Consider the following 144,179-nt stretch of genomic DNA (forward strand, 5'->3'; position numbering starts at 1 on the left):
TACCATATAATTTACAGTGCAAATTCTCAAACAGTGGTTTATTATCTCCACTACATAGCTCATTTTGACCAAGGCAGTTTGTTTTCCTGCATCATGGTCATTCCAGTCTCATACTATTATTTGCACATAAAATGAAAGTTTTTTTAAAAAGTACATAAACCTGAATGCGAATTCTCAGCCTTGCTAGCATTAATATAAGCCCTGCATTCACAGTTAAGATACAAGAAATTATTTTTTGTTCTTTTTTCTTTTCCTGACGTGTTCATTTCCAAAACTGTCATTGCTAAACCCAAGGTCCCTTTCATCATATAAAAGAGGCAGTGAACAAGTCAGACCAAAAGCAAACTTAAAACACTACATCATGAGTCAAGGAAAAGATTTTATTTCAGGGCTAACAAGTTGATAATAAATAAAGGAATATAATAATGTAATAACAGATGTTCTCATGCACTTAACACATACAATAAAGCTGGCTTACACTGCTGTTTGGACATATTAAGAAGAGGTATTTGGCAATATTATAAATTTGAACAGTTTAAAGATTATAGAACAAGAAATTCTTTCTGCTGTTGTTTTTTTACATTTCTTTTATACAAATTCAAATAAATATTAATACATCTATTTTTTCTTCAGATTTTGTATTAACTTTTATCATGCCTGATAACTAAGCCACAGCAATATACAACTGCCAAGAAAGAATATTTATGAATTATACTTAGTAATAGTCCTAGAACTGTATCTTATTTATATCACATTGTGCAAGCTCTTTAGGTAAAACTGGATTTTAGGAAAAATTGCAGAAAGTCTAAACTTATTTAAACATTTTCAGTGCAAAGGCCAGTCTAGTCCACAAATTATGGTACTGTAATGTAAGCCAATATTGTATAAATAATAAAACATGCCTATATGATTCAGAGGAAGCTGAATATGTTTTATGTTTTAAAGATCTGACATCTAATATGCAAATTCTGCAATATCAGACATTTTTCAAATCTTCATGAGATGGCAAAATATTTTTAAGACTTTATAAGTGTTTTTTTTTTTTTTTTTTTTTAAGATAACTCACATTAACTGTACTACAGCGGCCAAAAGAGACAAACTATTATAATAGAAATCAATCTGAATAAAAAATTAAATATTCCAATTAACACTGAAAAAGTGTTTGTAATCAGTATTTACAATTCGTTAATGATACCAGTGTATAACTTCACACAGTCAAAGTATACCACTTTCCAAGCAAATACCAACTCTTATATCCCCATTCAAGCATTTGATAGTAGTATGTTGTTTATATATGAAATGCATCAGTTTAAGGAAGGAGATCGATCTGTGGTCCAGAGTAATTCTATATATGGCCATTTGGTTTGCAAGCACCGTTTTACAGGAGTGTCATCAGTCTGTAGCATTGGTTCTTCAAAACCCATAACAACTGCTGTGCCTTCTACATACATGACCTGTCAAAATAAACCCAATTATGTCAGCCTATGTTTGTTTAAAATCTCTAAGATGAGATGACTATTTTCACATGGTTAGGAAGCACTTGTTATAAAACATTTTTTACATCAAAAATCAAGTTCATAAAGTTTTACACATTTTCTTTTTTTTTTTTAATAAAATGAAACATGAAATCTAAGTAACCTAATCTTTTATATTCTACTACCTGAAAATCCTGATCAGGCCATATCCACTCGAAGGTTTACATGAATGGATTGTAAAGGCCAAAATTGGAAAAAAAATCTAGAAAATCCAATGCACAAATTCTGTGACAATGGATCATCTAACTTCAATTTGCATTTCTGCTTGTCAGAAAAAACAATGTAAAAATTATTGATTAATGTCTAAAAAGTATTTCCCTATGATAGACTGTGCTTTAGGAAAAAAAAAACAGAAAAAAAGTTTTTGCATGTCTGTGAAATGCATGGTTTCGAAATAAATATTTTTAGTGCAATAAATGTCTCAATTTGGACTTCATAATTACAAAAGTGATGGACTTTTTGCACAGGCAACTACTACTAGAAGTTAAAAAAAATTACTGATTTTTTTTTTCTTTTAATTTTCATGTAGCTGGAAAGAGAGTGAACATGCACAGAGGGCAGAACAAAAGAAAGGTTAAGAAAAATAACTGCATGGAAGTTTTAATAAAGCAGAAGACCAAAAAATTAAATGAACGTTAATTTCATGTATTCATATACCATAGCTGATGTGAAGCACAGGATGTAATTTCAGAATGTACAGTTACTCAGCATTGCTGGAGACCAGACAACTTGTTTAGATGACCAAATTTAAGACCAAGATGTTTGAACTGTTTTCACCTAAAGCAGACCAAAAGGTACAGTACAGAAATTGTACCTTGGACTTAACTTTATGTAATGAATCCTCCACAAAATTAAACTTATGTTTCCAGTAGTTCCATTCATAAAGCAACATTTAAAATAGTGTAGACAGAATTCCCTGAAAACAAGCCTTTGTTTAAATTTTGTGTTATGTATGTATGTTGAATATTAAAAATAAATGCCTCTTGGAATGTTTTTGCTTATGTTTTGGTATACAAAGCTGCTGGATATTTCACAGTGGTAACTGTAATGACTTCATAACTCCAAGCTATTCTGATGACTGAATATACACATTTTCTGGAAGAGTTTTCCCACTTCTAGTCATTTCTTTGTTCCCTATGTCTATTAATTCCTTATACTCTTCTACTAAGTGTTTATTCAGAACTGGTTTAGAAGTGGTCATAATGTGTCACGTATATCCCCCAAGAAAACTGACACTGCAAATGTTTTTTTTTTGTCCCCAACTAAGTGCTTCCAAAAAAATCTTGATTTTGAAGCGAGTTTGGAATACTAAAAATACTTCACAAAAAATTCCAAACATCTCAATTCAGATGTATAGTTACTTACAGAAGTTACAGTTTGTCTGTGTTACATCTCCGTTGTCTATAGTTTAGATCCCACTTCTCATGGATGAACTAACTGCTCTATTGAAAAAGCATAGCTTAAGAGATGTAGTCCAGCCAACCGATCCAGTATATGAACGAAAATAGGATCAGGAGCACATGGCAGTTTCCAATCCAAATGTATAATTTTGGAAGAAAAATATTCAAAGAATAATTTTGTAAAAAGCCAGTTTCAAGTAAAAGTACTTTACCTGCAATTATGGCCAGTTTTACATGTCAATACAGGGAGTCAGTTTTGCACACTAATTGTTATCTAAGGCTAGATTTACGTTTCTCAAATCTTACCTTTTCATTATAGTTAGACTGCTTCAGTCCATTGTAATGGTAAACAGTGAATGACTCTGAAACCCTAGAGTCCTAGTAGAAAGAAGGCAGTTAATTTCATGTAATATATACACTGTGTCTTGATAAGTGTCTTTCTTGTCTTTACAACTACACAGAAGCATTTAAGCGGGAAGCTTTACAAGCAGATTGTAAAAAAAGTATAATTTCTTTCCCCAGATTTTCAAGAACAAATTGTGATTTTCAGTGCTTGTCTGGACACTTTAAATTATAACTTAACCACTGCACATGTAGAATCTGTCCTAGTTATTCAAGTCGGATACCTTAAGTAGTAGCCTCAGTTATGTGTATGTACGACCAACTGCTTGGACGCTACTAAGTTAAATATTTACTAAGGACCAAATTCAATCCTCCACCCTCCATTTCAGAGCTAGAGTAATTTACATCTTAGTAAATTTACATCTGCCTAACTAAACTAATTCTGAAAACACCTGTTCAGCTGCTGCTTAACAGCAGAAATACTGCAGTTGTCAAACTTAAACATTCCAGGTGTTTAAATGCTTTAGTCCTAAAAAGGCCTGAAAAGCTTTGCATTTAGCTGAATTAGGATACACAAATTAACTGTTATACCATCTCTTTTATACCTCCTGGACCAGGCTCCAAACAAAAGCTTATCCCTTTTTTAAAAACTGGAGGGTAAAGGCTGGAGTGAGGAGAGATCTGCTCAGGTTACAGTACACTCATGAGAATACAAAAAGCCCTCATTCATTTTTCTCTTCTGCTTGGAGGGATTCAAAAACCTTATCTTGCTATGGGTCTCAGACAGCAAGCTAGACTATTCAGTGCAGGGAGGGTACAGAAGAAAAAGGTAAGGGGCAACTAACTTACAGAAGTTGCTTCGCAAGGATAGATAAAACTATCCTGGGAAGGAAAAAGAGCGCACATTCTTTTTCCTGATGAAGGCATGCTCACCCTAAAGGTTAAGTGTTGGTTTCCAGTTCCTGTCCCAGATGTTGACTTCTGTGCAGTAACTTTTTCCAAAAAAAGTGTATACAGGGGAATTCAGGATTCCCCCTCTACACGTGACTGTCCTAAGCACTAAAGAATCATGCTTGCTCTCTCAGCCTAAATGATCTTTGAGTATTTTTCTTCAAAGCCAACAGCTTCAAAAAGGAAAGCTGAGGTCCCTTCTTTCCTTCAAGCTGGTGTTTAGTACTTTCTAGAAGAGTGAAAATTTGAATTTGAATATCCTCAGCAAAGGAGGAATTGAATCTGGATCTCCCAAGTGCTAGGTAGGTGTTCAAACATTGTATAAAGGGGAACATCAACAATTCCAACCATCATTGGCATCCTCTTTTTCCTCATAGTATTTTAAAGATATCAATCTTTCTTCATTTCTGAAGACTCTCACGTCCGGAAAGAATTCTGAACTAAGTCTCAATATGGGGAAGGGCTCCTGCTATCTGATCCAGAGAGTACAGATGGATTTGACACATATCCATGCCCTCAGCATCAATTCATGAATTGATTCTGGCAGCTCCCAGTTCTGAACGTGTTGATGGTTCAGACTGTACTCTAAGGCAGAAACACTTTCCATGTTTTGTATCAGAGCTAGCAAAGGTTCAGCAGCACAAGCAGAAGGCAGTGGTAGGTAAGCACGCACAACAGTGAATTTGTGCTTGACGGACAGGCCTTGACTTGGGGCCTCCAACTTTACAAGAGCTAAAGAGTTCCTCCACCACCACTCTCTAGGTGACTAAGGCAGGGATCTGCCAATGACTCCACTATGCTTCCTTCCCTATTTCCCCTTATTCAGTTGATGATCCATTCAGGAATAGGAAACAGAGGCAGCAGGGCACAGCAACCCCACATACAATGGGTGTTTCCTCCTCCAGCTATCTGGGGCCCTCAGTACTGGATGGTTCAGGCGCAGCCAATTATGGAGGATGTACTTTGGCCTTCTAAGCTCCAATCTAAGCATCTGGGGCCTAAAATTAAGCACAGCAGTCTTACAGGCTTGCAAGTTTAAAATCATTGTAAGAAATAAGATTATATCCTATTGTAAAGATGTATCCACTTCTGGATATAGAAATGAAAGGAAGAAAAAAGAGTTGACAAATAAGATGCAGACCTAATTCTTTAAATCCCAAGAAAACAAACACTACAACTCCTGTCTTTTTGTCTAGATGCTGAATCATCTCTTAATGATGTATACAGACAACTGAAAGTAGCCTCACGATCCCAGGCCCTGGTTCTCATGGGGGACTTCAACCACCCTGATATCTGCTGGAAAGACAACACAGCTAGGCTCAAACAGTCCCAGAGGTTCCTGCAGAGCATTGGTGACAACTTCTTGACACAGGTCGTGGAAGAGCCAACAAGGAGAGGTGTGCTGCTGGACCTCGTACTAACAAACAAAGAAGGACTGGTTGAAGATGTGAAGGTCAGGGGCTGCCTTGGCTGCAGTGACCATGAGATGGTGGAGTTCAGGATCCTGTGAGGAAGAGGCAGGGCACTAAGTAGGATCGCAACCCTGGACTTCAGGAGAGCAAACTTTGGCCTCTTCAGGGACCTACTTGGAGGAATCCCATGGGTTAGGGCCCTAGAAGGAAGGAGTGTTCAAGAGAGCTGGTTAATATTCAAACATCACTTCCTCCAGGCTCAAGAGCGGTGCGTTCCTATGAGTAGGAAGTCAAGCAAAGGAGGTAGGAGACCTGCATGGATAAGCAAGGAGCTCCTGGCAAAACTCAACCAGAAGAAGGAAGTATACAGAAAGTGGAAAGGGGGACAGGCCACTTGGGAGGAATATAGGAACGTTGTCAGAATATGCAGGGATGCAACGAGGAAGGCTAAGGCCCATTTGGAATTAAATCTGGCAAGAGATGTCAAGGACAACAAGAAGGGCTTCTTCAAATACATCAGTAGCAAAAGGAAGACTAGGGAAAATGTGGGCCCGCTGCTGAATGGGGTGGGTGCCCTGGTGACAAAGGATGCAGAGAAGGCAGAGTTACTGAATGCCTTCTTTGCTTCAGTCTTTACTGCTCAGGCCAGCCCTCAGGAACCCCAGACCCTGGAGGCAAGAGAGAAAGTCTGGAGAAAGGAAGACTTTCCCTTGGTGGAGGAGGATCGGGTTAGAGATCATTTAAGCAAACTTGACACCCATAAATCCATGGGCCCCAATGGGATGCACCCACGAGTGCTGAGGGAGCTGGTGGATGTTATTGTTAAGCCACTTCTTCATCAATGACCTGGATGAAGGGACAGAGTGCACCCTCAGCAAGTTTGCTGACGATACAAAACTGGGAGGAGTGGCTGATACACCGGAGGGCTGTGCTGCCATTCAGAGAGACCTGGACAGGCTGGAGAGGTGGGCGGAGAGGAACCTCATGAAGTTCAACAAAGGCAAGTGCAGGGTCCTGCACCTAGGGAGGAATAACCCCAGGCACCAGTACAGGTTGGGGGTTGACCTGCTGGAAAGCAGCTCTGCTGAGAAGGACCTGGGAGTGCTGGTGGACACCAAGTTAAGCATGAGGCAGCAATGTGCCCTTGTGGCCAAGAAGGCCAATGGTATCCTGGGCTGCATCAGGAAGAGTGTTGCCAGCAGGTCGAGGGAGGTGATCCTCCCCCTCTACTCAGCCCTGGTGAGGCCTCATCTGGAGTACTGTGTCCAGTTCTGGGCTCCCCAGTACAAGAGGGATGTGGCACTACTGGAGCAAGTCCAGCGAAGGGCTACAAAGATGGTTAGGGGACTGGAGCATCTCTCTTATGAGGAAAGACTGAGAGAGCTGGGCCTGTTTCACCTAGAGAAGAGAAGGCTGAGAGGAGATCTTATTAACGTGTACAAGTATCTGAAAGGAGGGTGTCGAGAGGATGGAGCCAGACTCTTTTCAGTGGTGCCCAGCGACAGGATAAGAGGCAACGGGCACAAACTGAAACACAGGAAGATCTGTCTGAATATGAGGAAAAACTTCTTCACTGTGAGGGTGACAGAGCCCTGGAACAGGTTGCCCAGAGAGGTTGTGGAGTCTCCTTCTCTGGAGATTTTCAAAATCTGCCTGGACGTGATCCTGTGCAACGTGCTCTAGGTGACCCTGCTTGAGCAGGGGGGTTGGACTAGATGATCTCCAGAGGTCCCTTCCAATCTCAACCATTCTGTGATCCTGTGATTCAGTCCTCACCATCTTTGGCTACAGTATGCTGTACATCTCTAACACAGAGTCTTGTGAAAGGTGTTTTAAAAATACTAGTTTCACATTTCCTTTGTTGTAAAAATTAGGCCATGTAGTTTCAACTACATGGTAAGCCAGAAAAGTCTCCAAAGAAGCACCCCTCTCAGGCCTTCCCTTGCCATTGCCAGCCAGTTTTTCTGTCCCTAGGGTAACCCTCTGCCTTCTGCCAACACAAGCATTTGTATGGCCATGCAGCAAGCCTCCCATGAACCTGCAAAAAGGGCTCTCATCTGGCCCAACTCCCTCTTCTGGTTTATCACATATCTCTACAAAGGTGTTCCTGGTGGCAGAAGGGAGGCAATGTGAGGGCAGGAAAATGTGACCAAGGGTAGAGGAGGGAAGAGGACAGCAGCACTAGGTTCACCCATGCTCTTTTCAGTGGTGTGGTGCTGTCTTAATGAATATCTGGAACAGACAGAGTTATAAATAAATTTCCATAACCTTGGCAGATGCTGACTTCAATGTATTCTAAATGTAACTCTGTAACACTTTTTTGGTAAGCTGTCAAAAATTTTAAGTTAATAGAGATCTACATAAAAGCAGTTTTAGATATGTTTGCAATGTTTTCCTATTTGCCAGCAATTTACAGCAGTCTTTTGTAATATTGATAAAAACAGTATGGCAATTTCATTCTCAAAAAACAAACTCAGATGAACTTCCTTTTCCGGGTAGGGAACAAGTTCATTTTCATATGCAAAACAATTATATATTTCCTGAACTTAATTTTAGAACTTGTCACTACAATGGAGTTCCTTTCAGTGTAAAGCTCACAAAATCATGGACACCTTATGCAAAATGAAAGTCTACAATTCACTGTATAGTGCAAAAAGTTATTTGCTGGTCATATGAGTCAAATGAATATAATACTTATTATTAAAAATACCTCTGTGATATCGATGCAAATGTTAAATGAATCTCAATGGCAAGCAGAATACATAAAGCTCTGCAGCAATAAAGCTATACTTATTACCTGCTCAGGGAAAAATTCTTGCAGAAAGGGACCCAGTAATATGATGCCCAGTCCTTCTGGGTCTAATTTGGTCTTCATGAGGTTTACGCTATGACAAAAACATTGGATATAAAAGCATGAGTAGGGCATTTTTATTCTTGCATGACTAAGTTATGCTGTGCTACCACAGTACTGGCCGCCAAGTATATCAATACTATTCTATTTTTAAGCATAAGAGACAAATGCAGCAGAATGGCATGCAAGTTGCCAGAACACAGTTATTTTTAAAAAGAAGTAATCTGCTATTTCAAATTAAATAAGTGATAATTCTGAAAGACCACCATATTTGGTAAAGTAATTTTAAACCCATATAATCTAAAACCAGGTTTATAGCCCAAAAGGTATTTTGCTGTCTTGTAAACATTCTTGAATTTAGATACATAAAACAGTCATCTTTTAAATACAGCTCTGTAACTGCCAAGCAAACTGTTTTTACATGGAGATTCAGAATGCCTCCAAGACGTACTTAGTACATTGAAATAAAATGAAGCTTCACAGATACATTTCATATTTACATGGTGCCCTTGATATCAAAGAAGCCAGAAACGATTAATAATGAAAATATTAACAATACACAGGACTAATCTGAAAGCCTTACTGACATGAATATGATATAATTTCAGGTCATTACAAATCAATGACAATAAAACCTTTATGCTTCTATTAAAGCAGTAAACTTCTACAGACATTAGAGTGTAAAGATTTATTCATATTTATCCTGTCCTGATTTTAGAAACCTCCATTACATGCTACCACAGTTGTCTCTTTTTTCCAGGTCAAAGAGTCCTAACCCAGCTATTCCTTGTACTAAAGCCATTCTGCACTTTTGATTAGCCTTGCTGCCCTCCTGATACCTTTCCACAATATTCTTTCTGAGATGGGGTAGAACTAGAACTACAGAAATTGAGGGAATGTCACAGATTTATACAATGGCATTCCTAGCAATTCCATTCTATATGTTTGACTACCAGGGAGTATCAGTTTAAGATCTGTTTTCTGAATAGTAATACCTAGTTCACAGCCCAACACTGTGTATGTAAAAGTCAGAACGGTTTTATCCCATGTGCAATCTATCTACATTTACTGAACTGAAACTTCTCTCTCACTTTATCTCCCAGTAACTGCTGCTGCTCTTCCAAAACAGTTTTCATTTTTATGATCTTGAATACTTTCATATCAGCAGTAAACCTTTTCATATTGATCTCTACTCTCAAATCCACATCCATACCATGACAAACTATACAGACCTAATACAAATCTCTATAAGATTCCTCTGATGACCTCCCTCCATCAAGAAAAATGACATTTATTTCTATCCTTTTATCAGTTATTAATCTACAAGAGAAAACTTCCTTCTTATCCCACATTTACAGATGCCTCAATAGTCAATTTTCCCCAGATTAGTCTTCAAATCCTTTTCTAAGTATTGTTGTCCATTTGTCACCTTCTCATTCCTCTGGTATCAGGAGACTTTACAGTGGTATGTAACTTAAAACAGTTCAGCAAATTCATACTGATGTTTCTTCAGAATCCTGGGGTGAATATCAGCTGCTGGTGGCAATTTGGTATCATTCATTTTACTTATCTAGAATTTCTTCTTGATGTTTCAGAGACTTAGTTCTGCTGACCACCTACAAAAAGGCTTAAGTATAAAAATCTCCCTATAAGCTTCTGAATATGGATGAGGAACAAAACTTCCTAGTGAAGTCTTCCCCAGTGAATATGAAGAAGAATTCATGTCACTTTTATTAATGACTTAGAATACTTTTTTAATATTGGGGTTCACCTATCAGACCTACAGACCTCTTACAAGTCTCTTAGTTCTGAGGAGTTTAAAAGAAAAAATTATTACTAGCTTTTATTTCATATCTTTACAAAGGTATTCTTCAAAAGATTTTCAGCTGTTTTGTTTTGTATTCACATTTAACTTTTCATAAATTTATGTTCTTTCCTGTTTTCTTTACTTAGACACTACATTTTCTTTTCAAAGCACAGTCTAAGCCTCTTATAGCCTCCTCTAGCCTGCTTTTAACCAGTTAGGCTTTTTTTTCTTGGGGGCTGGGAGGAGGAAGCGTCTCTCTAAGCTCTTTTTTGATTACTGCCATATGTAAGCATCTTATCCTTTTGGCTGCCACTTATGTTTCTTCATTTTTAAGTAGCTCCCTTTCTTGACATTAACATAGCAGTAGTAAATTATTTGCATTCTTTTGCTTTTGCCTCAATATGCACAAAATGTTATGCAATTGAAGGAGAAGAGTGGCTCTGTTAAGGCCTTTAAAAGGGAAATTTTAAAATTCATAAAACTGAATGAGATCTCCTATTAACTACACTCATTTAATATCTAAAAAAATGAATGTTCATGACTTGGGTGATATCAGCACTGAGGATTTACATGATATTGGACTTTAATCTTTCTGTTGCTTATTCTTGTTGCTCTCAAATTACAAAACTAAGATTTTTAAGTAGCTGTCTGAAAACTGCCCAAAGTTTTGAAATGCTAGAACAGGCTCTAAGAACACTGGGTTCATAAACAGAACCAAGACATATTTAAGATAATTTTGAAAATGCTCTCACATTAATGTAATAAAAATAAAGGCATTTGTGTACTCACGAATATAAAAATTCTTTAAAAAGGCAAAGTCATGCTAAGCTTTTAAGTCTACACAGTGTACAAAATGCAATCAATTAAGCTAGTGGGGGAAGTTAATAAAATTTGACCAGTGAATGTTTCAACTAAGGCCATCCTTTTCATTCAGCAAATAGCTAGAGCAGTTTAGACTGTCACTAGTACTGACATTACCACAGAATTAGCAGAATAAGCGTGTGCATGTGCTTCAGCCACTTCAGTGCAAAGTGTAGCATCTTAACTAAACAGGTGATGAATGTCAAGGAACCGACACTGACAGTCTTTGTACTGCAATGGCCAAGATGTACTTGGGGTCAAAAACCTCCAGCAGGGGTCAGATGGATGGTGGGGCTAAACTGGTTTAAACCTAGAGTGTCCTAAGAAATATCAGATAGTTTTTAGAAACAGGCAAAATGAATTGAACAAGAGAGCTGGGTCCTCAGAACTACTTACTAAAAGACTACAAATTTTTACTAAAGTTAACATGTCATTTTGCGTAAACTGGTTCAGTACTGAAAGGGCTAACCCATCTTGTGAATCCATGTCTGCTCTACAAAGTTTTCCCGCTATACTTCCTAAACTTTATGCAGATCTGACTATTAATCACTTTCAGATTTTGAAAAGCTTAAAACCTCAAATTAGATGATCACAGACAAAGAATTTTCATTTAGTTCTCAAAATCAAAAAGACAAATAGCACACTTGCGAGCAATGACTTTAATTTATTTTAAATAAAACAACAGAAAAGTCTGTATGAAGTTCAAAATGTGCTATTTATACTTCTTTTCTACAGTAAATACATAGGACATCTAGAACCAAAATTGAGCAAGTCCTCAAGACAATGGTATCAGACAACATTTTTATTTAATAAGAGATGTTTCAAGGATGAATATTCCATGGTTTGATCTCCAGTGAGGTCCTTTCAATATAGCAGGCCTTCCAACTGACTCTTCCTACATCAATTTATATTTGATGTGCTATGCACAATAAAATAGGTCAGGACTATGCCACAAGTGCCCTGAAGCCCAAACATGGAAAAAAGGATGAATGCAGAAAGAAGATTCCCTCAGATTTATTGAGGCAGCAGAACACAAAGGCCAAAAGGAAGCTTTTCAGACCCTTTAAACTAAGACTTTTTTTTCTTACTAAACTTTTGCAATTTTCACCATTTATTGACATGATACTAATTCTAGCATTTTTGTCTGGTATTTTCTTTGGTTTTAGTTTCCACAGTGTCTTTTGACTCCCATTTTCACCCTTATTCTCCATCAAGAACAGCTTAGTAAACCCAGTTGTACTTTATAACATTTGAAAGGAAAGAAAATTGCCTCAATCAAATTTCCGATATCTGTGGTAAGTAAACTTGCAGTCTCCACAGCCATTTTACAGGAACAAGTGATTTAGACTACAATAAACTAGATCCTGAGCTTATGAAAGAGCAGAATCACCTTCTGAAGAGATAAACGTAAGTTTAAACACATAGCTGTTCTTTCTGGGTTTAGCATTTAGTGGCAAAACATGATTAGTAGGTAAGCTTTGGCAAGGAAGGTGCCACAGAATATGAGTCCTGCCTGTCCATATAACAAAAATAAACTACCTTGCTCACTTAGTAGTTCTAACTCTAATCCTCAGAACCAAGGGTGTCACTCTGGAAACAAATGACAACTATTAAGACTACAAGATACTGATTGTTGGTTGTAACAAAAATATAAGTGGAGCAGTACATAGAACCAATGGTAATCTGCCTCTGTACACGTTGTTTCTTCAGGTCTTTTGGCACACAGTTACATCCTAGTCAGCATAGGGAAATATATTCACACAACCTTTTCTTCTTTTTTTTGGCTTCCAGTTATTGCTACCAGAGTTGGAGACATTCTAATTCCAATTCCTCCTCCATTTCATTTAAAGCTGACTTAGGCACTTAAAAATAATGCTCTGTGCCCAGAGCATAAGCAAGAAAACAATTCAGAAAAACCCTAAATTATAACTAATATGTGGTTAATTAGAATATATTTTTGTAGTACTTAGATTTTATTATACTTACTATTCAGGATCTGAAACAAGGTCCAGAGCCTTCATTACATCTTCTAGGAGAGTGTCAGGTATAAAACCATTATCTGAAGAATTAACAAAGTTTCTAATTATGAAAAGAAACAAAGTGCTTTCCAGAAGTACAAATTTTACTCAGAAATAAAAGTACTATGCATCTTTATCTCAAAAGGATAGAATTCTAGAATGAACACATTTTTTTCATACACTTCTCTCAATTTCTTTCTTAAAAATTGAGCAGTGATACAGAGACTGTGGGTTTGTTTATAATTCATGCACTTTGAAGTTTAATCTTTGGACAGAATTCAACCTATTTATAGCTAGCGCCACTTGATACCACTAGGATAATGACTGCAAACCTTTTCTTTCCTTTTAGTTCGTTAAAATAATACTTGAATGTTAGACATATTGTATTTTCCAAAACATAAGAGAATTTTTAGCATGTGCCACATACATTTAAGAACAGAATTTCATAATGAATGCCATCACAGCTGATCAGTTATTTTACAGAAATGTAATATAAATTAAGTTGTATAGAAGCCTTATGTAAATTACAGATAATAATCCAAACTTAAAAAGCTTATGCTCCAAGAACTCTACTTCCTGTTGCACTCTTGTATTTAACTTTCCCTATTGCAAAGTTTTCAGAAAACTTCATTTCATTTGTAGATTGACGACTAAGTTATTAATTAGTGCTGAGCCCAGGCATAAACAGCATATACTTTGGTATGGAAAGGACAATGCATTTGAAAGTGCAATATTTAGAATCTGTTTTATAAAATAATGGTCCTATTTTCTGAAGAGATTAACCCTACACAATGCCGCATTCATTATTATTTGAAACTTGTCTCTACTGAATAAATACACTTCAATGCAAAATCTCACTTCTGCAAGAGGTACAGCCCTTACCCTCAGGGTCATAGGTTTGGAAAACCCTTCTGGCTTGTTCTGAAGGCGCTTCAGGAGCAACAAGGGCCATATCCTTAAAAAAAGAAAACTTTCATTATATTCTTAATTCAGATACATATTACTAAGGAAATATTTAGCCACACTACAGAGGTTAGGATCTTAAATTAATAAAAATTCAAATACAATAGCAGAAAAATTAACTTTAAAATTAATTCCAATACATTGATGATAGTGACCTAAACAGATCAAGAAGTATGTTAAGGATTAGTTAACAGACTTCTAGACAAAGTCTGTTTAAGTCTTTTCATGCAGATATCATGGCACAGAAAATGTTACTTGGAGACTAAATGTATAATATGGTAGACTTGGATTTAAAATATATCTTAATGTATCTGAAAACACACATATACCAGTGATATAATGCTAGTTTAGTGAGTGTACTATGCACACCTTCAAAGAAATGCATAAAAATCATTTAGACAGAAAGCTGTCAGATAATGTTTAGCCCGTTTCATGGAATGGCAGAACAAATTTGTTAGCCCCATGAAAAGGCAAGATTTCAATAGCAGTTGTTGTAATGTATTATTTATCTGTGACTTTTTCAGCTCAAATACAATTATGCTTTCCAAAACTTATATGCAGTGAGGCACATGTCTACCTACTATTGTAAAACCAGCAAAAAGCACATCCCTCTGGTTTTATGTCAAAAACATTTTTAAAGAAGTGAAGTTATAAGTAATTTATGCAAAATGAAAGGTGTTATAAAGGGTAAGAAATATACATACTCAACACATACTTCAATTTAAAGAAAGTATAAAGCTCTGATGTTCAAATGGAACAGGAAATTCAAAAATGGGACTCCAAATACTGCTTGTTAGGGGTATCTGAAATCCTACATCTCATTTGGCAAATTTGTGAGCACCTATGTTGTTTTTTTCACATAGAAAGGAAAATTAAAAACTTGTACAGAGGGAAGCACTGCATTTGACAATGCTCCCTCTATAGTTTCTCCTTCTGTCAAAGCGAAAATGATATTTAAGATACTGCTATTCTATGAACAGTAAATACAAAAAACCAGAAATGGCAGAGTTGACATTATTCTGAGTGACATTATACCTTGGGAATCATCTTTTTGTTCACATTGCATCAACTGTAAGTATATTTGTTACAAATCAAAAAGTTACCTCAAAATATTTTTTAAATTATAAATAATTTTTTCTTTTTATTTCCAGTTTCAGCTGAAGTCTGCTTTCTGAAGATTACTTAGAAATACTTTCTTGAAATAGAAAATTACAACATCCACTCATTGCATCTGTATGTGGCGACACTGAACTTTGGTCTAAATTGTACAAGTCAGCATTACTTCATTTAAAGGAAGGCAGATAAAATAAATCAGAAAACGTAGAATTAAAATATACCTAGTGACCTGTTGTTCTTTAACAGATTAAGAAAAATGCTTCAGGGAAAGAACAGAAGCAAATAATGCATTTGACTAGAATTCCACTCTTACCCAGTTTCTCTTAATAGCTGACTCCAAATCAGCCAAGAATTTTAAGTTTATACCTAATGAAATCTGGTGTATACTTAAAAATTTTCCTGAATGAAAGCCAGCTGCCTAGGATGAACAAGCAGGTATAACATCAAACACAACATAGACTTAAACAGTAATAGGCAACAGTTTTATTTTGAACAGATGAATGACACACCTATAACTAGCATATGCTGCATACAATGGGTGGTTACAGAGTACCCCTCATTTCCACATACAGGAGAGACCAACATCTGGTCTTATTACAGGATTGTGTTAGACAAAAAGTTAGGACGAGATGTCTGCCCCATTTTCCAAGGCTCTATATCACCACCTTATTATACTTTGACTTGTAAGGGCTACTTCACTGCCACTTGACCACAATGTAAAAATCTACATTATCAAGCAGAACAGTGAAAGGAGGGAAGGACCAGGGTTCAATCTGCTGTGACCTGTTAAGGGATGTCCACATCACATCTCTACTGGCAATGAAGGTTGTGCCAAACATCGGTCCTAGATGCACACTGTGCAGAAGCATAGCTAAGCGCTGGAAGACCTTGTGTCCGTGCTGCAGGTGAGGCACTCTAAAAGGTGTTCTAGTGTGCAACTTCAGCATTGGTTTCACCAGGAGAGAAACAGCTTTGAGCACAGCTGTTGGGCACTTAATTGCATGCAGGAGGACTCAAAGTATAGATGTAAATCAAAACTGCACCAAAGAGAAGCTCTCCAGCATGCTAAATCACTAATGTAGGTGGACTGAATAAATCATCTCTGCTAGAACTCTCCTAGCTCCTGAGCCATGGCAGACTGATCAGGAATGAATTACTTCCCAGCTCCAGCCTACTGGCTCTTTCACAGCACAACTACCACCTTTTGCTGTGATGGGACTGCAGAGCCCATCCTCGGACCAGAAGCAGTCTAGCCCACAGATAAACTAGGGCTATATGCCTTTGTACTATGCAACTTTTCCAATCACCTTGTACCTGAGTACTTCAAGTGAAGAAGGGTACAGAGGAAATTAATTTGGGAGAAGTCCCTTCACCTGCTAGTCTCTCCTGGTGAGAACAACTTTTAAGTTGTAAGCTACTGGACCTTTTCCAGGAGAAGAATAAACTGAGGGATGGAAAGATTGTAATGGCTATTTTCCTCTTGGGAAAACAAAGGAGTATCCATCAAGCAGGGTAGCCAAAGAACTGGCTTACAAGGCACAGTAACTCTATATAGTATCAAAATTCAATAGCACTTTATAGCAATTGAGAACTACTGCAAATAGTTCTCAGTTTAAAACAGATGATGCCATAGCATGCAGAGCCTGTCAACAACAAAATGACCAGTGATTTCTAGATCCAGGACTTAACCCTAAAGAGTGGTATTTTTACAGCAGATTCTTGTTAATGAATTAGCAGCTCATGAAGCTAAGGTGACAAGTGATAATTCTTAAAAATGGCCATGATATGAAAGGATATGACCAAAGCAACTTGCAACTGCACAGATACATTATTTCAAATGCAAAGTATACTTCTACCTTGGTTTATGAATAGACAGTTCTCTCCATAAAAAGCTTGATGTAATCTATGAATAAAGACTATAATTTTCGCTGTCCTAACTCCCCCCAAATTATGTCGTTTAATGTAATGTTTCACAGTTTCATGTGATGCAAAACAGATGCTATTAAACAAACAAAAAGACTAATCTCCTGTAATTACCCATAGAATTATTTTTGATAGTACTATTACAAAATTTGTGTAGTTCTGCTGACATTTTGGTTTTCCCAGTCCTTAGTTGATTCAGTACATGTGTACATGGGAAGAACTTAGAAAATAAGTCACTGAATGCTTTACTTGTAATCTAAAATTCCCCATGTTTTTCAGCTGAGCATTTAAATATCATAAAGGCACTCAATTGCTATATATTAAAACTTTTTATTCATAAAGTGTGGTATGCTAATGCTCTAGGCAAGACATTTCAGGAAGACAATTATGAGTTCCCTGTCATGGAGAGATGATGAAAAATAAACTAACTTACATCTTCAAAATAATTCCAACCTTTCACTGGGACTACTGTCCTATAAACAGCTAAAAATCCAAGATTTAAACCAGGTATATGCAAATGCCATGCATCCCTTAACTTAGCATATCATTCATTTCCACTATTCAGAAAACTTATAGTTCATATATTCCAGATATTTGCATCTTGGAAAAAATAAACAGGTAACATAGCTACTTCAGGCAGCAAAGCTGAAAATGCAACAAACGTCTAACAAAAATGTATGTCAGCTGCCCAGGCTGATTCTTCATCAAATGTGCCAAAATATACACCCCCAGCCTTATGAATTGTATTTTGATGTATCCCACGCATTGAAACTTCCACATAAAGGAATCCCATCAGTGGTTAATTATAATAATTATTTTCAATACTAAGTACAGTGTTCTAAAAATCTTGTTTCACTCATTGGCTCTTGTGATATACAAACAAGCCATTTTACATTACTTTGAAAAGTTGTTCTCAGTAGTACCACTTATTTTAAGATTCCGTGTTTACTCTTAGAGGCAAAAAATAGTCTTTGTAACTTTTAATGAAAACATTCCAGAAGTTTTCATTCTACAAATCAAAACCAGAACATAATGATTAAGCTACTTGACATCCTGGCTATGAATTTTTACAAAGATCCCTCACTGAAAGACCTACTGTCTTTGAAAATGAAATCTATTTGCATTAGGACTACTTAGTTGTACACATACAATTGTTGAGTGAGACATGGAGGAACTACATGTTAAAGTACTAAACTTCTTAAAAGTTTGCCTAAATACCAGATACAAACACTGCTAATTTAACAATTACTTACAAAGTATAATTTATTCATATCTGCAAACATGATGATTATTTAACATGGTCTTGCATTAAAGAAGAGAGTCCTATAATCAGTGGCTTTCAAACCAGCAATTTTTTCAAAATGGTTTCCTAAGAAAACAAGGTTGATAGGACCTCTGAAACCACTTCCCACATCTTTAGTGACTTCTGAATCCATTGCACAATTTCAGTTTTTTTTGACAGAGGAATTGGAGTCTCAAGACTGGTTGTTGAAACTGGAGGCCAGGCACAGAGGAAATGCACAGATCTGCATTCCTTAAGAGGGGCGGCAGAACTCAGCTGTTATTCACTGCATCTGGCAATAGGTAACCATTCAACCAACACGTGCCCAAGCCCAGACTTGCCACTGCATGCTGGCTCTTGTTGAGTGGACCACCACAGAGAACAAGTGGTGGGTTAGTCTAGAAGGTATTTGTGTGGGGAGAGGGGGAGAAAGAAAGAGGTGCAAGATAGAGGGAAAGGAATGGAGTAAGGAAGTGTTTAGGAGACAAAGGCCTGGTGGAAGATGGGCTTCACAAGTTCTTGCTCCTACATAACATGCTTCAGCTTAGAAGAGCTTTCACACTATGGGATTGTGTAACTCTGACTTGAATAGTCATTGTGTACTACTTGCATTTTCAGAACATCGGAAGTGTCAATATAGTTCATATTATCTTTGTAGAAAACAATCGGGGGGGGGGGGATCCTCAGAGACAGCAAGTTGAATATGAGTTAGCAGTGTGCCCCAGGGACAAGGAAGGCCAACCACATATGGGTCTACATTTAGGAGGATTGCAGCCAGCAGGTCAAGGGAAGTCACCATCCCCCTCTTTGGCACCTGTGAGATGGCATCTGGAATACTGCGTACAGGTCTGGGCAAGATGCTGAGATACTGGAGCAGTCCAGAGGAATGCAGCCAAAATGATAAGGTGGCTGGAGCATGAGATGTAGAAGGGGCTGACAAAACTAGACTTGTTTAGTTTTAAGAGAAGGCTAAGAGAAGAATCTTGTTGTCTTCAGTGACCTAACAGAAAGGTAAAGAAATGAAAGCCATACACCTGTAGGAGAAGCACAGTGAAAGGACAAGAGAAAACAGACAAAAGTCGCAAAGGAAGTTTTTATTGGATGTTATTATTTGGAAACATCTTTTCTTCAAATGATGAGGGAAGTCAAACACTGGAACAGGTTGCCCAGAGAGGATGCAGAGGATACTCAAAACTCAGCTGGACAAGGCCCTGAGCAATCTGCTAGATGTAGGGCCTGCTTTGAGCAGTGGTCTAAAACAGAAGAGCTCTACAAGTTCTTTCCAACCTAATTTATTCTCTAATTCTAAGAAGTTCTGAGTTTACTGTTCTGATCTTATGACTTTATCTGGTCTTGATTAGTAGACACTAAATATCTGCTGAGAGATAACATTCTCATTGTATAAATTACCTTTTCAAAATGGTTTCTACTATTTCCTGTTATTTAACCCAATAGCTTCAGGTTGATTGTTTCCATAACTGATCCAAGTATCAGAATATAATTCTCTGACCAATGACAACCATCACTTGAAACCAAATACTGACCTTCAAATTACTGTGTTGCCCATGAATAAAATTTCTGTTTAGAAACAGTGTCCAAGCATAGTGTAAAGCAAGTGCTAATACTAACATCTATTCTACAGTTGTATCAAGAAAGCAGGGAGACAGGCAGGCACCTTTTCCTCATTAGTTTCTGCTTTGGTAAGCAAAATAAGGCACAAAGTTCTGGAAAATTAAATTAATTCAATAGCATGAAAAATCTAACTTGCTCCAACTCACAACTGTATTTTTCTGATAACACAGTACAGCTATAGATACAAACTGTATCATTTGTTCCAAAATGCTGCAATTTATTACTGGAAAACATACCATCCAGAAGCGGGAGTGCTTTTATAAAGATTGTTGTTTTCTAGCATTAAAGTTGCATGGAGCAGAGAGGGAGAGGGAAGGAAAAAAGGCTAGTGGAAGTAATGTTGAGTAGAGTAAAACAGAAGAAAATGTTAGCGTTTCTTGTCTTGTGCATTAAAATAATGTGCAAGTACTCAGAAGCTTATGACATGTAATCTCAGAGTTCTAAATACATGTTCTTGAAACTCGAACAAAAAAATTTTCACAACTTCTCCAAGTATAAATCAGGTACAACTGAGGGAATCAAAGCTCATGAACCTGAAACTGAATTCTTAAGTTTAGGATTATAACAAGACATAAGTGTCATCAAAAGGAATGTTATGCAACAAACTGCATGCGCATGCACACACATCAAAACTTCCTTCTGATTCTTTCAAGTTGTTATTCTCCTTTAAATGAATGAAGAGCAATAATCATTTGAAGGGGAAGAAATTCTATTTCAGAACTCTGATAACTATGAAATAACAAAGTTCAAAAGTAAAATCAATCCACTTTTTGCATTTGTCAGATTAGTAGTGTTTCTTAATGAAGAACTTCACGGAAAACATTCCTCAAGAAAACTTAAGCATTCCTTTTATTAAAACAATCAAAAACCTAATAGCCATACAACTCAATTACTAATGCTCTTACTAATGTCACAAAACATATTCATTTCAAAAGGACAAAGTGTTTTTCAAAATGCAGGAAACTGAATTAGACCTTTGTTTTTTCTCTTGACATCAGTGATTGATAAGTTGTTCACTCTAAATGTCTTAAGAAAAAAGACTTGCATTGGCACATTTTAATTTATTTAGTAGAGGAGAATTTCTAATTCACAGAATTCTTAAGCAGTCTATAATGACTCCCCTCCCACCCAGCACACTCCCCCGCTTAATATCAATCACATGCTGTCTCAAGTCTTCCAATATAAATGCACCAGCAGTTCTGGCTCTTGCTGAAGCAGATCACAGGAAACACTGGAGCACAGAACAAGCTGGAGAGCCATTGATTCTGTGTGAATAAGTAAAATCCTATAGGGGTGTTGCAGAGTGCAATTACCCCTCCTCCCCTCTGCCATCTCGGGCCCAAAGTGTGGTGGAGTGCAACTACCCCCCACTCCCACCCCATTATCTCAGGCCCCAGCTGACCGCAAATAACTGAGAGCACCCAGGGCTGACCAGGAGGAACTAGGCAATACTGGTTGCAACTGGTGAGGCCAGAAATGGGCATGAGATCAGCAAAAAGGGGTATATTTTCCCCAATACAGCATGAGATCAGCAAAAAAGGTATATCTCCACACCAAATATTGTATGACCATGAGTCAAACTCCATGTCCATAAATAGCGCTGCAGCCTAGAGCCCACTGAGCTCTCCTGCACAGCAGCGGGCTGCATGGCAGTGAACCTCCCCTTGAGTTGGGACGCCTCTCAAGGTTACTCTCCTGGAGTTAAGAGAACCTCTGACAAGAAACCGTTGGAGTGGTAAGAAACCGAGATTCTGGCAATAACAAATGTGCAGTAAGATGCGCTTGCTATGACTACACTGTATAGCCATCTTCAATAAATCTGTTTGCAATAAACCCAGAGATGATGATGATGATGATGATGATAACCTCCCTCCCCGTGACAAGGTGTTAGAATTAAGCACATAATTAGTTTTGGCATGTAGTTCTCCCCCCCCACCACCACCTTTACCTTCCAAAGAAAGGCTCAAGAGGAGGCCCACCTCACAGTGCTCTTGTACAGATTTTTCCCACAGCAAAAGCAAAATCAAGATTCTCAATTCAAGCACAAGGCACATCTACTGAGTAAAACAGTTTGCTTTACTTACTTGGCCTTTATAAAGTAGGATTTCAGAATTGTAATGCCTAACATTATCAGTGTATACAGGCCAAAGAGAGCAACAATGCAGTATGCAATCATGCAAAAAGATAATAACATATTCCTATACCTCATGCGGAGCTCAAAGAAAGGACAAGAAACATGGTCTCCCCACCCTTTAGTTTATTTACCATTAAGAGATCTTAAAATAACATATAGTACTACTTGGAACTTGAGATCTGTTTTTTTCCCCTCCTTTGCAGTATCTTCAGAGGACATGCTGAAATGCTGCCCTTTACATTCAACACAAGTATATAGTGGAACATTCCCACTGTCTGTTCAATTTTCTGACAACTGGGGAGAAAAAAAAAAACTCCTTAAAACAAAGTATAAAATAAACATTCTGGAATGCAGAAGATTCTGAGAGAGGTGGGAAAGTAAGCAAGAAACAGACAGACATGTATGTAAACTAGACAGCTCAAAGAAATTTGATCATCAGTAAGCAATCTATCATTAAGTGACAATCCATGTGTATTTTCAAGCTAGCATGATTTAAAGTAACTACACTGTTCCACTAACAACCCAGTGGAGCAACTGCATACTCCTTTGCACAAATAACATTGCTTTATTAAAGTTCACATCAGTCTTCCAGGCTTCATAGGTAACAGAACACTTGTTGAAGGTACAGATGGAGTTCTGACAGATGCTGGGAGCAGGGGAGACCACACCAAAAATCCGATAATCATTTGGTAAAAATATAGGCCCACAAAGAGTTGAGTAAAATAATGGCTGGCATAGTATATAGCCTCTCCCTTAGCTCTTTTCTCAACTTAAGCATTTTAAAAAAGATACTCTAAATAATTGCAGTTGATGTAGAAGAAACAGACTGGTGGGCACAATAAGATGAAATTTTGATCCATCTGGGACAATGAAAAGGAGTCTATTACATATTCCTATCATTTATGAAGATCTCAACCTGGAGAGGAACAGAAGTCCTCCTCCAAAGACAGCTATCCACTATCCAATGCTGTGGAGATTTTTGAGTCTAGATGAATCAGATAGTCTAGTAACTGTTTTAAGTCCAGAAGTAATGGTGGGGACTCTGTAGAACTTAGGAGGATCATAGGAGGTCCCGATATCAAAACTGTCCTAACTGTGTCAAAATCACCAGGGTCCTATTCTACCTTACTTTGAATAGGACTCAAGGGAAAGGGACAAGTCAAACTGAGTGAAATTCAACATCTGTCTCTTCAACTAAGGATGCTATCAGAAATGCAACCAAAAGAAGTGGAACTTCTTAACAGCATAGGAAGTAAACAGGTCAACTCAGATCAATCCTAGTACTGTGAGACTATCCAAATAAGCATCCCATGGATGGTCTAGAAGCAAGAATCTCATTCCTTTCAATCTCATTCCGGAAGAACTTTACTGACATTTAAGGTCATGTTTATGAACCAACTCCATATTGAGATTATCTTTTGAAAGGAGAAAAGGAACTTCATACAATTCCACTGAGGTACTATGTAACTATAACATCATCATTTGAATGCGTAGCTCTTTCACATGTGTCCAGAATGCATTTCAAATCCAGTGCTCTAAAGCTTCAGTTCATCCTGTAGCTGTAATCCATTTGCAATAAATTTCCAGATGCATAAGAATTGTATCTAATGTCACTACCCTGGAGGACAGAGGGACACAGAAGGATTCTTCTTCAAATGGTGAAGGGATCCTGCTACTAAAGCTAGAACTAATGAAACAGTCTTCAGAGCCTGAGAAATAACAGCCTACTTACTGAGGGAGAATACACCGAGTGCAGCTTTATTTGGAGGCAATGAACTAAGTGTCATATATAGCATCACATATGCAAAAGAGGTTAGATGTCTTAAAAGCGATATTTACTGCTATACTTGTAGAGACTGGCAAGGAGGTCAACCAAAGAGTACAATTTAACATGGACTGGTATCAGTGCACAAGCAGGAAAGCTCTCATCACTAGAAAAGTAAAAATCGGTTCAATGGCTTGCAACAATTTAAAATTCAGCTTTTGACTCTTCACTGAGACAAAGATGATTAAACACAACCCAGGCACAGCTTGGAATTAAATATCAGCTTTTATGCAGGTTTTCCTAGGAGCTGATTATCAAATCAAGGAAAGAGGGACAGTCCTTCAGAGCTCAAATCAGAGGCAATTATTACCAAAATAGGAAGAACTGAATTGGTACAGAAAGACCACAGGAATGGCTCCTGAACGGAGCAGTGACCCCTGCAAGAACAAAAATGGAGACAAATGTGGTAGGTCAAACTTGTGTTTCCAAAATATGCAAGCTCGATAATAAATATCTGAAAATAATAAACCATCCCCTCTTAAATAGCCAGAATAATACTGGTTAGTGCCAATATTCTGAATTTGAATGCGTGATTATAGAAATTCAATCTGCTTAAGTTCAGAATGAGTCTTTGATCTTGCTTCCTCTCTGGCACCACTAAATAGATGTTATTGAACCTGTCAAGATATAGAGAAACTGGTTCCAAAACACTCATCAACAAAGCATCTACTGCCAATTTAAGCAGACTTTTGTGAGAAGCGTCCATGAAACGGGAGACAGTTGGAGGACTACGATGAGGCAAAGGAAATTAAATCCTAGAGCCCTTGTCTATTATGTCCATACCAAAGCATTTGATGTCATTTGACACAAGGTAGTTTAAAAGAATACCAGTCTGGCTCTGAACAAAGAGTTGGCCAATGAAAAATAGTTCACAACCCCCATACATACTCAAAGATATCACCCATGTAACCAACTGGTTGGAAGGGCCACTGCCCATGTTTGTCACAGCCATTTAAGTATCCTGTACAGACTGCTTACAATGCTTCTCTTGTTCTCATTGATGGAATACGAGGTTGCTCTGTGCCATATTATCTTCCATGAAAGAAGGTATTAAAAGATGCCAAGCAACTGGAAAAGGCCCACAGAATACTTAAAGGGGCACAAGATTTTCCTGGATTGAGAGCTGAACAGGGAGGAACCAAAGGAAAAAGTCCTTAACTGATCTGACAATAGACTACAGCTATGACTGTTTCCACTTCAGAATGGCAGGTGTCAAAGATCATGTACTGCTTCCTCCTCAGCCCAGAATAGGGCTGGGGTCTATCTGGGATTCAGAAAAAGTCAAAATGAAATCCTTTCCTGGACTGAGGAAGAGACAAAAGGAAGTACATCCCTCCCAAGGCAGCAAAGACTTCTTATCATGGGTCAGAAAACAGAATACAGGCTTTGTAATTCAGACCTGAATGGTTTTATAATTCAGACATGAACAAAAGATGACACAGTTTCTCTGAAAATTATCAAAGGGTAGAACTGGTGGTGGTGAAATATTCACAGTGAACAATTTGTTTCAACAAGGTGGTTGCAAGGAAGCAATGGCACTACTTGCACTCTGCCTCACTTGTGAATAACAGTGAATTGCAAGGACTGCATTTCTCTCACTGAACCTGAGGGACCTTGCTGGTACTGCAAATGGAAAAGAGGTCCCAATAGGGCAGAATGAAAAGGTATGGACTACTTATTCAAATCTCTTTTCACCTCCACCCAAACCACCCAGACAGAAAAGGGAGCCTGCTTGATCCAGGGGTGGGAGGAAGCTGGGGGGAGAAAGCAAACAGAAAACAAAGAGCAAGACTTTGTAACAGAAATCTACAGTGAGCACACTGCCAGACTATCCCTCTGGAAAGCAACGCTCTTACCATGCACTTACCAGCTAAATTATGGAAACCACACTATACCCTCCATTCCTGTGGGAGAGGATGGTTTAATGAGACAGCCAACAAAAAAGTCACAGCACTGCACAAATTTTCAAACTATACTGAGTATATGTTTAACAGTTACATTGCCACAGATTTTAGTGTTCTGTTTCAAAACATTACAGAAGAACATTACAAAACATTATACGTTTAAAAAAAGAAAAAAAAAGAAAAAAAAGAAAAGAGCTTCCTCACCATGTTTCCTGCTTTGGAGGACAGATTACGAGAGATTATTGTAAAACAGTAAAGACTGAAGATATCTTTTTTTTTTCCCCCCTCTTGCTAGTTACTAAATTATTTTTCTAATCAACACAGAACAAAGTCTTTGTTTTGAAAGCAAAAATATACTACTAGAATTACAGCCCAGACGTCAGCAAACTTAGCTTGCTGGAGTTCTTATCTAAATACTAAATTAAGTATCACCCTTCAGTCAGGATTTTAATCTGAAAGGACAGCTTTTGCAATTACTTGTTGCCTGCCATATTTAGAAATCTTTCTTTTATTTGAGGATGGACTACCATACCACACAAACAGCCAGCTTTGTTCCCAAGAGAATCCAAACTGAACGGGAACAAATTCTGTGATTTGTAATATGCAGATACTTCACAATATACTTCAAAATAAAATGGTAACTTTTATTATCATGCTACTTTTCTACTTTAGAAAACTCTTCAATACTATTTCAGCCTATAGACATCAAGCATTTGCTACACAACCCTTGTTAGGCATAACTAACTCTATTTGGCAACTACGATAAGTACGTGGGAGGCGAATAAGTGTGACAGGAACATTTGATAGCAGAGTTCAAAGCCAGTGAAATTATGCTGCAGAAATTCAAATCCTTCTAAATACAGTTCAGCTTGTTACATTACACTTCTCACAGTAATGAAAGCTACACTTCACACTGGAACTCAGCTTCAAGTGTAGTTCATTTTCCTACTTACTTTTTCAAACCATGAAATTCTCCCTTGGGATGATGAAAACCCTCTGGTTTGCTTCAATCCGGAATGATGAAATGTTTTTGGAAATGGACAAGGTTAATTATTTTATAACTCAAGTATGACAAAATTATTTCTAAAGGACAAATCTTAACCTGGCTAATTATTCTGCTAACCGTAATATCTTATGGTTTTACATGTGAAATGTATGAGTGAGCTTTACAAAGTAATTAAGAAAACACTAGATTAGTAAAGTCACGTAGTCCACTGCTATTTTGCACTGCTGAGTGGTATTTTAGGGAATCTTTATATGCACAAGTATTGCTATATGTACAGTATGAAGAAAATACTAAATACCACAAACATCATTACAAATTCATTTTCACATATTACAGAAAAAAGTATTGGCATTTATGTTCATATTTGAATATGGCATTCCAGGTTGCTAATTCTGTAGTAGTGTAATTGAACGATTAGCTACTGAGCAACATTCAATCTTTTAATTAATACAAAACTGGAGTCATTTTCCTCCTTAAAGTTGTATTACACATTAAGGCCCATCTCACATCACACCAATTACCAGTAGCTTTCTTAGCTATAGGTAGGCATTACTGAACTTATTTTCTAAATACATCACTACTGTTTCTATATCACCCCATCAAAGTACCTTTAACTTACTCATGTCTTCTATTGGCAACCTTGGCAGTTCTTTGTAACACAACAGTTATTTTTAAAGTACATATACAAATATATATGCATATAAAGATTCCTGAAACCATCAGTTAGTAGACCAAAATGGCATTGGATTTCTTATAATACAAACTCAAATAAGAAAGCATAAATAAATTTTATAGCCTTCTCATGTAAAACAAAAGAAATCAACACTGGGAAAAAAATATCATTTAAAAAGTGAAATGAGGTTACTTCAATTTTAGAAATACAAATAAACATGTTATCCAAAAATTTATTCAAATGTGACTTCTGATGTTACATAAGGGAAGAAAGAAATAACAAATATCACTAAATGTACTGCAGCTCAGCTAAGAAGAGTTAAAAGCTTCCTCCACCATAGACAGTTTCTCTTTTCTTTTTTTCCTGAGTTCTTTTCCCCTCCTCTGTCCACATTTAGACTTTTGATTTATTCATCCACATACCCTAACCTGAAAATAGAGCTGTCTTATCAGAGAAGGTCAAAGGTGTTATTCTGTACACAACAAAATTGCTATCAGCATAAAAGGAGACAAACAAAGGGATGTAAAAAACATTTCCCACCACTTCAAAAAGGGGTTAGAAATGGATTTAAGGGTATTAGTGATCATACTTGTAAAGAATGAAATCAGATGCTGTATACAGGTTCTTTCTACTGTTCCCAGGGATTCAACAGCTGTCACAATCATTAAGGTTCTGTGAATCAAACAACAGCTAAAAATTAAATTGATTTCAATCAGGTTCTTACCATGTGTAAAATTATCTAAAGTTTCCTGGAAACATAGAGACCCTGCACACAAATTCAGTCTATCATGTCAAATGATTACCTAGTGGGAGAGTTTTGAGCAGAGTTTGGCATAAAGATTCAGAACAAGACTACAACTGTTACTATTTTAAAGAACGTTTTTATTACTGAAGCATATGTTGTCATGCTGGCAGTCTCATTTAGTGTTTCTAGTTCCCTGCACCTAGACCAGTAGGATTGGGAGCACAGGAATATAGCAGGCTGAACAGAGACAAGAGTAAGGAATGTGTGTGTGTGGGAAAATCAGAGACAGAAAATAGTCACAAAATTATTTCCTTGTTGTTTACCGTAAGCACGATTTACTTTAAAATATCTCGAATGAGGATTCAATAACTATACTTAAAGCTCTCTATTTCATAAGCTCTATAATACATTTATGACTTCAAGATAAAGAAAAGTTCTATGGGAGAGGAAGAGAATCTGAGGAAATAATCTAGAACACCTATTATAACAGGCAAGCACAGATTAACAGCCATTCATGCTGACTCATTTTCTAAATCAAAAGACCTGGTTTATATCATCAGTTCTCACACTAATTCTGGAACTGCTATTTGGTCATGTGGTGCATACTGGATTTCCATTTCTAAGTCTTGTTAAAAAATGGGTAAAATAATATTCTCAATATCATTAGCCTGTAAACAATTCCTGCAGCTTGTGGGCGGTAATTAGACAAGAAAATAACAAGGAAGGTTGCCTGTGGAACAAGGAATGGATGGTGTGTGCCTGGCACTACTGCACCTTGTGATTTCTACATATGACCTTGCATAAGGATACATGGAAAATGGGGAAAAGTTATGCATTACACTCACCTATCATCTCTCTTCGTTGTGATACTACAAACATTAAATTACATATTTTGGAAAACAGCGAGTTAGATTTCGGGACCTCCTCTTTAAAAAAAGTACATTACATGTGGAAATATCTTAATATACTTTCTCTTTTAAATTCCATTGTCTGGAATGACTCCATGAAGACAGCCACTGACTCTGAATGTATTATCAGCTGTTCTAAATCAGTTTATTTGTTGACTTGTGTTAGTTTAGCAACTTTGATAATCATGTATATATACTTGTTGAAAAAGCATGCAGACTAAATCCAGCTTTTTCCTCTCCATGTGTTGAGACAGCATCTTAAGACTGAAACAGTATCTTTCACCTCTGTCTTATCTCTTTCATAAATACACAGTCAAGCCAAAAAATGATGTGAACACTGGAACATACTATGGCATTCATATACTTTTTGAAAAGGAGTATTCTACTGCGTTAAAAGAACACTTCTTTCTATTCTTCTCACTTGATGCCAACTATCCACTAAGAAAACCAGTATTTTCTTCATAATTCTTTGTGTACTAGTCAATAATTTGTAAAGAAGCAGGAAAAGAAAGTGTAGTAAATTTATGAAAGCCATAGCTTTTGGGCTAAGATTTTAGAAAGTCTTTAAAGGAACAAAAGAGAATTTTTATGCCTCTCTTCTCCATCTACTCCCAAATACTGAATGAACTACAAATTCATTAGAGTTTAATAATACTCGCTCTGTTATCAACAGTGCGCAAGTAAGAAAAAATGGTAATATAATTATCGTGGATAAATTTGAAAAATATCCAGATACACTCAGAAAGATGGTGTAAAATAATTTTGAACACTAAAAAGCCAAAGCTTAAACACACAAATGAGAAAAAAGACTTTTAAAGCAGAGTTGATTTTCAGGCCAAGATCTGCTGTAAGCTATTCATAGAAACATATGCAACAACTTAGAATCCTTTCAGTGTCTGACAGCTTCTAAGTTGTGCTGCATAATACTTGGTAACAACTAGCCAACAGGAAGAAGGGCTCTGTAAAACAATTACACGAAGACATAAACAAAACCTAGCTTGAAAATGTCACCTGCAAACCAGAACAGCTGCAAACATAGCAAGTGCCAAATGCAGAATCAAGATACCGATAAATGTTAATGCACCGAATGAGGTGAACGTGCCTTGCAACCAACAAGTAAACTTGTAATGCAACGGATCAGAAGGCATTTGTATATTAGAAAAGGCATTGTTAGAAAACCAAGTTTCTACTTACTGGTGGCTGTATCCTATTGCATTGCTATCCAGGCAATAGCATAAATAGTGCTTTGCTGTTTATTAGCTGAAAACAGAACTAAAGTGGTAATTATGGCAGATTTGAGTAGAATTTGTATCTGGAAAGGTCGGGCACCTGGCTAGTGGAAGAAGCAAATGGAGAAAAAGCCATCAATATTTCTTTTTTCGCTTGAGTTGGAATCAGGAATAGCTTCATTTTTATATACCAAGTTCCAGTAAATATCAATTTGATTGATATTTTAAAACTACAATACTATAAAAACGGTATCAGTTTATTCATCATATTTTAATTAAGAGCTGGGATTCCTACTCCTCCAAATTTGAAAAACAGAATATCTACCCGTCACGTGATGGCTCAGGCCCAATGTCTTCTCTATTGTATCAAATATAGCTGGAACCAACATTGGTTTCACACCTAAAAGGGATACAGAATGATACAATGATGTTCTCAGCCTTCCTTTCTAGGATGTATGTTGACTTTCAGAATTTACTTGATATAATGACTTGCAAGTTATAAAATTACATTTAGCAATGGACTTTGTGTTTACCATTTGCAAACCATTCTGCATATACTACAAAAAAAAAAGCCCACCCACCTGAAATGCATTTCTTTCAAAATTCAGCTTTTCTAATGAAAGGCTAACATACAACCTGTATGTTGCTCATACTCTGCCAAAATGGGAGGCTATAAATTCTCTAGATGCTAATGAGTATTCTTATGGTAGGAACCAATCCCTTACCTTCCACTCCCCAATTTCATTTTACATATGAAAGTAGTATTCATTCTAATATGAATAAAAGGACAATACAACCTCAGGACTGCTTTGCCTATAAATGGGTAATAATTGATCCATGATTTCTGTATTGCTTTGTACGTTTTTCACAACAGTAGCTTTATACATTCACCACTACAATCTATTGCATTAATAGAGCAAAATAACTTTTGGAAACCACATATTATTTATGTTAGAGTAAAAATAATTACTTCATGGAGATGATTCCACATCAGTCTTAAATACATTCCCATAGGCTATTGCCAATTTTTAAAGCTCAGACAAGTTTATTTCTTAACCATCTGAACTGCAAACTGAGACAATATCAACTGTAAACTGAAAGTATACTGACTACATGCTTGAAGAAAACCAGAAGGTTGTAAAACTGCATCAATAGATGACTATAATAATTTTTCTTCCTAACTGTATTTAAAATAGACTTGAAATGATTAAGGAATACAATTTTTCTAAAAATTGTTAGTGTAATATTCATGGCAATTAGTTAAGAACATTTTCTTCATAAGCTTCCAGTTCTGAAGTGCTCCTAAAATATATGAAATTGATCATTTAACAGTTCATGGGGAGTTTCTTCATTTTTCATTTGTGGGTCTACAAAAAGTTGTTTGTTGCTGTTGTTTTTATTTTTATTTTTTAAAAGAGAAAAGGCCTCTCATGCAACAAGTGTTAAAGGTGTTTTGTTTTTTTAAGATTAAATTTCACTAGATCAAAAGTTTCTATTGGAATTGCTAGAACTATCCGTCCCCTTCTCCCCCACCATTTTTACAAGTTTTCATCTAGGCTTGGAAGCAGAGTGTGAGCAGACAGTTAAAAAAAAAAAAAAAAAGTCATTCTCTCATCTGCCTTAGCAGGAAACTGTACCAAAAATGCATAACGTTTAGGGAGAAAGAATTCAACAACACAGAAGTCTGAACAGCTCAAATACATACACATGAAAAGTGGTATCATCTAAGCAGCTCTACTTTCAACTCTTTCCACTTGGAGTTAACCACTTTACACATAAAAACTAAAACTCCACTTCTGAATGAAAACAGATGGACAAGAAGTCTTTTCCCAAAAAGAAAATAATTTATTTGCTTAGAGACATATACAATCACATTTCATCATCTATAACATCCAAGCACAAGCACTGTTGTTAAATGACCATAATGAAAGCTGTATGTGATGCATGTTAAAAATTTCTAAAACTTCAGAAAATTGATAAACATTAAGAACAACTTTTAAATGGCTGGAACTAGTCAGAGAATCATGATAAACACAGTGAATACATTCTTCCGTGAGAGTAAATCCCAAATAAAGGGTTAGCTTAACATTCAGAGCCTTATGTCCTCAGCTTAATGATCTTTAAATTACAATTTCTAAATCTGATATTTAAGAATAAATGATACAAAAACCTAATAACCAAGTTACGTCTTTATGATTTAAGTAGTGGTTCCTCATGATTACTACTTATTATCATGGGATGCACAGCACTTTTGACAAGAGCAATTAAACTTTACAGCAACCTGACCTAATTCCTGTAAGATCTCATTTCAGAGGGTTTGCTATTAATGCCCAAAATGTCTACCATTGCCCCCAAATTAATTTGCTAGTGTTTAAAGACATCAGCTTCCTTACCAGAACTTACCACCACTGAAGAAGTGGAGGACCACCAGACTGCTCTTTAATTTACTTTTCACATGCAATCTCCTCAACATATATGGGTATATTACTATATGTCAGTCTATACAAAATTCATTCATGTGACCTTGGAGTCCACAGTTATGATTTGCTCTTTCTAGTTGTTTTTTTTTTTAGTTGTTTTTTGGAAGCTGTACTAATGTTACAAATCTATCTCTATAGCTGCTTCAAGGCATCTTTCTAACTGTGTCAGAGGGACTGACATGATACTCCACCCTTCTAAAAATAACCTAAAAGAGTCAAAAATCTTGAGTATCCCTCAGTTATCCTGAGTTCTACTTGGCACTGCAGGAACAACCGAAGATCCCATATCACCAACCCTAAAAGTGGAAAATTCAAGACAGGCCCTCTATAATCATGAAAATTTTAGTAGAATCTCTTGACTCTTTATGTATCACATAACAATGTATGTGGTAATTACACTATTACCAATGTAATTACTGTTGTGCTAATTAAATTTTCAGTCCACTGCATTAGAATATGATCTCGCCTCTGTAACATCTTTTACTAGATTTTTTTTTTTTTTATGGTGCAATGATCTGAGCCCTTACCTTCCAGCTCTGCTGTCCAGCCCCACCTGTCTACCACAGACGTGTACACCTCAATCTTCCCACCCAACCTCTCTGTTGTCCTCTACACATCTCTGTCCCTCTTGGAAGTCCAGAGTTCTCCAAGAGTCTTTGTAGGCCCACAGGGATTTTGGGGAAGTGGAAAGGAGGGAATTAGTCATTCCTCTCTTTTCTAGGATTGGAGAGGGCATGGCCAGCCTCTTCAGGCCTTTTTCTTCTTTCCCCATGCATGTGCAACAAAGGTGAAAAGAATATTCCTGTAGAAAGTTGGCAGAACCATTCAAAGGAACGAAGCTCTCTTTGGTTTCTCCACTATTTAAAAATTCTCTTGGTACAGTTAAAGTACAGACCACCAAAAACTAAGAGGAGGCAGAGAGACCTGCTTTTTCCTTGCAGCAATCACAGCTGGCTGCTCATTCCAACAATCTGGGAAAAGGTAAAAATGAAAGGAGGCAGAAGTGTTTCTCCTGAGTAATGCCAAAGATCACGTGATGGCTAAAGCTTCTCATGAAAGCCAATTCCAGTTAAAGCCAGAACTAGGTTACCAATGAAAAAAATTGAGAAAGTAGAAATATCACAAATGACATTGCTCCAGACTTGTTATCTTTAGAGAAAATAAAGCTACCATCATGTTTGGTACAAGGACATCATCAGCTTGTTTCATTAAAAACAAACCATACACTACTGCATCACGTGTAAGATGTCTTTTACTACAATGAAAAATTTAAATAATTTTTTCCCTCACAAGATTATGTGCTTCAAGTCAGGTTGTTACATTCTCATTTATAAAGCTAGGGCATAATTTATTGCAAAGCTGAACTAGATTGAGTCAATGCTGTCCCAAGGCACAGCTCCTTAAAACGGTTACATTCAAATACAGGCATGCTTTTACCGCAGCCAGGACCACAGCTGTAACTGACAACATGGTTCTACATAGCATGGATAGAGGTTATTGAGCAGCGTCTTCAATACTTTCCACAGTTCCTCTGTAATTTTCCCCACTATTTATTAATATTTTAAACCAGCTCAGTTGGTTTACAACCCTGGATATATCCCTAGAAGCAATGGACCTGTACAAAAGTAAGACCAGTACCAACTGAGGCAGTAAATTGTTATTTTCAATGGAAACACTCCTTTAAGCAAAGCTAGCTGGAAAAGGAAAAAAAAACTCAAAAAGCAAAAAACAAAACCCCACAACCCTGTGATGGCGCCATTTTAAAAGCCTGTCTATGAATAAAAGAAAATTTACTAGCATGCTAACGTTGTCTTTACTAAAATTAAGTTTGCTCAAGTACTTTTCTAAAGATCTAGAAGTGAAAACATTCTGCAAAGAAGGCAAAACCTAAATTACTCAGTTAACAACAGTTTTTTTAATTCACCAGCATTTAACAAGTGTGCCAATTCTTACCATAAAAATTATTTGATTGGTAAGGTGTTTAAATCTGTTCAGTGAGCACTACAGCCAGTTATATACAGCGTGGGGGCAGAATCAAATATACTAGTCTTTGGCAGGAAGGAAGGCCTTATCTCAAGATGTTCTTCCACCAGCTTCAAAGAAATTAAAATCTAGACTTTACCTAGGTAAATACTGTTGTGAGAATTACTTACCTGAATGAAAAAAGCACAACAGGTTTCCCCCAAGAAAGCCTCCCAAACACACAAAACTAAGAAACTCACCAGAAGGCCTATTCTCAGAGAGAAATATGCAGCTGTAGTAGGAACAAACTTATCCAAAAGTAAAATTGGAGTAGACCCACAAAAAGCAGAATAAGGTGTCACAATCATGCTCTAAGATCTTGCGAAGTTAGAATAAGGTAGATACCTTACAAAAATATTTTGAGGTCTCCCTACCAACTATGAGACCATTATTCTAAAAAGACTTGGCCTTTCTGCTAGGAAACTATTTACACAAAGCAATCCTTGTGAACTACTGTGTTATTCAGAAGAATTTAAATCCATTTGTTTAACAACAGCATTCATACTATGAACTTTAAACCAACCAGCAGAATTACCCTCTCTTTGGGGGCCCACAGGTCCCACAGGGAACACTGTGCTCTAACATTCACTTTAAGGGTTTTCTGCAGATAATAAGTCTTACACTAGCAGCTGATAGAGATATCTAAAGATCCACTACTGATTTAATCAAGTGAGAGCTATTGTCGAAAACAGAATGGCATTTGTGTCTCTGCTGATAATCAGCACACAGAAAATTAAAACCCTGCTCTAGCCCAGAATTTATCTCTGCAAATGCCTTACCCATTTGTCTTTTCTCTACCAAATATCTGGACTGTTCCAAGCAGAATCAATTCCACTACTTATTTAATGAAAGGCTGCAAAACCACAAGTTCTGTAAAGATTTCCTGAAGTGAACTGCAAAGACATCTTCAAAATCTGATTATCTGCATTCACCTGTCATGGGAGCACAAAACAAAAGGAAGGGTGTAGATATTTTTCAGTACCTCCCCAAGGTAGAAGAGTTCCTAAGTTAATGGATAATTCATTTGCATATATATGAGGCTACTTTTATGAAAGATCAGAATTGTTAACGCACACCATTAATGGTCGAATTTTTTACACCTCTGCCTTATGTTCCTTCATGGCCATCAACATTCTGTTGATGTTCAGAGATGAAATATTGTAGCCAATAATATTCCTCCTTAGCCCAGTTTTGGTAGACACCATTGCCCCAAATTCAGGATCTCCTATAACAATATCAGTGTTTGCTCAGATTTCCCTCTACTGAAACTTGATTAAAAAAATTGTTTAGGAAGAGAAGTGAATGTCCTTTCTTCCGAGGGACAATATTAAGAAGGATGCTGAAGAAAGACCCTGAGAATATGGTGGAATAGATAACAGCAACTGAAGTTAAAAACAAAACAAAACAAATCATCAGAAAAACATAAGAACAGTCTGAACACAGCAAAACAGGAACACTTTCCTTGTAAAGCATTAATTTGCAACTTAGATGTCTCAGTCAGGAGTTTCCTCTGCTCATCTGATTCTTCAAGCCTAGAAACGCTACAATGCTGTAACTGAAAGTGGATAGCTGATTCTGTCATGGCCTTTGTGCTCCCTGAAATGGGAATGAAATAGGGAAGTTTCTGAAAAAATCTTACACAACCGAAAACTGTCCCCATATTTGGATCACCTGAAGCCACTGGAGACACATTCCATGTTGTCTTTTCACTTTCAAAGAACCTGGATTCAAACTTCCAGAACATGTAGGTTAGCATTTTGGCAGGTAGCACTTAGAAAGCAGTTCTTTCTATTAACATGTTTTTTTGTTCTTTCTGTTGTCTGCACTGAAACACTTTCTCATTTTATTTCACATAACATTTCAACCTGCTTGTATTCTTTTTTACAGTGACTGAATAGCCTCAGCTTGTCATAACTTCCTAGAATATCATTTAAATAACCAAGAACTGACTGTAGTGTTTGATCTTAAACATCACAGCCTTTTTTCTATATTAAATAAATTAGAGCTGCCCAATTCTCTCCTTCTCTTTTCCCTTCCATAAAAAAAATATTAGACTGTGTAGTTTTAAAGTAGATTTTTTAGAGGACACTTACAGTACTGTCCCTTTGCGTTAGCACTATCTGACAGAGCATACAGGATACTTAGTGTGTTAAATGAAAGCTTCCTTGTTTATTTTTGTTGGCCTGAGGCGACTTGAGCTTTCTTACTCAGTGAAAGGAAGGGAGGGCACAGAGGGGCAGAAATGATGTCTGTTTGGATTTAGCTGTCTGTGAAGAACCTGCATATTCACTTTTTTTTAGGGAAAAATTTATCCTGTTGCAAATGCAGAGCCCATGACCACTAGGAGGAATAGTCACCCTTATCTTTTTTCAGACAACAAATTAAGTTTGGATTGCTAAGCATCAAGCAACTTTCCGGCCTTATAAACAATCAGTCCTAATTGAAAAAAGAAAATATGCCAGTACTAATTATGGTTCCCCACGAGCACTCACCCCTCCCCACAAGAAAGTATTCACACAAATTTTTTCAGCTCTATTATGATACACATCTAAGTATCAGAGTTCCAAAGAACTACTTCAGTAATATAAACCTTTATATGACCTTCCAACTTCATTACATACTCATCTGTAGAACAATCTAGTATTTTTGGTCAAGACAGCCTATCTTAGAAATTAAAATGTGGCAGATGTGGGGTAAAAATTTCATATCAGGTGTTTCCAGAGAATTCTATTTTCATTGATCTAGAAAGAACTCCTCCATTGAAGTGGCTGCCAGTAGACCAAAACACTATGATGGGTATTCTCATGTTTCCGTGTTTTGGAGAAGAGACTATCCACTGCATTTCAACTCATTGCATCTGTGAGGTGGCCTCCAAAATATCTAAAGGTAAATAACTGCCCAAAGACAGGTTTTCCAGAGCTGTAACCACACAGATTAGCATGCTCAAAAATAATCTGTAAAAGACACATCAATCTGTAAAAGCTACATATCATCTTTACTCTAAGAGTAAGGTTTTTTATATCCAAAAGGAGGGAGGTAAGACTGGAGGGACCGCATTCACTCATGTCAGATCAGAATAGTCTTGGAAAACAGCTAAGGCTGCTTAAGTTCCCAACTTTTCAGCCAAGCCCCAGGAAGAAAACTCTTTGATAAAATGTGCTTGGACCAAAATTACTATTAAGAAAGAAAATATTTCTTAAGTCATTTCTTTGTACCTCCATTTACTAGTAGTAAAATGGGGATAATAATACTTCTGTACATCCCAAATGAGTTTTGATGCTAAACTAAACATAATGATGTGGTAAAGACAATGTACACATATAAAGAAATAAAATCTTTATTCTTTTAAGTACCTAAAATAATGGAGAAGACTGATGACCCATTGGTAGACTTGTTTTAAAACTAGGAATTAACTCAGTTCTCACTGTTGAAGGCTATTTCAGGCAGCAGCAGTTAGACAGCTTAAGCCCAACTATGTAAAGTTTTTCTTTTCACTTTAAGACACTAAGTGGATCTTCAGCACAAAGATGCTGTGTCGCATTTTGCTCATTCAATAAAATCCACTGAGAATGTACAAAAAGTTTTAGAGTGGCAGCTTTGGAAGACATTTATTTACTCTAGAAAGGATAAATGAAAAACATTTCTCTGAAAGTCACAGCTACAGGAGAATGGTTCAGATTTAGGGTAATACAAATATTTTCTGGCAGACAACTCTCTAACATTTTTAGTATTTAATTAAAAATATTCTGAGGTAAAAAAAAGCAAGGTGGCTGGTCTTTCATCCCATAGTTGAGAGAACAGTTTACTGCTGTACTTCAAGTGAAATTTAAAATCTGAATGAAGCACCTGCATACTGAAGGACAGAAGCCAATCTTCCTTGAGTAGGGTGATATGCAGAACTGGACTAAAATATTTTGCTTGTTCAACTTCCATTGCTCAAGAAAGGTCCCCAAGATAGTAATGAAGATTTTGTCCTGTTCCCGTTTCCACACTGTCAGTCTATAGTGACAGCATTCTAAGATAATCTTTTTTCTAGACTTCTTAGGCCAACTATTCAGCTAGCTACAAAAGTGACTGCCACTCTGTTCACTGCAGCCTAATGTTCTTGCACTTATGAACATAAGTATTAGGCTCCTGTAAATCACATGCAGCTTGAGAGAATTAAAGCTCTATTTTTTTTTGTCTAAAATTAACCTGCACTGCTTTTGGCTCCTCTCTCCATTTTTCTCTTTCCATTCTGAAAGTCTCTGTCTCATGTAATCAAATTCACCATCAAGATGGAAGTATCAAGCACCATCTAGAAAACTGCACACACTCAACAGCTTGCCCACTAACCCTTCGGCAACAAATTCAAATTCTGTCCTGTAGGTTTTGACATGCAGCTTCAACTTATAAAATAACGCATCACCAACATAGTTCACTATTTCCACTGTGACTTCTCTGCTCCATCTGAAATGTCCACCAAACTTGACTTTAGAGAGGGCAAAATTAGACATGCAAAGCATGTGTTCAAGGACTTTTGGAACTTTCACACACATTCAACTCATTCATCTTTAACAAAAGACTATCTGGGGGACTCTTTGCCAAGCCCATGTTGCTCCTTTTTCCTGCTTTGTAATTCCTAAGATATTAATCACAAGGCGAAATTGTCCACAGCATAAATGGAGTTTGGTGAAGAAAGAGGAACCAAGCTGTACTGGAGACAACAGACACTGATGTTCAGTTACTTCACACCCAGCTAACAGCCCTCAAAATCCTAAAAGAAGGAGCACTATAAATGGATTTCTGCCCGGAAACAGGCATTCTAGATGCAGAACATCAGAACAAGTAATAACATTCTGGACATGTACAACTGAATTGTAGAACAGAGTGATTAGGCCTATTTGCATCAGACTGGTATCTATACAATGAGATACCAGCTTAGATGGTATAATTCCCTTTGAAAAAATTATCAATAAAACCTCAAGATTCAAAATCCAAACACTTCACTAGAAAAGACTGTTTCTGGTAAGATAGTAAAGCAGAAAACAAATATTCAAGGGAGGGTATAAATTTTTCTGTTAGTATAGAATAGTGGGGAAAGAACACTTATCAGACAAGAAATTTGTGTAAATTCTAGTATGTCTTTTGCACAGGAATATGCAAGACAAAACATGGACTAATTCAGTGAAAAGAATCTTAATTTTTATTTGAAGTTACAGAGATACTGCTGCAGGAAATAACACACTGCTAATATGTACTTTTTAGAAAATCTGTTACTTTTGTTTCCCATTTTTAAAGATTAGATAGGCCAAAGTTTTTAGGAACTTCAACAGCTGAGGAAATGATGGCTTTAAATTTGTCACAGGTTTTAGTATTTATTTTCAGGATTGATATCTAAGAATAGTTATTAATTTGTAAGATAATGACTAGAGAAAAATCTACTTCTAATAAGTACTAATAAATGTGCTAGTAAGTACCATTTTTTAACCTCAGTAAATACTTTCTATGCAGAAAAAAGCTTGCAGAAGGAAAAGTTAAAAATGTAAGGAAAATAATTTACTATCTGCTACTAGAGAAATACAAATTGTTTCTTGAGAAAATTTGGTCTAGGATTATAAACTGAGAATTTAACGCAAAGACCTTTTATATGCTCCACAGATTACAGTGAATATGTGTTAGAATAAATATTAAAAATTACTATAATGGTACTGATAGCTATTTTTAAACTAGGACACAAATCTATAGTTACATATTAAAGATTGACTGTACTGTCAGAGAGATTAAGCTACAGTCTCCTATACATAACTATTTTCTTTTTAAGTATCTCTTGTACTATAGATATTTGAGACAGAACACATGACAATTATGGTGTTCTAAAGCATACTGTTCCCTCTACCCCAATAAATTAAGCTAGAATCAAAAGATTCCATTAAAATTTAAGAGATATCACTAAACCATTTGAACAGATCTGCCTTCAGGGAAAGCTTATTTAAAAGGTTTGGCAACTTTTTTTTTTTTTTTTTTTTTTTTTTTTTTTATATTAAAGCCATGTGAAACTTGCAATACAGAACTTTGGATTTATGTGGTGTTTATCTGCCTGAGGTCACACAACAAAAGTTACATCTCACATACCTTGGCAAAAAAGACCGTGAGGTGCGTTTCACTGCCAAGTATCCAAATAGGGAATTTTGGAGATTTCAAGTAGGAGCCAACCTAAAAAAGATTCAGTAAAATCAGAAACACAAAGCAAACCCAAAATCTCAATTAGAGACTAAGTTAATGATAGTCCAGTTAATGAAGTCCCAACTGCTCTCAAAAATTAATACAAAATATTAATCAAAATTACAAAGCAATGTAAAACAACTAGATTCTAATTTTGATCTCTGACTTCTGATTGACTTGGAAAACAACCACTGAAATAAGACTTATATCACTGAAATAGGACTTTAATGAAAAAGTGGTAACAACATTATTCCATATTACAACCTTGGGACACAATGCTTCAAACAATGCACATGAATAACTACTCTTGTGCTTAATAATCATACAGTCAGATCCTAAATGAGGTAGGAGTCCACTTGATTTATGAGCTGGGTTTGGATATATCAATTCAGAACTGACATTTACCTCATAAGTGAAGGGATAGCTACAGTCAATATACCAACATTCTGTGAACTACAACCTCTTTAACCATAATCTAAGTTAAAGGAATTCAATATAGTTTGAAAAAGAAGCAAAGAAAACCAAAAACCTTTGGAAAGTAACAGTATTAATCCTCAGTTTCAAAAGTGTTATTTGTAAGGCACAAAATTTCTTAAATAGAATCCTTAAATCAAGAAATTCTGTATCACAACCAGAAGAAGGGATACAGATTAGGTTGTACTTCTGTAAAGTTCAGATATGCACAGATAGATACATAAAGTAACTGCCAGCTCTTGGACACATTATGTTCTGGACACATTTAGTTAATAGCAATTCTACCTTGTCTACATATGACTATTTATTTTAAATGGAAGACAGTCATAGCATAAAAAGAGAAAAATGGTACCAAAACATTCACAACAGCAAGTCACTTTGGGACTTGATATTGTGAACAGGGGACAGTTTTATAGCTATCTACTTAACTTGCATTAATCTTTATTTTTGTAAAAACAAGCTTCTAATTGGTTGTATAAAAATTGGTGCAATGAAGTTTTAATTTAAATAGCAAACAACATTTATTCAAAAAGTTGCATTTAACAATTTTATTACTTTTTTATATAATATTCTCAGTTTTAATTTGAAGTTGAAAGTACTTCAAAAGTTCTTTAAGATCTTTGATTGTTCAAGGTGAAGCTTTTAGTAATGCTGTCAGCAAAGAAACCTGCAACGCCCTAATGAAAAAATTTTTAAATTACCCCAAAAAAGCTTACCTTACAGTATCTGAGAGATTCCATCAATGTCAAAAAGCCTACTGTTGCCTGTTTATGTATACCAAGAAGTTCTGTTCAAAAACAAAACCCAAGATTTATTTTAGAAAAAACCTGCAAAGTCTCATTTAAGTCATTTTCGCTTGTTTCCAAAATTAGTCAAGTAATAACAATTTTAGAAAATCATGCAGTTTTATCAACAATGAATGGTAAATCATTAAGGTATGGTCAAAAAAACTGCAAAGCTTTAATGCTTTTCCTCTTTATAAAATAAAAAGAGCCAAATGGATGGTTTTAACAGAAGTTTGCTGTTGATAGTCTGTTTCCAAAAGTTGTTGGATTTATTAACAGATATACTTGTAATTTGCACCAAAACTATTCTTAGGAACAGAACAACTATCCTGAAGGAATATTTTGTTTGGGAGAGGTGGGGGAAAGAGTTCCATGGCTAGATTTATCTTCATCATGTCATATTATGAATACAAAATGATATCTTTTTAAATAATAGTTTTGTTAGTAGGAAGGAAAGTTCACTGAATCCGATTTCCTATACTGACTTCTATTTAACCTATTATACCACTCTCAAGCACACACAGCTGTCAGGAATAGCTGAACTGTTTATGTACTTCTGACTGAAAGAGTACTTACAGGGCCTCATTTGAGGCTCCTGAATAAAGAATGAGAGAAATGAGATTTATTCAGAAATGAGATTTATATGTACAATGAAGGGAAAGGAATGGCAGAAGCACGCAACAGTACGTTAAGGGACCACAATTTCAGCTAACTTGTCAAATGAATTTTGGGGAGGAAAAGAAAAAGATAAGAAAATGAATGTAAAAAATCAGGCTGCTAGACAAAGGCTTCAAATTTTTGGAGTTGATGGCCATGACAAAACAGCAAAGAGGTCAGATACATGTAATATTTATTATTCAGAAAAAATATATATATTTTGCTTCCCCTGACAGATAACGAGATGATAACTAGGACAGATAACTAAGAGTTGAGATCCTGGCTACAACAGTAGCCATGGAGAATGAATGTCCTAAACAGACAGCAGACTGCTAAATAGATCGTGTATCTGAAAGGAATTAGGTTAACTTTAGCCTGTGGACACTGGTCTACCAATGCCTCCTTCAGAATCAATCAACAGAGAAGTGGAGAGAGAAAAAAGAAAAAAAAAAAATTACTCTTGGGTAACTTCAGAGGAAGCAAAGGGAGCCTAAACTAAAGCTAGTCCTTGTACATATCCCCTCCGTGTCCAAGGAAACAACCCCACTGGAAGAGATCTAATAACACCAAAGGTCATTTAAAGAGAAATGAATAGCTCTGCCTCTTGCCAGAAAGCTAGTTTCTCCTTTTTTAAAAGGACTTTTGCAAGTGTATCCCATCTCCAAAAAGAGAGGAAATCAGAGCCTTAAAGTGCAGGCCCCAAATAATGATGAAGGTTTTAAAGTTTAATGACATTGTACCAACTGCATCAGGATACTGCCACCTAGTGACAATCTGAAACAATACAAATTCTTGGCACCACTTAAAAAAAGGCACGTTATTGCAGTATTTTTCCATGTTAAATAGCTGCACTTCACACAAGAATGAAGAGAAGCTTGTTCTAATTGGCTATGTTCAATAAAATATAACGTTTGTGATTTAAATACAAAATTGAAAATAAGTGGATAGTTCTGGCAAAAATACCCCCACAAAACATAAAAAGAAAGAAAAAACAGTGAGATTTTTCAAGATTTCTATCCTCAGAACCTCTCCAAACACCGTAACCATCTCCCCCCATACCTGGTCCTCCACTGTATTTTCTATCCCCTGCTTCTCCTCAATATTCCCAATTTCATTTATCTTCTTATACCAGTCAAGTGAGGCTGCGTATGCTGAGTAGTTATAAGCTGTATACGTGCCGACTAGTCAACTCACAGGCAAAACCTAACAGACACTGAGTTCAGCATACAGTCTTTCTCATAGGAGGCATTAATCTGGGTTTCTCTCTCTCAGGCAGCTTGCGGAAACTTCTCTGTAAAATGCTGCATACAAAATTTGATCGAAACTAGTTGTGTCCAAAGTTATTTCATGAAAGACAGAGAGCAGACAGATGAACAGCAACACGTAAGCTTCTTTTCTTCAGAAAACAAAAAACCTACAACCCCTCATACTTCCTCCCATGGATAACTGCGATAACAAAAAGAGATTAAAACAAGAACAGTTTAAATGGCACTATGCAGGTAGGAGACCAAAGAGAAGGCTAGAAAGCCTTCATAGTTTCAACCAGAAAGCCTAGATAGTTTCAACTTGTTAATACAAGCAGTGGCTAACAGGAACTGTAATTAATAACCTTTGGTCTGCTTGGACACTTTGCAATACCACAAGAGTTAGAGCTCTGAATATCATCTGCAAACTACTTGTTAATTCCTGGAGTTTGTAATTCAGTATCATCTTTATCACTCATGAAATTAGTGACAGTACTTTTAAAATAGTTTAAAAATAACTTTAAAGATCATTTACTTAAGTAACTAAGATGACTTATCGAAACAGTTGAACAAGAGGTAAAGTAGCTTTATACACAATTTCTGCATCAAAATGCAAAGCAAGTGTCATTTTGAAAATCCAGTTTTGTAAGTGTACTTACTTATGATAACAGTATCACTTATCTAATATTTTTCCTGTTCCTGCACTGCAGCTGGAACCTTCTCACTATGGTTTCACTGCTGCCCCTGCAAATATGCCGCGAACTACTTCACATCCTCTGCTTGCTGCAGTTCTTCAGCAACCCCTTTCCCTCTCTACCCAGGAATACCTTTCCTGCCCCTTAGTTTCAGAAATTCAACTAAACTGACTAGACTAACTACAGGAGTACCTGAAATCTCTTTCCATTATGTTTACATGTAGAAAACTCGAGCAGCACCGGCAATCAGCTCCAACTAATGAGCAAGATCTCTCAGAAAGAAACAGAGACAAAGGAGGGAAAAGGAACTAGAAGCTTTTGATAACAGTTATATTAAATGTAGAACAGCAAGTTATCCCAATGCAAAGAAAAGTTGCAAGCACAATTCAGGTTATGATTCATAAATCGCAATCCGAAAATCAAAGAGAAAATTAAAAATGCTGAATGGAATGTACGGATAAAACTAGAAAGACAATTACAATACAAATTTCAGTTAGCAAGGGGAGGATAAATGACAACAGCATTCTGTACATACAGAAGGAATCAGTAGTAAGTGACTGACAAAAGAAAATAATACAGAGAAAGTAAAAGTACTCAAAGCCATCTTTGCTTTAATATGCAGAAAAAGGTAAATGATGTTAGCATACTCAAGATTAACAAGGAGATAATGGTGTCATCTGGAAAAAAAAAATTGGCTAAAATACTATAAATAAGACAGACAAGTTCAAGCTTGCAAACCAAATAAAATTTGTTATATAACACTTAAGTAACTACATAAAATAATCTCTGAACAATTAATAATTGCCATATATATGTGTAACACAAGAGGTGCCAATAGTGTGGAAGAGTGAAAACAGGGTGCTTAACAACAAAAGAAAAAAAAAGGAGAAAGGATGACTTTAACCTCCAAAAGGTCTTGAAACAAACTAGCAATCAACTTGCATGCACTAGAAAGATGAAAATATAAAACCAGCCAGTACAGGCTCATCAATAACAGACTGCACTAATCCAGTCCAAATGCCCTGTTAAGTAGGCCAGCAGATAAGAGTGAAAAGAGTTAGATACCATATGATTTGACTTTTATTAACCTTTGACAGTCTCCAAATGTCATTCTGAGAAGTCTGATATGGAAGTACAGCCTCAATTCAGGTCTTGCAAGGATCTGTCTTAAATCTCAGTTTAAGTCAGTATTTCCAACAATGACTTAGATGATGGAAAATTCTGTAAAAAACATGTGGATGAACGAGAGATGGAGTACGTGGCAGTGGGAGACAGGATGTGAGCACTTTCAGAATTTGAAGTGTTACTGGTTTCAGATCATTTTTTCTACTTGTAAGATGAAATTCAAAAAACAAAAAAGCACAATACTATTCTTAGAAAGAAGATAGCAAATGAAGAAATATAAAATGGAGGAAGATCTGGTCAAGTAGCAGCACACTGATAAAAGAATCTAGGGAGTCAGTAATGCCCTGCCATCACAAAAAGATAATTCACATTCCAAAGTATATTAATAACCTCTGTGTATTAGAGGCTTGCTGTTATAGGCATCATACTTAAAGATGTCTTCAATATGCCTATACTTCCATGCCACAGACCTCTGAAGAGGTCTAGAAAGCACAAGCTATGAACAAAGGCTTAAAAAAAAAGAAAAAAAGAGAGTTTGCTTTGTCAAAAAAAAAGGGAAGAAAAACAATGAAAAATTATGAAAATAGACTTAATACAGAAAAGGGTGATATGGTGAAAGTGTATGAAGAATAAATAAAAAATAGCCTAGTTTACAACAAAAAGGTTTATGCTGGATATTGGAAGAATAACCCAGCAACTTTCCATTAATATGGTCTAACACTTACAGAGACTGTGAAGTCATCTTTATGAGACATTTTTGAAAACTGGCTAGGCAAACCACACCAGATATGCTTTAAAGATATTTTAAATTGCCTCACTGCTGTAGTTCAGACAACATGGTCTTTGATGTGCTTTCATCTGTACAAGTCTATGGTTCTGTAGTCCAAAACTGGGCACAATACTCCAGATGTGGTCAGACAAGTGCCAGATAGACGGCAGGAATCACTTCCCTTGACCTGCTGGCTACACGCCTCCTAATACAGCCCACGATGCAGCTGGCTTTCTTTGCCACAAGGGCACACTGATGACTCGTGTTCAACTCACTGTCCACAAGGACCTCCAGGTCCTTTTTTACAAAGCTGCTTTCTAGCCAGTCAGTGCCCAGCCTGCGCTGTTACATGGGGTTAGTCCATCCCAGATGCCTTTGGTGAAATTCGTGAGGTTCCTGTCAGCCCATTTCTCTGGCTTGATAAAGCCCCTCTGAAAGGCAGCACTGCCCATCAGTGTATCAACCGCTCTCCCCAACTTGCTGAGAATGCACTCCCTTCCATCACCCAGCTCATCAGATATTTTATAGTGTGAGCCTGCAGTGAATCCTGTATTCACTGATACTAGTATCAGAGATTTTGTGCAGTTATGTTTTATTTTCATTTGAGGTCTACTTAAAGAACAGTAAACAAGGAGACTATCAAAGCAGAAATATGGCACCCATTCCAAATTTGTAGGTCAGCATTTCATTGCATGTAAAAATTAGGAAGAAATGTAAAATAGAATCAACTTACTCATTCCTGAACATTCTCTGTCTCCATCCCACACATTAGAAACAGCATGCCCCGTCAACAGAAGGTTAATCAGGCTTTGGCTGTATAATATAAAGAAACATTATTAAACAACATTTTTAAAAGGGACACACAATTTGTGTTTGAAAAGTGGTTATTTCTAAGTAAATGAAAAAATTATTTTATTACCTGGGGAGCTGAACAGACATTTTCTACTTATATTATTTTAAATCAGAGCATATATGTAGTTTGGCCACACTAATATGATCTCTACTCTTTCAATCAACAATTTGATACAAGAATTTAGCCCTGAATTTGAGAACTCTTCCTCAAAAAAATCAGCAATAAAAGAAACATTTCCTCAGAACCACTGATGCACAAAATGGAAAAAGTGTGGAAACAGGACGCTATATTAAGTGTTGCTTTTAACTATTATAAAGTTACAACTGAATCCTTTTTGTAATGTCAATAATTTCATAAAAGAACAATCAGTTACAAAAACATTTAAAAACTACTCCACTAATCTATTTTAAGTGGTAACAACCATACTTTCCAGCTTACCTTCCATGACCGTAAACGGGGTCTATCAATGGCTCGGTTGCATCTTCAATTTCATTTTTTATGTTTTCAATTCCCTGGGAAAAAATTACAAGTATTTTTTGCCCTTTTAAGGATGAATAGCAACATTTATAACAACAGAATGCAATTGTAAAACATCACAGAATGGTTGAAGTTAGAAGGGACCTCTGGAGATCATCTAGTCCAACTCCCCTGCTCAAGCAGGGTCACCTAGAGCACGTTGCACAGGATCACGTCCAGGCAGATTTTGAAAATCTCCAGAGGAGGAGACTCCACAACCTCTCTGGGCAACCTGTTCCAGGGCTCTGTCACCCTCACAGTGAAGAAGTTTTTCCTCATATTCAGACAGATCTTCCTGTGTTTCAGTTTGTGTCTCTCATCCTACCCCTAAGCACCACTGAAAAGAGTCTGACCCCATTCTCTCTACATCCTCCCTTCAGATACTTATATGCATTGATAAGATACCCCTCAGCCTTCTCTTCTCCAGGCCGAACAGTCCCAGCTCTCTCAGCCTTTCCTCTTATAAGAGATGCTCCAGTCCCCTAATCATCTTTGTAGCCCTTCGCTGGGCTTGCTATAGTAGCTCTATGTCTCTCTTGTACTGGGGAGCCCAGAACTGGACGCAGTACTCCAGATGAGGCCTCACCAGGGCTGAGCAGAGGGGGAGGATCACCTCCCTCGACCTGCTGGCAACACTCTTCCTGATGCACCCCAGGATACCATTGGCCTTCTTGGCCACAAGGGCACATTGCTGCCTCATGCTTAACTTGGTGTCCACCAGCACTCCCAGGTCCTTCTTGGCAGAGCTGCTTTCCAGCAGGTCAACCCCCAACCTGTACTGGTGCCGGGGGTTATTCCTCTCCAGCTGCAGGACCCTGCACTTGCCTTTGTTGAACTTCATGAGGTTCCTCTCCGCCCACCTCTCCAGCCTGTCGAGATCCCTCTGAATGGCAGCACAGCCCTCTGGTGTATCAGCCACTCCTCCCAGTTTTCTATCATTAGCAAACTTGCTGAGGGTGCACTCTGTCCCTTCATCCAGGTCATTGATGAGTAAGTTGAATTTTAGACTCAGTATTGACTCCTGGGGTACACCACTAGCTACAGCCAATTAAAGGTAGGTGTTCTTATGTAATGAACCAAGACTTAAACACACTACTTCCTCTTGATAGCAAATGGTCAGAATATGTTGGGCAGGATGTTACAAAGTTTTGTAATTCTTCCAGACAGGGAAAAAAATGAGACTGAGCTTTTCAAGGTTCTGTGCTGGAAATCTATTACAACACAAACAAATATACCATTCCATCCATGTATGTAGTTTTGACTTGGTTCTTCATACAAGTTTAGTGTTCACCTTTTATAGAAAAAGGGTAACATGATCAAACTTTCTCTTAAAACAAACAAAAAAAACCCAAACCTTTGTTAGTATCACAGAATATAGGAACAGCAATACTCCAAATCTGTTTGTCCACACTGAATATTGATCCCAAACTGCATCCTTCAGTTCAGGGAAGCTTTTGAATGCTCGCTTGCTAAAGAAAAAAAAAACAACAAAAAAAGGAGAAAAAAGCAAATTTAGATGAAGCATTAGAATAGTGTCAGCAAAGTACAAACGAGAAATATTAAGACTTAACTTTGAAATGTTGAAATAAAAGCAGAGCAAAATTGGTGTTATATACACAATAACACAGCAGCTATTCTGTGGTTAATATAACTGCCACAGAGTCATTAGCATTTATCCATGAGAAGATAGTAAATAATTCTGGAGTAATGTGCAAGAATGACCATATTTTTCATATGCAAACATTAAGCATAGTTACACACACTTGCCATAGAGCTGAGTGGCTTGAACAAACAGTTCTGGAAAACACTGTTAATAATGAAGCTGTGAATAGACTGTATGTCAGCAGAATAATGTTTGCATTATGTATTGTTCTGACAGACATTCAGTCCATGAACAGTGGGGAAAAACTTCCATGGAAACAGTTAAAACTCTTTCTCGATGACATCTCATGTTCATCAGACACTACCATATTCAACACATGGGCTGCTTTCCAAAGTGCAACTTTTGAAAGCAGTTGTTCAGCCTTTAGAAGAAATCCAGCTAGAATTTGATTTTGTTAGATTCTAGCTTTGGAAAAAGTAAACTGTTCAAAACCACCAGTTGTAAATAAACATCTGGGAAAATATCTGGTTGCATAATAGCGTTGCTGTGTGACTTATAAGGTAAGGCTGGTGGACCACATGTTTAAAAATAAAAAAGTAAATAATAAAAAACAGAGGGAAGGAAGAGATCCATCAGATTCCAGAGAAGTGATGCACTTGCTATTTCTTGGGATACTCAGAGCTAAATACTGCTTTTCAGAACACAAACATTAGTGTATACTGAGTTATTCAAATTAGATCTCATTCTCTGCTTATCTTGCACAAACTTAGGTATATTATTTTCCTTTTCTATTTTTTGCCTGCTTTTAGTAAAATTTGTTTAAAAAAAAATCTGTATATCTGCACAAACATATTCATATGTGGGTTTACTCTGGCTAACACATGAGATTTTTAAACTACTTTTTTTCATCAACAGAATATATAAGGCAAAGACAGTTCGGAAACCTACCACTCAACTTGCTCTAAAGGCATACGCCAAAGTGTTCATTTCCAACAGCACAGATTGAGAAAAGTTGAAGTGGGCATCACAAACCCAAAGATTGGGGAGAGATCAGTGTTTGGCTAGGGTAAGGTTACAGAAATTACATATTCTTTCCTTATATGAAAATATTTTTAAAGAGCAGAACAAACTGAAGACAATAATCAGAAATTATTTTGGTTTAAATTAGTAATTTTTCCTATCTCAAGTGTTTTTGAAGTTCCATTGCTTTTTTCTTCTTCTTCGGCATTTATTTTTATGAAGATTAAACTATTCATTGTGCAAATAAATGGCAACTACCATTAAAAATAAACTCACTCGAATTGTAAACTTTGCATTTACACCCCAAAACCCACAGTGCTTAAGGAGACAAAAATAAGTAACGTATATGAAACACTCTTATAAAAGTTTCTTCTATTGTCTCAATTCAGAAAAAACAGTAGAGGCTAACTTTTTTTTTTTCAGTATATGTCATGCAAGTATTTCAGTTAGAATCACTGTTTAGAAGACTGTGCACAAAAATTTGAGGATTAACACCATTAACTTCATTAGATATGCATCTTAATTAGTTGTGTTCACATCTTTGAAATGCACGACTTATCTGGGCAATTTCCCACATTACATGGCTCCAGTTTTTTTTTAAGCCTAATTTTTATGCCTAAAATTATACCCCATTTTAAATTGTAAAATGCAAATAAAATAAAAACTTGAATTCCAAGTTTAACCTGGTGAGAAACATTTTAAAAAGCACCTTGACATATCTCTTTCAGGGGCTGTGAATATTAGTGTAACTTCAAAATATTGTATTTTAAATGTTCCAACATGTTACTTACTGAATTAATGCATGAAATCGCTCAAAGCCAAGCTCTTCGACAGCCAAGGCAGCTATACACAAGAGACACTTTTCAGCACTACACATGGCAAAAAATGACACAAGATACACACAGCAAGCTAGTATATTTTCAAGCTATAATTATATTTTTAATTTTTAACCCTGCCTTGATATTCTTTTTTTTAAACTGACTAGCATAAACTAATTTACCGCAACATTAAGAGTCCATCATACAAATCTTTGACTACATCTCTATTTGGAGTAATCAATTTACTAAGAGCACAAAGCCACTGGAGCGTGTAGTCTTGAAAATATTTGTCAAATATGATGCTGTTGATTTTGTACAAATTATGACTGTTACAAAGTCATCAAGCATAAGCATGCTATAGATATAATTCTGCAGGTCAAGAAGAAGTATTATTTCCTACTGAAAAGCAAGCATGATTATTTGGACCATTTTAGAGCAGTATCAATGTAGGAAAGCTGTATTTTTTCTTCAAATAGACATCTGTATTATTGGGACTTTATTTTTGTTTTGCTTTTCCCTTTTAACGCTTATTTATTACATACAAGTAGAATTATTCCATATAGTGTTATACATCCTGTTTTTAACTAAGCTTTTCATTGTTTTCAATTAATAGTGGATAAATAGCCTTTCAGATAGAAGTGCCACTTCAAGAAAGAAAAAAAATACAGCAACTAGTGTCTTCCCAGGTTCAACACAGGCTTTATATCTTCGTTCCTCTCATAACATTTCCAAACCAGGGAGATGAAGTGAGATTTTAAAAACAGGTTTTCTTTTACAAAAAGGAAGTTATATCTGTCAATTGTGTTATTACCTAATTCTTACAGGCATTCAAATATTAAGAATTATAGCAGTTTTTAGTGCCCTCTATGTCCATACTGATTTCATCTTACTGCTAGTGGAGTAATATACAAAACAGATGGATCCACTTTCTGAGAAAGGCCACTTAATGTTTAATTTTTAAATAATGCAGCTACTGAATTTGACAGCATACAATTCACTGGATGCCTGAAGCACTTATAATATTATTGATCAATTCTTCCCATGAATATTCCTTGTTATAGTTTTTATGCCCTTTCTGACTGTATGTCGAAAGGTGCATTTGATTTACTTACATGCAGATACAACTGATTTTCTCTCCAGCAATAGAATGACACTTTCAATTTATTTCTACTACAGAAATAAGGAAGCAGTAGTCTTAGAGTGATTGGTTTTGTCTTTTAAAAAAACACAACAATTGAAAATTGCAAAAGTTAGGTTTTCAAGACTAAAATTAGAATTATAAAAATTGTGGGTTTTCTAACATTTTTGAAAAATATGAAACAGAATACAAATCTGCATCGCAGCAAAATTGCAAACACTTTTTTTTTTTTGATTAACAAGTGTTTTTACAAGAAAGGTTGTAATTGCTACAGGAACGAAAAAAAGCTCTCAGAATATAGGGTTTTTGTATGCAAAAAGTTAGAGGGAATAAATTATATAAAGCAATCTTTGAACCTGAGAACTTGCACTATTACAGCCAAATGCATGGCCAACAACAATTCATTGGTATACACCACAAGAGCAGATGAAACAAATGCAACTAAATTCAGTAAGTGTGCTCAAATCCACCTTTTGTTCACACAGCTGGGTTACAGCTGGTTTCATTCTGTTACTACAGAACTGAGCGAAATGGTAAGAGAACTATTGTTTGAAACGGACAACAAAGGGAAAGTAGAAGAAATCCTAAAGAGAAGTGTAGGTAGACACAACCCAAACAAGGTTAGATGGAGATGATATTTTATGGAAAGGAAAAGAAAGAGAGCAATAGAGTATGAGCTGTAAAAGAAAGACAATTAGAACATAATTTTAAAGCATACCTATACTGCTGTGTCTAATCATATTTCATGGACATTCCCATATTCAATTCCCAAATAGCAGTAGCCTGCCACATGGAAGCATATCTGTAATACTCCCTCCTCACTCTACACCATCTCTGAACTCTTGCAAACTATGGCAACGCCTGTTTCTATTTCTGTTGATAACAGCAACCAAACAAGAAATAAATTTTTCTTTCACACTAGCAGTGACAGAACTCAGCATCACCAATATCTTCTTATCTATATCTTTGTCCCCAGCCCAACCAAGTAAGAAACTGAATTTCCATCCATAGTTAATAGCAGGACAGAAAAAAAAACAAAACAAATTTTAAATCAGAAAGTGTATTACATTATATAAGGCAAAAATAAATACTGTTTGAACTACAGAGCACATACAAGAGATATGTTCAGTGTCTAGCAATGACAGTAGAAAGTGAACAATTAAAACGATTAAGGTTGTTCATGACAAAAGCAGACTGTTCATGGTAAACATATCCTGTTCTTCCAAGCACATCCCAGTGTGTAAAGTACAAGGTCAGGCAGAACTTGTAGACTTGTACGGAAACATGAAAAATATAGATATGTAATAGTATGGATTATTTAGTGTCAGAGCTGAGGGTAATAACGGAGCTTGAGTCAAAAAAGACTTTCTGCTGGACATATTTTCTACAGTTAAAATTCCTTAAAACAAGGCAGTATATTAATAAACAGTACAGTAAAAGCCTAGTGGTAACTAGGCTCTGTTTCTTTTTTCCTTAAAACAAGGCAGTATATTAATAAACAGTACAGTAAAAGCCTAGTGGTAACTAGACTCTGTTTCTTTTTTCCCCCTTAAAGAAAACTTCATAGTATGAGCAAAAGCTTCATAGGCAACTGGAAAATCCACTGAAATCTATAATTTCAAAGTTTTTACTGCCTCATTATTATCTTTCAAAGAAAGAACAGATGTTTTAACAGAAAAGTTGTAGAGACAACTTCTGTTTAATACTTTTTCTAAATAAAAAAGTGTAACTTTGTAACTCTTAGCTGGTGATCAGCTTTTTCGATTAAGTGACATTCTAATTATTTGAGCAGTTATTATCTAAGCACCTGGAGCAATTCACAGAAGCAAATAAAGATGACTTTTACACTCCAGCACTACTTATTGGTAAAGCTAGCAGTTCATGTACAAACCCACTTGTACAATTATTACATTGAATTTATGGCACAAACTGCAGAATAACATATACCTTCCATCAAAAGATGGCATCTTTAAAAGCATGTTCTCGTGTGAAGAGTTTTTCATACTTCTGAAGGGGCACACTGGGAACAAAAACTAAAAGAAACTTATCGTTTAACACCTTAGATATCTCCTATTAAAAAGATTAATAAACAGGCATCTCAATGATCATGTGCACACAGATTAAAATTTTTCCATGTCACTGACACCACAGTGGTTAGATATGCGTAGATGCCTTATCTTAGCGCAACAGATGATGTTTACTAGGTCCTTGATGCCAGTTACTAATGAAGGAATCAAGATGTTAGCAAAAAGCAGGTAACAAAAATTTCTAACCTACAAAAAAAATTCTGTTAATCTAGCAGAAGACGATTTGGTTAAGCTGTATTGGTACTGCATAGAATCAAACATGAGGGAAGGAGGCTACTTCTGCCTAAAAGGGGATCCAGAGTATTATAGATCAGATGCTTTGTAGAATTTCTTACGAAGGCTGAAATAAAATAACAGTAAGTTACAATTTACAATATTCCTCCAGTGCTAGGAAGCATACAAATATTTCCAAATTAGAGACTTCAGGTCCCAATAAATTATAAAATAAAATTGAAAAGATTAGGCAAATTGCTCAAACTCAAGAGAAACATATGAAAGAACTCCAGTGATACCACATTCCTTTCTACAAAAAGGGTCAATGCCTCAATTTACGGCAGACAAAAACCTATCTATTCTCAATGGAATCACAAAGGCAAAAACCTCATCTGTATAATAATAAAAAGCTGTAGGCCCTCAAAACAACAAAATACTTCACAGAATGATAGGTAATTTAAAAAAGAAATACATCTTACAGGGTTGTTCCTCTTGATGACTAGATTCTGCAGGACTTTCAGAAATACTAGCAGTTTCTTCAGTTGTTTTTCCTCTTATCCATGTTGCCAGAGAGTACGACTCAGAATTATCAGAGCAAGCCATTTCCAAAATATCACATAATGTATGACAGAGAAGGTTCTTCTGTTCTTCCTCTGAAAGATCAGAGACCTACATGAACTGAATTGCTGCTAATAAGTATCTTAAATATGCTGTTAGTATCTGATACATACATTAGATTAATGCTTTCTAAATAATTATTTCAGTTTATTAATTTTTATATTATTAAAGTTAATTATTAATGTTAATTGCTGTGCAACTATACTGGACCAGAGAATTATAAAGTTGTCTTTAGAAAAGTGTTTTAATATGATTTCCAATCCATCCCTTATCCTAATAATGGCTTTCAATTAATCTGATATTATACAAGCACACAAACACTGCAGATTGGCATAGAGCTCACAAATGGGAATTTAGAGACCCGCAGTATGATACTGTCTACCTCCTATAAAATGGCACAGAAGTACATTTAAATAAAAAGAAAGCATACAAACATTTAAATTCTTTGCACTGTGACTTGCCTTACACATTATTGAAAAAAGAAGAAAAAAATGAAAATAAAAAGAGGTCTTGGTACCTGGACAGTCTCTCCAAGCAGACTTCTCACTGGTAAAAAGCCTCTTCAAAAGGAATGCCTTCAAAGCATCAAATAATTATTAAAATACAAAACACCACCATCACAAGTTCTACACCAAATCATTTTTGCATGTTACTGGAAAGGCTTCAAGCTTGTCATTATTCAATAGGAGGACCTGAGCCTGGGCTGTTTACTGATTTTTCACATGCAAACTAATTACAACTGTGGCCTTATTTATAAATAAATTCAATACCATTAAGTTCAAACCTCAGCTATGCCTTGAATGCACACAGAGTATATTCGCATAAACAGATCCAGACTCAGGGGACTCCAGGAGTGGAGGTATAAATATTTTGCTACATTCAACCGACAAGACAACTCTGGTCACCCAGAGATCAAATAAAACCTCTCTAGCAGTTAAAAAGCCCACCCACTTGAATCATTCCAAGTCATAACTTGAAGAAATGTATACATCTCCAAATCCCTATTCCATTTTTTCCTCAAAACTAATGTTACAATTCAAATAACTATAACTGATAAGTTCTAGGTTACAAAAGAACAAAGAAAGCAGCAGTTTCAGGAAGCAGGTTCTTGCTTTCTAATGCCTCTGGTATGTGCTGTTTCAGATATATGCAGCACCTTAAAAATAGCTACCAAACTTTCACTTCTTTCCTGACAGACTCACTCACCTGGCTCTCCCACCAGAGCTCTTTAGCACACCTCTTGTTTTTAGTAACTCACAGCAGCAGTAGGCACTACAAGATCTCTATGTTTGATCCCTTCCTCCTTCCCTAACTGAAACTCAGACGACTTAAATTTGCTTTAAAATACTTAACTTCAAGGAAATTAAATTACATATAAATAAGCTGGCAAAAACACCATCTACAAAAATATTTGATTTGGTAAAGGCTCAGCCTTTGCTTAATGTTTCAAGGAGCTGGCTGATCTGATTCATTTATCCCCCACTCCCCCAAAATAAAAAGCCTGCAATTCTCACATCACATACCAGACATGCTACATCTGGTCTTAAGACCAGAGACAGACAAAGAACTAAGCCATGTTAGAGAGTGCAACCAATGATAAAATACAAAAGTCCTATTCACAGTTTACAACCTAAACAAGGGGTGCCCCTTCCTCTGGAACAAGTCTTTCGGTGTGATCGGCGTTGAGTGTCTGAAGGGCTACATATGAACATTCATGAGTATCACATCACACCACAGATGCAAGCAACCCCACGACAGCAGTTGTCTGACTCGGATACTTCTCATTCCATGATCAGATTCATCCTGATAGGAGACTTAATGAAGTATGTCCCCTATCAGGGGACAAGGCCTCAAACACAGATCTAGACATACCTGCACAATTTGATCTGTGTGTAAGAGGATACAAGAGAAGGTTACCAGAAAAAGTAATCTGGCTCACGACTCAGTGTCTGCCTGTCCCTGCATGGCACTCCTAAGAGAATAAAGAGTAACCGCATACTAGACAGACTGTTCGAGCAGAGCAGATCCAGCCTACAGGTCTGAACTCTAAACCAGAGTCAGGGTTGCCCCAGAAATAGTATTTCAAAGGGTATGCACATAGCCCACAAGATACAATGAAGTAACAAACCCAAAATTCACCATCACAGATACTTGAGCATATTCAAGCACATCTGAAATTCTGAGCAGGTGTCCAGAATAAAATACATTCAGTTGACATGCTTCTATTCAATTATTTTGCTAACTAGGATTGGGAAGTTTAACATTTCTCTTCTTCTTACATAATAAATCTAGATAGGTTTGAAAATAAATTACTTCAGGTATTTCTAATACAATTAGCTAAAGCAGCTATTGTGACACAGATATTACCCTTCCAAGGAAAGGAGAATTTGAGAGATGAAAAAAGATTAGGCTTTCACTTTCACAACAATTTCATCTATATCTAAATCTTTCACTGCTCCCCTTTATTGTGCATTCCCCACTTTAAAGTTACCTCTGCTTGGATCGACCTGCTGCACTTCCTCAAACAAGCCCACTTCTGCAAACTTATTTTCAAAATAAGCCCATCTCTGCCTTCTCTTGTACTTAACCTTTGTCCCCTCCACACTACAATTATGAAATTGGATAAAACTGATCTGCAATAATTTTTATATTGAGAAGAAAAGATGACATTTTGGGCTCATAAATTTTAAACTATTCCTGCAATAAATACATCTTACCTGTACAGGTGCAATCACTGCACAAGGGCCACCTTCAAATTGTTCTAATGCAGTTGATTCAGATTCACTAAAGACAAATCCTGACAAATGAAAACAGCCCACATTTAGTAAAATAGATAAATAAGCATTCTTGTATGCACGTTCCTCCTTAACAGAAATGACACCTGCTTTATTCATTTTTAAAGATTAAATAAGTTTTCTAGTTTTTTTTTTTTCTGATCATGCAGCAGAATCTGGTTAAAGTACCTGAAGAAAAAAAAATCATGGATATGAGGGAGAGTAAAGAGATGAACTATTTATCTCAGCAGTGAAATCATGACCACAAAGGGCCAGCAGCTAGGATTTTAAAGAAGCAGAAGGATTTTTAAAAGTAAGACTGTCAGTAGAGTAAGTGTGGTTGGATGCTGAAGTCATAATACGGATTTTTATTTCTCACGAATCAATTAAAACCTGTTTATAAGTGATAATATTTGGTCTTCCATCATATGTAAAAAGTCTTTGGAGCTTCACTGAATATGCGTAAGGCATTTCTATTCCCTATTAATGGCACAGTATGCCTCCCACTGATCTCATTTTTGGCCTATCAATGCTTCCTATTAAGCCTGAAATATGCTGAGTAACTCTAATATTCACTTGTAACCACAGAAACAAGCCTCTTCATTGTGTTTTTTCACAGAAGATACACCATATTTATTGATATGCAAGATTGCCTTTCCCCCACCTCCATCTTTAAGGGTTTTTTTTGTTTGTTTTGTTTTTTACTTCCAGAGTTATCTTAGAGTCACATAATACAGCAAATTTAAACTTTCCCCCTTCAAGATATGTAGAATCATAGCTTGCAATTCTCATGGATAAAAACATGCACATGGACAATTACCTGATGAAGTTGATACATAGCAACTTACTCACAGTGAGTAATATTTTGCATTATTCTTAAGTGCTGGTAAGATTGTGCTCAAGTGATTCTAGTTCAATGTAATCTAAAAAACATGCAACAGTAGCCAGCAGATGATCGGCAAGGGCAAGCAAGTGGGGGCAAGGAGAAAAACGAGGATACAAAAGCATATTTTCACAGCAGTGCCAGTCAGTGTTGGCAGAAAGATATTCAGTGCTTCTCTCCTACCATTTCTCCCTTCTCCAATTCCACATCATTACCATTCAGCCTCATCAGAAGAATCCCTAATCCATAGATATGAATTTGAATGGGAAAAATGCACCCCCAGCACAGACTTCCCCACTACTGCATGACAGATGCATCACACCAAGCAGCACGAGAGAGGACTACCGCATATTTTTGTAGGCTGTATTTCAGCAGAGAAATGATAGCCATTCAACAACAGTGTGGGGAAAAAAAAAAAAAAAAAAGAAAAATGGATCAATGTAGCCACAGGTCTTAAAAACAGGGGTTTCCCCTGTATCTCACAGTAAGGGTCCTGGTCTTTCTGAACCCAACGTCAAAGGTACATTACAATGACGTATTTCATGTCCAAGGCTCAGATGCTCATCACGCCTATTTACCTTGATCCAGCATCGCCTAATTTAGCAATGAAGCTTCATTAATCCATACTACAGCCAAAGTTTGCAGTAGTGTCAACTCATTCACTTGTGCACATGCCCTAATAAGAAGTACCACTAATCATTTAAACTATCTTAATTAGTTTGTGCAGGTTTATCCATATTAGAAGCCAAGTTTTCCTCTAACTTGAAGTGTTAACGCATGCATCTCAGCACACTGCAACAGTACTGTTTTTAGCTGTTTTAATGATTTAACCACTACAGTAAAATGACGTACTTGGCTGTGGCACCATTTAACCACACTTAAGAAATATCTTGGATTTATTTCACATTCTTCAGGGTTCTGACAGAGAGCATGAACTGTCTCAGCTTACCACTGCACTGTTTTTCAAACTGCTTCCTAAAAATAAAGGAAATCATGTGTGACCTACCAGTGTGAATACAAATTTGGGACAGACAATACAAAATTAGTATTATACAGAATTTGACAGAACACAACCATAGAGAAAAAGCATATACAATGTCTAAAGCAATACTTCATTTCTTTTTAGCAAAAAGCTGTTTAATTCTTAGTAAATGTCAAGATTCTAAAAGCTGTTTAGCATATAATAGGCTTCAGGATTTTGGTCTTGCTTTCTTTTTTAAAACTTCATCAGCTCAGGCAGAATTTCAGAAAGCTGCAATTTGAAGTCCAGCTGGGAGCAAGGCTACCTCAACCTGCAATCCTACTGTTTTACTTTTTCTTTGCTCTCCTCAACAACCATGTCATGGACGCTCTCTGTAAATACCCATCAACCCAACACCCTGCCCTTACAATTCATATGAATGTCCTTCCATTAAGCTTTCAACCAAGACTGCAGTATGTCTGATCCAGCCCAGTTTCTACTTACTCTCAGTCTTAACGTCTCATATCTATCACACATCCCCCTTCACTCTCAAGAGGAATTTTCAATAGCAAAATGGATGCAACACAGCTGAAAATCATCTTTTTCCCTATCTGCCTGCCTTTTATCCATACGTACCATCATCATTTATCTATAAGAGACATAAAATAACATTATCATCATTCACCTTCCTTCTCACTTTAACACTATTAACTGTTCCATTGACTCTATGTCTTAGGGATCTTAAGTAGATCTTAATTCCTGTTGGCAATCAAAGTACTGCCAACATTTTCACCTACAGTGCCTGCATTATTCCCAATTTGTCTTTATATCCTTTGTCCACTATCAGTCATATGAAAAAAGTTTTATTTTATTTCCTAGAACTTAGCATTTATAAAGGCTTATGTTTCTTTTCTTACAACATGTAATTCTTAACTTTTCTACATACAGTTTATCAAAGCAAATGTATGACTTAACTATCTACTCTTTTCTTTCATATTATACTCCACATTGTGGTCGAAATTGCTACAAAAATCATTCATTTTTCTACTCTGACCATCTTCATTCTTCTCTACATCTTTTTATTATTTGCCTATTTCTAAAAAAAATTCATTTATTTACATCCAAGACATTCTAGACATTAGTATCACTGCCATTTTACAAACTATACTGTACACCTTCAATCTTTTTGCTCTATGCAAACATCAACTCTAACCATTCCGCTTGTCTCCTTCGTTCTGTGAATGAGTATGACTTCAACTGCATTAGAAAAACAACTTGTTCCATCTGTGATACAGTCTAACCACAAAGATGCTGTGCTATTCTTCCCCCCCCCCCCCTTTATGCTTGGCCAGCCTCTTCTCTCACCATAGAATTGTATTCCATTCTTTTGGGGGGATACAAGAACTGTCTGACAGAACTACTATAATTTTATTTTACCATTATTACCAAAGTACAAGGTTTACAACATATCTTAATGTTTCATCCTTTCTCTAGAGCTGTGTGTAGAATGACAGATGCATTTTGCATGGGGCTTTGGGTTATCAAAGTGTAGTTTTGGAGCAAATAAAATTCCTGAAGTTTTCTGTGAGAGAAAAAAAAAACTTTCCTGATACAAAAAGGGAAAGAAGTGTTTACTACAGCAACACCACAACAAAACTCTATTTAATGAGTTGTAGATAAGGAGCCAGTATGTCCTGGAAGGGTTTGAGCAAAGTAAGAAAATTACCTTGTAGGCTACCAATAAGTTGGGCACCAAGCTGCCAGAAAACAAGGTGAGGTTCCAACCTATCTGCCTTTCTTCACATTTTTGTCAAAAGCACAATTTTGTGAACCTTCTGAATTTTGACAAATCTGTATCTTGATAAAAGTTCTCAATATGAGAACTCCTCAAGAGCTTTCATTTTCTCTAAGCCTGTCAGCCTCATCTAGAGAGAAGAACAGACTCATTAGTACCATATGCTTTCTTAAAGTCATAACAGTGTCTTTTCCTTTTTGGAACCAAGCAACCAAGGACCAAATGAGAGTTTGAGATATTTCAAATTCTTCCCGTCCTATGTCCATTCCAACTACATTAGCTACCAAGCCCATTAGTCAGAAAATATATTTTTTTCTCATTCACTTAGCAACTTAATTTATATGCTCACACCCCATTTTTGCACAGTGAATACTGTCTTGCACAGTGAATCGTGTCTTCTATTTTTCCTGTCTAATAGTGCTGAAAGGGCTGTTACTTACACATAATGAGTCAACAGTCTCTCACAACACTAAGTTTTTTCCCCCAAGGCCTAACTTTTCATTCAGCAAGCTTCCTGCCAGGTCTGATTCCTCCTGTCAAGTGCACAATGCAATTCACTAACATGGATGGAGAAACTGGCAATAATGTAAATAACACTGGGAAACTGTAAGGTCAGGGAAGGTCCTGGTTCATGACATTTCTAGAAGCTTCAGTTTCAGTTTGATTTGGACTTTAATCAAGTGAATGAAATTTCCTGTGAACCGGGAACCCTGTAGTTCAGTCAGCCTTAATCTCCTGCCAATGTATGACCTATCAGAAGATCCTTTTCCCTCTCAATTACATAACGGCTCTGGCTGTTCTCCAGTCAGTTACTTCACAAGGGGTTTTGCCTTCTACAAAATGAATTCATTATTTTTATGACATGACTCTGTGCATTACAGAAGTATGTGAAATAAACACTGTCTATTTAATAGAAAGTTCTCTATTTAACAGAAAGGGGTTCGACAGTCCTGGCAATACCTTATCATTCAGGTGCTATTCAAGACAGCAAGATGTGGTTATTTTGCCTATAAAGACAATATCAGTACCCCAAAACAAATATACTGCTCCAACAGGAGAAAAAGTGTGCCAGTATAAAGTTGAAAACAGAAATACTTCTTAGAGAAAGCTGTGTTAGATTGTTGTTCCCAGCAGAACATCACCGCCTCTTTTCCAAAAGTTACTATCTTCTCACATTTAACAGTATACAATACTATTATATTGCTTCTATAAACAAGAAAGACCACATCCTCTTGGCTGAATGAGCAAACTTTTCTATTTAAACTGAAGTTCTAAGTCAGTAGTTCTAAGTCAGTAGTTTTCAGTATTTTTTGAAGATCTCAATACATTTTCAATTGATGTGCAAATTCTGGCATCAGTCTTGACCTCTAACTTCTTAGTTAATTTCTACAGAGGCCTTAAACTCAGTTCACAGATCATGACTTGAAAATCTTTACCCTAGGTTTACCTGGCTAATTTTTACAGGCATTGGTAGGGCAGCAATTTTATAAACAGTTTCACCAAAAGATCTGAAGAGGCAATAACTTACGGCAGACAAGCAGTAACAAGTAGATGGAGGTGGGCCAGTAGGTGTAACCACTTCCTCCAGACCAGCTGTTTGCACAGTCATTCTCTGTCTATACCCTGTGAATATTCTGAAAAACATTTTTCTTTTCTTCCTGATTAACCTTGTTCTGAGTAGTATGGGACTCAAAGAGGTAGAAAGCAGATAGAAATGCAAATGCTCTATAATCCCTCATTATCAAAACATAAAAAAACTACAGATACCAACCACTATTTCTCTCTAATCACCCAAACCAATTAAGGATTATCAAATTAAACTCAGAGCAACTTTTCAAATTGCTACTTCTGTTTAAGACTTGAAGAATGGCATGTATATTCCTTTCCCTCAAAATATCTGCTCATCTAGTAAAAATATTTTTTCCTAGAAACCTTGACTTGATAATTTTCTAAAAGTATTACAACTCCAGTAAGTTAAAAACAATACTATAGGATTTAGCTCCTCAACAAAGGGTGTAGTAAAGGTCAATCTGGTGATGTTGAGATGTACTAGACCAGACAAAAGAGTTTCATGCATGTAAAAGGAGAAACCTGAAAAGAATAGGGGAGAAAGAAAAAGAAAGTTGTCAACCTATCCATCCAACTCAACATAAAAGTTGGAAGAGATCTGGATAAAATGGACCCTATTACAGTCTACATGACATATACACTTGAACTGTAGAATACATACCTTCATGCTATGCTGTGGGTTTCCTGTTGAAATGAAATATTTGTTTTGAAAAAACTCTTTCATAACTTTCTTTCTGAATACAATTAAGAAAACAGCTTAGGAAATTCTGAAAGGATGTTGCATTCGAACTCGGACCTGCCAGACATTTACAGCTGTGCAGAAGTAATGCCATGTGCCTTCGGGCAGATCTGAAGAAATGGCTTTATGAATGGAATCTGTCACTTGGATTAAAGAAAAACAACACTCCTAACACAGGTATTTTCTTTAGGGTTCAGGCATCTATCTAACTCCTCCCCAAATCATCATATCTATGCCAGGAAACGCTCACAGCCAGACCAAGCCTTTGTCATATATTTCTCTGAGTCCACTTTTAGGATTCTGATTCACTAGGATCAAACTGCATCTTCTGATGCAATCACACAAAAATATTTTCCTTAAAAAACAAAAAATATCAACTTTGCAGCCATGTCTTTATGAAGTTAGCAATCAAAACAATATAGCTGCCAATGGGGCAAACTGGGAATTACTTTTAATTTTTGAGCTGTCACTTTATCTTCAAACAGCGTACCCACATAGCTAGGTCAGTTTTGTTAACTGGCCACTGATCAGTTTATCTTCACTTTTGACCAAATGAATATGATGTTAAACAAGTTTGGTGCATGACTAGGACTCCCAAACTATAGCTGCAATCCTTACTAGGAAACTGACTGGTTTGAGTCTTACTTTCCTTTCTAAATATAAATTATAGTTCTCAACTTCCAAAGGGTTTGAGAAAGATCAGACCAGGTCTGAAATAAATACTAGTGTTTTCACTACATTTTAGAAAAAACAGTCTGTTCAAGTGAATAAATGACATTCATACTTCTTTTATCCTTTCTCAACATCTGATGTGAAACAAGTGGCCATCTTTATAACTTTGAAGTTTTTGGAAATAAAGCTTGATTTTTTTTTAAATCAGTGTTCACAAGACTGCTTTGCAGAAAGTAGGCAAATAGTTTTATACTTTTTGGCATAGGTAACTGAAGCTTGTGTAGCAGCATAATACTTTCACCCAATGTAAGGGACTGAAAGTGAATTTTGTGAGTCCTGCCACAAGACCTCCAAACACATTCGAACTCACTGTCATGCGTTTTTACTATGCAAAACTAATTATATTAAATATGATATAGAGGAAGGGAACACCACACAGGATAGTTTTATGACCTTGTCTAAAGGCAGATTGGAAATAATAGCAGTCTTTCCAGGAGCCACCAAGAATATGAGAGGCCTTTTCCATTAATCTTCCACAGGAACACAAGTTTTGGGCATTACAGCACACATTTCAATGAATTCTGAAGCTCACAGTATTTTATACATGAATAAAATGTATCTTGAAAACTGGAATTTAGGTAATTAATATTACCAGTAAGGGAAACAATTTTGCTTCATGACAGCTCTGGTTCCTTCTAGATGACTTTGTAAAAACACTTCTTGCACTAAAACAGCAGCCCTCTACTAAAATTTAAAAAGATGTTTGAAAAGAAAATTATATTCCAGTAAAAAACAGCAATTCACTAGAAAAAGTAATGGCTAAAGCAGCTCTACTTAAATTCTAGAACTTGGGAAGAATTTAGCAGTTCTTTTTTCAAATATTTCCACTGACTTATCTAAACACAGATTAACCTAGGGAAAAAGATATGAGAACCTACTAATGCACTGTGTCATGTAACAGGGGAGAAGCTGTGCAGCTCCCAAATCAACATCACGCATTCATCTATTGCAACTACACTACACGTATTATGAAACTCTCGTGCTAAGGAGAAAGGAAAAAAAAAAAAAGAGGGAGAGAGATCATCCAACTAAGTCAACTTTACCTGGAGGTCTGTACCCATTAAAAAAAAAAAAAAAAACCTATAAATTCCACTAACATTTGTGAACTTTCTCCAAGAAATTAGGGGTTTGTTTATTATGATCTTCATAACCATTATTAGAATTCTACAAAGCCAGTAAGTTAGAGAGAAAGCTGTTATTCCTTTCTTTCAGCCAGGACAGGAAGGCAGACTGACTTCTTACATATCATTTTTATCAGTAAATCTCTGGATGAGACATTGCAATTGTAGTTTTGAAATAACATCAAAAATCTCCATCAAGAAGAAATTACACACAATGGCTTATTTCTCGCCATACCAGAGCACTGATCCTAAAGATGGCATGCACCTGCTTCAATTTCTAAAAAACTAAACTACAGGTGTCTCTCCCAAGCTTGTCCCCCCTTTTGAGATGATTTGTGATTACCATGCTCTTGGCAAACAAAAATAATTGTATATTTTTGCTTACACAAGCTATGCAAGATGCTGTGTGACTGAAATTTGAGAAACATATTTCCTTCACTACTCCTTTAATTTCCTGTGGAGATTTGTGACGAAAGACGTCCGAGCTGCCAAAAGATATGTATGGATATGTAACAAGTGAATGTGCTGCATCATTTTTCCCGTGGGCCACAGGCCCACGTGAGACACAAACAGCCGTGACCGCCCGCTCCCTCACCGCGGCGCCGCGGCGCCCGGGCCCGCCCGCCCCGCGGAACCGGCGCCTCCCGCTACGCCCACGCGGGCAGAGCCCTGCGGACAGACGCGCGGACACGCACACACGGACGGACGGGGGCTCGGCGGGGCGCAGCGCAGGCGGGAGCCGGGGCCGTGCCGGGCGCGGCGGGGGCGCGGGGCAGAGCCGGGAGGGCCCGGCGGAGCGAGGGCGACAGCGGCGAGGCCGGCAGCGCCCCCGGGGGGGTGGGGGGGGCCTGGCGGGCGCGGTGCGGCCCCCCCGCTCGCAGGTACCTTGCGCCCAGCGGCAGAAGATGGTGTCGGCGAGCCCACGGGGCCCGGCCTTCTTGCCCCACACCAGGTGGACGAGCTCCTGGCCCGCCTCCGACATGGTGGGGCAGCAGTGGGCCTGGGGCCGGGCGGGCAAGGCAGCTCGCGGCGGCGGCGGCTCTGCCAGGCGCTGCCCCTGCGCACGGGAGGGGCCGCGCCGCGCCGGGCGGGGCGGGGCGGGGGGGGCGCGCCGGCCGCCTCGGGGACTGCGCAGGCGCCGCCGCGGCGCGCCGCCTCGCCGGCGGGCGCCTCGGCTTCCGCGCGAGCCGGAAGGGGGCGCGGCGCGCCTGGCGCTCCCGCGCGCGCCGGGCCGTCGCCGGCCGCTGCTCGCTGAGGCGGCGGCTGGAGGGGCTCGAGGAGCGGTGCGCGCCGCCCACCCCGCCTTCAGCGGGCGGTAAGGCCTGCCGTGCCGGGCGCGGCCGTTGGCCTCCCAGAGGGGCGCGGCGCGGCGCGGTAAATCGCCACAGCGGCCCGTGAGCCGCGGCAGTTAACGCTCTCCTCAGCCTTCCCGCGTCCTCCCGGCTTGTCCCTGCCGCTGCCGGCACTGCCGTGGCGGTTCCCGCTGCTCAGCGCCCGCTGCCCCAGAGGCGAGCAAAGGTGTGGGCGGTGGAGGAGGAGATGGCCTTTTAAAGCTCGGTCTGAAGCAGGCTTCGTCAATTTAAAGACTACTGAATGTAGACTGGAGGTATCAAGAGATTCCTGGACTTCAAAATCATACCAATAGAATGATTTTGTTAAATTAGAACAGCATTAGATGTACATCTCATGAACTTTAGAAGATTCAGATTTGGAAAATAAAGTTGGGTTTTTCTAGTTCAGTAATGAATTTTTACCGCTAGGGATTTTACAAATCAAAAATGGGAATTTTTGTAAAAGATATGTTGCCATTCAAATAGGAATTCTTCAAGGAGGTTTTGTGGTCAGTGTTGTGCACGAGATCAGTGTAGACTTTATCAATTAAAATTCTTTAAAAGAGCGGTAACGGTACCAAAAACTCGAGTAAAGGTGTTCTCATCCTAAGAAAGAAGCATCTCTATCTACAAGTTGCCTAGGTGCAACTGCAATGCGAATGCCACTCAGAATTCCTCATGTGGAGTACTGATCAAATTGAAATTGAGCATAATATTATGCCTTTCTACTTTGTGTTCATCATATAGCTATTTGTGACTTTTATGGAATTTGAACAACGACTCAGACTGTTACAAGTGCAATGATATTCTGAATTAAGTACTAAAATAGCCAGTATCTAGGTGTTTTTGAGCTTTTTTTAAATGTAATACTACAAATTGATCAGAAGATGGTGTGGTGGTGCTTCTGATTTTTTTAAAGCATTTTCAAGCACTTGCACAATTGAATATTTTCTCAAAAATTACAGACAAGCCATCAATTTCCTTCTATATAGATTAAAAGAACTGATTAGTTGTGTAAGTAATGCTTATAATGGACACATCTTGATTTTAGCATAAATTGTGAATAACTCCAAATAAGCTAAAATAATTGTATTAGAATTAAAGGCAGCATAACAACAAAATCAGACTCTGTACATACTAGAATAAAGGTTTTCATGTTCTTTAGTTCTTATGTGTTCTGAATCAATATACTGATATCATTGTACTTATTTATAATATATGATTTCTTGCAGTGGTAGTACTTTGAATTCAATGCAGCATATTACAGGCCTGTAACTGAAAGCATTCTATGAGCAGGAGGTAAATATAGAATTTTTTCAAAATGGTGCAAGGAAAAAGCATAATTCAGCTGGCCCAGGTGAAGTTTAGTCTGTCCATTGATGGGCTGGCTGTGTGAGGAGGATGCAATAACTGCATGGTTTAGCCCATCTCTTCAAGTTGCTAGGCTTGTTCTAAGGAAGCAAACTTATGTCAACATGGAAGCTGAGAGAGTCACTGCAATCCAAAAAAAAAGAGCTCAGTGAAGCAAATGGAAAAAAAATGAGGGGAGAAGACACTTTAAAACAAGGATGTTGGGTATAAAACCAGACAATGGCCAGTGCTGCATGGAAGAGGAGTTTGATAACACTACCCAGCGGTGCCAAAAGGCTGGTTACATTTAAGGAATGGAAGTAGCCATGCCCATATGAGAAGTTCCTCCTCCTCCCCAACTTCCCACCTTCTGGTGTGTTGGATAACCATTTGCCCATTGTCAAAAGCAAGTTGATTAGAATAAGAATGCCATCCGATTTCAGAAGTGCAAATGGATATTCACACAGAAATAAGGAGAAGTTCAGTCACAGCCTCAGGAGTCTGGGAGGAACTAAAAGAGGGACTGCAGTTTAATGGACTCTGAATAAATGCAGCAGGTTTTCTTTCTCACCATAGAGTGGAAGACTCATTGTCAGCCCCATACCTATGGTTATAGGTCCATAGAGGAGTTAGCAGCTAATATTCCTGCAAGGCCACACTACCAAGTTAGCCTGCACCTGTATTTCCCACCTCTGAAACTTCAAAAGAAAGAAACATCCTACTAAGTTAGAATCACAAATAGTCAGATTTCAGCAAAGTAACGCTTTTGTTGTGTAGCAGTAACAATGTGGTTTTTTTAGTTTAATGTCCTGTGTTGTCTGTTGTGTAAAACTGATTTCACTATTAAATACTTCACCAGCTATTTGCTGCTAAATACTACTGATATTGTTAATTTGCTGTATATAATTTGAACGTGGAAATGAAAAAAACATGTCTTCAGAGTTAGGCACTATATTGACACTGAAAGCAAAAACTAATGAGAAACTTCTAAGACTTGAACCCATTTGACCCATTTTGATGATTTGGTTGGCATATAGCACATAGAGTTCAGCACAGACAAATACAAATTAATGAATCTGGGAACAAGGGAGCAATCTTGAGCGTATGTGCCAATTGGAGCAGTCTGCCATGTGCTGGTTAGGAAAAGCATTAGGAAATTATTTTGGAAATATCACTGAAATCATCAGCCTCAGTAATACAAGCGGTAAAAGGCAAACAGTATAGTCAGTTATAGCAAGCTGTACCGAGTACGAATGAGGCAAGACTGTGGATGTCATCAGTTATGACTTGATCTCTCACTGATCTTTTTTAAGTTTTGTGCATTTATAAATTAGTATTTGCATGTTCATACAGAAGAATCTGGATGGGAAAACGTATTATGTATGTGAATTTACGTAGGTAGTTAGATTGCAGTCAGAAGAAAGCTAAAAAAGGGGGAGTAGGAGAAAAGCAGTGATCCAGAAATTTCCTATTTTGCAATTAGGAATGTGCAGGGACTTATTTTTTCAGTTTGTTGGTTTTGCACACTAAGGGGGATACTTAAAAGCATGGTCAGGCCTAATATGCAGGTTGATCTATGTTATGTGAAGGTAAACTGTGTATTTTTCTTCAGAAACAATATACCTGAATTGGAGTTGGAACTCTGAATGAAGTGTGTGCAAACCAGCACGCAAATATATGAAAATACTGTTTTTTTAAAATTCTGGCACAGTGGTATTTAAACCTGGTTTCTGTGGACCACTGGGATGTATAAACTGTACTATAAAATGAAGGGTTCTTGGAAGATTAATAGATAAAACAGTAGACTTAAGTTCTCTGTGTATGGGTCTTTACCTCCTTTAAAATTATTTAGAGGTATGTAAACCAAAAAAGATTTGAACCCACTGCTATACAGTATTGCTTTGATATATCCCGAGTAATATGCACAAATCTGAACTGCTTTTTCACTTGGTTTATATTGAATGCACAAGACTATTTCCATTTTTTTTATGCTGGGCTGCCACCATGTGGTTGTTTTGGTGACTTAAAGTGCACTGTTTAAAATTTCTGCGAGCTTTCTATTTTTCCTCATAAATAATGTGCACTATTCACTTATTTTTTCTGTGTGAGATGCTGTTAATTTACTTTACAGACTGGTTTGGTAGTTTTGCTCTTTAGGGAATCATAGCAAAAAATTTTTTTTCTCTCTTCTAATCTATTCCAACGTCACTTGCTTTAGCTTGGTTATATTCATTTCAATCTGTAGCATTTTAGAATAATTCTCCACAATAAAGACGGAGGAAGTAAAGAACGTAAAAGAATACTCTCTCTATGTGCAGCCCCTTTTATTTTATCCTGGTGTATTTTTAAGGATTAAGCCTATTCCTGAAAATTCTTGGATTAATTATGGATTTACTGCTCTGAACTGTTGACAGACTGCAATAAGAGTTGCAGACTTCTAGCATATCGCCAGACAATTCTCAGTAAAGTTCATCCACATTGAGATAGTTTTCTCTTTCTTGTCTTCGAAAATGTATTGTCTGGCCTGGTTGATAGGAAACACAAGTATATTAAAAATCAAGTAAATGCTAAGCTGTTTAGTGCATATAGCTCCAAAGGGAATGTCACCAGTGTTGTGTAACTAATTGTTCTGACATTAACGAGGAGCTATAATGGAATATTACAATTAAGTTTTCTACAATTACATTTTCTGTTTACTCCCTTCTTAGTTTTAATTACCAAAAAAAAGAAAAAGCCCCACCAAGTCTACATAGACAAAATATTGAGTATTTGAAATGTGGTGGGGCAGAAAAAGCCATTGGACCAAGCCACAGAAGTGTTCGGTTGTCTGTCTGTTTAGATACCTAACTTCCTACTGATGAGAAAGTTAGCTAAAAAAAAACTTTGTACCTGGAACTTTGTACATAGTGCACATGAAGTGGTATCTAGCTATATGCTCTCAGGATGATTTCTGAGAGGAATTTTGATATCACTAATCCTGCCCAATGTTCCCTTTGTTTGCACATTTGTGTCCAGAGAATAATTAACGTTGCCAGTTTACAAAATGCAGATTACTCCCTCCTGTGCATCAGAGGTGAGCCCTGGATTGTTGGTAAGTAGAAAGAATGGGTCACACCCATTCTTCCTTCTTGTTCTCAGCTAAGAGCTAAAGATCATTGTAGCAGCACCAGAGATGACAATATGGTGATGTGGGAGGGATGCTTATCCCTGGTTCTGGCTTGGGTCAGGCAGGCAGGTGCTAACTGGAAGAGAGAGAAGGCAATGGCATGCTCTTCTGCTCAATGGCCTCACCTGGACCTGGCCCTGCAGAGCTTATTGCCTGGAGAAGCAACAGGCCTCACAATCCAGGAAATGGGCAGAATGTGTTGCTTTCTGCCAGCAAGAAAATGGGGAAGGAAACTGGGGCACAAAAGTGAAATTCTTCAGGTGCCAAGGAATGTGCTACAACTCTGAGACCTACGCAGTTCATTTCCTTCTCTCCTTACGTTCCTTATTTTGAGAAGCGGGTCTTCGTGTCTTCTTACCTGTACATCAGCACCAGGTCGGAATGTGGACCCTGGGGATATGAAACAAAAAGCTCTGATTTCTCTCATTTTCTCTTTTTAAATGATGAATGAGTGCTACACTTGACTCCTACTGAAATCACAGAAAAGAGAAAATGAGCAATTTCTTGGTGAAGATATTTGTCCTCAGCATCTATCAGTGACACAAATCAAGCACCAATTGTCTTGAGTGTGTGTGTTAGCTGTTAATACTTGTGATTGACATCCTTGTGGAATGGGAAGGAATTCCGGGGGAATCATAACTTTCCATGATAGAATATTTTGCTTGCTATATTGGCTTTCTTGTGTAGGTACCATTTATAGTACACATGCATAGTGTTTTCGTGGTGTGGACATTTGTTTAAGATAAACTGTTTAAAATTGATGAAACTATAACTCCGTTGTTTGCATAAACACTGCCAAGAGTAAATATCCATGTATTTGTATTAAAGCTGTATTGGAACAGAAGAGTTCTACTCACAATCATGGTTGAATTCATTCAAGGTTTATAAGTGGGGGAAAAGTATGACAGAAAATGGACTATTTTAGAAACTGTTATTTATTCTTTTTTTTTTTTTTCAATTATCATGGCATTTTCATGTTGTTTTAAAATGGTATGTCCCCCCCCGCCCAAATTAGACTGAGATTTTTCTATTTCTTTCAAATAAAATTATCTTATAGAGATAGGTAAAAATGTAAACTTCCATTATACTTGTATGGTTACACTGTGTGTAGCCAGTAGTGTATTGTTTTGGATTATGGACTGCAATTTTGGGGAGAAATAAGAGAAAATTTGGCATTGTAATTGTCAGAAAAAGTTTGTAATCATTAAGCCTATAAGGGATATAATTAAATTAAGAATGTCAAGTACCACACAGTAATGCTAATACCATATGTCTGGCATTATTAGTTCCAAGTGCTCAGACAAGCTTTGTGTGACATGAATTTGCTAATAAGTCGATGTGCAGTCAGTACGCTCTGGTTAATTGCCAAGTTTACCTAGCACTGACAGTACACAGAATAGATGAAAAGAGATAGTAATGCAGTTAGATATTTAAAAGGCATTTACAGTCATCAATTTCAGTACTGCATTTCAAACTGAAAAGTTACTTTGAAATAAAAGATTGAACTGTCCGATTTCAATAAGACTGAAATAAAATATATTCACTATATTGAAATGTTAAAAGGATTAAATACATATAATTTAGTCAAAATTTACAGCAAAGTTTCAATTTTGCAAAAAGAGTAGTTTCCTGCAGAAAATTACACCAGAAATGTTTCGACCAACCTGAGTGAGGCTGAAGAAAATTGTTTTTATTGGGGGAAGTTTTGTTTTCAAGAAGGTGATAGGATGTGTGTTGGAAGAATGCAGAATGAAAAGAGGTATGAAATATCTGGATGTTTAGATGCTATTAGGAGGAAATTAATATGCTAGGAAGATGTCCTATACCAGACAGACAAGAACCTTTTTGTCTCTCTAAATGTTGCAGGTGGAACCATGCCTAAAGCCATTTGCCCATTTTACATCGTCTTCCTCTCTAAGTTCTTTTTCTTACTTGCTCAGATTTTCTGTTTCAAACTCCTCTTTTCTAAAAGCTTGTCACAGTGGTACTCCTCTTTTTATGTTCTCAGTTCTTTTTCAACTACAGTTCTTAATTTTAATGACCCTTGCCTTCTGTTTTATTTTTTATTCTTAACCATTGTTTTGTCTCCTTTAGTATTAATATAAATGCTATTTCTTTTCTATTCTTAGAACAAACTGTCTTGCCATATGACATTTTGTCCTTCAAGTCTGTTATGAAAATTCATTATTTCATCTCTTTTCACAGTGATAGCTGTAAATCCCATCAACTTCCATATTGATACCCTTTCTGCAGGAGTCTGCAAGTTCCTCAGGCCTGTGAGGGGTTTGTTTCTGCTATGGATTCTGCAAAGTATCACCTACTTAGGACATTTTAGGAATACATAAAGAAGAATGCAAGAACAAGAGATCAACCATGTTGGGAAGAATGATTTATGAAGAATGCATTAGAACTCAGAGGAAATGTTGGGCAGTCCTGAAAAAAGCACCCGTTAGATGTGAAACCTTAAGGAAAGGGAGCTGATAAGTGAGCTACTGTAACTTAAAGATTGATTTAGGATTGGTCTTCCATCAAAACATTTGATGCTTATTTGTTCTGAAATGAATTTCACCTCCCACTTCAGAGAATGTTATCATCACACCAAAATAAATCATAGGATTGTATGCATTATTATAGCTCATATGACCATATGTTTGTGGGACACACTGAAGCTTGATATTTTGAAGAGTGCAATGAGTTGTTACTTCAGGTCACCCAAATTAGCTGAACTTTAACATCTTTGAATAAAAATTCTTTGCCCAGTAGATGGTGTTATAGTTCTTAGAATAGCTAGAATAATGCTATTTAATTTAAGTAAGTTCAGTGCAAAAAATCCTCAGCACAATCCTGTGGTTAAGAAATTAAGGGTCAGGGAGCTCTGCTGATTTATAGCAACTGAACATCTGCTTTGGAACACACAAAGTGAAGAATTTCAAATTTATGGTTTCCCACAACAACCATGACTTGTCCCTGTTTTTACATACTGTTGGCATTTTTACTGACTACTTTTATTCTTGAACATATAATGCAGTCTGTTCTTTTTTCTTGCATTTATTTTTTCTCTGCATACAAAATTATGCTAACGTTTTTCCTTTTTTTTGCTTTCTTTTAAACAAAAGAATGAAGACTAACAAAATTTCCTACCCTTTTTTCTTGTCATTTTAAGTAGCAATTTATAGGCATCGATGCTTCAAGATACGGTTATGATCTAGAACTCTTTGGAGTTCTAAATTCCAGCTTTCTAAGTATGGACAATATCTCTGGACGGATAGGAACAGATCCTCAATCCTACATTCTTCTGCTAGTTAAAACAATCTATTTCTGAGATAAAATATATTGACTGATACATGGTCCTTAGAGTAGGGACCATAAAAAGATGTACAGGATTGATTTTTTTTTTTTTTGAATTGTTGCCATTAGATAGAAACAAATATGTTTCTTTTCTTTTTGGGGGTAGGTTTTTCTTCAGGTTTTATGAAATGATCTCTTCCAGAAATATCTCAGCATATTAAGAGAATTTTTCTTTCATTTTACTTTCTTTGAAATACACTGAATTGCTTTAGGTATCACATACTCTTAGAAAAAGTTCTTAGTGAGATCTTAGCTTTGATTTGCTATGGAAACTATTTGCATTTCAGTGTATACCTAAGTGTTAATGTTGCTTATCATCTCTCAGGCTTTAATGGTCTGTTCAGTCTTCTCATTTGATTGTCTCTTATGCTATTCTTACTGTCCCTTGTGCTTGGTGAACCTTTCCTGTGCAAAGCAAATATGCTTACTTTCCTGTGAATCTTTCCATAGCCTTATGCTTTCACCCAGCTCCCCGTAGCTTATTGACAATAAGCATCCCCCATCATTATATTTCCAGCACCATGTGGCCACTGTAGGCCTCCCATGATCTATTTGCTGTTATGGCATTAGCACTGTTATTATGTGGTCATCCACTCATGTTGTACTTGTATTTGCCCTGCGTCTGTAATGTTCAGTACAAGCTATACCTTGTTTTTAATACAATGTAGTAGAGTCTAATACTAAGGAGAACTAGATTCTTAAAGCCACATTTCTTCATTTGTACCCGGTATGTTTTATATTGCTAAATCCATCTTTCAGATGAGAAGAAACTAATAACTTGCAGTCATTCAGGCAGAAACTTTATGTAACTTTGCTTGCATTTTTTTCTCTAATTTGGACATGTAGTCAGAGCAATCACAATTACCATGACTGTGTGAAAGGACAGTAATTGCCCATGCAAATTAGACACACAATTGCAAGCATTTTTTTCTGAAAATTTATGCTTAAAATCATACAGTCCTTTTCATAAAATTAGGGGTGAGGACAATCTCCTAGCATAATACAAAATTATTAAATGATATGCTGCTTAACCTTTTTTTCTCTGTAGATTCAACTGCATGTATTTTGAGTTCCTTATCTCCTGCTCCAAATGCTGCTCATTTTTGTTACTTTCTAGTGATGATAATATTTCACTGTAGTGGCAATTATAATACATTTGGTGCTATAGTGCTATATACACACATACCTCTTTAACTGATGTTTTGTGAAGTTCAAATAACATTTATTAAGTGTAATATTATTCTTATATACATACTGTTGTATAAAGCACTTTCAAGAATATATTTAGTCATGGCAAATGTCTGTTCTTCCAGTTAAATGGTTTCCAGTATTTGATAGTTAATAATTAAAGGTCCAAAACATTTGAAAGGATCAGAACTGTCTTAAAATGTGAAATATTCTGCTTATTCTGCTTCACAGCAAAGCAAAATTTTGCCAGACTTTTAAAACGGCATCACTGCTGCTGCTATTTTAAAGCTCTCAAGAGTGGTCCAAAAGCATGGCAAATTTTAGCCCAGTTTTCTTTTAAAAATATATGAACACCTGAAAAGTAAGGCTAGGAAGAAAACTGCTCATTCAGCACAACAGTAGGACTGCTACTAACACCATTCTTAAAAAAAAAAAAAAAAAGGAACAGACAAACCTAGAATATTATGGCAACTCTCACCCTGAGATGCCTGGCTGTGGAGAACAGAGGAAACTGTGTGATATTCAAACATCTTGTTGAGTCACTGGAAGTGGTTGAAGTTGAAATGCCTGTTATTGAATTGTATGAAACTGGTAGTGTCAGAGTATGTACTTTCACTTGACATATGGTGCATTCTTGTATAGTGTTCTAGAAAGCTTAGCATAACGTGAAGTGTGTGTGGATGAATTTCAAAATCCATATGTCTCTACTATCACCTCACCAAATTTTTGTTTTTAAAGTTATCATAAGCTGTTAGCACTAGTATACTTTCAGTGCCATCACCCTTCTACAGAGAAATCCTGGAGCAGCTTTTCTTCCCTTTTCCTGATAGTTTCGTTCTGGAGCAGTGCTACTGAAGGCAAAAACCAGGAGCTTGTCAGGAGCTCTGTGAGTGTACGCAGAGCTACAATGCGTCACGTGAAGATTGAGGCACATTTTTGGCTTGGCACCTTTTTCGCATGGCATTGAAAAGAAAATTTGATGTGCAGCTAAATGCAGGAAACAAAAATAGACATGCCTTGCATATCTGAGGGAAGAAGTCTGTTTGTTTCAGGCAATTAGCTTTGAGGATGTCTACCCTAAATGTAGTACCTTTGAGCTTCAAGGGTTGCCATGTTTGCATGAGAAGTTGCTACACAGACAGAGCAAATTAAAACCCTTCCTGCTTTCTTTGAATTTCAGAGGGCATGGTGTTTGCGATGAGCAGAATCTTTGGGTCAGACAGACCTCACAAATTCCTTTAAAAACTCCAGAATAAAAAGTAAGGCTGGCAGGGAACTGGTTATGGCTTCCCAGTTTTCTAGCATGGATTTTTCTGATTTGCACCAGCTGGCAGCAGTTGCCAAGCAACTGGTTTCTCTGTACTCCAGCCACTCCTCATCTGTGAGAAGCCTTCTTTAGGTTAACCATATGTCCTCTGTGTGACATGCTCTGGGGAGGGACACCTACATTGCATGCTGTGACGAGACAACTAGCTGAGTGGAGGAGGGGAAAACAGTAGATGCTGTGTACCTTGAAATTAGCAATGCTTTTAACAGATAGTCTACCATATATCCTCATAGCCAAATTGGTGAGCGATGGACTGGATAAGTAGATGAAAAACTAGGTGGAAAGTTGACTGGAATGTTGAGGTCAAAGGGTGATGCTCAGACATACAAAGCCTGCCTGGCAGCTCGTTACCAGTGGCATCCCTCAGGAATGGATACTGGCATCCATCCTGTTTGTCTTCAGTAACAACCTGGATGATGGGTTAGAGTACATTCTCAGCAAGTTTGCAGATGATATCAAATCGGGGAGAGTGGTCAGTACACTGGCGGGCAGGGCTGCCTTTCAGAGGACCTCGCCAATCTAGAGAAATGGGCTGACAGGAACCTCATGAAATTACCCAAAGGCAAATGCAGAGTCCTGCATCTGGGATGGACTAACCCCACACAACAGGTTCCGTGTATTCCTACTGCTGAAAGAGGTTTGTTTGTATTTTTTGAAGGCTCATTTTCAGTGAAGAGGTAGAATCATTTTATTGAACCTAACCTGGCTTGAGTCAGAGCAACTACGCACACAGATAGTATAAGCTATATATCAAGTGCTTTGATTAATAGCTTAGCAGTTGCTTACCTGGACTGAAGTCTCTAGGTGCCTTCCCACTCCATTACTAGCTAGAAAATTAACAGGCATTGAGATTTCCCCCTCTGACAGTCCAACTAATTCAAGCTTAAAAAGGAAAGGTTTATATGCAGGTAGGAATCAGTTATGGGATCATCTTTGTTGTCACAGGCTAATGCTGCAGAGAAGAAAAGCACCAAGACAAAACCAGTCTATAATGTATCATCAAGTTTAAAGTCTGATTTCAGATAGATTGACTGTGCATATTGGTAGCTGAACTGTTTCTAGCCTTTCTTGGTTTTGTCTCTTGGATTTTTATATATATATATTTCTTGTATCAAATGATTTTATTCAGAAATAAATGGTAGTTATAGTGACATTATAGCCTCACTAGGGGACTAAATACACAGACCGTTCTGGGTGAAAACATATAAATCATAACAATGTACCCTATCAGTTTCTATTTTTATTTCCGTAAGATAGGGCATTAAGTACAGTTTTTACCTTGTAAAATGAAGAAAGGGAAACAATAAGAATTTATTGCACCCAATAAACAAAAAAAAAGAAAGGAAATAGAACTTAGAAATAATGTGCTAACTCAAAACAATCAAGAAGTGAATATTAAATATATATGTTATATATCTAAAGCCATTCCGTGTAATAAATAACATTGAAAAAACATTGTAAATCATAGAACCTAGTTTAGTTTCCACACATTATTGTTTTATGTAAGATCAACCAAGCCTTATAGGAAACCAGAGAGTCTTTTGTTATAATGCACTCCTTAGAACTGGGTTTGTGGAGGTAAAGACTGTGAGGTAATAAAGTGCTGAATGTTTCCCATATTACCCATATCCATATTACCAAAATCTATAAATACTTTGTTATTTTTCTACAGATCTTGCTATAGCTGGATCTTTTGCTCCCTTTGAGCATTTTTGTTGACTACTTAATAGGCATAGTCTGCAATATTTGATCTCCCTGGTTGAGAGAGTTTTGATACATCAAAATTAGTATTTTAGATTACTGAATGGAATTAGGATTCAGTGCAAAGATTTGTTACTGACTTTTTTGGAAAATGGGTCAGATCTGGAAGCATCGTCTCCTGCAGTATGTTTTCAGAGCTTTTTTTAAGTAAAATTTTCCAGCCATTTTTAAAGTTCTTTAGCAGGAAAAATATATTCTTCTCTTATATTTAATAATAAAGAAATAAAGTACTGCCAAATTGCATAATCAAAACTTTATCCTTCTACCACACCCAAGGTTTGATGGATTTTCAACAAATAATTTTGAAGTGATGGAATTTTTTTGTACTTACCTATGACTTGTCAACTTACCTATGACCTGTCAAGAATTTCATGTTATAAGTCATTCTTTTAGAAACAAAGTGAAACAGCTTTCATAGGGGGGAGTTTTTTAATTATGCACATAGGGCCTATATATCCACTTTTTGTAACAGTCACTCAAATACCAGCAGTATTTCTTTGGGCAGAAGAAGGGCTCTTTCCTGTTTCAGAATAGTTGATCTAAAAAGCTTGGGTAGAATCGTGTTGGAAGTGTTTGGTATCTGATACCAAGTACATAATAAAAATCATTGTCTTCAGTGCCTGCCCAAATTTCTGTTAGTATCAAACTTGGCATGAATGCCAGTGTCAGATCTTCAATCTTGCGCCAGCTCAAGGAGGCAGCTGCAGACCCAGCAGAGTTTTGCCAGATATTCTTCTAGCAGGTCACCTGGAACACTGAAGGCAACAGAGATGCTTCTTGGTCTCTGGAAATATATATCCCATTCTCCTCAGTATCAAAAGCTGTCTTCATCTGTTCAAGCTTTCGGTATAAATGCTTCATCAGTCATCAACAGCTAAACAATAGGAAAGAGTTCTGATTTATTCGGCATCTAAAAGCTAACTGAGAAGCTTTACCAAAATGATCTCTTGCATAATATATTCAAGCCCAACTAGAGTGCTCTAATGCTTCTCAAAGTCCTACTGATACAGTGTGCCTAGAAGGAAAAGGTTGGAGATCAGTCATCCAAAACACATTATCACCCTACAGGAGTTAATAACTGCCATATCTGATTTCAAGCAGGAGCAAGTAATGAGCTACACAGCATTAGCCTATTTAGATATTTGTATTATGTATATTTCTAACATAAAAACTGATAGAGAGTGTAAGGTCAAATGAAAAATATGTTCCTCATTACACCTCATTTTAGCAAAGTTCCTTACTCAGTGTAAGAAAAATATTTACACAACTGTGAAAGGGAAAAAGCTTTATTCTAGTTAAGAGGCAACCAAATTGTTTCATGTTTAAGGAGAGAATAGAATTAAATTGGTCAAAGGAGACCAATTTCATCAAAAGAGAAAATAGCTGTAAGACCTACAGTACCTCCAAAAGTGGAGAAAGAAATATACAAACCTGAAAACCTTATTGTGATCCTGCTAGGAGGATTTTGTAAATATTTTTAACTGTATTGTCTGTTCTGGAGGTCATGAATGAATGCTTTTTTGAATTTTACCTCAACCTGGCTTAAGTGTGATTTGAGGTTAATAAGATGTTCCTCACCCAAGGGTGTAAAGAGTCTATGAACCAGGGCCATTTGACAACTTAACAAGTGCTCTAGATGTCCAGCACGTCCTCCAGAGTTTCTAAAGTTTACAGACTTGTGCCCTTTCGAAGTGCCCTGAACGGGCAGAGAGCCTCTTCACCACAAACATCAGGAGAAGCAGAAGTCTCTCCCAGTGGCTGTTGGTGACACTGAAGGTTCTTTGACACAAAGAAAGATAATTCTGTGCACAGATGAACTTTAAAGATAACTGGTATCATTTTATCGCTTTTGTTTCACTTGATTCTGAAGGAAACAAAACTTATGCAGTTATTCTTTTGGTTTGTACATCTTTCATTTCAACCATCTCTAATAATTTTGGAATCCAAGAGTCAGTTTCAGGCAACTTGGGCAGCATGGATTTGAGATCTTAAAGGTAATGGATTTTGAGAAGCTTTGTGAAAATTAGTATTTCAGTAGAGCAGATTTCCTTCCTTTAGAGAAAGACAAAGAGAACTTATATGTGTAAGTATGTATGGAACTACTAAATATACTGGAACAGAAACTGGCTGGTCAATCACCGTGTGCGCTGTCAGCCAGTCATCATACCTTTTGTCCAGACAAACCGCTGGAATAAAAGAAGGAGCAGTGGCTGTGGGAGTGATGTAATACATAAGCTTCTAGGAGAGAAAGGTGTCATTAATTCTGTTGTTCATGAAAAAATGTTTGTATCAGATAATACTTGTTATATTTCAATGTAATATTTATGATCACAGTTGGAAATACTGATGGAAATAGACTAATAAAACTAGTAGACTAACTACTGTATTGCAACGATACAGATGTTGCTGTTTTAGATAACTTTTTTCAAATATAGAATTCACAGAGGGTCCTGGCCTAGTCAACTGAACACTTTTAATAAAATAGGCAACAGGTGGTTTTGTTGTTCATGAGTTGTATGAGATCTCCCCTAAGAAAATCATGTGCTTTTTGAACAGTACATTTGATGCTTTTTTTCACAATCATTGCAAACAATGGAAAGTTATTTCAAATATGACTACAATTCTCTCTATATTTTATATAAAGGTCATTTGAACAAAAACTTTTAAAATCAGAAAATGAATACATGATTCACTTTTGTCACTCAGTACTATAAGCCACGTTGCATTATATTCTAGAACTTTGGTAGATAGACAATACACATTTTATGGTCAGCTTGCTGAATGTGTTTGTCTAGTTAAGCTATGGAAAAGTTAGTGCAGTCTATTTTTAAATTTTCTTAGTATTAAAAAGGGAAGAAGAAAAACAAAACCAAGATGTTCTGCTATTGCTATTTAAGTGATCAAATAATTTATACTGCAGGGATCCATTTCCAAACTTAAGCCCCCAAATAAAGACATTGTTTTTCAACACTGGGAGAATACGTACAGCTCCTGGCTTAGTTCTATTTTGATGAAATGTGTCATTGATAAAAGAGAGTTCAAGCTTCACTAAACCAATTAAAATGTTTTTGCCTCAGGTGGTAAATAAAAGCACATGATAGAACTAAAGCAGACTGGGAGAGTGGTAATCAGTACAGTAGTTCAGTATTGAAAATATTGAACACTGTAACAATAACACATAATACATCATTTTGAAAGGTACATTGGATATAGTTTTTTCAAGGACAAATAAAGTATACTCACAAGGATCAAAAGGAGACTTTAGTTATTTTTATGTTCTATTTTAGAAATTATTGACAGTTCCTTTTTAAAGTAACTTTAGCTTCCTTGACTGTGCAAAATATTCCTGAGAATAATTTTGAGTATGGGTGAGTTAGATGCAAATATGTTTTATTGAAAGCTTTTTTCTTAGAAACATTATGGAACTTTAATATTTTAGAATTCAAAACATATTTTATTTTGTGGCAGAGGACTATCTTGATTTTTATGTATTAGATGAATAACTTGATCTTATTTATACATGTGAGATGTAGCCAACCCATTTATGATCATGCCAATGATAGAATTCAGCTTCCATTGCTGTATCTTGTTTCCTTGGTTACAACCCAAAGAAACTGTTTTTTTCAGTAAGATCCTAGATGCTGGGTCAGTTCAATGCAGCTCGTCCACTCAGTGCTTGAAAGATAACAGCTGACAAATAAAATGCCAAAATATACTGAAAAGCACATGTCATATATAGAAGTGATGTAGGCAGTAAGGTAAACTGAAATTCATGGGTTGAGTTATGGGTTCTGACCTCTTTGAAACCTAACTTTATTTTTTTTCATTGATTAAATTACTTTTTTTCCTTCACATCATGTTTTCAAATATAACTTCCTTTACCTAAATTATGGGATAACTTTGGGATAATTGTTGTCAATTTTCAATAAGAAAATGTCCATTTTTGAGAAATATTTGAATGTGCCACTGAGGTAGACCTGAAGAAAATGGGCCTGAATGTTCTTGTTTTCCTTTGAATTGTCAAAGATTTCTTATTTGAATACAAGCATGGTAAAAAACTCAGGGCCCATTAGCACAAGGCTTTACAGAACCTAGCTTAACCACAGTCTCTGCAGTGGGACTGAAATCCCTTGCTTTAGGCAAACAAATCTTTTACTTATTTCAATTGTTAACCTAATGACTAAAAACATGGTTTGCTTCCTTATAACCAGACTCCTGGAAGTTCTGCCATTATACCCCTTATCTTCAGATTGTGTTTTTTGGCATAACAGATTTTTGCTGTGACTAAACCAAAGCCTACATTCTGTTCTAGATTTAGTATGTTGGTAAAACATTTTTAGAACTGTAAATTTCTAAAATGTACAGGAGGCATTATAAGCATCTTCCTATCAAACAGGATCTGCACTTCTCTGGGCATATATGAGTTAATGCCTGATTGGAATGTTGTATGATTTTACTTCCAGCTTTTTACTAGCTACTAATTTTTCTCCACTGCTGGAGAAACTTTTGAGTTGAGTTACAGGAGCTGAAGAGCTAATCAGGTCCCCATGAACAAACTGAGTAACAAGAAGTCTTGCTATTGTCTTATTTTTATAAATTGACCGTTATTCATTAGATGCCAACCTCTAGTTAGGCAGTGACACTGTGCTCAACAACAAATCATACTTTCTGCACCCTCTCAATCTAAGATGAACAAATAAGAAAAAAGAATAAGCATCAGGTTCAAAAAGAAAACAGATTAATCTTTCCAATTTCTTGAAGTTGAAGGAAGTCCCATTGGTCGCAAAAACCATGCTGCATAATTACCAACTTTTGTTTACCAGTTTCTATCTCTAGAAGAATTTTTCTACTTTAGCATCCATGCACATCTTTAATTCCAGAAGATGGTGCATAGGTGTGTTTAAAATTTTATTATTTGTATTTAAAACCAGAGTTGATTTGAAAAGAAAATACCAGATTTTGTAAACAGAAATATTTGGATAAGGAGATTTGGGAAAGTAAAATGTAACATACCACATTACAGTCAATTCAGGATCCTTTCATCATAGCAGTGTGTGATTATGGCAGCAGCAACACCAGTGCTCCAAAAATTGGCTAGTGTTTGCAACCTAGCCCAGCTGCGGTGAAAGGAAGAGCTGGTAACTCTCACCAGGTAAGCAGTGTAGGCAGAAGTGCTATTTTGCATTGGAGCAGGGAGAGAGCTAAGCTGTAGTTGCCACCCATTTCTTCCTCTCATTACTATCCCCAGAAAAACCATGACCCATGGGCTTCCTTAAAATTGTCTACTGTAGACTGTTTCTATACTGAAGTTTATCTTCCTGACCAGTCTAAAATAATTTTATTTCCCATATACTGAATCAGACAATAGTTTAGGCAATCCTGATATCTAAAATGTACACGGCATAGGTCATTACATAGTCAGAAGTTCGGTGTTTGATCCTGAGAGACCACATTACTAGGAATACAAAATATAACATGCTATCTTGAATTATGCCTGAATATTTCATTAAAGTCCTGTATTAAGAGAGAAAAGATTTACTGCCAACTGCCGACTAATAGTTTAAACAGGCTCAGAGCTGTAATCAGCTGAAATTGTTGGGTTTATCTGTGAGTTTTTGACCATTGCTATATCATTTATTTTGTCTGGAACCTATATCGATTAACCTTGAGAAAGATAAAGTTCTATTGCTCTGCAACAGTGAACTAATTAGCATCACCACTGAAATTATTATGTAGACCTTATGCAGCATTCTTCACTTGTTGATTTGAATAATGAGATAATTTAATGCTAATTCATTTTATTTTAATATATTCATACTAGTTTTGCATTATTCTTTATCTGAATTACCAAAATATAGACATTTGGGAACATGTGGTTTGGATATTTCTTTGCCAGATGCCAGCATTATAAATCTGTTAGAGCAGAACTTCTTGTTCATGATAGTGGTCTTAGTATCTTCTAGTTATAATATAAACTAAGAGATGACAGAATGGATTAGAAGAGGAAAGCTTACCCAGCAGCTATTTGATTACCAGAATTCAGTACTGCTGGGCATTAATGCTTGTTTCCTGAATAGAAAATAAGCTAAACTTCATCACAAGCATCATAGGTCACTCCCTAGAATACGCTTTCTTGCTGTCTCTGAGCTCTCTGAAATTATGCTTTGAAGTCAGATTGTATTGGGGTTTAATCTGGTGCAAATAATACCCTTATGTGTCCATTTGCGAGTATATAAGTATCAGCCTATAAATAGTACTATAAACAGTAGAACAGGTTAAAAAAACCCCAAACTTTCCTTTTGGAATTTTTCCCCTTTGGCCAAATGAATTTACTATCCCATACTTCTTTACTATTGAAAATTTATTGTAAAATGTCAGGCTCTTCAGGTCAAAATATGACTGAGATTCTGAAGGTAAATTCTGGAGGACCACAAATTAGCTAAAAATTAGTTGACATGGACTTATTTGCTGTGACAGCACCCCAGAGATCCTGTGGGAAATGTCTCAGATTTGGGTTAGGCCCTCAGGGGGCAGCAGTTCTCATCATAAAGCAACACACATGCTATAAAAGGGAGTGAAAGTGAGCTTGATTAGCTTTTGCTACTGTGTAGGAAAGCTAAATCAGAATTTTCTATCTTTCCCAAAGGACTGTTGAGGTCAAGGGCAGCAAGCATCTTTTGAGAAAGCAGTTTGAAGAAGTTCTTGGTGCAGCATTAAGCTGTGTGGGATATTCTGGTTCTATTATGAAAGTCAGGTGACCTCTCAAGATAAATATTTGTCTTCACAGGAAGAAAACAGCAGCAGCAAGGATATAATAACCATCATCTGCAACTTTAGAAAGCTTTTCATGTGACTGCAAAATAATACTCTTTTTTTCAGTACCAGTGTTTAAGGAACCTGAAAGAGAGCCTCAAGTTTCAGTGTTTGGGGCACTGCATTAGCAAAGGAAAAAGGCAGTCCTTGTCCTAGAGAGTTTACCAGAAATTTGATAAGCTTAATGCAAAAGATGGAAGGCAAATGTTGTAGATCCAAATAGTAAAGTGAGGAATTTTTGCATGAAGAAAAAAGACTCGCTTTATAACTTACTAAATGATATCTGCATTTTAACTTATGCTTCTATTTTCTCTATTGACAATGTAGAAATGGATAAAGTGATGAAAAACAAAGAATTGTACAGGATGAAAGGTTTTGTTCTGTCCATCTCATTTGCTAGTGCTTTATTTGGTCTAATTTTAAAGGAACTCAGTGATAGCAAACGTATTACTGCTTTCCTGTGTCTATTCCAAACTCCTACAGATTTCTTATATTTGTTCTAAATTTTTCCAAATTTTAAGCATCAGATCAATATTCTTTATACTAGATTATCCTGAGAAACAGTCTTATATCCTTCAAATATTTGTGGACAGCTTTCATAGCTTTGTGCAAGGCTTGATTTTTCAGGACATGACATACTACCTGACTACTAGCTACCAAGCATATATATATGGTATTCACATGGGTCCTGTCCAATGAAACATGAAAATATTGCTGTTTTCTGAGCAGCTACACAAATGTAGTCCTAAAAAAACAGACAGCTAAACTGAGACTTATTTTATTATGCCATATTTAATGTACATTTCTTTCAGTAGCAGTCTCATCTTCTGTATCCCCAGTGCCCACTTCTAGCTTGCAGCCATTTGTTCTGCCCTGTGCCTCCTCAGTGGTTGTGCCACTAGGTCTGGTAATGGGGTTCCCCCTGGTGAGCCAGGTCAGGAGACTAGTCCAGGTTGCAATTTTTATTTTTGCCAGGTTATTTTTAGGATATCATCTGTCTCTGTAGCACCAGCAGGTGATTTGCTCTTTCAGATGCTGACCTGATCTTCCAAGAGCTATTTTCCACAAGTTCTTGCAGCTCATTCCAGCTGTGTTTTGTTTACTAAAGAACTGGAAAAGGAAACAACCTGAACCTTAAAGATTCATAAATAGAGTGCCAAATATGTGTACATGTTAAATGTATTTAATTAGAATCTTTTCCTTCATTTTTTCTAGTGTCGCTGTCCTTATTTAAGGGTGATATTTGTAAATGAGCTGCATTTTCCATTTTTCTTCATTCCCCCTTCTGATCACACTCTTGGAAGACTGAAGAAACATTGCTGCTCTTACCATAATATATACACTTGAGAAAACACTGAAGCACATTTCTAAGCATCCTGAGCAATGGTTAAGCCCTGAGGAGGCTACTTTGGCCTCCCCACATGCTTACTGATTTTGCATCAAAAGATAGGAAACAGAAAGTCAAGCCCCAAACCATATTAAAAGAACATCCTAGTGAATCCACTTTGGGCATATACACAGCATAGCTCAGTACCTCCAGATGTCTTTGTTGCTCAGATAGCTATCCTACATAGCTAAGCCTTGGGTTCTTCCTCATAGATCAAGTCCTACTACTACTTTATTATTTTGTTCTTCATTTGAATCTCATGTTTTACAGAGCAGTATTTGGTACCACTGAGTCTGGGACAGGAGCATGGTAGCTTACTGCCATCTTTCTGTTTCCTCTCTCTGTGTACACCTCAGATCCATGCACAGTTTCAGAACAGCTCAATTACTTTGTGGATATGACTTCTGAAGAAACATAATTCCAGTCTGAGATATCTAAAACATTCCTGTGCTTAGCAGAGTGGAAAACTACAGTACTGGCTTTACGCTACATATAGAGTTTCCCATGCAGGTGGAATCCCCTATAATCTTTCCCCAAACCTACATTTAAGATAGAGCAGTCCAGATTGTGTTTCATCTGCTCTTCACTGCTTCATGTGATTGTTATAGTGTTGACACCTTCATTGATCCTGCTGCTCCTGGCCCTACTGCTGCTTTTGTTTTTGCACTGGCCAGGCCTACTTATCTCTGTCTGACTAGCCTGCTTACTTGGCACGAGGGTAAAGATGACGTATGAACAGCAGTGGAAAGAATACTCCTATATCTCTTTTTTGACTAGAACAATTAGTCAATAAGATGTTTCTTTTAGGAGGAGAAATTGTTGAGGGAGTCAGGTATCTTGATATCATCCTTTTTGTTTACAAAGAGTGCACAAAATGACAGGAATTATAAGCCTTTTTTACACAGCACTTGACATAACTCTTACTGGGCTTTTTTAGGGGCTATACTTCCAATGTTGTTCAGGACATACTGTTGATTTACTGATTCTTTCTCTTCATGTCTTTGGTCTTTTTGCTTCAATTGCACAAAACAGTATTCTGCAAAAAACCCTTCACCCACATAATTGATGTGCCTTTGCTTTGGTCTGTGATATGTGCTTGTCCCTAAGTCAGTGCAACTATTGCTTCATTACATTGTTCCATGAAGGAGTTTAATGGCATCTTACAACTCTCTTAAATGTGAAGTCATAGTAAAATCCAATTCATAAGACTTCTGCTTCTAACTATTAATAGCAATTCAAGAGATCAAATTGGAGCCTTTCCTACAACAGATATTAATCTAAGTACATGGTGGAATTTACAGTAGGGGTGTATGGTTGGTGTGATGGATTTAAATATTTTAGAGTAACCTAATTTTAACAAAATTAATCATTACAAAATTGATAAGGTGCTACAGGTTGGAGCAAATAGGAATCGATAGACAAGTCATGTTGGAGAGGTAAGATAATGTAGCTTTTATTTGTATATGAAAGGGAAGGAGAATAAACAAAGGAGAAGAGTCCTATGCTCTCAGAAGATGCTAGTGGATATTAGTTCAGGTCTATTGAGTGGAGAGACTGAGATGCATAGGATTAAGTGTCCAGAAAAAAATCTCACACATACAAGTTCATAAGTAGAGTATCATGCTCCTTTTATCTTATCTTAGCCAAACTAAGAGGGCAATAGGTGAAAAATCAAGTTCATACAATTTGTCAACTGCTAAACCTGACTACTATGTTGTGTGGGTTTCAGGCTTTGTGATACAAGGCCAATTTCTGTTCATTTTAAGCATTTCAAAGCCATGTGTCTGTGCCATCACCTCTCATCATTTTTGCCCTTGCTATTTAGTTATGAATTATTTTCAATTCCTACTATTTGTTCAGAAGAGACAAGTTCTCCAACAATTCATCAGGAAAGTGTCCTTAAATGGCCAAACTTGCTGTATTGTTAAGAGCAAGGGAATGTACACTTTGAAGCTTTTTTAATCTCATGCAAAAATGTCATGTGGGAAGACATAACTACTCAAGCGTTGTTTCACGGAGGAGTCTTTCTCCCTCTGATTAGGCTCTCTTGAGAGAAATAACTTGAATTAGCCCTACAGTAAAAGCTAATAGAATACCCAAATAGAACTTGTGGCCCTGGAAGTTTTTTTAGAGAGCTTTAACTCCTAGACTGTTCTACCTCAGTTTTTTCATAGAGTAATGCTATTTTTCAGGTGGAGGGGAATGAGAGGAAAAATATTAAATATTATAAGGATGTTTTCTCCAACCACATTTTATACCATTTTTATATCAGGAAATAATAGTAGTATTTCTCTGACTTTAACCAATAATTTTTGATCTAAATCCAGCTGTCATTGACATAAGCACAACACTCTTATTCTTCAGCAGAGAAAAATGATAATCAGCTTAGCACTGAGCTCAAGTATCACATACAAGCTTGGTTTGTAGATACTTGTGCAATAGCTTAAACACAAGAGTAACAACAAAACACCCAGAAGAAATTTGGGAGAAACATGGCTTTGTCAGTCTCCATTACCAGAAATTGACTTTTTTATCATGTATCAATGCCAGGAATATTAAATGTCATGAGATTTTAGGAATAAAGAAAATAGATGAAATCATTGTATGTATTGGCTAAAAATAGTAACACAGAACTATGCTGTTTCCAATTAACAGTGGAGTGATATTGAAATATATTCCATTAATACACAGGTAAAGGTGCTTTACCACTAATCAGAATAAATTGCAGCATTCAACACAGAACTGCTACAGGTCTTTAAATTGCTTCTGCCTTGCTATATGGATATACCTGAACATAGCTTAATACATTTTTTACATGATATAATTTTATCTAGCCCATACAATGTTAGGGTAGTAATAATGATATTCTAATATTAATGCAAGCACAAAATATACATATTGATGAATAATGGTCATATGTTTTTGGATCTCCTTGCCAAGTCATATTAAAATGACAAATAATTGCCATTGCTTCAGAGAAATGGTACAGGCTCTGTAGTCAAAAAGCACATTAGGGACCCACAGTGTCCATTTGTTATCCTTTGTCAGGAAAACATGGCTCTTAATGAAAGTGACTGAAAGGACACTGATTGAGGACAGTGACACTAAACCTCTTTCTCAACAGGAGCCATGACATGAGTATTAATAAGCAGATTGAAAGGTTAAGACTCAGCTTTGAAACTCTGGAAGCACAGTAGAATCTGAAATAACTCCCCCCTCATAATATGGGGAAAATCACAATGTAAAATGCATTGTATAAGCCTTTGGCCACAGGAGGATAGAGCGGATGGAAATTGGTTCCCGGGCAATTCAGGGAAATGCCATTTAAAATCTTAACTAAAATATATTTTTGTTAAAGTCTTGTTTTTAATTCTCTGTCTTGATAAATGATCTCTTTCCTTCTCGTTATCCTCTCTCCCCTTTGCTACCAGTACGATAAAAATGTTAACAATAACAAAAGGCATTACCTGGGCATTACAGTATCTGGGAAAGCAAGTGCACAAATGTGCAGCCTGAGTAAGTGTAAAACAGTAAGTGTTGGTATCAGATCCAGTACAAACTGGGGCATTTCAGTTTAGGCCAGTGGAGCTATATCCATTTGGACCGTTGGAGAATCTAGTGCCAGGCTTTTAGTAAGAATTCAAAATGTATGTTGATTGCTTGGGAGAATGAAGACGAAGGGACAATATCTTACTGCAAGAAAAAAGATTCCTGAAAGTTTAATGCATTACAGCGATCACTTATTAATTACTGAGAACACAGAAAAGTGAAAGAGTCAGTCCCTGATCCTGCTGAGCTGTACACGTATGCATAGTCCCACTGGAGTCAAGGGTACATGTAAGGGGGCAGTGCAAACTTACATCTCTGCAGGACAGGGGCTGAATCTCCTGTGTCTTTGTTGATAAGGTTTTGCCTCTCTGAAACCATACAAACTCTGAATGACCACAATCTCTGACCACCCTTGCAGGTTTATATTCTTTTTCATAGTCCCACTTTTTTATGCACCAAAATATCTTCCAGGAATTTGATGGTTTTAGTATTATAGGAAAAAGCCCTGTAATACTAAAATCTCATTTTCTTCATACCATTAGCAAACCTGGGCAAAATGCCCAAAGTTTAGAGGCATTTGAATGCAGAGACCGGTTCTGTTCATCACAGAGATAAAGTCAGCTGAACAATTAGATTTCATTTCTCAGAAAATGTTAATTTCCATGTTCCATCATAGGTTTGCTTTTTGCATATCTTAAACCAGCAGAAAGAAGCAACTCCAGGACTATATATAGGACTGTATGTATGTATGTATGTATGTAAAGTCCCGGACTATGTATGTGTGTATGTAACTATATATCTATATATATATAAAGTCCCAAGATAGCTTTCTTTAAACTTTTTGCAGTTGTTCACATATATTCAAACAAGGTTAGAAGACCGTAACTGAATATTTCACCTCCTGAAGGTCTGATAAAAGGGTAAGCTGCTGCACACTTCGAAGAGGTATATTTAAATAAAGATTTTAATGTATTTAAGTGGTTGCAATAATTCCAAAATGAGTTTATCTTTAGGCAAGGTTAATGGTGGTGTACCTCAGGTTTTCCTCATTGAGTCTGTGTCTACACAACAAATTAAGAAGGCTTGGGACTATTTTCTGATGCTGAATCCAACAGCATGGAACAAAGAATGTCCATATTATTAAACTCTTTTAGTCTTCAAAACAGATTGCCTCCATGCATACTGCCCACTAGGAACATTTGCCAGCTTGTGATGAACAGCCGCTTATAGGAGTATGTGTAACTCCTAAACTGTGCTTCAGAGTTATCTGAAGTTATATTATTCAGAGTTGAAATAGGGCAATTGTGTCAGGACTTTTCTAATAAATGCATGGTGTAGATGATCCAGTTCCACTGTTCATTGGTGCCATTTAGTTTAACGGTATATCTGTAACCTGTGGTGGCGACAGATTTCTTCAGTAATTAGTCATTGACTCAATGCAAGTCAATGTTATTTTTAATTTATTTTAGGTAAACAGTGGAGTTTTTAAGGAAGAAATGGCCATAGAAAATAATCTTGGGGGTCACTGTGAGATGATTCAAATTAAATTAAATAGAAGGAAAATGTGAAAGTAATTTGCATACTCAATTTTTTTCAGTTTCAACAGGCAGTCTGGAGAAAACAAGAAACCAACTGTGTTGAAGAGCTCAGTGCAGACAAGGCTTGGGATATAAGTTTCAAGGATGCAAAAACTAATTGGAATCAATTTTAGTCAAAGGAAAAAAAATTTGGGATGCTTAACAACACCACAAAGAATTAGTGGAACATGAGGATGTAGAATGGAAAAAGGGATTAATCAGCAAAGAAACATCTTAGAGGTCATAAAACGTATGAATGAATAATACTTTCCAACTTCTCAAACATCTAAATTTGGCTCTGAATTCTCCTCTTGTTTACAGAGAAAGATAATTACTTTCAGGCTGATTCAGACCTACAAAAACTGATATTTTCCTTGGGGGGGGGGGGCTGCCTTCCTTCACTGAATAGAAAGAGAGCTTAAGGCACTTAGTGTATACTGTCTTGAGCATTTTAGTTCATTTCCTAGTTGGATGAATAAATCTGACCCATGGAGACCAATAGCAGTGTTTGCTGTCAGGTAAGGGGCCATCTGTTGGAAGTAACAGAGGAGAAAAAAAAAGATTCAGGTGAATCAACATACATGTGCCCTGGTGCAATAATGGAGATCCTCAGCTCACTTCTGGGTCTTCTCCTGATCAGGGGCACTGCATGTGTGTTAGTTTGCTTCAAAGCTCTTTTTGGACCTTACTATTAGTTCTTTCCAAGGTGAATTCCAAGTGTGTTGTTATCTAACAGGTACGGTTCACTTCGGGGACTAATTCTTATATACAAATAGGGAGAGTCTAAACCCCTTAGCCCTGTGTAGCTGTCCAATGCTGTTCCAGCAGACCTAGTACCTCCCAGATGCCCCACACACTTCTATGCCCTGGCCTTTGTCTGATAGCACACAGCTGCTAAAAACAAGGTGCTGTGCTATAAAATCCCTGACATTAGTCTGGCAGACTGCAATTTAGTCTTTCTTTTATTTGGGGTACATTCCCTGGAAAAAACACAAGAGAATCAATATCACTTCTTAGGGCCACAAAAGTATCACATGGGTGCCACAGGAGATCCAGACCAAGTGCTATGTGATGTGGACATGATTGGTCCTCTCTAGAAAAAAGGACTGCATGTCCCAGGCAGTGTGGACATAAGTAAGTCTGCACCATCTGACACTGTGTCCAGGGATTGCTGCTGGTAGTGGATGCCTCTAGCAACGTGGACACAACCTTAGTCAGTCAAAGGATAACTGAACAATCAGCTGGATGCAAGTTGTGAAAGTTAAGAGGTCTTAGGGTATATCAGCTGAAATGTTTTCAGGAGAGAGAAGGGAATATGAATGTCATTTTACAAGGTCCTAGTGAGAACTCATGTGGAGTACTGATGAAATTCTGCTCACTTACATACAGTAAAGTTGAAATTAAGTAGAAATAATTCCTGAGAAAGGTTCCATGGATGATCAAGGAACTGGAAATCACCAGAGCTTTTTTTTTTAACCTCACAAAATGTAAGCTGGAAGGGAATATGATTGCTGTCTTTAAATACATCAGGAAGGTAGTCATGAGAGACTAAAAAGAATTACCTAAACTCAAGGGCATTGTTGACACAAAACAAATGAGTACAGATGAGTATAGATGATATGAATGAATAAATTTAGGCTAACAACTGAAGAAAAACTTCAACCATTAGAAGAGTAGGCTTGTGAAAATCTTGTATATAGTCTGTAGAGGAAAGACGCACTGTTTTCAAGGAGGAGTTTGTTGAATGTACTAAAGGAATTAAATGACTTTGTTGCTTATGATACCAAGGGGCTTGACCTGATGTTCCCGAGATCCTTGCATGATTATCTGTTTCATCTATTCCAAATATTGTAGAAATCTTGCTCATATAAAGTATTACAGTATGAAAGTTAGCTGTTCTTTAAACCCATAAGTATTTAAATAATTTTCATTCTTGAAATGATTTATCATTTTTACATTGAACAAGAAACCTGTGACGTCAGTGTCTAGCTTTATCTATGACAGGGCTAAATAGAGATACCTGTATCTGAAGTGGGAAACTGGGCACATACATTCACCAATGCCTCACTGATGTAGGTATGCATGTATTTTCACAAACAGATTGTGTTGCACAATTTGAACTTTGTAAATTTTGAAAATTTAGCCCATGATAATGGGGATGTTTGACTAGAGCATCTGTTGTCTGAGATTTCTTAAGATTTTTGTTTTGTTTTGCTTCATTTGTGATCTGCAGTGAGGCTTGTTCTGGCAATGACAGGAGGGACAAATTGTTCATAGATCTTGTGTGCCGTTCTTGATACAGTATATTTTCAGTACTGTAGTTCTCATGTGCAGTGTTAGAAGTAGTTGAATGAAGAGACAGAACGCCAATATCTTGGTAAATAATGGCTTATTTTTCTTGCTTTTAGTCTGATGTTTCTGGAACTCCTTGCCAAACTCTCTAGCCCTAATGAGACTGGCCTGGATGATCCAGTAATAGGTTTGCGTTATGACTAGCTATATTTCTTCACGGAGGAAGTCAGCTTTGAGGAAATTTAAGAAATCTAAGTGAAGGATCTGAAGGTGATTATGTTGCACTGGAATTCATTACAAAACTTTTTTTACATTGTCTTTTACTATATACTTACACATTTTCCTTTAAAAACAGTAATTTTCTTAATGTTGTGAGGTAAACTCATTCAATGCTGAATTAAATTCAAGCAATATTCTGAGTCTTCAAACAGACTTTAACAGTAGCTAAAGACATTCAAAATATGGTTTTATATGAGTTTTATATTTACAGGAATAATATACATATAAAATAGCAAACAGCATCACAAATGTCTGTAATTAAAAGGGATTAGATAGAAGTGTATCCACGGTTCCCTTTTTATACTTAAAGTATAAACAATACTTTGCCTTAGTTAGGCAGTCAGTTGGGTCTTTAATCAGTGTTTAACAACATCACCAGTCCTCTCTTGTCCTTAGGGCCCTTTGTTTAGTCAGTCCTTGCTATTATATTTAACCTAAATAGCAGCCTAACTTGTGATTGTTGTATTCTGCCATTTATTATTCACACCTTCTTAGACGGATTGCTGTAGCTTTCATTTTTCATGGAGGTTAGGCAGAAATATTTAATTCTGTAACCAACACAGAGTCCCACTACAGGGGATGGCATCACCTTCTAAATTTCGGGTCCGTTAACCAGAGAGTCCTTTCATTTTGTCGCAGCTTGGGAGGTTCTCCTTCAACTGAATAGATAGCACCGTACGCATCTGCTGCTCATGATCTTGGATAGCATCTCCAGGGATAATTGTGACAGTTTGTTACCCCAGGAAGACAGGGGAAAAAAAAACTATGAGCAGAGCCTGTTCTTGAAAAAGCACTGCTGCCTTCCACTGAGTCTTGGAGATGGGCACCGCCTATATCCAAAGGCACCATCTTCATTGACTTTATAAAGAAGTGGTAATGCAGTGCTACTGCCACATCAGAGAGCTAATGAACATTCCTGTATGACTAGACTTGGAAAGTTTCAATTAGTAATAAGCAAATAATTAATACTAATCTTTACTTCCAATAATTATTTTCCTAATGTTATTTTAATGGCTTAATTTTTGCACTAAATAGAAAATATATTTTAAAATTCATGTAAAGGTAGTTGTTTTAATGCAAAAATACAGAGTGTCAAAATCAAACTCAGTGTATTTGAATACTAAATCATAATATTTTCTGATTATATTAATCACATAAATTCATCAAAATATCATTTTGTTTCAGTCCTAGTTATCTGAGAAGCCCAGTCCAACAGTAATGCCCAGCTTCTCAGACAGACTTAGGCACAGAAATATCTTTGATGTTCTTAGATTAAATGCCTTCATTTAGACATGCAAATAGACTTCATGAAGAGACTTAATTTTGCCCTTGTTTGTCCCCACCTGCTTTGATTTTGACATGTCTGAAATGAGACTGTTTATATGCATAAAGAGTGTATCTAGACTATATTCTTGCCTGAATCAGGACCAGAATTTTGAATTTTTACCTAAAGACAAATGCTTGCACTGTCCCATCTTGTTCCTACTTAAAATATGTTTTTCCTTTAATTTCAGAAGGAATAGAATCAAATGCAAACACTCTTCTCTACCTTGAAGTGATTTATACCTATAACTCTAGTCCAATCTCCATACCTGGGGCAAAATTAGCAATTTTCTTTGGCTGATTTTGAGCAGATGGAGGAATCAACATCTCTGCTTGCCAATGAAAACAGAATCTACTGAGTTTGCCTACAGACCCCTCTCCTGTGCAGGCAGGCCCTGCTCCCCATCGGAGGGTGCTCTGCATGAGGAGGCGATGAAGGTTATGGCCATGCTGCATGGAGCTAAATGATTAAAGAAGCTTGTAATTTATGTTACCATCAAATGCTTGAATATTTGGTCTTGCTGCAGGAAAAAGAACTGACTCCCACGTATCTGAGGAGTTTTTCAGAAGATATTAAGAATGAATATTGGATACATAATTAGGTTTTCTTGAAGATATGTTCGTAGATTAGAAATAGATAGTGCAATAATTTATATTAGTCCACATTGCCAATAATTTGATAGATAAGTTCTATCCCTACTTGTATTTCTGTATCCCTACAGGATTTTTTTCTAGAATAAATGTGTTTAGAAAATGGAAGGGTATAGTTGCTCTCCACATGCACCATGCCTTCTTTTCTTTTCTTTCTCTTCATTTTATTCTGCTTCCATATTTCCCTTCCCCCTTTAATTTAATGGTAAGCATACACAGATGCCAGGCAGACAAATGTACTGAAGCCCTGTTAGCATTTAATCTCTTTTTAGGTAAATGCAAATATTGCTGTCGATGGTATTGGAACCTTGTCCAGCAGTCATTTGAGGAACTTGCTCATCCATTTTTCACAGAGTGTCCATTACTATCAGTCACTGAAAACTGTGATCCAGAATATTCGTTCTTGCCGAAAACAATAGAATTAAGCCACAGGGCTTCAGAAAATTGCTTTCATATTCAAGCAGCGCTACACATATACAGACACCTTGCTGATGATTTTCCTGCCCTGAAGAAAATGTATTGCTGCTGCCACAAACCTGTCTTTTGGCACTTTGTCACTTACAAGTGATGATAAAATTGCAACAAAGAGACTTCTTTTTAATCTCATAGGTCATCGTTTGTACTCTGGACAGTCCTCCCTTTTGTCCTCTCATTTAGATTAGATAAGGTGGAAAAATCCTTTTAGTTGCCTCTAACTTCTGTAAGCAACACAAATGCCAAAAACTCAGCCTCAACGCACCATCAAATTTTTAACATGACAACTTGTTTCTTCACTTTGTTCATTTAGACTGGAAGTTCTGTATGAATTTTAAATATATATATTTTAGGCAACTGAATTACAGGGAGTCTTTTTGATTCATAGATTCGCATCATATTGTAAAACTTAAGAGAGAAGTTTAATCCCTTTAATTTTATGAGAACCCCAGAATCATATGATAGTTGTATTACTGAAATTCCGACCATTATTATATCCATTTGTTACTGCTGCACACTCACATCATTTTAAAAATTCAGTTATCCAGTCCAGTAATTCGAAGTCGCAGAAAACTTGTGATAGATAGATAGATAGAAAGACTGAGAAATTCTGAATAAATCCCCCTCTCTGTTGAATATTTTAAAGAGGGACTTTCACATTAGAACACATTTGGAAGAAAAAAAGAACATTTGTACAAATAGTAATTTGTCTGGCTACACTCTTTTTGCTATTTTTTCTACGTTTGCTGAGAGCCTTTTCTCTTCTTAGTCAGCTTCCTCTTCAGCTTTATACCTCGATGAAATCATAAACCTGCCCATGACATAAAAAGTCTGCTGCCATGGGAATTTGATGCAGCAAGTACAGTATTTTGTCTCCAATCTGCAGTCTCTTTCAGTCTGAATCTCTTCCAGTTTGAAGTATGGAAAGAACAAAGAAGAAAAGAGGTTTGAAATCTCCTGAGAAGGGCAGCAGGAGAAGAAGGTACTTTTGCAGTTTGCTTTCCTCCTCTGCATGTCAAGCTTGTCTTCTTCTGTCCTGTACATCTGAGGACAGGCCTCCATAAACACGAGAGGACTTGTAGGGGTAGGGATGAGGTGGAACCAAAACTGGTGTCCTACATTTCGTACTGGGGTTGAACATACTATTTCAAAAAATTAAGGGGCACTATCAATATCTAGGACAGATTCTATACTATTTTTCTCTTATTTTGTGCCCCAAGGAGGGCAAAGCAGAGACTTTGGGGTATCACACAGTCACTAGCACATGGGATGAGTCAACTCTTGTGGTCCCTTTTTCACACAAGGGCAGTGAAAAACATGTCAGGGTGAAGAGAGAAAAACATGCTGACCCATTTTCTGCTGTTGCTTGAAGAAACTGCTGCCATCTGATATAAATAAGCAATACCTCCATGAAAAGCCAACATTCATCAAGCCGGTGTGTGGCTACATATGGGCCTACCCTGAAATTCAGAGTTAACTGAAGTGAATACAAGCCTGGAGATACCTAGGCGATTCGCAGTTCCTCCTGAGAGAAGTCCAAGCATTGGGCAATATAGAAATGGACACTTAGGTGCCTAAATAACCATTAAAGGCCAAGCTCTCTGCCAGTGCCCAGGGGAAGCAAGCCGCATTACTCCAAATGAAGGGATCTTTGCGTTCAAACCAACCACTACTGAATGTAGCAGACAGATCACTCATTTACCTGGATTTGGCCCCTGCAAATAGAAATGTCCTGGGCCAGTTTCCTGCCAGTTGTGCTGCTGTAAAACAGTTGCGCCTTCTCTAATCCCCTAAAATCACTGCAGATTCACCAGTATGAACTGGCAAAAGCAGAAGAAGCTCCAGTGAGTGTTCTAGCTCCTATAGGGCACTTCTCACGATGTGGCTGAACATGACGATAATGTACCAATGTTGTCCAGTTTAATTTTACTGATTGAAAACCTTCACAATAAATACAGATGCAATCCTAAATACATAAGTTCATAATTTTTTTTTCTGCTAAGTAAACTGCCCTGTTAGAGTTACTAATTATTCTTTTTCATGCTTATATTTGGCTTTTTCTTCTAAATTTTCTAATAGGGTTTTATAGAATAAATACCTCTAGACCCTCTTTCCTTGTTCAGGATTTACATTATAGTAATCTTCAAAACTAGTAGCTTCAGAAATAAATGATTTGGAAGGAAAACAGATTCGCACAACATTCTGAATCACTGAAATGGTAAAGAATATGAATGCAAAAATGTCCAACATAAATTTCATAGCCAAGAAAATGATACAGCAGAATAGCTTATAGTGGAGAATATTTTGTAGGAATTATTAGGTCTGAGGAGTTTGCATTCATGATATAAAAAGCAATTCCTCAAAAAAAGGTGTAAATATTTTTGGTTTCCCAGTATAATATTATATCACAAGTACTTATATAAGTGATGGCATGTTACTTTTAAGACAAGTTTTCTCTCAAACTTTTTCATTATATGCAGGACCTCTTCCTGACTTTATGCAGATCACATAAGGTTTTGCAAGAGAAGCATAAAAATGTATGTGCTTCCATGTAAAAAAAAAATAAAAATAAAGGCAAGAGCAAGAGGATTTCTTCAACTACAGAGTATAAACAGAAGAAATTTCCAGAATGATGAAAAGCACGAACAGTTTTAAGACTCTGATTGATGGAATTTTCTCAACATTTTAGGAGGCTTTCAAAGTGTTAGTGCATTTCATAGCAACCATTGGTAGTTTCTGAACTCATAATTTAAGGCTATATTTATACTAGGGTCTCAATCCTCAACTCAGATGCGAGCTATTTTATCCTTGTGTATGTCATAAAATTAGTCACCGGCAAGCTGAGACTCGCTTGCTAGCTGTGCTCACCCAGGCCAGCGCACGGGCCCTTGGCGAAGCTCAGCGGCACAGCTTCGTGTCCTCGCTGCGGCATGCTGGTCCAGCCATCCCATCTCAAGCACGCCTGGCACACCACAAAGGGACCATGAGGAGATTTCTTTCCTACAGCTCACAGCAGGTGTCCTGATTCAAACTGTAGCTTACGCTCAAGCATTGACTTCACCTGCAGCTCAGTCTGAAACCTCCCGGAGCGAGACCCGTGAGGGCCAAGTGCAGCAGGAGTTCTGTACTCGGCCTCGGTGGCCACAGCTGGGGGCTTCATCTTATCATATATACCAGGAACCAGACAGATTTGTCTGAAGGCAGTTACCTGGGATAAATAGGAGCATACCATGAGAGTGGTAAAAGGTATAAGTAGAGACGGGAATGCTTAACACAATTGTGTTGTGCTGAAAATTCACACTGGATTTATAAAACATATGTTTTTTAAATCAGCAGGTAATTCAGGATTTAGCAATCATTTTGCCAGCTCTGACATTTTGCCTGTATGTAGATATTAATGTTGTCATTATTTTTAAAAATTTATTTCTGCAATAATTCCCTATATTTAATTTTTTTTTTATGTTTTGGTATTTTCTTGTTTAGTGAAGCAAAGCTGCTCCATTGTAGTCCTGAATCTTCAGGCTGAGCACATGGGATCCCTGTGGTAACCCTAGCAACCTCTTTAGCATGGTGGGCTACCGCTTTGGCAACCCTTGACTGAACAAAGCAGTTTCGTTTTACCCAAATCCGCACCCAGGAGCAGCGAGCTGCTGCCTGCGCGATGTCACCGTAGCTGGAATGCATCACAGCTGCCTAAATGTCACCATCGCTTCAGCGTTGAGGCTGCAAGGCTGATGTCTGAATGCAGTTTCCCATGATCATACAGTGCTTTTTTTTAAAAAAAAGCAATTGGGTTTTAGCCTATAATGTCATTTTGGGAGGGTATTAAGGTGCTGCCACATAATCCCTGCTAGCGATTGATGGCAGGGCATAGGCCAAACTTGCTTTGTTGACTTTTGAGATTTTCTCACCTTTGCTCATACTGGAAAATATAAGGCAAGCTCTCTTAAATTATTTTTGAATCCACTAATTGAGTAAACAATTCAGTCTTTGCTATAGACAAAAAGGTTAAAAAGAAGGTATTTTCTGTCACATTCTATATGGTTCTCAAGTACTCCCCCTATTAGCATAATCCATAACCTATTAACATAATCTATATTACTTCTCCAGCATCATCTATTAATTTCTACATCCATAAGGGCAGGTATGCAGGTATGGTATGCACCATCAGTATGCACCATACAAATCTTATCTAATTTTATTTTACAAGTATTTCCTCTTTCTACCCATTTCATCTATGTATTCTTTAAAATTGTTATTAGGAAGGAAATTTTGGACTGTAGCAGCCACAAAATGTGAGCTCTCCTCTTGAGAGAGATTGCCAGTTGCTGTGACTTCAGGAGGGAGCACTCTACATGGCTAAAATTCCTTCAGATTGAACTACTGTAAATTTTTATGATTTCTTACTGCAGTCCTTCAGTTCAGGCAATCTTGCCCTGTTTTCCGTATCTTGTTTCTAATTTCTCGCCAGTTTATAGTTTGCTTTGGTTTTGTTGCTTTCCAGGGTTCTAACTTTAGGCGCACATTTCTGAGAGCCAGTGCAATTACCTCTTTTCTCTAGATCTAGTATTTCTCAAGCGAATTCCTGCTAGAAGGCTCCCCAAACAACTAAGCATTCAGAAGAATAAATGTAGTTTGGAGAATGTATTAAGCTTTTGAAATGCAACACATTAGATTTAAGTATGTTAGAGATTTAGTTTACCCTTTATTAAAATCCCAGTGGACAAAAGTTTGCTTTTGCTTTTGCTCTTCAAAATCCAATATGGCAAATACATTGATTTGTTGGTATTAGTGTAACCAAATGCAGAACACACTCAAGTATTGGGACTTTCTGTGACAACTGCATTGAATTTGTTTTATGATGTAAGATTAATGAATTATTTCATGTTGGTTTATTGTTATGCATGGGAAGGACTGAAGCGATAAACTTACTGTTCAACCCCGTAAGTTGTAAAAGCCTAGGATGAAACAGGAGTGACAAACAGACAGGAATGTATGATTTATTTGACTCAAGATTATAGTTGGAATTGGATTTGAGGCCGTGATTAGAACTAATGCCTGAGTTTCTAGTTTTACTCTTTGATTCTTTGAGATCTTGTCTGTGTTGGTTTATGAGCTGGTAAGTGTTGCTGGAATAGAAGCATATATAAGCTTGTAGATAGTGTTATGCTTTGTTCCACGTGTTTAAGGGTTGGGTTCTTTATATCTGCTATAGTTAGGATGACGGCTGGGACTCACAGGATCTTAGGCATCATGTGGATATGGGTTTTTGTCATAATGTCATATTAAAGCTAAGATTGGATGTAGATTTACAGTTATGCTCACAGACATCAGGTGTCTGTATTGGATAAAAGGACACTGTATTTTCCCATGATCTGAGAAGCAGTTCTCCAGAGTTAGAACTGATATAAGGGATAAGGTTAGAAATGAAAGGGACTTGGAGTTCTGTTTATTTGGGCAAGTTGAGTATACAAGTCTGGGATACCTTCTGGCTCTTATAGATTTTTTGCAATTTATGACTAATTCTTGCTGTACTGAGGGTCAGTGGGGTGCAGTTTGTTGGGTCCCTGAGCGCATCCTCCCCAGAGGTTTGTCTGCCAACTTGGAGACTGTGCGACTGGTGGCCTTGAAGAGGGCTCTTCCAGCAAGCTCTGCCAAGAAGCCTCAGCTGTGGCTCCCCCCTCGAGTTCACGGTTAGGCACGAGGCTGAAAAGAGAGAGGATGGCTCGTGGCAGTGTTGGGCCAAGTTTGATTGAGCCTGGGCTTGGGGTCAGCATTACATGAAAGAGGACTTCAGTTCTGTGTGAAGCGTTAGATTTTTTGCTTGATATTCTTATTGATATTGATACTGCATGCAGACCTAGGTTGAGGACTGATATAGAAATTGTGAAACAACTTATATTCTGCTCTGAGCTAGATAAGAGCTGTAAAACATAGTTAAGTGAGAATTAGGTTTGAGATTGGTACAGGAGTGGCTGAAATGTTGATTTTATTACTTACTACAGGAAGGGCCTCATATCTAGCAAAAAAAATCTTTTCAAAATATGAAAATGGCTACTGGGTGAGTCTAAGCTGGGATATCTTCACCGGCTAAACCTGTGGATTTGGCAAGATAAGTAAATAAACTGAGCACTTCAGCCCCTGCTGTCCATAATCTTTTTTGCTAGCCTTTGTCCTAATCTTAACAATAATCCTTAATAGTAGTTTGGAGACCTCTCCCCAGGCCAAAACCAAATGTAGCTATTTTCCTATTTCACATCCACTGTCATCTTATTTCTTCAGGCTTTAAGTTTCATACAGTAATAATAAAAAGTCAGTCCCTGCTGTCTGTGGTGCTAGTTGAATCCTGACTTTAGCGCTATCAGAAGCAAGGGGTAAAAAACATTAGACAGGGTAACAAAAAACCCTCTTCCCTTATGGCCTAAATCCTTATCCCAGATTTGTGTTCTTTCAGGATCATGCAACAAAAGTAATAATTTATCATCTTCATTCTGTAAATCTGATCACAACCCTTACTGGTGCTAGCCATAATCCAGACACAGCTACACGGAACAAAAATATTAATGTCATATGCCTCTTGCTGTGCTACAATTCATTTGAACATCAAGCCATAAAGTCAGAATGTTTCTGTGACCCCAGCCCTGGCTCAGTCCTAACCCTGAACTTAACAGTCTAGGAGACCGCCTCTGACCCAGGAATGAAACATAAGCTGTTTTTCCCTCTGAGTATCAACCTTCATCCTACTTCTGGGGGTCCTGACGGAGCACTTCAGCTTCTCCTTTCATAATCATAGCCCCAGCCCCAACACTAATTATAGCAACTCTGTCTCTACTGTTAAAATACAGCACAGATCAAAGCAGTGTCTGCATGGTCAATGACCTCTCAGTCACTGATCATCATGTTTTAGTCAGACTGAAACATTGCTTGAAATGCATCATCTAAGGACAGGTGAGAATGGTTGTGACCATCTTTCACTGTAACCACATAACTGATAAACAAACAAACACTGAAGAAAGCATATTTTCTTTAAGTTGTATATTAGAAGGAAATCATAAGCATTTAAAATATAGCTTTTTGTGTTTTATTCACTTCTAGGCCGTACTTCTAAAGTATTGTATAATGAAGGATGAATATGAGACATTTATGACTGTATTGGGAATCCCATGAGTGTCTGGGATTAGTCTGAACTAAGGCTTTGTTTGAAGGTCATGGGAAGATTTTGTCATTCAAAGTCAGCACTCCTGATGCGTGCTCCTCAGAAGGGGTTTTGCTTCACATTATTCAAGGGCTCTGAACATACAAATGTTTATAATCAGTGCACACTTAAGCGATCTCAAGTGATGTTACACATAGTGTTAAAGTATCCTTCTAGAGACAGCCATAGGATCAGAGATAATTATAATCAGGGAATGTTTAAATTGTAAAATGCCTCACAGTTTAGAAATTTTTTATACCAAACACTGGCATGGTTAGGCATAAAATAATGTACTCCAAACATTAATGATTTTCTAGTATTATCAACATTATCATGACAACCTAATAACATTGCTGTTGTAGTGTACCGTTTGGAGTCAGGAGAGCTCTGGCTGGAGCACTGCTAAGCCTGCAGTGAGGACAAGCACAGTGGCAACGCGATGCCCATGGCCGCAGCTAGCTTTAAACTAGCTGGCTTCTTAGCAGTCTAACTATATCAGCACAGACACCAGGAAACCAAACGCCAGAAACCAGGATAATCATTTATTAGTTAATATTGAGTTAATATAATAATCACATGACTTTACCACACAGTAATATATCCAAGTTGGAGCTATTTTGTATTTCATAGCCTCAGCAGGACTGGTTTCTTAGGCGGGCTTCGCAGAACGCGCATTGTCCCAGGCTAACTGTTTTAAGCCTGGCTCAAGTATGTAGACATGCCCTAGCTTTCATACCCTCTTCCCATGTATAGTTAGCTTTTCAGGGAACCTTTAACTCTTATCATTTCAGTATGAGAATTGAAATGTTCATTTAAACAACATTACTCCTGTAAAACTGTAGTACTATTTATCTGATTCCTACAATATGTTTGGTGTTTTACCGACAAAGATGACAGTCATTTCCCCTTCAATCATTTGAATATCAGGATACTTTAGTATGAAGACAGAAACTCCCTGTTCCCTATTTACAGAGAATTCTTTTATCTTCTTGACAGTTTCTCGAAAATTTGGTGACAAGATTTGCTAACAGATTGTCAATCAAGGCATAATATACCACCTGTAGCCTGCCATTTTATAGAAACACCAAAAGGGGAGATCTATTATACCAATACATCACAGGGTCTTTCCAAACAACAGTGCAAAACAGACTGTTCCAGATACATCTGTTCTCTCATTGTAGAAACCTCCAGTACGTTAAGACATTGGAGAAATGGAGGCATTCTTAGATCATGTGCGTATGAATGCGTAGGGAGCTCGTCATCAGGCGATGGTTTTGGAATACAAACTGTGGTGCACAGTCATTTCTTTGAAATGTAAGAGAATAAGTTGGGAGGAAAAATATAAATATCCTCTGTCTTGGGGTGCCAGAAGGCATGAAGAATCACCGCCCAATAAATCTTGTTGGGTTAAAAAATGAGTTTGTGGCACCTCTAGGACTGAACACACAGGATTACTTGATTTATGGGAGTTATGAAGTTACAAGGTGCCACTTGCGAAGCCCAAGGCAGGGAGCTCTGCAGGTAGAAGGATGAATAGTGATTATATTTGATTTTCCGTACTGAGACAGGAAGGAAGAAAAAGTTCCGTCAGGTCTCAATCACTCTTTGAGACCCTGTGCTGAAAATATCTTTTACCAGAGACACTGGCATCTGGGCAGTTTCCAGCACCACTTCAGGGCGATCCTTTACTGAAAAACACTGTTAGCAAAAATTAAATACTTAGTGGAGATGTGGATTTTTAAGCCGTTAAATTAGGAAACAATTTTTTCTTCTGTAAGATTAGGAATGTTGGATCCTGATGAAAGTGGAGGGAGAGTTCTCTAAACTCGTGATCAGGTGGCTCAATAGGGAAGGAATTAGTTCTCAGATTTCAAATTTGTGTGTGTGTGTCATTGATAATGGATCCTTTCAAATGTAGCTGAATAGTGGACCAAATCCTGCTCACATTACTCCTGAAAATAGTCCCTACAGCCCAATACCTCATTAACAGAATAGTAGTGAAATGGTATTTAACGCAATTAGCTCGATTATCAAAAGTTTTGTGGGAAAGAGTATACACTTCCCTTATTTCCTGTTTGTTTATTGAGATCATCTCCCCACTTTCTCTGTGATGGTGTTGACATAAAGCAGCAAGTCGCCTGTCAGAAATGGTCTTGGTAGAGCTGCTGCTGCCTTGGGGTAGGGAATGGAGTAGGTGACCTCTCCAGGTCCTGTTTTCTTTGGTTGCTCCAGCACTGGAAGTACAGTTTGTTTCTGTTGAATCAATGTCTCTTTACAAAGCAAATATGGCTAGTGAATCATACTAAATGAGAGAAAAAATACGTAAGGCAAAACGTAGCTTCACCAAGTGAGCTGAGGTCTGCAAAGAGCACAGCCTGAGCAGGCTAAACGCGTACGAGCTAGGAAGGGGAGAAGCGCCTGTGGGCCATGGGGTAGATGCAGAAGGATGTTTAACTTCGCTCCTCTCTAAAACATGAAACTGCATCCAGGTTTAGGAGGAAACCTTGTTTCAGCATTCCACTGGCAAAATAACTTGTTCTCTTTTCTGCTGGAAGTCCACAAATAACTTGTTCTCTTTTGCTGCTGGAAGTCCACATAAAAGATCACAGTTAACACATGAGCTCAGTGCAGTGAATATAAAACTCCCCTCCTTGCTAAGGAACTATCTGTGGCCAGTGTGATTCTATGCAGAACTCCTGTTCTTCCAGGGTGTATTGAAAGAATATGAATAAGGAAGAAATTAAATAAATAAGAAAATAACAGGAATATAGTAGTTGCAAAATGCAAAGCATTCATTATTATGCATTTTTCACTATATTATCACATACTATTTTGTTCTAAAAAATCCTGGCTTATTCACAGCTGATATATTGGTTTTTTAAACCAAGGATTTCAAGCAGAATTAAATTTTCCTACTAAGCTGAGTTAAATTTTCCTTTAGAAAGGAATTAATTGGGTTTGATTCTAGGTGTTCAAAAAATATACCTCAGGAACCTTTTGTAGTCCCTCAGTCAAAATAAGGCTTGATGAGAAATGGAAAATCTCTGTTATTCCTGCAATTTTATGATCAAATTTAGTATTAAACTTTATTAAGCAATGTTTTGCTTTTATAACTTAATAGGCTAGCAAATTAGAAATGTGCTATCCTTCTAGAGTTGGTTGAGAAATGTATCTTGTGCATCTCATAAATAATTTTGGCAGGTAAGAGCAAAAGTGCTGCTCCTTCTGTGGGCACCTATGTATAATTCTGCAGTGGACTTCCCCAGGAACAACATGGCATTATTGAAGCTTTGTTTTGGAAGATTTATCTTACTCTGTTAAAACATGTCATTAGATTTATCTCTTTCAGTATCATAGGTCTTCATTGAGTCAAATAAACCATATTTTGTTTACCGCCCTGGAAAGATATAAATGCTAAATACTCTTTAACTTTATTTTATGAGAGTGAATATTATATTCCTCTTTCCAGTGACCTTTTATTGCCTTGTGAATAAAAAAATAATTTGCCAGACAGAAATAACAGCCAGAGGAAGGTGGGATTTATGAGCGTGCCAACTCCACTAAAACCAAAGGATAAACATAATAGTCTCAGAATAAAAATAGTGAATTATCTAGTGCGCTATTCTCAAAACTTTAAAATAACTTTACTCACAAAATTAGAGCTTTACTTACATCATCATCTCAGAAGTAAGAGAGTACGGGTTCTGTTTCTTCCTATTTTCAGTTTCTTGTAACCTAATGTATCTCAGAAATAATTAGATATGTTACATTTGTAAGAAGGGAGAAGCTGAAAGAATTGTCCGTCAAGACTACAATTTGTTATTAAATAGATCATCTGCAGAAGAGCTTTAAACTCTGAATTCAGTAGATTTTTATATCATCGTAGAAGACAGTGTTAAGTTATTTCTTTGCTGTAAATTATCATATGAAGTTTACAACTTTTCAAAATAAGGTACACATCAAGTTTATGTACTGGAATCTCTTCTAAAGGATCTTTTATTTTAAAACATAGGCTGCTTTGAAAAATGACAATGTAAAGTGGCAACTTTGTTCTCCTGAAATCTGCTCTCGGTATTTTGTTTTTCACTACACGGAAATATTATTTAGGCAAAGTCTGCTTGTATATAGTAATTCCTTGTGAAATTGTTAATCACTGTTAATTCTGGCATCTGAGCACATCCAGATACTGTCTGCATAGTGCACAAAAAACCCTCTGTTAAGTGAACTCAGGAAATCAGAAATTTGCAAATGCTAGAACAGGAAGGCTGCTTGTTTAACCTTAATTCAGCCTTGTTTATGATCAGAACAGGTACGTCATTTCTGCTGCAGGAGTTGTCCATACAATCTCATGGTCTTACACTTGCATATTTTTAGTTAAATATGTGAAAACTATTTAAGATGCTGGATTGTCACAGGGCTTATGTGGAACCTATGACTGGAAGAGACCTTGTGATCAGTGAGTTCAGTCTCATGCCATAATAAGTAACTAACTCACACAAACCATATCATGAAGTTCAGAATTTTGCCTCTAGCTTTTTTTCACTGGAAGGTGATTTGAAGAATTTCTCTGTTCTGGTGCTCAGAATGTTCTAATGTCATGCTCATTTATTCCTTTTCTGTAGCTTAAATAGTTCATTTCTCTCTCTGATATTTACCCTACTGATATAAGGAAAAATTGCTTTTCAGAATTCATGTTGGTATGCTACAGAAGTCATGCTCTTTCCTTCTCTGCTCATAACATTGTCTTTTTATTTCCTTGATCACCTTAGTAGATCTTCTTTGAAGACTATGCAGATGATCAGTACTGTACAGAGTTTTCCAGATGAGTCCCTCCAATACCTTGCACTATGGCACTGATGCTTCTTGTTTTCTCTGTAGGGAATTAACATTTTTTCTTTTTGAAAGGCGTATCCCCCTGGTGGCTCATTTATCCTATAACTGACTGATAGTCTAGGTCTTCCTCATTGTCCATTTCTATATGATGAGCTTCCCTATTCCTTGTATTAATCTCTAATTTGTTTTACAGTAAATGCTTTTCATACCATTTCTAGTATTCTGTTCCTCAGAATCACCTGATTCTTTTTGTATGATGGCCTGATCCTTTTCTTTGTGGATGATGCTTTTCAGGTTTGCATCATCAGCAGATGTCATTAGCACACCTCCAATTTTGTGTCAGAATTACAGATGATGATATTACAAAGTAACAATTTTTATGTGAGTTTTTCTTGAAGAATCCAGCTAGCAACCTCTCTAACAACTCCCTTTACAACAAAACATTTTTTCTTGTCACTTTACTAAAACGAGGCTTTGCAACAAGGCTTATGTTCTCCAGCTGTAATGATTTGCTGGATGACATCATACCAAATGCTTTACTAAGTCCAGAGAGACTAGATCTACACTTTCTATGAGTGAAGAAACAGTTATATCTTCTCAAAATAAATGGTTGGTCTATTCTGATAATCTCACTTTGCTTTTTAACCTGCTTCCCATTTTTATAGTTAAATATGACTTTTATTTCATTCAAAATTCTCATTGAAGCCTTGCCCATGGACAGATCAGACTTACAGGTATATAGTTGGTTAGGTAATTCTAACCCCTCCATCTTTCCTTAAATGTGAGAGACTAGTAAGTATTGGTTTTGCTATTTTTCCAGTCATCCAATGCTGCACCTGCACTGACATATCAATGTAAATGCTTGGCCTTTGATTTCATGTACCAGTTCTTTAAAAGTTCTAGAATAGACACCATCTTGTTACATTTTGTACTTTGAATCTGTTTCCAGCTGGCATTTAGTAATTTCCATTTCTCTATCCTCCCTCCAATTAGCTAGTGGGATCCTTTGGAGAGGGAGAAGATAGAATATAGAAAGAGACCAGAGAGGTGGGAGACAGCGAGGCCTCCCTTTGCAAGGTTGCCAGCAAACCTCCTCTTTCAGGAGCCTTCCGGTTTTAGGTGGGACATGACAGGGAAGAGAGAAAGGAAGGGAAGAAAAGAACCTGTGCAAATGTGAGGAAGAGAAATAGAGTTTCAGGCGAAACAGGAGACAACAGGGCCTTGCTGCGCTAGATCAGGGCAATGGTGATGTCCTGTGTTAAATGAGGTTCAGGACAACCTAGTATATAAACATCAGATGTCTGCTTTGTCCCAGAGAGGGCATGGTTGAAGCGGGAAACACACAGCAAAGAGTTCCTTGTACCTTGCTCATTGCCATCCAAGTTGCAGCCTCCAGGTTCCCAACCAACTCTTTTAGAAGTTCTGGGGATGGGGCACAGGGACTTCACAAGCTATTACGATGGGTCAGGTGATGACCTTTCCCTTTCTTCACTAAGGTTTTAAATTTATATTCACTGTATTCCTTATTTAAATTACTTTTCTTATTTCATATTTCGATTTTTTTTTCTTATTACCAGCACACTAATGCTTACTGATGAAATTTTGCAGGTGCATATATTTCCTATGCACACATGTTCTTCAGTAATAAAAAATCAACTCGTTTTTGGTGATCTCTAGTCTAGAGACAGTGCTCAGTCATAAATGATGGAGGAGATTAGTGACCAAGATTCCTGGAGCCGGTGGCATCCATCCCCTGATACTTTCAAGAGACCTTTTCAGGGTCTCCCATCATCATCTCTTTCGTGGAAGACTGAAGTGAATGAGTAACTTTGCATATCATTCTTCTCAAAAACAAGTACCGGTATCCGCTTCCAGTATTACACAGAATATGCTTTTCAACTACACCAAATCTTTTCAGCTACACAAAATAACAAAAACAAAACCTCAAGTGAATTATGATTTAAGTTTCTTTTTTTTATAAGATGAAATGAGAATTCTACTGCCCTACCATTTCATAGACTTTTATGCTAAGTTAATGACAAAAATATTTGTGAAGAAAATGTCCATTTTACACCTGTAATAGAATTTTCTTGCAGCAGCAGCTGTGTCTGTTTCATGTAGATGACAGGCTGACAAATGGAAAGATTATTTCTGTTCCTTCTTTCATTTGAGAATCATAAATCTGAAAAATGTGGAATAGATTTTTTTCTTGCATCTTATAAGATTTTATAGGAAGATCCAAGATGGCAGAGAGGGCACAGTTCCAGAATATAAATTAAGGTCTGTACTGGTACATCCAGCAGTCGCTCAACATGAGTTGACAGTATCTTTGTCAAATCGATACACAACGCTTTGTTGAACTAGTGGAGTAAGTGGATACGTCTGATAAAACTAACAATATGTTGTCCGTGCCATTGACATGAATGCTTATTTAATAAAATTGTTTTGATTCAAAGTCGGTTTTTATATTTATACTATTGCAAATCCTGCAGAAGCAGCTGTCTCAGGTGTCTGTATAACCTCATACTCAGCAGAGCAGTTCTCCTCAGCTTTGTCTTGAGGCATGTATATATTGCTACCAGACTGAAAGTAAATACTACGAAAAGTTATATTCACCCTGAATAGTCAGAGTCAAAACTTTATCCTTTCTCAGTGGCAATACAAAGACCAACCAAACTGGATGCTGAGTTATTGATCAAGTGCTCTTTGTCTCAAGGCATTTCACTCCATGCTGCTCTGGAGCCAGCTGATTTGGGGGGCAGTAATTACACCATGGCCCTATAGCTCAAGAGATTTTTTTTTCTTGGTTTTCAATGCAGCTGTCCCATTGCAAAGTTTTCCCCAGAAAAGTCGTTAAATTTAACAAAATTATTCCTCCATACATATCTGTGGCAATTCAAAGGCAGTGGATTAAGTTGTGTTTGTGCTAGTGAGAAGCTAAAGCCAGTGAAAATGTCACCCTGGAAGACATGCAAAGCATCTTCAGAGGCCTGGTGTAAGCAGAGGCTCATCTCTCAGATTGCTGACATGATTAGGTTGTCAAATCCTTACCAAGCCTTAAATAACATATCTAATATGTAATTTTATGGTGTGATAACTAAATCATTTCTTAATGGTAAAGTCTTTTAATTCTATCCTTTTCTTCTTTTTCTCCTCCTGTACATATATACAAGCACAAATGCTCTCATTTTTCTCAATTAAAATCTTAAGATTATATAATCAGAGGACACTAATATCATCTTTTAGTGCACTAAAGGTCATATTACAATAAGGATTTATGATTGTCTGGTTACCCTGAAGATGTCCTATTATTCATAGTCTAAAAATGGAAAGCAGGTGGTATGGCAAGTTCTGTTCTTTAACTGTGTGATGACTTCTCCATCACTATAAGCTCTTCTAATGTCTGGTAGTGTAATGGGGCACTGGTTGCTGTTTGAGCATGGATGAGCCAAACTATTCTTTGCCTGGACTAGCTGAATGTAGCAAGACTGATTCTTCTTTCTCACGTGTACAAGCAGAGCCAGGAATGTCTCCTTTCTGCAACAAATATCCTGACATCTTTGCTTTTTCTTCCTTTCATCATAACAGACAGGGAAAATCATCTTTTATATGAGATCTGTAGAAAATTTACGCATCCCTCTTAGATCCTTACTTTTGAGGCCTTGATCAGAACCCAGGATTTGCGCTTATGTTTTGCACAGAGAGTGAGCAACATCTTGCTTTTTATCTGTAACTGTAAAATAACTGCATTAACTTGAAAGTATAAGGCCTGCTCTGGTATAGCTTCCTGGTCTTAGTTAGTATATGAGAGAACAGCCTAAAGCGGAGAGGGCAAGTCTGTTCAAGTGGGCTGGGGTGTTTGGTGAGTGGGAGGCACAGAGCCCCTAGCATGCCTCTCCTCTGCCTCCCACTCCCTATGTTCACATCCATCTCCAGATGGAGCGAAACAGGGAAGAAGCAGCGAGGTCGTTCCATTCCTCCTCCGTAGCGTGTCCGCCTTCTCAGGATGATTCAGGAAATGATCCTTTTTCATGCATTCCACCTTTTGGCAAGCATCTTCCCCACAGAGGATGCCAGCAGCATTTCTACCTCCAGGAGGAAGGAGATAAAATCATAAATAGCATTTAAGAGTTAACTATTTTTGGCTATGTTGCATAGACCAAAAGTCCTATTTTCTCCTTCAGAAATTCATTTGGCATGATTTGATGGAGGCAAGTCAGGGAAAGAAAACAGAAGACATTTCTGTGATTATAGGTGTAACAGACCAGGGATCAGCAGCACAAGTGAGATTCAAATATAATGAAAAAGGGGAAATCACAAAAGACAGAGCTACTGCCGCAGTCATTACTGGCTGAAATCCCACGGGTGCTGCAGTTTCTGGAACACCAAGCAAACCTGTGCTGCAATTCGGATGTGTCCCATGGCACACACACAACCACCTCCACTGGACCGGCACCATGCCAAACCAAGCTGTGACAACATCCTCCGACAAAGGCACTTCTACCCTGACCTCAAAGAGAAACATTTTTATTCTACCCTGCTGACAAATGTGCTGAGGAAAGACAGCTCTCTGGTTATTTACAGCTTGTTACAACCTGGTACTGCTCCGAAAAGACACTGTTGAAATGTGAGTGGGCTCTACAGCTGGTCCCATGTTCTCCTAAGCCAAAAGGCTCTAGTTCACGGCTGTTCATGGTTCTTGCCTTTGCACTCTCCCAAATATGGTTACTGAGTTTGCCTTTTTTTTTAACGCATGCAACTCTTCAGGCTGATACTTCAAAACCAGCTCACTACTCACAGGCTCCAGTCACTCCTGTATGAAGAAAACTCTTAAGCCATGTCTAACTGCCAGGTGTGACCTGAGACTCCACACTGCCCCGAGGCTTGAGCTAGCACCACGCCACCTCCTCATGCCATGGGAAGAAACCCAGGTACAAAAGCAAAGTGAACAGGGTTGTCTGAAGGCGATCTGGACTGCAGCCCGCACTTACTTCATAGTCTAAATACAGTCTCTGAACTCCTCCTTGGGCTCCAGGAGTCTTACATGAGATGAAGGATATGGCAGACAATAAAGGGAAGGAATCTCAGCAGAAGAGTTTCTCATTCACAATCACTTTAAGAGAGCACTTCACTACACTAGTGTTTAGGAAATAGTGAACAGCACCAAAGCATTTCCCTCCCCTACCAAGGAAGACGTAAAGAGTCCTCTCAAGCTCACTTGGTACTTCCTGATGAGGCTGCAGGCTTGGTAGGTTACAGTAATGGACTTTACCAGCTGGTCTGATACAGCACAATGTTTTGACTAATAGGATAGACCTATACAACATATACACATGTATGAACATAGCACACATGAAATGTATTAAGTATTAGTTAAATCATCAACTGTTGTGGAGTGTAATTATAAATAGAAAATCATTGTAAAGCTGTTACATTTTGTGTAAGCATTCTACAAAATCTGATTCTTGGCCCTATGTTATCTAGCATTTTCATTTTTAACACTATTTGGGGAAAAAAAATCATTTCTAAGAAAGTTTGTAAATATCCCCAAAATCATGAGAGAAAAGAACAATCAAATTTACTAAGGTTCAAACAGGCATATTCAATTCAGGCCCAAATGTGAGGCACAAAGAATACTGCATTAAAAAAAATCAAGAACTCCTAACTCTAGAAACGGAAATTCTGAAAAAGTCATGGCTATTGGAACAGATGATCTGCTGCTCAATGCTGTGGCAAAAAGAGCTAATGTAGTTCTTGTACATAAACAGGACGATCTCATGTAAGGAGGTTATACTAGGGAATATTTTCTCACTCTCTTTCATGATATGAAACCTAGAGGACATGACTGGAAAATAGAATGGGGCAGATTCAGAACAAACAAAAGGAAGGTTTTTTAAATACTGTGTATTTAAACAGTTAAGCTCATTAGTATACAATATTATAGACACCAAAAGCCTATGCTGGTTCAGAAAATAATGAGACAATTACTTTCCATGGAGCACTCCTGAGCACAGAGATGTCTTTATTTACCATAAAGCTGTAGGCTTTTTTTTATACTTTCACCAAATCATCCACTACACATCATGTCACAGACAAGCCATTAATCTACACTGACCTTGGGTCTGATCTAGTACAGCTAATCGCATGTTGTTATGTTCTTACTACTGCTATGTTTACCATGCTGACATATCATCAGTTCTCTAATATTATGTCCAGTTCTGATGTTCACAGTCCAAGAAGGAAACTGAAACACTGAAGACCATAAGAGTGGTTTAGAGTGTTAGGAAACAGGTCAAATATTAAAGGAGCCTGACCTACTTCCTTTAACAAGGAGAAGGTTAAGAAATAATTTGCTCGTATTCCAGAAGTATCTAACTGGGAAAGGGCAGACTCTTCAGCAGAAAAAAAGTATGCATCATGGTAGGATTCATCTGACTAAACATAGAGGTCTTATATATGAGCCGGTCAACCTAGAATCTCTGTACTGTCAATAGAGATCTAAGCAACATTGTCAGAGGGCTGTAAAGCCCAGTTCATCTCATTCTAAAGTAGATGTCTAAAACAAGTTAGATGAATCACTCCTTTAAAGCTTCTGTTTGCTCCACTGTCTATAAAAGGCATGCAGTGTGACTTGCGCACTTGTAAACCTCTATTGGAGGTGCCCAAAGTTGGGTAAATCTTCCCCCAATGTCTGTAAAATGAAGCTAGACAATTTAGAGTACAAATTACTATTCTGCAATTAGTGATTGGAGCACTGTACTAAGGACTGAGATGGCTTTTCTTTCAAAGGCTTTTTAAAAAATTAAGATTATACTTTTTTTCCTAGAAGCTATGGCTGAGTTGAAACACAGCTATTGGCCTCGCAACAGAGGAGTCCTCTGGCTGATGTTACGTGGGAGGTCACACTGTAGAACCATAATGATTCCTCCTGGCCTTAAAAATCTATGCCTTCAATCACTGCTAATGAATATTGGCACGTTTCCAATTTCCTATTAAGTGGCTCTTGATCAATACAGACGTGCCATTTACCTGCAGGGTTTTCCCCACAACTGTTAGGCTGCTGGTGCTGTGTTTGTTTCAACTGATGTAATGTTACAAATCAGCTTATGAATCTCAGACACTGAAGTTTCACATCAGGACCAAGGGCTGATGTAGCAGTGGCTCAGGAGATGGTAGCTTTTCCCCTTAGTGCTCTGCTCCATGCCTCCGTCCAAAGTGAAGCTGCAGTGCAGTACAGCCCTCTCTATCAATATCATGGCAACCTCAAGCCTGCTGTATTGTTCGCTCCCCCTGTGTAGCCGAATTTATCTTTGCATCAGCTTAGTTTGCAGTGAAAATGGCAGAATTTAAGGAGAGTCTTTCTCCACTGACATGTTTATCTGTAGGCTGGAATGACACTATATCCGTCATTGTCACACATAAAGAAAAGATAACTGTGAGTGCATGGACATGCAGTGAGTGTATTGTGTGGTACCCTTGTTTTCGCAAAGTAAAATGGCAAGCAAAACATTGATTAAACTTAGTGTTCATAAATACAATTTTACTTTACTTTGTATTCCTGCCATTTGGGATGACTAACCAAGACTTCTACGCAGTAACTGTGTTCTTAGGGTAGCTGGTATGAAATCATATTGTGAGTCAATAATACAACCACACATTTGACTGGTATGAAAATTTTACCAGCTAGGAAATTTTCTAGTAATTTTGTCAAATCTGTGACAAGCACAGTAGTTCCTGACACTTTCCCTACATTGTTATTGGTGTTATTAGAAATCCTGCTTTTGTTGATCAAGAATGGCATGAGGGGAAGGGACATTGAAGAATACTCTGAAACCAGAAGAATCTGTTTCTCATGGGCTGGGCAGTGCCCAGAATCACTGTCCATAATTGCTGCCTCATCCCATTTGTTTTCATCTCGCAAGTGAGCATGGCTGGGAGAGCTATACCTGAAAAGTTTAAATCGCTGGTTCCTAAAGCCGCATCTCCAGCAGCAGGTGCTCAGACATCTCTAAGGTATTATCAGCAGGCCCAGCCATAAATCACAGAGGCTTGCTGTTTACCACTGATCTCTGAAAACAGGATCAATGCAGCTCATTTCTGACACCTGAGAACAAGTGTATATATAAGAGAAAGCATCAGGAAAGACAATATTAAAAAGAAGGTCAAACCTTAATCCACCTTGGTTCCCAGAAATGTTCCTTAAAGCCTCCTGATGAGAATAATTTCACAGCCTGTGTGGACTGCATTATGCCTACCCTTAAACCAAGTCCTTTAGAGATAGTTACTGACTCATTTTTATTCTAAAAAATATTTACTGTGGAGACATCCCTTCTTATCAAATAAAGCAAATGCAGATGAATTAAATGTAGCTTTCAGTTGTATTTTTGCTGTGATGAGGCTCACTCAAGGTTTTGCCACAATTTTGGGTGATGGAGGGGCATCCAAAAGGACAAAGGCACAACTGCAGGAGAGGCTTGAAGAAGAGGAAGCGCGCTGTGGCAGTGATGCATACAGTGATGTATCCCTGCATGCTGGCCTGGGGAGCTGGCTGGTGGAGAGGAGAGGGCACAATCAGCGCTCCTGCCAATCTAATTCCTTTCTCCTTGCACAAAGCAAAGTCATTACTCTGCAAATAAAATTACTTTGCCTCTCACAATCTGATCTTTAGCTCCGGCAGCCAGCACTAAGACGCAGGAGATATAGTCCCAACAGCCTTTTGCCTCACTTTGCTGTGTGCTAGCTGAATCACAGTTTATTCCTTGCTGAGTGCACCATGCAACTGAAGGAGCATACTACATGTCATAATACATGTTTAAGGTGAGATCAAACACCTGTCTAGTCCAGTATCCTGGTTCTGGCAGTGGGAGGTAGCAGATGTTCTGGGAAGAGCGTAAGAAAAAGGCAAACATACAGTGATGCTTTCCTAGCATGGTCTCCCAGACTCCAGAGATTTGTTCCTCACGGTTTTCTCAGCTACAGCCAATATCTTTGCTCAACACTTTTCTTCATTTCAACCAATACATTGCACAGCACACGGTTCTTCCTGGAGCTGATCCTCATGTCAGTAATGCTACTGTAAATGCAAATAATCTACAGTTCATCTGGGTGTATTGCATTAGTTTACAAGCAGTATCAGGCTTTCTCTTGCCACATTGGCTCTTGTTCAGTGGCACAGCATGAAACATGAATCTTAATAAATGGTGAGCCAAATCCTCCTCTCTGACAAGATTCGCTAATAATGCACCAGCATGACTTTGTTGATGTTCATGGAGTTGCACTAGATTTTCACTGGACTATGTGACATGTTTAAATGTTGAACTAGAATAAAAGTTTTTGCAGTTTTTACCACTTTAGAAGAAAGCCATGCTGACATGGCTGGGTAGATGGGCAAAGGAAACATTCACACCATATTCTGCCACTAGCCTGAACACTCAAGAAATCTTCTGTAGCCAAGAGAAGGAGAAGGCAAGTACCTTGAATATACTATTACCCTTGAGAGATTAGCCTCCTCATCTAATTTTTAAATTAGGAGCTAAAATTCAGGCATATGAACACACTCCCCTCACTTCAACATTTTCCAATTATCAGTTTTGAATAAAAAATGAAACCAGGTGACTAGATCTTTGACAATCTGCAGTGGCCCAGCATCTTGCCCTACAGCATTTTCAACTCTGGCAACAACGACAGAACTTTTAGGAATAAAAACTCTGACTGATTTTCTAGTTAACTTAATTTATTGTAATTAGCTTTACTTAATTATACATACAGCTGTTCTGCACCCGCAACATGGCTCAGGGGACTATTTAAACTGCTTAAGTCTAAATGTCATGTTTTAGCACAGTATAGAGCACAGTATTCTTCTTTTCAGGATCTGGTGGGAGGGAAGGGCATTCAGTAGCCCATCTTTCTTTTCTTTCACTCTCCCAACACACTCTCAACATATTCTCCTCTCCCACTTCTTTTCTTTTTGGAGAAGGAAGAGATATCTATTCTTTTGCTAAAAGTACTACCCAATAAGCCAAAAGGCTGCAAAAAGCACCAACGCCATCCCTCCCTATGCTGTCTCCAGTCTCACCCAGGCTAGTCAACAAGGAAGTGTGAATATGCCTCAAAGACAGCCTTAACCTTGACTTTTCTGCTGTCTTTACACCACTGGGATACAGAGGTGTTCTTCTTTCCTTATCATAGATAAAGGGCAGAAATATTTATGATATTGAATCCTACACTACAAATCTCCTAAGGAGACCTTCTTTAAAATAACACTTTTCATATGGATTTTTTCCACTCTGTTCACAAAGCATCCCACTGCCCCTAAAATCTGTTAATAAATTCTGTATCTAAATCATCTCAGTGCAAAAGGCAGCATGTTTTCAGCAAATTAGGTGCATAAACAAACACCTGGGCTCTTCCACCAGGATTATATTGTTTATTAAAAGTAAGTAATGACAATATCCAAGATTGGGATTTTAATCTTCTATCAGATGAGACTGTACAAGGTCACCTTCACTGCCTTTCAGGCTCTCACGTGTGCGCACTCCGCACACCGATAACTAACACTGTCCAATTTCTGTCATAATGTCATTTCACTTCTAATAGTTTATTCTAATTCTTCTTCCTTTTATTAATCCGACAGATAGTTCTGGTATCCTTATCTTTACCACGTCTTCCCTGTTTTGTCAAACTTTTGCAAACAAGATGTAGAAGGTGCCAGAACATCTTGGGGATAATTACTCTTCAACTAATTTGAAGCAGTAATGTTGATATTCTAGATTTTTATGGAGCAAATGTTTTATGTTTTATTAATTGCACTTGTTCTTTCCTTTGGTATTTTTCCTGACGTCTAATAGCTTTCCAGGTTTACTGCTTAAACTACTCTTGTGCTGCACATCTTGTACCCCAAAAGAAAGCCTTTACGATAATACTCTAAAGCCCAGATGCTGCCATTTGGAGAAAACAAGTACTTATGAAGAAAACTTTAGTCAGAAGTGTGTGCATGACTTGTGCAGGAGGAAGTCTAGCAGATCGCGCCCTTTCACAAACCCTGGTCTTAAGGTGTGGATTTTGTTTGTCTAATGCAATCACAATTTGTTCTCCCATCATATCCAGGTACCTCAGATCCTGTTTATAACTGCATATCCTATTTATACTTCAGATGTAATAATATAATCTACTATAATCTATAAAATAATCTACTTCTCTATCCTATTTTTAGTATGTGTTGTCCCCTTCCTCCATGCACTGCAAGGTACAGAATACTGTAGTAACTTTTATTCTCACATTCCTCCTGTAACTTAGGGAAGCACCATTTAAGAGGTCTGTATAAAACAGCAGAACACAGAGTGTGTGGCTTCCATAATATTTTTCAAGATGTCTGTGGTGGGGGCATGATGTCAGACTGAATACTCCTTTAACTCTCCTGCCTCCTCAATACCCCTAGTTGGTGAGGCTGCGGATATCGAGCAATAGCTTCTTAGCAGTCAGACTAAGGCATACTTTAAAGTGAATGCTATTCTTTTCAAATGAAATATTGGTTATTTCTTGCATCACTTGCAGAAAAAGCAGAGATCTGCACAACAGATGGAGGCCTCGCTGTCCTGCTGTGCCTCTCTCAGTTCCTGCTTTGCAGATGAGTGAAACACAGAGGCAGATATATCCCTGAGCCTCTGCTCAGTGCACTTCTCTTGGGCACAGAAAGGCTAAGAGGACGAAAAGTAAACTGTCTTCCATGAGTTAGGAACATGTTTCACCACAGACAGGCACTGGATCCTGCAGTTAAGTAAAACCATTCTTAACTGCTAAAGCAATTTGCAGTGCAGAGACGGTCAGCAGGGCTGTCACAGAGGCAGAGAGTAATAGTCACAGCCTTCTTACTTTAGGTGAGATAGACCTTTGTGCAATTAATTCTTTAAAAAGCTATCTAAAATTACTTTTATTTCTTACCCATGAAGCTGATTTTTTTTCCCTTTTTTCTTTTCTACCTAGGGAAAGTCAGAAGTTTGTGAAGTTAAAGGGATAGCAGGTCACAGAGTAATGTTAAATAAAGTGATCTTCATCCAAAGTCCTCAAAACTCCTTACTAAGAGTATCAGTAGTCTTATCTACATTTTTAGCTGGGCAAACTGAAGCTCAGAGAGATCTTTAATTGCAGGGATTGCCAAAGTGATCAACTGACAGTCTGCAAATGGCACCCTGAAAGCCCCTATTGATCTCCTGTGAAAGAGGATAAAACAAAAAAATTTAGAAAAGAACTGTAAAAGCTCATAGAAGTCAGAGCCCTCTTCCTCCCAAATGAATGCTGAGAGATAAGTAATATGCCTGTTGTTTCTCTGGAATTTTTTCTAGACCCTGAAGTTTAAAAAAAATGCAGATTTGAACAAACCTCTTGTTTCCTTGGTGTCAACACCAACTCTCAGGGTCAGACCCGCTTCTTTTCAGTATTCTTAAGTGTCTAAGTGCCCAACACTAAACAAGTCACATGAGAAACCAAAAATAGCAGAGGGATTGGTTACTGAAAGTAAGAGCAGCTCATTACCAATGTACCAATTCACATTCACGTTTAAATTTATATCTGACGTTTGCCTGTTATCTCATTCTCCTGGACACCATTTGTGCATTTATTCACCATGTTGCATCCTCTGATACTGAAAGAGTAAGGCTCAAACCCACAAAGGGGCTGAGGTACTGGGACCAGTCAATAGACCATTGCTGTGTCTACAAAGCCAAGGTCCAGCAATGCAGTCTCCAAAGCAAATTGAAGGGCAAGCACTCCAGGATGAAATACATGACTCAACATGTCCAGCTGGTCATCAGGGAGTGGTACAGAAATCCTGAGAGAAGAACTGCTTTAGGATTTACAGTCCAAGAGCCCTTCCTGAACTTCAGTGCATACAACTAAGTTGCCCCTTTGGGTATATGCATCTAGCTCAGTCTTTCCTTTGGAAAGATGGCAGCAGAGGAAGGAGGAGAAGATGGTAGGCTTATTACCTGCCGTCCTAATAACTCAGTGCATTTAAACTGGTTGTGCAACCCCTGGGTTAATTTTGTCATTTTTAATTCATGTTTAGAATCATGTTTCCCACTTCTTTGCTTAGGGTTCCCAATGCTTCCAAAACTGAAAAAGCAAAACAAACAAACAAACAAACAAACAAACCCAAAATCAGTAAGATAATCAGCAATGGTCCTTGGTAGAAGATTTTCGAATTGGTAGTTGTTCCACACAGAAGTGTGTTACCCTGAAATAACAAAGAAAGTATTCATACAATTTCACTACATTCCTCTTTAGCTTAAATACAGATTATCTATGTTAGCTTCTTGTAATTATAGAAATTTAAATAAGAATGTTTTAAAATCACAAAGTAATCTGAGGAAAACTCTAGATCCAATGCACAAGTATCCAGCAACTGTTCCCTTTTAATGGGTTTTACAAAACCTTTTGGGCAAACACAATCCTAACTAAATAATGCTGATTGTATTTCTCCTCAAGCAGAAATAATTGAAAGGAATCAAATGATAAATTAAATGAATGGTGCCCTATCAAAGCAAATGGTGATAAATAGAAACACCTTGGTGTTGCTTACACTCACACTAATGTGAACAGGTCAGTATAATTTATAATTATTTTTTTACCTTTTGCAGGCTGGTTCTTTGTACTAAATATGGTGATAGAGTGATAAATTAGGAAGAGGAAGGTTGTCTAATGAGCAGGTAGGTAACAATACATCAAAAATCCCAAACAAATCTAGGCTGCTACAGATCTGGGCTTTTCAGTGTTTCTTTAAGGGCAGGAAAGCATACCTGGTCTGAGGTTGCAGCCTAAAATGTGTAAATATTTTATATTCCTTTCCATATATACGCATGATAGGCATACATATGAGCATATCTTCTTCAAACATGTGTAAATGTCTGCAAGAAGCAAAGGACAATCTGTACACAGAATTGGTGCAACTGCATGCAGTTACTTGCCTATGCATGTTTAAATATGCAACTATATATCTGCATTTCTGAAATGTGAAGTCTTTCATTGTTGTGTACGTCTTTATATAGCCCACTAAAATCAATGGAAAAAATGCTCATTCAATTAATTTTCTTGATTTTTGAGATTGAATGAAATTTCTTTTGGGCATATTTTTAATCACAGGCAAAGCACTTATATAATTTTCCTCATAATTTCATTCATAAAGATTTAAAGAATAAAGAAGAGAAAATCAAAGCCCATTAGAAGGCTCATTTTATGTCCTTCAAAGATTCTGAAATGTTGAAATTTCATCCCATACAAATATCAGAAGTCAAAATGTTGAAAATTTTCATGAAGCAGTAATCTGGGTGAAATAGTCATTTCCATGGTTTCAAAACATTCCATTTCACTTCTGGCTTTTGTGTTTTAGCTAACTTAAATATCAGAATACAACCATTTTGAAGTGAAAATCTAGCATGTTCTTTTCTGAGAACATTAACTTTGGAAGCTTTTTGCTTTAAATTTTTTTCTATTTTTTTTTAGCTAAAAATAGACCCTTTTCCATGAAAAGTTTTGGTTTTAACATTTTTCAATGAGAAAGCCATTTGTCAAAAAATTCACAACTCATTCTGCTGCAAACTGCAGAGTTCCCACAACCAGTAAAACTGTAGGAGGAGCATTTTCCTTTTTTCCCTCCTTTTCATGAGTGAATTTCCTTAAAATATCTCTAATCTTAAATCATGCACTGCATAGAAATTTGGATATAATCTCCCTGTCCTTTTTTTTTGCTGGCAACACCCAGCAACAGCAACCTGATGAAGATGGTGATTTGCCTCAGAGCTTTCAGCTCAAGTTTTTGCTCACTGTCTGAAAGTTCTGATCCAGAGCTTTAATATCTGGGACTTTTAAAGGGCTATGAGTATCCATATGAAAATATTTACAAAAATAAAATATGCCAAAAAAAAAAAAAAAGCTTTAGACACTGAGTTCCTGTGATAGTAAGAGAGGCAAGAGCCTCTGCAGCAAGACCTATCTTTGCTATGATCGTTAAATTTTGTATTTAGTTTTATTGCTTTCCTCTATAGTGATCCCAACTTTTCCTCTGACGTTTTTGCTCTGTTTGGTTGTCTGGGTAAATAACAAACTTGGCTGTTTGTTTTTATTCTCTTCCTACAGGACATGTTTGCAGGACAAATCTTCCTCAAATTAATTGCAAGAATTTTCTCAGCCATCCCTCAGCCTAATGCAAGGGCACGACGCAGCAGTGCCAGAGAGGCTTTCTGGCAGTCAACACCCTGGCAAATAACCCTGTAGGCAGACTTCAGAGAAATGGGAGATAACCTTCTGTGCCTGTTCCTGGGCTCTGTACCTTCCCATATATCTCACAAACTAAAAATAGGCTTTTGTGTTTATCTAGGATTTGTATTTTTTATTTTCTGTGGGTTTCCTATTAATAATGGACACTAAACTAATTAAAAAAAAAGTCTCTCTGTGTGCTTTGGCTCTCTTATAGCTGAGTTAGCATCAGGCTACATACTGAGAAGACCAGTAGAGCCTCAGGCCCTTATTGCCAAGGACTGCAATATATTTTTCTCCCACTGGCAATGAGTAGCCTTTTCTTTTTCTTTTAAAGCTTCTAGGTAATAGTCTTATTATTTCAAACTGATGGAAAAGGAAAGAGGCCCAAACAGACACCAGATGAAAACCTCAGAGAGTCCTGCCTTTAAAAAATCCTGAACCTAAGAATTTTTCTAAAATTAAAAATTTTCCCTTTATCCCCCTGATTATTCTTTTCAAAATTTTAGTTACTACACCTGAACTTAACGTTAACCTCCCAGCTCGTGGTCAGTGCCTCCCCCCAGTTACCACAATTGCTGAGAGCCTCACAGAGCCCTGGGGAGATTGAGAAATACTCTTCTTTCATCCATGCAAGCCTGACGCCCAGATCTGAAAGCTGCTGTATTTAACCTGCCATTAAAACCAGCTACCTAAGTTCCCTTTGATCTTTTTTCCAAGGTCACACAGGAAATCTGTGACTCTTTGCTAAACCTGGGGCACTTGGCATTGCACGGCCTTGTTCAATGTTCAGTGCGGTTTAGTGTCGGGTCAACTGCTCTCAGAACATCTTAAAGAGAAGCAACTCTTAACATTCTTTGTGGTATTGGGAGGAGGGGGACAGAGAAATGGCGCATATTCACTCGGAGGAGAGAACTGTGCATCCCACATTTGGGATAGCCTGAGGGAAGCAGACTAATACAAAGCAAGGTCTGGGGACCATCCATGGAGTGCAGCTGGGGAGCATCTGTGGAGGTAATGACTCATGAGGTAATTAATAGATTGGATTTATATACCCGGAGACAGTTTTCTTACATTTGCAGGGTAGAACTTTTGCCTGGACACATGCATGAATATACCAGCCAACCTGTAGTTTTCAGTTGTAGTAAGAAAGTAATTGGCTTTTTGATTTCTCAGGTACCATAAACTGTTTTTTGGCGTTGGGATGCTGAAGCATTAGATACAGGGGGTCAGAAAACTAAGTTTTAAATGATTTTCAGGGTCAAAGGAAAATAATACCACAGATAAGCAGTGAGCCATTAGTTGGCCTCCCCCATCTCAAACATTTTGATCACACTTGCAGTTTGCCCAGTGTAAATCTAGATTTATAGGATTTCATGTCTTCAGGAATCTACACATGAAACAATTTTCTTTTTCCAGCTGCACCAGAGCAGAGCAAAAGTTTGCATTCAAATACTGCTAGAGTATTTGCTACTTAAAACTAAAGTACTCTGTTTTGCTGAGTTCAGTCATCAGTAAAGGGGATGCAACATCCATCTTGTAACCAACTTTAGTCAGACCCTTTAATTAATGGCTTGGGATTCTGCTTTGTCTTTTAAAAGGATAGAATCTAATTGTGGTTCACATTAGGCTGTCTAATGAACATGACCACAAAGCAATTGATCAAAACTAATGGGGGAATAGTTATGCCTGTTAAGTAAACCTTTTGTTTGTTTTTCATAAGTACCTTAAGTAAGCATTGCTAACATTATTGATACATTATATACTTCACTGATATTTTAGCCAAAAGCTTTGGGCTGGTTCAAAGAGAGAAACTCTGAGCCATATTTTCCTTGTACTAGGAATATAGCTCATTCGTCTTCTGTTTAGTAAAATATTAAAAAGATGTTGTTTTGAGAGTTTCTGGACATGGCAAATATAATTTTAATTTGTTTTTTAACTAAATTAATCTACTGTTTTAACTTCACACATAAAAACATAGTAAAACAAAAAACAGTTGTCTCCTATGGAACTTTTTGTTTTATTATTGAAAATAAACCTTGTGCCAAAACCGGAAAGAACTGGAGATTAAAAGGTAACGTTCCTACTTTTCAGTATGTTCATGGTATACATGTAGGCAAGATTCAGGTCAGAGTGTGAACTCCATGCATCAAGTACGCTGGAAATATCTGTATTTTCTGTAAATTTACACTATCTAGCAATATATCTTCACAGTTCCCAAAATTCTGGCTCTGATCCATGAGTTGAATCCTAGAATTCTTTCTCAATCTTTACTTAGACAAAATTTCTATCACCTGAGCAAAGATTTCAAGATAAAGCCCAATACAAAGATGATATAAGATTAATTTGTACAGTACAATTATTCAGATACAAGACTCTAATACTGAGATGTATTCAAATTTGAAAAAAAAGTCCAAGCTTGTTTTACTCATTTTTTTCTGATCTGAGGCATGTTTTCCTGAAATATTAGACATTTTTTTCAGGTATGTGATTTATGCAAATTAGTATGGGAAAGTCTGTTTAAAAAAGTCATAAAGATCCTTAAAATGAGAGCAATTTCTTGAAATATGATAATAGGAACGTGGCATGTTCCTTAAGATTAAGGAAGAGCTACAGAAACAAAACAGGGTGTAAGAAAGCCTACCAGACTGAATGTAGATGCCATGCTTCAGATTCATTTTAACAGAATTGCAGAACAGTTTGAGGTTGGAAGGCACCTCTGGAGATTATCTAATCCAACCCACACTGCTCAAGCAGGGTCACCTAGAGCAGGTTGCTCAGGACTGTGTCCAGCAGGGTTTTGAAGATCTCCTGGGATGGAAACTCCACGATCTCTCTGGGAGCAACCTGTTAGAGTATTCAATAACTCTCACAGTAAAGAAGCGTTTTTTATGTTCAAGTGGAATTTCCTGTGTTTCAGTTTGTGCCCATTGCCTCTCCTTCTGTCACTGGGCACCCCTGAGAGAAGTATGGCTCTTGACATCCTCCTGTCAGATATTTATAAGCATTGATAAGTTCCCCCCACAGTTCCCCCCCAGGCCTTCTCTTCTCCAGGCTGAAAAGGCCCAGCTCTCTCAGCCTCTCCTCTTATGACAGATGCTCCAAGCCCTTGATCATCTTCATGGCTGGACTTGCTCCAGTATGTCCATGTCTTTCTTGTACTGGGGAGCCCAGAACTGGACACAGCACCACAGATGTGGTCTCACCAGTGCTGAGCAGAAGGGAAGGACCACCTCCTTCGACCTGCAGGCAGTGCTCGGCCTAATGCATCCCAGGATGCTGCTGGCAGATTTTGCCTCACTTTCCATATCTGCAAAAGCAAATGTTAGCTTCTGACCTAACCACTACCCAAAGATCCCTCTGTAATCAATAGAGAGAAATGGGCTCTCCTATTAGAAGTAAGATGAACCCTACTGGTAGGGCAAATCCATCCTAGAAGTGTGTATTTCTTTCCACTGATAGTAAAGGGAATCTAAGTGACTAACTCAGATTACAGGTCTACATTTTCAGACATCTAACATTAAATAAGAGGTACCCCACTCCAAAGTGCTACTTAGAATTTATGCACTCAAATCCAAAAGGGGGTCTGCTCTGCCTAAACACTTGGCACCATTTCCCATCTAGCTCTATTTGGGAGTTGAAATAAATTTTGTGAGGTCACAATTTACTAAGGATTACTTTTGTAATCCTTACTAAGGATTAATCCTTACTAATAATCCTTACTAAGGAATCCTTACTAATCCTTACTAAGGATTACTTTTGTATACAGAAAAGAGATGGAGATTCACAAGGTCAGTAAGAGATCCTGACTCGCTAGCTCTTGCGCAGGTGTTCTGGGCAGAATGTTTGTTAAAAAATGAAAAAATAGTTTACTGAGATCTTGGTGTAGGACAGCACTTGCATGGAAATCAAATCTCCCAAACAGAACTGTGAATTGCTATTTGGTGGTGATGGGAGTCGCTGTTGCAAGAGTCCTTGCAGCAGCATCTTCGGGTGGATTGGGGAAGACTCCCAGAACTCCTGTTCTGCTCATCATATCTTCTAATCCAACCATTTCTGCAGGAAACTGCAGGAACAGCTTCTATTGACTATTTATCAATGTCTTATCCATGTACAGTTTGATCATCTCTGCAGCAAGAGCTGCCTGGGCATCTCTAGGACCCTCCACTCAGTATGTTAATCAACACATTTGAGCATATAAATTGGACTAGGCACAGCAGGATCTGCCTGGGGGGAATCTCCAGAACTGACTGAAATTTCCACCTGGAGAGTTCCTGGAAGAATCAGTCAAACTCTTTGCTGTGGAGGAGTCCAGCCCCCAGTTTCAACTCAAACCATTGCCTCAAACCAGTCCATTATCTCACCTATGCAGATAACTGGCTGGGGAGCTCTTGGACCACCCAGGAAACTAATATCTGAAGTGCACTGGGTATGCACATAGGCTCAGCCCTGGTACCCAGCTACACCACAGTTTTCACTGTAGACAAACTTGATTTTCATTTTTATAACTCAGTTATAATTTAAGTTCTACAGCTCTTGCCGCATTGCTCAGTGATAAAAAGACTGCCCAGAAAAAACTTCTTGTCTCCTCTTCCCAAGTCTTAGCCACCCTTGGAACAAGGGCCATGGCCTAGAATTTGCTTTCCCAAGGGAGTGTCATTCTTGTTTTGTCCTTCTGGCATGCATTTCCTGAAGCACAGTGACTCACCTCAGCAGGAGCAACAAGGGAGTTCCCATTATTACAGATTGCTTTTAGGGCAGTCATCTGCAAGGTAATATATTTAGATTTGAACACTAGTGGATACCAGAGAATCCAAATGTAAGGCACAGCTCTGTGGAAAATAGCCTTCATTAGTCCAGTTGCCTTCAGAGAAAATTTTTCTTTAATTCAATGACATTTCACAAGGAGCTTTCCATCTTAATGTCTTCTTTGCTCTTTTAGACAGAAAAGTATTGCTCTGAAATGCAGAAATTTCTGCAGAAATGCCAGAAATAGCTACACACCATAAAAAGCTCCACATAACTTACATTTGTAGTTCCAACAACTAGATAAATCAATACATTTTTCAAAAACATTCCTATGGCAGAAAAGGCTTTCTTCTCATTGCGTGGACAAAAAAACAATGCAGAAGTATTAACTTTTTAATTACATAAAAGTTGCAATGAAATTGCAAAGGAAGACAGAAGGAGAAATGTCAAAATCAATGTTTTGTAGGAATAAGAATTCCAAGGTTGTTGACTTTCATAACAAAATATGGAGCCAAATAGATTACTTACAAGAGGGGAAAATTAATGTAAAACTATGAGACTCTTCACTTTAATGAGAAGCATATAAGAAGGATGATATAGTTCATATATATACATGAACTACAGGCTTTATTAATATTACTTTGGAAACCAACCCATGCAAAGAGAATCAGAAAGTAACACATTTTACTTTTGCACACAAAAATGCCAGTCTCTAAATTATGAGATCCCAAAATAAAAGCCATGAATCAATATAACAAGAAATGAAGAGGGAAGTGTCAAGATCCCCTGAACATATAAGAAATACAACTGCAGTGAAGAGATACTCTGACAAATTGGGATTTCCGAAAGAGATATGTTTACCACACTCATTTTTTGTTAAGAAAAATCTTTAAGATGATACTCGTTTGTGTAAGTTGTCAGTTTTCTGTGAGAAGGGAGAGAGAGAAATGTAATTACTTTTTTCTCTTTTATTTACAACATCATGTTTCATTAAGGCAAAATTTGCAATGAGCAGCTGTGGGAGATGCAGACTTTACAGAACTAGCAAGGAAGATGCATGAAAAGAAAAGCATGAATTTGCCACCTGTATATAAAGAGGTGAATATGCTTGAACTGTTGCAACAGAGAGTGCATGGGATGTTGTCCTAGAGGCACAGCCCTTTCATTGCTCAGCAAGAAATGTATAAGTTGGTGGAGAAGAAAAGATACCGATTTTTTTTAGTAAGAAATGCATTTTCAACATGGGTTTTGGTTTTAATCTGCAGGGTTTGACAAGATCAGGACTGGGCATTCAGGATGGCTCTATATAGGCAAAATCTGCTTGCCTATGGGCACACACTGTTATTCTGACTCTGGGACCATCCTATTTATCTAAAACAGTCAATTAGATGCATAGCTGATTATGCTGTCTTTCTCCCACCAGAGGCAATATTTTTACACTTTTGTGAATATGTTGGAATACACCAGGTGACTCCATTCTGACGCAGATATACTGTATATTGAGTTTAAAATTATTGTTACTAGAGGAAATGCCTCACCAATCTGAGATGAGAATCAGACCTGTCATCTTTAAGAACCTACATTTAAAGCTGAATGTGCATTCACATTCCCTGGCATGAATGAAATGTGCTCGCACTCACAAATGGCTCAAGAGACAGATAGCATATTAAATGAATAATTTTGAACTCTGTGGGTGGTGCATTTTAATTCAAATGTTTCTTAAGCCTAAAATATTAAGCTTCCCACTACTAAAAAATGATTCACTTGCTCCAAATAACATTCTAAACTTTACTGTTTTTCAAGTGACACTCCAAACATCTTTTGAGCCTTCATTAAGCTTCATAGCATCCTCGTAAACTAGTCTGCAAATACATTCAAGCAATTTCACTCTCCACTAGAATGCAAACAGCGTGGCATGATAGAGTTGCACAAGTGTTTAGCACTGGATGTCTGGAGAAGATAAAATCAAGAGACAACGTATCCTTTAAGGATGAGAGTTTCTTAAGTCAGAGGACTGTTCAAGTTGTGCTGGAATCTGCCTGATGGATAATATATAACTTTTCCCTCCCCATTTCCCAGCATCAAGAGGCATAATAAAAGAACTCTTATAACTTCATAACAGAGACGGGTCTGGCGCTCTGCTAGCTAGTGAGGTCTCCCCAGGACACTACAAGAACATCAGTCTCTGACTAATAATTTGCAGCTGTGACATCTGTTCACCTGGGAACACATTGCTGAGTTTTCGTAATTGTGAAATACATTCTTGTTTTGTGTATGGATCAGCATGCTCAACACAGCAACAGTTCAGACTTTCAACACTCCATGATTCACTATTGCCTACTATTTATTCCATACTTATCTCATGCTAATAGTTGTTGTAGATATTAAAAAAATACGTTGTTGTGTCTTTCAGCGAATGATCTATGTCAAACAAATCATTTTGCTGACAAAAAGTGATATTGCTTATATGAGGCTCTCAGATACTTGAGGCAGGAGTAAGAAGAATAAGATTAGGATCTAACAGAGATTTGATCACTGTCATTTCAACAACAAGATGTTGACAGCTAGAATAAATAACTTCTCAGGAGCAACTTGTTAAACTGGGTTAAAAGAGGATCTGTAATGATGTGGCCCGCTCTAATACCCCCTGCCAATCAGATTATATTTTATTACTCAGCTGAACTATACAGCATGATTCAGTTTGTGCTAAACTAAAGGGGGTCACAAGATACAAACACTCATATTTCCTGAAAGCATTTTGGCAGAAAATGTGGATAAGAACAAGAGCATGCTGATGCCAGGAGAAAAGACAGAAGGCTTCATGAGACTTATTTGGGGCTAGCAGTACGTTGGTCTAAGGACAAGTGGTCACAGTTTGCTGCGTAAAAAATGTTCTTTGTGCTTGTATGGCACATGTCAGGCAAAGCTCTGAAAATATTATATACAGACCAGCTCATACTACCATCAAACTTCTCTGACGGTAAGGTAAAGGATATCAAGCACTGATAGCTGACTCCGCAAGTAAAGGTCTTTCCTGAAAAATATATGGATGGAAAAACTTGCAACTACACGAACTCAAACCCACAGAGATGGCCAACAGATCAAAAAAATGGTTAGTGTTGGCCAAGAGAGGGTGGGAGAGCCCAAATTGGGATGCTAGTTCCATAGCAATGCTAGTGCTAGTGTCCTGATCAAATTATACTGTATCTAGTAGTTTACTACATAAAACCTTGTTTCATGAATTGACAAAACATACAGATAAGCTATTTCTCTGCTAGCTCTTAAACAACCTTTTAGTATGCAGCATACTCTCTTTGTCATGATGTATTTATACAGTATAGACAAGTTACCTTATTTCTCTTGCTGGTAACTGAATACAAAGAGGTTCTGCAAGTGTTTTTTGCAGCTTTTGAATTGCTGCATGGATCTTCTCTGTGTCCTCTTTTAGACCAGCTTATAAATATGTGGATATCAGAATGGAATGCAGGCTTTCATGATTATCCTTACCTATGTTATGTTCAAAAACAAAATCATGACTCTCCTCTTACACTCCGTCGCCTCTTTAAGAAGTGATATTTGTCCTTTGTGCCTCAGCATTGCCACAGGGAGATCAGCAACTTGTTTACTATAAGCCCACAGCATGGTTTCTAAATCCAAGGGCAGGCCATGTGGACTTCCTAAATTTACAGAAGGGAGGCACAGTTCATACCTTGGATGGAAAAAGTTGGACTTGCTAACCTGAAAGTGGACACAGAAGTATAAAAATTTTGGTCCAAAGGGAAGATGCCCACAAGTTAAAACCAGAGGAGAAGGTAACTTCCTCTTCCATAGCAGCCCGGTGTTCAGACACTTCTGTTGGAAGCAAAAGATTAACTCCTAGTCAATGTGTGTGTGTGGGGGGGGGGGGGGGATCAAATCCAATTTTTCTGTTTTTTGGGAAACTACTCTTCTGGCTACTCTTCTAATTTGGCAGGGCACTCCTCTGTTCTTTTGTTGAAGCTGTGTCCCTGTATAGCAAAGAACAGAGACAGGATGGTCTGGAAGAGTGCTCGGACTATAGACCCTGTCTCTTAGCCTGGGAAGTTATGACTTTACCAGGAAGTTGTACATTCCCATTGCTCCTTCAATAGCTGTTTCTGTTTTACATCCATGCATACACTCACACACATAGTTGAATATATTTTTTCTTTAATTAAAATCCTTGGCTGCCCTATCTCATGACTATTAATCATGCCACCAGCAGTTGTGTCAATTACAGTGTTTACAGCAGTGATTCTGTGTGTAGATCAAGGATAAATTCATTAAATCATAAGTCTGCATGATCCATGAGGAAGTTCTTGTAGAAGCACAACCAGTCACTACTACTAATAGCCTATAGACAAGTATTTTAAGAGTTCAAGCCTTGAAACTATTTAACGTGTTCTACTACTAGAGTGCTACTTTAATCTTCTACATATGAACATTTCTTATTTCTACATTTTTGGTTCTATGGCCACAGCTGAAATATCTGCCTGCTGAAACAGCAGAAGGAGACTGTAAATCTTGGAATAATTCTGTATGGTTTGATGGGGATCCTACCAGCACTGTGTGGAGCTGGTGGTGTTTGCATTGCAGAGACAGATTAAAGGACACAGAACTTGACCTGATCTATGCAACTACCATAAAGACGAATCTTTACCAAACTTGCTAGTTACTAGTAAGTAACATGCCCTTGCTAGCTTGTTCCTTTTGGCTGCATTTTATATCCTTCTCTCCCTTATATTAACTCATTCATGTCAGAGATGACATCTTATGCTCTCAGCAAAGTGTGTAGTGTGTTTGAGGTATGATAATAAAACAAATGGAAAATAATTCCTATGTTATCTTTTTTGCTTCTTTGTTGTGGATTGAGGAGAAGAGAGGCCAGAAGAGAAATAAGGAATCAACTTCTTCAGTGCTTTTTTGTTTCTCTCAGAACCATGTGGATCGCAAAATCAGAGAATGTGTTAAGGACTGGATGAATTTTAAATGCTGAGAGACAAGTGCAGCAGGCAATGTGTTCAAAACCTTTTGGTTTGCTTTAGGAAACAGCTGGAAAAATGACTGATTTGTAGTTGAGCTCATCCCATATTAACACACATGGTGGAATTAACTAGAAGGAGAAAGACTGAGAATGCTTCTCTATCTTAAGCAAGTTATTAAGATTCACAGTCAGTCTTTGCAGGAAAGGAAAACAACTGAAGAGCAGACCTGAATTTGCTGAAGGACTCTGTGCTGCGGCAGGCAGCTGTGGGGGCAGCACATTTGGTGCCGTAATGTTTGTCAGTCAGCAGTTAGCATTCTGCAGGATGCCCAAGGAACTCATTTAGGACCAGGAGATGGAAAGAAAAAAACTGTTTATTTAGGGAGGCCTTGCTGGAATAAAGTAATCAGCCCTCACTCTCCAACACCCGGGTTCTCAACAGAGCTGCCTAAACCTATTTTCTGTGATGCCCTGCAGCTTTCTAAACCTCCCAGTCCACCAGGTCTCAGACTGCAGTGGGTGCACTTGCAATGCTGCTCTTAAACCAAGAGGAGAGGACAAGGACTTACACTGAATTTCTGGAGGCTTGCATTGTTTTTGCCTTCCCAATGAAAAGTTGGAGGGATACTCTTTTTCTGAGAGGTTCCTACATAGCTGAGGATAATGCAGAACTGTAATTAGTCTGGGCAAAGCCAGAGTAGTTTATATCTTAGTGGACCCACACATATAGCATAGAATCTACAGCATGAGTCTGGGTTCTGTGAAATGTTTTCTTCTGTATATGTAGAATTAAATCCACTAGCCCATTCCTGTGAATAGCCAAATTCCTGCTACCTTTTCTGGAGCTAAGATTTTATCCTTCATAACATTTTCGTTATATTTCAATAGAGATTTAATTAATGTATGGTTGTTGACAAACAAATGTATCTGCCTAGTATTGTGACATTTGTGTACGTGAAACTTAACTATATGTGGTTCTTACCCTCTGACATTGAAACATGCCCTTCTTCCTGTGATCATTAACGTGCTCTTTCTCCTGCCTTTATGCTATAAGCTGGGACAATTTCCTCAACCATTTTACAGAGAGTCAGCTGAGGGAACCTGGCCAAGATTAAAGAGAAGGTGTGTGATAGAGGAATTGTGTAAAGTCTCTTCAGAGCCACGTTACTTCTCACATCATCCTTCCTTTCCATCTTCACATAAATCTAAATTGGGAGATTCAGGTGTGCTCCCTGGCTTCTGTGTCTGTGTGCATATTCCACCCATATCCAGGTGTACATTTAGTAGGAAGAAATCAGGAAGGAGGGAGTCACACTCATAGGAACAAGGAAGGAGGGAGTCACACTGACCTCCAGTAGCTCCTCCAGTCTGGATGCCAGAGGATCAGGTCTCCAGGGCACAATTTGGAACACGCTTGCACAGCTGTGGAGACTCAGCCCTACACCTTAGAGATGTCAGGCTGTTACAGTTAATTGCTAATTTGCAAGTCACGGATAGGCTGTATTTAAAGTAAGTACACTAGATATTAAATGTGCAACTTCCATGGCTATCCAGCAACCTGAAGGAAAGGCATGGTGACCAGATGAATTATTCTTCATAACTTTGTGTGGAAAGGTGTTATGCTATTTATGAGAACTCTCATAATTATTTAGGCATTATTGCGCTCATCTTGTTTGCCATTGGAAATGAAAATGTTTGATTAATCCACGAAGTGAATGTTGATCCAAATAGAAATAGGACAGAAGGACTGGAAGTGTCCTCCTTAATTAAAAAGTCCCTCTTGCTGCTGTCTCAGGCAGTCATATTATATAATCCTTTTCATAAAATTACCTTGTTCCACCTTGAAATGTCTCAGAGTTTTATTTGTTCCTGCTATTTCTATAGGAAAGGGATTCAAGAAGATCATTGTTCTGATGGCAAGCGATCCTGCTAGTTTCCAGCCTAAGTTTATCGTCAGCTCAATAATCCTCATAGACTGGTAATGCCTGTCAACTTACATAGCTCTTTCCTTCCCTGTTCCTCCCATACTGGCCCCAGTGCTCATAGAGAGCAATCCTGTTCCACCTCAGCCTTTGTATTACTAGACTATGCAAGTCAAATGTTTTAAGTCTCAGGGTTTTATTCCCTGACTACCTTCCCAGGAGCCTTTCTTTATATCTGTTCAGTGTGCAGCCATTGGTCCTGCTCAGAAGTTACCAGGACCAGCCAGAATGCTACAGACAAGGCCTCACCAGAGCTCGGACGCTGATGAGTCACTGTTTCTCTTGAATATATTGTACGCAATTCATCCCTTTTCTTTTCTGCACACTTTCCTCACAGTGGACACTTCTATGGAATTTGTAATCATCCAGAATACCCACACTTATCTCTTCCTCAGTAATTTCCAAAGCCACTACACTTTAAACAGTTTCCAAAACTTAACTTCTGGCAAAAATTTTTAGTTTTAGCTTAAAAGTGCATGACTATGAGCTTGTCAAAAGTCTTTGCTGCAATTAATTTTTTCAAAATGTTGGAAAGGTTTTTAGCATGTCTTTATTGAAAAACTGAGGACTTGTATTCATCTCTGTTTAGACCATGCCTAGACTATCTTTAATCACTATCCCAGTCTTGATGCATTGCAGCCAGCTACTTTTTTTTTAATTATGTGAAGCCTTTGCTATTTTTCTCCATTTTCTTTGGCAGATCTAAATCTGTTTCACTTTTTGGTGAATCTCTTTCTATCTCAATACTTTCCAACACCTTAGTTTTCTTTACTGATCATTCTTTCTTCCTCTTCTAATCATCATTTTGCTGAGTCCTCATATTTCCTTTCACGTGATTACCCATCTAAGTTAGGTCTGCAGCCTTTTTCTTCAAGCTTTCTTCCTCTAGGTTGGTATACATATTCCAGACATTTTTGTCTCAGAGATACAGAGAAATATGAAACCCATTTTACATTCCTTATGGTCTTCTGTCAACTTTCTTAAATAGTTTTCTTAGTTAAAATATTTCCTTTTGAAATGGAAAATCTTGAGTACAGACCTTTTTCTTTACTCATAAGGCTAAACTGGAATGCTGGCCATCAAATGTCTAGCTAAATGGTATTTGTTTTGGGGATAATATTAACTGGCTGCAAACTCTCCACTGGAGAGAGAAAACAAGGCTAATACAGCAGCCTGAGTCACCTTTATCGCTATCTGTTGCTGAATTCCTTTGCTCCCCTCACACAAAAAGAAATAGCAAATTGCTTGAGCAAAGGGAGACATTTTTGTAGTGAACATTCTGCATTTGTTAATGATTTTCTTCTTAGTTCACCCTGTAAGAGCAAAGGTAAATCACAATATCAATTTTTAAGGAAATGAGACATTTAGAGGACAAGTGACTTGCTTCAGGGGAGGAATTCAGTCTACTTTAAAGTTAGCCATATAGCCCAGATCTCCTGAGGTTAAAACTCTGACTGAACTAGCCTTACCACCAAGCATTACACTTCAAAGAAATGCAGCCATGAGAAGAACAAGTTAGAGCTAACTTTAGACATGGATCACAAGCTGAGTGTGAATAAGAATGTCATTTTATTGTGCAATACATAAACAGCATACAAGGGTTTAAAAATAGCAATATAACTGGAGGAAAACGCAGAGTCACAGCATTGTAGAATAAGTCATGTTGGAAGGTCTCTAGTCCAACAGCCTGCTCAGGGCAGCCAGACAAACCTTCTACTATTCTGAGCCTGGGTGAGGCCTTACGTGGTGTATCATGTAGGGGTTTGGACAGCATATTGAAAGAAAGATGTGGATCAACTACAGATGATCCAGAGAAGATTCTCCAGAATGATCAGCATCTAGAAAATGTGGTATATGAGGAAAGAGCAAATGAACAGGGATTTTCTAACCCAAACAATGAGGGAATAAATAAATGTCCTCAACACGACTGCAGCAAAGAAGGGAGAAATCTAAGCAGGAGTTCTTAGGAAAAGAAACAATGGAGTTAAACTGCAGCAAACAGCTTCATCACAAATGTTAAAAAATACATCTAGTGGCTAAAGTTAGAATGGAATAGATTGCCAAGGAGAGCTGCAAAATGTCTGCTATTGGAGGTCTCTAAGGACAAGTTAAACTAACCTTTCTCAGGAATGACATGGCTATTATTGATTTTGTCTTTGAATGATGAATAGACTGTTTGAACCCTGGGGAATCTTCCAGTCCTATGTTCCTATGGCAAAGACTGAGAGGTCTGGATCCCCTAAGCCTGGCATTTCTTGCGTTTGCTCATCCATCCTTCCCCTAGCTACAGAGTCTCTACCATGTAGTTAGGTAATTCTAGTAGGTTCAGCTTAACAAATATCTCAGTCTTAATAAGGAAATGTACTGTTTGGTGAAGACCTTATAAATGTAAAACAAACTTGCAGGACCAACTTCTTTTTGTCCACAGTGGCATAAATAGGTATTTTTCACTATATGTGGTACCAACTGGAGCTCATTTTGTTTCCTAAAAACGATAAGATTTATTATCTTTATGTTGGCAGATCACCATTTTGATATTAGTACATTTTTCCCTCTCTCAGTATTAGCCAGATGAAGGACAGGACATTTTATCTTTTCTTTCTTTTTTCTTTTTTTTTGATAGGTTCTACATCAGTGTCTCTATTCTTCCTTTCTCAGTCCTTTTTCTTGGTAATTTTAGCTGGCCTTTCTAAAATGGCCTTCATTACTATTAATCTATGCCTTCTACAATATCTAATTACATAAGCCTATCATATACATGAGTTTGTGTGAAAGCCTTTTATATTTAAACTCTATAATCAGGCTCTGTATTTAGATCTAAAAGATCGTTTTTGATCTGTGTCTGCCATTAATTTTACCTTTGTCAGTTCCCCAGCTCACAGTAGCTCCCGGCCACTGTGGCTGTGGCTGCAGCTGCTCCTGCCTGAGCTGAACGCTGTGGAGAGATGGGCCAGGAGGTCCCACCTGTGCTCCCCTGGCTCCCGCGGCGCTCCGGGAACACCAAGAATGTGCTTCTCGGGTTTTCTGTGACATAATCAAGGAAATAATGTCTTGGCCTCCCTGCAACAAATCAAAGGGCAAAAAAGGAGGACTGGAATAGATGATTTTTTTCATAGGTCTCCCCACAAAAGGGCACAGTTATGCCCTATTCTCATTCAGAGCCTTTTTACTGTAATGTTTCAAAAACATTACAGTTTCCACATTTATGCTTAGAAAATTCCTGAGATATTAATTTTCTTTAAGGGCTTTTCCCATAAAAGAACAGAAAATGACTTTCTGTGGAAAATGTTCACATTTTTCTCATTCTGTAGGAAAAAAATAAATATTCCAGTTTACTTAAAATTAGTTTTAGACTTGCACCTCTGAACAAATTGAAAAAATATATCAGGGATGCACTGGTAAGCTGGGAAGAGCCCAGAAAAGGGACTGAGGAAAAATCCAGGATAGAAGAAAAAGAATGAAAAGAAACTTAGAAGATGTAAGCTTGTTGAATATAAGACTTTTGTTCAGTACACAGAAGACAACATTTAGGGAAGAGAGGCATTATTTGTCTTAGAAATACATAAAAAGGATGCTAAGGAGGATAGTAATCAATTGCTTAGCATGGGGGAAGGGTAAAATGAGATTAGCTTAATTTGTAAGAAGATTTAGATAGCAAGAAGATTTAGGTCTGACATCAGGAAAACCTTGCTAATTATAAGGACAGTGAATTACTGTTATAGGCTACTCAGAGAGACAGCAGAATTCTTCACCATGGAAAATGTAAAGAACTGATTTTAGGAATAGCCTTGCTATCTATAGTTCTGCCTCAGTATGGAAGGATAACCTGATGCAGATGTGCGTTCCTATGAACTTCCATCCTTATACAGTTTCAAGGAGCAAAAAAGGGAAAACAAGAAATCATCCTTCTCAAATTCTATTTTCAGGTCAAATTGAAAATTTCTTTTTTTTTTTTTTTTAATGAAGAACAGAACTCTGAGAGAGGTTTTGTAAAAAAAGTTTTCATTTTTTTCATAAGTTTTAATGGAAATTCTTTTTCAATAGCCCTAATTCTTGTATTTATTTCCTAGAGGAGGAAAAAAAACCCCAAACCTCTTAAATTTCAGCTTGAGAGCCCTTTTGTCCTGGGCTGTAAATCTGAGCAGAGTGAGGAGGTGAGCTTCTGCTTCAGAGTTTTACTGTCACGTGATCCTGAGCCTCAGCCACACATTTTGACTGTTCAGAATGACAAAATGCTTTTCTCTTTCCTAAGATTTATACTGCAAGAAGAAAGTCTCTAGAAAATTGGATGTAGATGGCATTATCTCTTCCAAGTTGGCATCACCTCAGCCAATTCAGAAGAGATGGAAAATATATCAGCACAAGGAAAAAGGCAATTAGCTGGCCACCTAAAATGAATGGAGAGCTACCTCGTTCACAGCTGGAGGCATATGCCACTGTTATTTTGGAGATGATGTCTGGAACAGTAGGGGGAGAGGTGAGAAAAATCAAATAAAATTAGATCAATTCATGATTTCTTCTGCTCTCTGCAGAATAATTCTATGCGCCTGCCTGGGAATTGTAAACAGCCACCTCAGAATTCAGTTTTTCAGATGCTGTTCATGTTTCAGCTTGGCACTTCTTGAATGTATTCTCCCTCCCAGTATCTGCTGACAGGTCTAGCCCTGTTACCATCTGGCTTGTGAAGTAATGAGACCAAATGAAATGGAGCTTGAAGAAATTAACATTCTTTCCTTAATCTATTAATAACAGAAAAGTGTTGATTTTGGTGACAGCTAGATACTTTACTGTGAAGCAGATTGGTTAATTAGAAGCATCATAATGAAGGTTATACTGGATATGTGTATCCCTTCAGAAATACACTTATTTTTAATAAGCAGAGTTTGGTTTTTCTTGCAGTCTTAAACAGTCGCTGAAAATGTTATGTGTGAAAAAGTCAACAAAATGAAAGAAGTCAGACAATTTTCTACATCTCTCTGTTATTGCTTTTTAACTATGCAAAATGTCTGTGTATTTTGAGTACGGCTACCAGCTTAAAGCCATCAGCATATGAAAGGAGGCATCGGGTATGCACAGCTCTCCGTACCTCTACTACATCACTTAGTTTTCAGGGTTCTGGTGGTCATTTTCCCAGCCCAAGTAAATATACGCACGGCTACCTTGCTTAATAGGGAAAAATATTCTCATTTATCAGTGCTTACTTTTGGTCATGGACATTTGAAAAGGCCATGTGAGTGCTTCTGCCTCTAGCAAGAAGCAAGATCTGCCCCACTGTGCGGTGTTTTGAGAAGAGGAAGGGTGTGGGAGGCCATCCCTTGGCCCCTGGCGTTGCCATTTTCTGTTTGCCATTAACCATCATAGGGGCTCTCACTACTCGGCTGTTGTTGCCAAAAAACTCTGATTCTTCACCCATAGTCAATGATGTGCTTTACAAAGGTGCACAAACACAGTGCTGTTATTCCTGATCATATTTAAACCAGGTTAAAACCCAGATTTAAAAAAAAAAAAACAGATTAAATCTATATAATCTTTGGATGAATTGGAACAAATAGAGTTTTTGCTTGATTTAATTAAATGTATTTTAACCTAATCTAAAGCTAAACTGATGCAATTTTGAATTTAGCCATTGCCTCTGGTAGCTTGTTATTCTAGGAGTAGCTTGTTCACGTGTCAAGGCTTTCAGATTGAGGAGCTGGCTGTTAAAAATACCTTCCATTTTCCTGGCACAGTTATTAACTGGTGCAAGCTCATGCTTGTAAAACTGGTGGTTGTTATTTTAAATATCAGCCTTTAAGTAAATGTCTTCTCATTACCACTTTCCAAATGAGTAAAGTACCACAAGCACAGACAAAACCGAACAGTTTTCGGTGTTTCCTGCAGCTCCTTTCCCTCGCCTGCCTCTGACATTTTCCTGACTGTTCTATCTTTGAACATAGTGCAGCAATGTCATCTGTTGTGGTTAACTTCTTACATGTGCAAAATGGCAGTTTTTCACTGTTGATCCTTAAGCTCATGCTCCTGTAGTAACTAAAACCTCTCATTAAGATTCGCTGTTGTTCACCACACGAGGGGGATACGGGCAGGATTTCAGATTACTCCTTTGCTTTTTTTCCTCCATCTCTTCACATTCCATGGAAGTGTTTCATCCTCCTCCCACTCCACCAGCAAGGACCATCCGCTCATTTCTGCTCCCCCATCCACTTTAATCACTTTCTCTTCATTTCTCACTTCTGCGTCCAACAACTCCCCAGATTTTCACTTCCCCATCCTGTAAACCTTGCAAAAAAGGGATCAGGCCACGAGGGGGTAGAAATGGGGCACTAGCCCAAGTTCCCCGTCTGTGCAAGGCTCCCAAGGGGCAGGTGAGAGGATAACGAAGCTCATGTCTTCATGCACTACTGAGGAAGCTAAGCAAAAGCTTAACATTGGCTTTGTTGAAATGTAATCTGTATTTAAATAGTGGAAGTTCAGATTTTGATTACTAAAGTAGATCAGAGAACAATATAGAGATTTCTGCAACATTTACCATACAGGCATGTTTCTTTTGCCAAATGGCTGTTTGCATCAATAAATTAAGAAATTTCCAAGTTATTATTTTTAAATAGTATTCATATTAGTATTCATAAATACTGTTCAGTTTAGGAGCAGAGCAAAGTGCTCTTCAGGTTTGCAGCCTTAGGACTGCTGACTTGTGCAAAATGGTTGCAGTTTTTCTTAAGACTCTTCTTCCCCTCCCACATGGACACTTGGAGTTGAATTGTGCAGTCACTTTGCACGAGGACACCCTGCTGCTGGTAGTGGGCTCTTTCCCTGGGGAACAGCTAACAGTGTAAGTCTGTGGTCTAGCAGCAGTATCAGCCCCTAGTAAATGGCAGTGGAGGTAGCACCAGAATGACAAAAAAGTGCACATTTTTCTCTCCCATCCTCTGAGTATCCTCATT

General features: G+C 37.5%; 1 protein-coding gene across 4 annotated transcripts; it reads right to left on the reverse strand.

Moving 5' to 3' along the window:
• Positions 1-366: 366 nt before the first annotated feature.
• Positions 367-67,484, reverse strand: MINDY3 (MINDY lysine 48 deubiquitinase 3). 4 transcript variants are annotated; one of them, XM_067291755.1, is made up of 15 exons: positions 67,298-67,484; positions 58,556-58,635; positions 56,356-56,413; positions 55,700-55,873; positions 51,756-51,807; positions 49,696-49,810; positions 48,264-48,337; positions 47,706-47,785; positions 42,414-42,484; positions 41,134-41,214; positions 14,060-14,132; positions 13,146-13,218; positions 8,438-8,525; positions 3,242-3,313; positions 367-1,454 (listed from the first exon to the last, which is right to left on the reverse strand). In XM_067291755.1, the coding sequence occupies exons 1-15, from the start codon at positions 67,392-67,394 to the stop codon at positions 1,305-1,307; spliced, it is 1,338 nt and encodes a 445-aa protein (XP_067147856.1). In that variant the 5' UTR covers positions 67,395-67,484; the 3' UTR covers positions 367-1,304. The 4 variants fall into 4 exon arrangements, with proteins under 4 accessions (XP_067147856.1, XP_067147857.1, XP_067147858.1 ...); XM_067291756.1 differs by lacking the exon at positions 3,242-3,313; XM_067291757.1 differs by lacking the exon at positions 58,556-58,635 and having other exon boundaries at positions 67,298-67,368.
• Between the last annotated feature and the right edge of the window lie 76,695 nt (positions 67,485-144,179).

The sequence above is a fragment of the Apteryx mantelli genome, chromosome 2, assembly GCF_036417845.1.
Source record: "Apteryx mantelli isolate bAptMan1 chromosome 2, bAptMan1.hap1, whole genome shotgun sequence".
Taxonomy (NCBI): Eukaryota; Metazoa; Chordata; class Aves; order Apterygiformes; family Apterygidae; genus Apteryx; species Apteryx mantelli.

Coding starts and splice junctions, on each gene's coding strand:
- MINDY3 (XM_067291755.1), bottom strand. CDS start 67,394: ATGTCGGAGGCGGGCCAGGAGCTCGTCCACCTGGTGTGGGGCAAGAAG. Junction 56,414..58,555: donor CAGTGATTGCACCTGTACAG/GTAAGATGTATT, acceptor GATGCTTTGAAG/GCATTCCTTTTGAAGAGGCT. Junction 3,314..8,437: donor AAGAATTTTTCCCTGAGCAG/GTAATAAGTATA, acceptor TCTTTCTACTAG/GACTCTAGGGTTTCAGAGTC.